The sequence below is a fragment of the Triturus cristatus genome, chromosome 8 (assembly GCF_964204655.1).
Source record: "Triturus cristatus chromosome 8, aTriCri1.1, whole genome shotgun sequence".
Taxonomy (NCBI): Eukaryota; Metazoa; Chordata; class Amphibia; order Caudata; family Salamandridae; genus Triturus; species Triturus cristatus.
The window spans coordinates 263,813,791-263,957,969 of NC_140591.1; the positions used below are offsets into that span (position 1 = coordinate 263,813,791).

At 45.4% G+C, this 144,179-nt stretch overlaps 1 protein-coding gene across 1 annotated transcript; it reads right to left on the reverse strand.

Annotated features, from left to right (window-relative positions):
- Positions 1–50,814: 50,814 nt before the first annotated feature.
- LOC146801949 (myb/SANT-like DNA-binding domain-containing protein 4) lies at positions 50,815–103,785 on the reverse strand. The gene is made up of 4 exons (XM_085621473.1): positions 103,597–103,785; positions 78,964–79,567; positions 69,331–69,375; positions 50,815–61,380 (listed from the first exon to the last, which is right to left on the reverse strand). Exons 2-4 carry the CDS (start codon positions 79,435–79,437, stop codon positions 60,805–60,807), a joined length of 1,095 nt encoding a protein of 364 aa, XP_085477599.1. The 5' UTR covers positions 79,438–79,567; positions 103,597–103,785; the 3' UTR covers positions 50,815–60,804.
- Between the last annotated feature and the right edge of the window lie 40,394 nt (positions 103,786–144,179).

Sequence of the window (144,179 nt, forward strand, 5' to 3'; positions counted from 1 at the left end):
TCGTGAAGGCAAACTCCTCATGGAGGATCTCGAGGAACATAAGATATCCAAGATATATCAAACCCTAGTTACTAATAGTCCAACAACCCTGGATGCTCTCAGGGTCGCCTGGGATACCGATATTGGACCACTGGACGAGGACGACTGGGCTGAAGCCCTACGATCACCATGTAAAGCCGCAATTTCCTCTCGACTTTGTATCATCCAATTTAAATACCTCCACAGAATACTACACAGACTATGGACCGCAGGGTTGTTTGCTTCCCCAATATGCCTCCAATGTCAATCAGACAAATGCACTTTTATGCACACAACCTGGTCCTTGAACAGTTCTGGAGAGGGGTTCTCACTTGCTTAACGGAGGTACTGGCTTGGCTTCGAGGTCTCCGAAATTAACACTCTTACATAGTACAGAAGGTTTAGGGGGTAACAGATACAAAAGACATTTACTGTTTCTAGGTCTTACAGTATCTAAGAGAGATATCGCTAGGCTGTGGAAGGCTGTACTCCCCCCCGCCCCCAGATCTCACAACGGAAGATAGGATTGGACTTCATTATGGAGTTGGAGCTCCCAGTTTTTATTGCTCGTGGATGTCTACAGAAACATACCAAAATATGGGCAAGGTGGGCCACTTATAGGAACATTCCCCTGCAGATACATCAAGGTGAAGAGAGTCATTTAGATGCCAAGATCAAAACATTCACGTAGTAATGCAAGCTATGCATTATCATCTATCGATACAAGTGCGATGCATGGAATTACTCCTTATGCTTAGCTGAAATGGGACAATGTTAGAACTAGACAGCCGTGCAATGGTGTGTTTATTGAAGATTGACGAATAATATATGTACTTTGATCATTCTTATTTAAGGTGTTTTGCTTCATGTCACAAAGACCTACTGTAGGGTTGAAAAAAAAAAAAAAAGACCCTGCAAGAAGAGGACGCCCGTCCTGCAGCCAGCGACTTCCAGAAACCCGAGGAAGACTGCCTGAACTTTGACAAAGACCAGAACTCCTGAGGACAGTGGTTCTGTCTCCAAGAAACCAACGCAAAGGACTACAGTGCCCTCAGGATCTGGAAGTCCTTCCCACACTGCACCCGACGCCTCCGGCCTGTGTCCAGGTGAACCACCGACCCAGAGCAGGTTCCCAGCGATCCTGACCTCAAGCCCAGCGTTGGCTGACCCCTCCTGCTCTCTACAAAGATGCCTGCACCCTGAACCCAGATGCTCGCCTGATCGTGACCGGCTCCGGTAAGAAGACTCACATGTCTAAATACAACCCTGCACCCGAAGCCCCTACACCCTGGAGAGCTGAATTGACAGTGCCCCATGACCCTCTACATCTCTACTTACCTCTGCTGTCATTGGTCTCCCTCCTGCAGCCTTCAGTGCGACGCCTGCAGCCTGTTTGTTGAAGGCAGAATCTCAATTGAAAAGCATTGAGCGCCCGGCGCTGAATTTGCACCCGGCCACCCCTGTGCCACTGGTGATGTATGGTCGATGCTGCTTTGTGGACCCCGTGCTTGACCTAACCCGCAAGGTTTGGCCCTTGCAACCATTTTACTTACCTGCAAGCAGTGTGGCTTCAAGTACCCCCAGTCTCCACTGAAACACATTGGGACAAACTCAGATTTTGACCTCTGCACCTGGCCACCCCTGTGCCGCTGGTGGTGCAGTTTTGGTACTCACCTAACCTTGGCCCTTGCAGACCTTGGGTCCCTTAGACTAGAACTGTCAGTTGCGAATTTACCTGTTTAACCGCATTATCATTTTCCTCATTAGGATAACATTGAACTGTTCAGAAATTGCACTGTCGACTTTTGAAAGTGAAAAGTATTTTTAGTTAAAATGTATTTACCATATTGGGAAGATCTTGGTGTTAAAATAAAGTATAAACAAAGCTTATTTTTATAAAATTGGTGTGGATCTCCTTTTTGAGTCATGTGTCCATTATTGGTCAATGTTGTGCAATAAATATCTTACACTCCTCTGTGTTATCTCTAAGGCTGCCCGCCTACACTACCACTAATAGGTCACTTTGGGTTTTACATTCAGCCCCGTACACTTTAGGGGAACCCCTGGACTCTGTGCACGGTATAGCCACCTAGTGGTATACCATATACAGAGCCAGCTTCCTATAGTTATCTATGACAGAAACCTGGTACTCCAGTGAATTCAGTTAACCTCACTCGCATATCTTCATTAGATAATGTTATGTTAAGTTAAAGTAACTTTTAGGGCACCCGATTTCCCGGAGGTGTCTTGGCGCTAGTTCTGTTGAGTGGGATAAGGTGAATCATTACATAGAGAAGAACCAGGTTTATAATACCTTCCTAAAATATAACAAATTGGACATGGCTCTGATGTAAAGAGAGTACATAACTAACAAAGAGGCAGGATGCATTATTCTATGCCCTGAAAGCCAAACACCTTTTACATCAAAGCGTACCAGTTATACATCTGTAGGCAAAAGACTTACAGGTGAGATTTGTTAACTAGGCACCCTACAACTAAGTATGTAGCATTTTGGGTCTAAGGGCATTGTATGGAGTTTTCTAAATGGCTAGTTTAAATGGCAAATGGCAAACTAGTGGTTATTACAGCTGTACTGCAGGCCACAGGATCTCTGTGAGCATGGGAGTATCCAGAAAACTATAAAATTACAATAACCCCTCTCCACTTCGATCTATTCTTTGAATGCCAGCAGGTGAGCGAGCCCTACCCACCACAGAAAAGGTCCCTCTATTCCTCCTTCCATTCATCTATGCATTCTTTTAAACCTTTCGTCCATTTATCCATATTTTCACTATTTCATCTTTCCTTTACCATTCTATCTATGTACCCTTTCACCATTAGTCTTCTATCCATAATTCCACTTACAAGCATTCATACATCCTTTTACCCATCCATTTGCTTTTATTCATCCATCACTTCATCCTCTTATTAATCCACCCATCCATCTTTTCACCCTTCTATCTAGTTTTCCAACCAACCATCCACCCTAGCCTTTCATCATTCCAGCTGTTCTTTCTTTAACCCACCCATGCAACGACCTTTCATTCTTCCACCTGTCAGTCTGTTCACCCCTGCACTCATTCCTTCACACTTTTGACCCTTCCTGCTTCTCAGTTTTTCTTTTTTCTTATATGTGCTTCCTTTCACTCTTCCTTCATGCCCTCTCCTTTCCTCTTTCTCCTTCTGGGCCTCCATTACTGTAATTGACTTGGCCCCCTGTGGTTCGCGGATTGTTTTTTAGGTCGAGCCTAGGCAACGCGCATGTGCTGTCTTGGAAGACCTGCTGTATTCAATAAATGACTTTGCTCCCGCCTGCTGCTTACCATTGATGCAGTCTAGTGTCCTTCTTGTTTGCTGGCTCCTAACTGGTACATACAGCAATGCATCACTTCTGTATTTCTGCAAAGCAGCACCGGCCAAATGCAGTGTAGTTATGCTTTCAGGGCTTTTCTGTTATTTTGAGAGAACTTTGTTTAATTTAGATTTCTGCCCGTCGCTTTTTCGCCGTTGCTGCTTCTTGTATTTGTTATTATTTCCTTAGGTGTTATTATTTGTTTAGGAGCACTTTTTATGAGCACAACTCATGCCGTGCTAACGTATGCTGCCACCCAGACTGCAGTGCCCCCTGTTTTCTAACTGTTGCAGCTGCAGCACGCCGCGCTTTTCTTTTTTTGAAGTATGGCAGCCGCGCCTTTTTGTTGTGACTGGAGCAGCTCGCCCACCCACCTCAATGTTTTAATTACTAAGCCCTCCTCCAGTCTCTTATTCTGCCGCCTCCAACCGTTGGTAAAGTGTTGTAATCTTGTTGTAATGTATTCTAGAACATGGGGATGTCATGTGGAATGTTGGTGGGAGAAGGTTGAGACTTGAGCTGGGGTTCGTGATGAACGGAGTCTGTTGATGCCTTCTGTTACATATACTGGAATAAATATCATAGCAACTCGACTTGGTGTATTACGATCTTATCTTCAACACTGGCGACGAGCGACTTTCAAACTTGATTGGGGACAAGTGAGTGGAGGCATCAATTCCCCTGAGGACTTACATAAACCCACGACAGGCGATTTCGGCCTTGAAGAGATTTTGACTTCGAGGAATTCACAGATATTCTGAACCTAAGACTTTGGAGAGTGCTACTTTCAACATATTGCGTTTTTTTCAAGTAAATGTGGACTTACGAATAGATGACGGTGAACTTACACTTTCCGTTGTAAGTATTGCCATTTTTGAAAGCACTGGAACATTCTGCGGCTCGCGACTGTGTGCTCAAGCTCATTCGCGAGCGCTGAAGCTGATCGTTCGTCACGCCATTCTTCTTTGCTTCTACGTGTCCACAGTCATCGCGCAAAGACACGCATCACGCATTACGCTGTACGCTTTACGTGTCAGCGTGTCAGCCATTTTTTTTTTTCTCTGTCTTTATTGATACGGAAGCTGAAGTTGAAGCTGACATTGAGGGCGAAGCATGAAATATGGAAATCGGAATGCTTAACAACGGAAATAGAGTACTGTGACTAGCGGAAAACAGTGGATTTGACTGTGAGTTTGGTTACAACTCATATTTGGAGTGCAACATTCTGGACAGCGGTGACTACTTTTCTTGTGTTAGTTTATTATTTTTTTTCTAGGTTGGTTCAGCTTTAGACTTCTGGACAGCGGTGACTACTTTTCTTGTGTTAGTTTATTATTTTACATAAGACTTGTAAAATAATCCGTAATTGTTTAATTTACATTCAGTTGATAATGGCTACTCCAACCAGTATGTCTCAACCACCAGCATTTCTATCTGAAAAAGGAGATCCTATTTTACCCTGGAAGAGGTGGAGGAATTTATTTGACTCATATATTGTTGCAATAGGTGGGGAAAAGTTTTCAGCAGTCAGAAAACAGGCTATATTGTTACATAATTTAGGAGTTGAGGGGCGTAATATCTATGATAGTATTGATCTCATTCCAGTAGGATCAGCGGAGGGTGAAGCTAGTGATGTGTATGAAATGTCCATGGGGATGCTGGAAGGGTATTTTGGTCCACGTATAAATGTAGTCCTTGAAAGACATAAATTCTTTACTAGGACTCAAGGCAGTAATGAACGTGTCAAGAGTTATGTAGCTTCTCTCAAAACCTTAGCCAGAACTTGCGAGTTTGGTGACCTTTCTGATTCTTTAGTTAGGGACCAGCTTGTGAGATGCACGAACAGCACACGTGTACAAGAGAAATTATTGTCAAAAAATCCAACTTTGGTGGAGGCTGTTTCAATAGTTGAGGGCATGGAGAATACTTCTTCTTGGGTAAAAGAGATGAATGTTAGGGGTGAAGGGAAGAAGATGAATACGAGTGATGTTCATGCATTAATGGAGGAAGAAGGTTCGTTAGATTTTGAAAATGTATCTAAGGTTAAATCTTCTGAGAAGAATAAGACTTTGCACAAAGATACGAAGACTGCTGGTGGAACTCTAAAGAATTTTTCTTCGAAACAAGACAGTGATGATCGTTCAAGTTCTCAGGTCACTAAGGGGGATGGTGAAAAGGGTAATAGAGAGATGCCCAAGATTAAGTGTTATAGATGTGGTAGCACTAATCACTTTTCCAACTATCCTCATTGTTATGCGAAGGACTCCATTTGCATGAAATGTGGGGTCAAGGGTCACTATGCTCGTGTATGCAAGTCTTCCAGGGTAGGGGAGAAGAAAACTGAGGTTGTGCGTACTATAGTTTTGAATATTGATGAAAAGAGTGGTGGTGTGGATGCTGGGAAGCTTTCCATGCCGGAATGCAAAATCTTAGTGGACTGTTATGAATTCTTGGTACTTGCTGATTCGGGATCACCTTTCACAATGATTGGGAATAAACAATGGGATGAAGTGGTTGGTCTGGACAACGTCACGCTTCTTCCCCCGGATATTAATCCTGTCAGCTATGGGGGTGCCAAAATCATTGTTTTGGGTTATATCGAAGCTTGTATCAAATTCAAAGAACGTGTTACGGTGGGGAAAGTGTATGTAGCTGAACGGGGCGATAACTTGTTGGGATGGAGACATCAAAGGGACTTGGGGATTATGCTTAATCCCAATGCTCAGGATCCCAAAGACCAAGTCATGTTGGTGGATGATAAGAATGGGGGTGGATTCGGAAGTGAGCTCAGTAATGAATGTTTTAAAAGGTTTCCAGAGGTATTCACTGATAAGCTGGGTTGTCTTAGAGGGTTTGAACATCAAATCATTCTTAAAGACAGAGCAATACCTTGTGTTCATAAGGTGAGGAGGGTACCCAACATGATGATGGGACCTCTCAAGACTGAACTAGATAGGTTGTTGAGTCTAGGTGTTATAGAGGAAATTGAAGCTTCAGTGTGGTTGGCGCCCATTGTTTTGGCCTCGAAGGATGGTGGTGCTGGGGTCAGGATGTGTGTGGACCTGAGAAGCCTGAACGAATGGATCTGGGTGGATAGGCAACCTTTGCCTAATATTTCTGAGTCGTTGAGTATGCTTAAGGGAGCATGCATTTTTAGTGTACTGGATCTGTCCTCCGCATACCACCAGATTCCCTTGCATAAGGACTCGAGGCATCTCACCTCGTTTGTGACACCACTGGGAGCTTATCGGTTTTTAAGAATGCCATTTGGGCTGGCGTCTGCCGCAGCGTGTTTCCAAAGAATTATGAAGAAAGTGCTTGATGAGGTGAAAAATATTTTGTTCTTTCAGGACGATATATTGATTTATGGTAAGGATGTTGAAGGACATAATAGGACTCTGATGGAAGTTTTGGAGAGGCTTAAGGAAAAGGGGTTAACTGTGAAGAAAGAGAAGTGTCGTATTGGTGTTCACACTGTCACGTATCTTGGTCATTTGATTTCGGGGGAGGGTATTCAGCCCAAGCTTGAACTTGCACGGAGTGTGGTTGAAGCTCCTGTGCCAAAAGATAAAGAGCAAGTGAGATCGTTTTTGGGGCTTGCTGAATTTTACTCCAAATTTGTCAAAGGGTTTGCAAGTGTGACAGAACCAATCAGAGTTCTGTTGAAAAAGGGGTCAGTCTTTGCGTGGTCGGAGAAGTGTCAGGAAGCTTTTGAGATTGTCAAAGGGGAGATTGGGAAGATGCCCACTCTCGGTCATTTTGACGTTAACAATAAAACAATCTTGACCACGGATGCTAGTCTTAAGGGGTTGGGAGCTGTTTTATCCCAAGTGGTTAATGGTGAGCAGAGGACGGTGGCTTTTGCCTCGAGAGCTCTTAGAGATGCGGAGGTTAATTATTCATGCATAGAGAGGGAAGCTTTAAGTGTGTTCTGGGCTGTTCAGCACTTCAGGTTTTATTTGTGGGGGATACCGTTTTTGGTGAGAACGGACCATCGTCCATTGGTGCAGATCTTTTCGTGTAGGCATAGTGAACATATTACTCCTAGGATAAAACGATGGAGTGAGGGGTTGCAAGAATACAATTTTGTTGTACAATATATACCGGGTTCCAGCAACAAGACGGCGGATTGCCTTTCTAGATTGCCTGTCAATGTAGTGAGTGGAAGTTGTGAAGGTGATGTAGTGTGTTGGGTGGTTGAACCATCTTTGTCTTTGGAATCTTGGATTGAAGGGGTCAAAAAGGACAAAACTTTGGAGTCTTTAAAGGGTTGGGTGACTCAGGGTTGGCCTGATTATAAAGTCTTGGATTCAGAGATGAGAGCTTATTGGCAGGTTAGAGATGATTTGTCTTTTACTGGGGGTAATCTCATGAGAGGTGAGAGGGTGATTCCTCCAGTTGAATTTAGAGTGAAAATTGTTAACACGGGCCATGAAGGCCATCTGGGACGGAGTCTTACGAAGGCTAGAGTGAGGGAGCGATACTGGTGGCCGGGGATGGATCGCATGGTTGAGGAGGTGGTGAGAGATTGTGTTTCCTGTGCCGTTAGTGATAAGTCGCATGTTGTTAACAAAGCTCCTTTGTCTCCTGTTTTGGTTCCGGATGTGGCTTGGTCAAAGTTGGGTTTGGACATTGTAGGCCCTTTTGAATTATTACCATCTTATGAACGTTTTGTTATTTTGCTGGTAGATTACACCTCTAAGTGGGTGGTTACCAAGTGTGTGTGTTCTGTGACCACGAAGGTGGTTATTGAATTTTTGAAAGATGTATTTTCATTGGAAGGGTTTCCTGAATTTCTTGTCACAGACAATGGGGTGCAATTTGTGTCCCATGAGATGGTGGAGTTTCTCAGGAATCATGGTATTGTGCATCAGAAGACAGCTTTATATGCTCCACAGGCTAATGGATTGTCTGAGAGGATGAACAGGATGGTGAAGGACTGTGCTCAAAGGGCATTGTCTTTGAAGGTTTCGTTCAGTGGGGTATTGAGGGACATGTGGTGGGCGCATCGTACTACACCTAATGCGGTCACACAGGTTTCGCCGTTTGAAGTATTGAGGGGCAGGAAAGCCACATCGAAACTTAATCCTTTTTGGTTGCCTGTGTCTTCTGGGCCTGTGGTGAGTAGGGAGGACTGTCGTAGTAAAATCCTAGACTATCAGCACAAGTATAAAGCTGATTATGATCAGAGAATGAGAGTTAAATGCAAAAAGTGGAATGTTGGGGACAGGGTGTTAGTGAAGAATCCCAGGCATTGTTTGAAGGGAGAGTCTTCTTTCCTTGGCCCCTTTACCATTGTGACAGTCAGGAAAAATGTAGTAAAAGTTGATTCTGGTGCTATGTGGAGCATGTCTAGATTGGTGAAGTATCATGGCAATACATGCAGAGATGATGTAGGAGGGGGTGTTTGTGTTAAAGATGCGGAATCTTGTAGTGGGGTTCCAGTGGGTGGAAGTGCAATGCCGTTTGGTGTGCGCCCTTCTAGAGAGAAACACATGCCAAGGAAATTCTGTGACTATGAGTTACAATGATTGTGGTTCTAAGTGTTTCTCTTTGGAAGATAGATTCATTCTATCACGCTATTATGGCAGTTGTGAATGTCATGTTTTTGTTCTTTTAATTTTATTTTCTTTTCCTTATAATTCATTTAGGGAAATGTTCTTTGTATATTGTTTGTTATGTTTTTCTCTAAGTAGGGGGGATGTGTTGTAATCTTGTTGTAATGTATTCTAGAACATGGGGATGTCATGTGGAATGTTGGTGGGAGAAGGTTGAGACTTGAGCTGGGGTTCGTGATGAACGGAGTCTGTTGATGCCTTCTGTTACATATACTGGAATAAATATCATAGCAACTCGACTTGGTGTATTACGATCTTATCTTCAACATAAAGCTGATCTAAAGTCTCCAGTAAAACGGATCCCTTTCAACTAACTGGACGCAAATGTGGTGAAAGGGACCCACTGTAGGAGTAAAACACCTTCAAGACAGGTGAAATGTACAGTAGTCAGCCAGGCAGGGGCTCCCACGGAAACACAGATAATTAAAAATTCAGATATAGTGGCGTTTTCTCAATGTTTCAGTGGGCATGCCGTTTCTACCTTCATTCCACCTGATACTTCTCAGCAAACCTTTTCATAGATTATATGGTTCCTGTCCTTAACAATTGAGGCTTCAAAGTGCTGCCTTTTTGAGATTTGTCAGGACGACACGTATTACCCGTCTCAAGTTTACCAAGTTTTTTTCAGGCTTTTCACACTATTTTACATTTCCTTTCTCTGTGGCTCACTTTTCTTCTGCTTTTCTGTTTCATTACTTCGTTCTCATCTTGTATTTTTTTTAATTCATTTCCGTCCCTGTTTTTATCTTTCATTTATGTTGTTACCTCGTTGTCACTTTTCGCTCCTTTTCACAGGCAGACAGGTTTCCATTCCTATATTCTCCAATTTACTTTTCCCGTCCCCATTTCACAAAGTTGCCAATCGCTTTTCCTACTCCCGGCAGTGCGTCTATATAATAACTTTAAGGCTACACTGGCGGAGGCTCAATCTTCATTTTAGCGTTGGATGATTGAAGTGATCACATTTGGTACATTTCTTCCTTCTGCGATCCTGCTTATTGTGGCTGTCTCATGCAGAGTCACAACCAGTGCTTAATTTGTAAAACATGAAGTGCAGGTGCTCAAATGTTTTTTGGAGGCCACACCTACTTTTTTCCGGCTCCACCCATTTCCTCCACTGGCTCCACCCACTCTATTAGCTCCACCCACATCCTCAACTGGCACTGCTAAAAGTTAGATGTTATACCCAATCGATCTGAATTTCAGCAAGGGAGCCTTCCTCATAGTAAGGTTTTGAGAGGAGGTTCCCCTGCCCTGTGAACATTTTGATAAAGAATACACCAAAAGTGCATTTAAAGCACAATTTTGAAATAAATTAGCTAAAATCGCTAATGCATTGAAAAGGGACAATTCCAGTGCTTTATGAGCCGATTTCTGGAAAGGACAATACCATTTTTAACAGATTTTTAACTATTGCCCTGTCATCTCTCGTTGTATCTGACCTTACGGCTCAGAGTTCACCCCTCTTTACCTCTGTTTCTGCTGCCTACCCTTTCCTCGTCAAAGTTATTCTTCACCTCACCTCCCTCTTGCTACCATGCTTCTGCGGCTGGTAGTAATAATGAAGTGAAGAAAGTAGAGGCATAAATAAACTTCATTAAGCCCCAGGTATTTCCTTAAGCAGACACATACTGCAGCAGCTCTGCCGGCCTCCGCCATAAATTAAAGCAAACAATTCTTAGGAAAAATAAATCTGCACGAGCCACTAAAAAAAGCCAGTGGCACGAAGAGTCCACAGGGCTGCCTGTTTTAATCAAATGCTGCAGCTCAGGTGATGCGCAATATAAATTGCTTGGAAGTTCAAATTAAATTAATGGAGGACACTGCGAGGCTGATCTACTTCTGTCAGTTGTTTTTGCACATAAAATGTAATACATATTAAGGCACGGCGCAATTACATTACAAATTTACAAGCATAAAACATGACACGCCGGGGGGGCGTGGCCAACTGGCGAACATGGCGGCCGCAAGTCCTTGAGGCTCCGGCCGTTACCCCCGTTTTATCCTGCTAGTTATCCTGGGAAGCGGGCAGCTCCGACCGAAATAGTGCTGGTTGGGCGCAGGACGACGGCGGGGACACCTCCTGAAGTCTGGGAGCTGCGAGGCGATCGCCCCTGACCGCAATCCGCGAGGCAGCCTGCGAGGCGCGGCTGCTCGCTAGTGGCGATCGCCGGCTTGAGGGCGTGTCCGGCGAGCGGAGGACGGAGAGCGCGGTGCTCAGGGAGGCCCGGAGTGACTGCGGCGGAGGCCTCCCGTCGGAGCCTGCGAGGTGCCTGGTGCGCCGAGGTGCGGAGGAGTGGAGGCGGTGGCCTGGGCAGCGCCGCGCGACCCGCGAAGACACCGAGGACGGCAACAGGCGGAGTTGTGCCCCGGGGGAGCTAGCCAGGGCGGCCCGTGAGCGGTGCGGTCTACGGAGGACACGAAACAAGGTGCCGTGGGTCGCTGCGGGCCCTGAGGAGGCGGCGATTGCTGAAACGCCCGACGAACAGTGAGTGGCTGGGGGCTGCGGGGCCCGCGAGACGGTCTGCGCCCTTGCTGTGGGGGTGTGTGCTCGCGCCTGGGCAGGTGCGCCCTGAGAGAGGTGGAGCGGAGTGACAGGCTCAAGGCTGCGGGGACAGAGTGCGACGGTGATCGGACGGCCTGGCGGACCCGGAGGTTGGAGGACGCCTACTGCCGGGGGCCAGTGGATGGATGCGGGCAGCTGCGGGCGCCACGTTGCGAGGGCCGCCATCTTAGGTGGGCCGGCGGCGCACCCCTGGGAGATGGTTCTCGCTGAGGAGGACAGTAGTGCGACCCTGGCGCCAGGGTGGTAGGGGCGCCCCTGAGCGGCTGAGCGAGGCGTGCTGGAAGCGGGAGAACCCCCGGCCGCCCCTGGTGGCTGAAAAGTCGGACCGGAGCCACTCTACGCACGCAGCGGACCGCCGGCGGGCACCGATCGGGTGTACCCGGCGACGTCAGACGGAGCGCCTGCCTCCGAGCAGCCGAAGCCGCGGCGGGGGGCTGAGGGCGCCGGTCGGGCGCGCCTGGAGCGGCTGGAGGGTGTAGGTCGGAGGCCTGGCTGGCTGTGGACGGCACTGGTGAGGGGAGCCACGGAGTGCCCTGACGGCTGGCACACCCCGGTACGGAGGGCGGTGGAGTGCTGACTAGGGGAGAGGGGCACGACACACTGGCCCAGGAGCCCTGAGGACTTCGGAGTCTGCCGCTTGCCCGTGCCGGCGGCCGCACGGAGGGGCGCGCAGCACAGGAGTGGAGCAGCAGCCACCGAGCTGCGCCTGTGTCACCGAGATCCGGCCTGCGGATGCCGACGGCCCAACAATACGCGATGGGCCGGCTCCGGGACAAATCACAGCAGGGACAGTCCCGCACAGGGAGCGTGGACCCGCAATCCCGTCCAGGGGGAGACGCGGAGCCACAATCTGCAGCCCTGTCGGCCAAGATGGACGCTATGCTCGCGGCAGTGGAGAAACTCGGCGCCAGTCTGGAGCAGACGAGGGAGTCCTTAGAAGTCAGGATCGACAAGGTCACCTCTGACTTCACGCTGCTCCATGCAGATCACCGCAAGCTGGCGGAGAAGGTCACAGTCCAGGGCCAGACGCTTCGGGAGCTCCAGCCAATCACCCACAGCCATGGGGCTGCGCTGCAGGATGTGTTGGACAGGGTTAATGCATTGGAAGACCGGGTTGACGAAGCAGAAGGGCGCTCCCGTCGCAACAATGTACGTGTCGTGGGCCTTCCAGAGGGCGTCGAAGGCAGGAACCCGGAGCAGTACATCGAGCGCTGGCTGACGGACCTCTTGCCGCAGGGGACACTATCTCCGCACTTTGTGGTGGAGCGCGCACACAGGGTGCCAGCACAGCAACCCAAGCCGGGAGCCCGGCCCCGCCCGTTCCTCTTCAAGCTCCTGAACTATCGCGACCGCGATGCGGTCCTGAGGGAGACGCGCAGGTCTGGTGACCCGACGGTTGGCAGTAGCCGTGTCATGCTCTTTCCCGACTACACGGCGGCGGTGCAACGGCGCAGGAGCAACTACCTGGCAGTAAAGAGGCAGCTTCGAGAACTGGCGCTACCCTACTCCCTGCTGTTCCCGGCCCGCCTGCGCTTGGTGGCGCAGGAGGGGACCCGTTTTTTCGACTCCCCGGAAGATGTCTGGAACTGGCTGGAGGAGACGGGGCAATGGAAGGGGGAGAGACCCGCGGGCGCGGCGCCTGATGGCCGCCCGGAGAGAGGGCCCCGGAGGCGCAGGAGGCGGGGGGCTCGACAGCAGTTGAGGATGGGGCTGACAGCGCCTAGTCCGGAGAGGATCAGAGTGGAGCGGCAGGAGGCCCTTGACGCGGTGGCGACTCTGGGGACGCCGCCTGGTGGAGACTGCATGGAGATTGGCGCGAGCAGCGCCCCGGGGACTAGTGGTGCCTCGTCCCCATCCACGATGATATCGGAGGACCTGGCCCTACCGGTGGTGACCCCACAGACTGCTGACTTGATTGCGTGATGACACACTGCTGCACCGCGCTGCGGTGGGCGCCATGCGGGGGAGGGTATGCCCACGCGATTGGCCTGCAACTGGGCACCTGGGGGGGGAAAGGGGGCCTAGAGGGTGGGGGGGTCCTCCCGTGGGGGGCGCAGGCCTAGCGTGGGTGGTGCCTGGTAGTACAGGAAGGCCCGACCGTGGCGCGCACTGCTGACGGTCTAGTGGGGGGTCCCTACTACCGCGTACTAGTGCCCGGACAGCGCGACAGTTTCCCATTACGATATGCTGCTGCTTTTCCCTTCCCTTAGAGGTGGTAGGGGAGGGGGGACATTGCGCTAGCTAGTCGACACTCTTGCGCGTACCCCATCAGGCACTGTACTGACACATTGCATAGTTAATTGGTTCCTTTGACGTTTGGACGGATGCCCCGTTGGGAATACGCCCCTCTTTGTTCATTTGTTCTATTGTTCACGGCAGTTACACTGTTCACATGGCAGCGCAATTATATGCTCCCCCGGGTTGGGTGGCTGGCCCCTCGTCCCCCTCCCCGGGTACGGATGTCCTACCTCCAGCCCGGCTGGTTTTCCTACCTTCACGATGGCGCACACTAATGTGATGACTTGGAACATACGGGGCATGCACACACCGTCCAAGCGCTACTCCATTTTCGCCTACTTACAGCGTCACTCTGTCGGGATCGCTCTCCTGCAGGAGACGCATATGTCAGGGCCAGAGCTGGACAGGCTTGCCAAGCGGTGGAGGGGGCACACATTTGGGACCGTTTATTCGGCGCACGCGCGCGGCACATTGATATGGGTGCGAGCGGGGGTCCCCTTCCGATGCGAGGAGGCGGTGGTAGACGGCGAGGGCAGGTACACGCTGGTGCGGGGAAAATTGAACGGGCAGGAGATCTTGCTGGGGTCGATATACGCGCCCAACGTAGATCAGCCGTCCTTCCTGGAACGCCTGACACAGGCCCTGCACCCCTACGTGGGGCTCCCCTGGCTCCTGGGAGGGGACTTCAACATGGTGCTAGATGTTCAACTGGACAGATCCTTCCCTCCTCTGCGCGCTGCGGTGGTGGAGTCTAACGCTAGGGCGCTGGGGGACTGGCTTGCGCATTGGGCGCTGCAGGACTTATGGCGCACCCTCCATCCGGGAGACAAGATATACTCTTATTATTCGGCGGTGCACGATCTCCACGTCCGGCTGGACAGGTTGGTGGGCTCGCAGTCGCTACTCCCACTCATAGCCCGCTCTGAATATCTGGGCCGCACGCACTCCGACCATAACCCCCTGTGGCTCCAGCTTAGCTGGGTGGTGGAGCGGCAGCCGGTGCCCACCTGGCGGCTCCAGCCGAGCGCGCTCGAGGATCCGGAATTTAGATCTTCCCTGGGCACGGCCATTCTGGCGTACTTTGAAGCGAATGAAGGAACTGCGAGCGATGCGCTGGTGGAGTGGGAAGCCCATAAGGCGACCATCCGCGGCCACTGTCTGGGGGCTACCTGGAACATACGAAGGGGCCTCGCGGACTCTCTGAGGCGCTTGGAGACTGACCTCCTGCGGCATGAGAGGGAGGGAGAGGGAGGGGGTCGTCACTCACACACCCTGGCAGACCTTCGGGAAAGGCACGCGGACCTTCTGGAGCGGCTCCGGTGCCACAACTACGCTGCGCACACGGCCAGGACGCATGCTGGAGCGGATAGGGCGGGCCGCCTTCTGGCCTGGCTCATACGACAGGAGGACCGGCGTGCCCCCATCGGATCGATCCGCAGAGCGGATGGCACACTAGTCCACACACAGCGTGACATACACCGGGCCTTCACTGACCACTACAGGCAGTTGTACGCAGCGAGGGGGACTGGCCCCCCGCAGCTTCTTGGGGACTTTCTGGCCTCTATCCAGCTCCCTGAGGTCACGGCGGCACACAATGAGGATCTTGCCGGACCCCCCTCTCTGGAGGAAATAGGGGAGGCGATCCGATCGATGGCATCTGGGAAGACGCCGGGGCCGGATGGCCTGCCCGCGGAATATTATAAAGCGTACCGCGAGTCCCTGGCGCCAGTGCTGAGAGAGCTCTATAACACGGCACTGGAGGTAGGGTCGCTCCCTCCTTCTATGCGGGAGGCGTTCCTGGTCTCCCTGCCCAAACCTGACAGGGACCACACGGAGCTAGGCTCCTACCGACCCTTAGCGATGCTGAATGTGGATTATAAAATCCTCGCCAAAGTGCTGGCGGAGCGGCTGGCGCCGGTGGTCCCCCACCTGGTGCACACCGACCAAAATGGCTTTGTCCCAGCGCGGTCAATGTCCCTGAACCTCCGGCGATACTTCAGGGTGGCGGCTGAGGCAGTGCACAGGTGGCCCAGGGCAGGGTGCCTTATCCTGGACTTAGAGAAGGCATTCGACAGCCTAGAGTGGGGTTACTTAGCCGAGGTGCTGCTGCGATACGGGTTGGACCGGGAATTCCTGCAGATGGTCGACCTGTTGTACAGGCGACCCACGGTCCGCGTCCGCCTGGGCCCTCACGTCTCGGAGGCGATACCGGTGGGCCGGGGCACACGACAGGGGTGCCCGCTCTCCCCGCTCTTGTTCGCCCTGGCGATTGAGCCCTTGGCTGTGGCTCTGCGGGCGACACTGGGAGATGGCTTACAGTTGGGGGACGCAGTCCACCACGTGTCGCTCTATGCTGATGACCTGCTGGTCTATGTACAAGATGTGGGGCGTGTCCCGGAGGAGCTGCCGCGGCTGCTGCGGAAGTTCGCCGCCATTTCGGGGTTACGTGTGAATGCCGCAAAGTCATGCCTGTATGCCTTTAACGCCGGCATTGACGACCCGCGATACTGCCTGGATGGCACGCTGGTCCAATGGAAGGCAGACACCTTCCGCTACCTGGGGATCCAAATCTACCGCTGCCCAGCCGACCTCTTTGATGGGAACCTGGGGAGGGCGGTCACGGCGCTCAGGTCGCAGATACGATTCTGGAGCGCGCTCCCATTGACGATAACAGGCAGAGTGGCGCTGGCCAAAATGGTCATGCTCCCCCGCCTCCTGTATTACTTCGCCAATCTCCCGCTGTACATCTCCCCCGCATTTTTTGGCAAGCTTAGTCGGCTGCTGCGGGACTTTGTCTGGGGTAGTGCCCGGCACAGGCTGGCGCTCGCGAAATTGTATTTACCAACAGACAGAGGTGGTCTAGCCGCCCCTTGCTTCGAGCACTACTATCTGGCCGCTCAACTACAATGGGTGGCCCGCTGGCTCGCTGATAAGGGCAGGGATGACACGGCCTCGGGGTTGGCACCCTGCACACTGGAACACTTAACGAGGACCTTCCATCCCCTTCATAGGGTCGCGCGCCCGCTGCCACTCCTCCTGGAGGTGGCGCACAGGTGTTTCCGGAGGGCCTTGTTCCTCACGCGTGCTGTTATCCCGTATGTGCCGGCGATACCACTTGAGGGCTCCCCTGGTGGAGGGGGGGTGCTCACGGCTCACATGCTAGCGGATTGGTGGGGGGCCGATGTGCGCACGTTGGGAGACCTCTACCGGGAGGGTGAGCTGGTGCCATACGAGACCCTGGTATCGGAGGACGGGCTCCCGCCCGGGGGGTTCCTGCAACACCGCTCGCTGCTGGCGGGCATGACTGCCCAGTGGGGGGATATGTCCTCGGAACCCGCCCTGCATCTGACCATGCAATACCTGCATGTCATGGGGAGAGGAGGGCACTTGATACGCTGGTTCGCAGCCTCACTGAGGGAACTGACGTCCGTCAGCCTGGACCGCCTCCGCGCTAAGTGGGATCTGGACCTGGGTAGACCGCTAGAGAACAAGGAGTGGGAAAGGATACTCAAGGGCCCAGTGCGTATACCCCGAAACTTGCGATTCCGCCAAATCCAGTTATTTATCGTGCACAGAGCTTACCTCACGCCGGAGTTAATCAATCGGTACTTTCACCGCACAGATGCGGTGTGCCCTAGGTGTGGCGAGCCGGGGGCGGGTTTCCTACACATGCTGTGGAGCTGCACACGGTTGGGTGTCTACTGGAGATCGGTCAGTGGGCTGCTACTAGAGAGCGTGGGTCGTAGCATACCATTTGACTGGCCTGAACACATACTGCACCACTTTAAGCGACCGCGCAAAGATAAGGTGACGTCGCGGTTCATTGACCTGGGGCTGGTGGTGGCGGCGCGACTCATCACGAAACGGTGGAAAGCGCATGACCCGCCGCGCGTGCAGGCTTGGCTCGCCTCGTTTCAGGCATGGGCCGGGGCTGAGGGGACCGCCATCCAGAGGGAGGAAACATTGGGCCTGCGGAGGGAACCCATGGCGGACCGCTGGAAGCAGCTGCTAGGGAAGCTCAGGCACCTGGGTGCGGAGGGCGATGCGGAGTCGCAGGGGGCGGCGGACGGCGCTGGCGCGGGTGGGGGCGGAACTGGGGATGCCCCCCTGCAGTGCTGACATGCCCCGGCTACTTCCTGCCTCTCTTGGCGCCACGACACCCACACTTGCATAATGCCGATCGCAACCGGGGCACACACACACGCACACGCGGGGGTTTCCCGGGGGGGGGGGGTGTGGAGGGGCGGGGGGACCAGACGACAACCGGGAGGGTATTGGGCCTGTCTGTACAGTTTATGCTGCCATTGTTGAGGTTTTGTTTTGTATAATCTTTGGACCTGGCGGGTATTTTGCCTGTCCTTCACTGTCTGGATGAGGCGGGTAGCGCCCACGCATAGTCACGGAACCCAGTTGAGGTACGGTTAATGCTGTTACTCCTGTTGGGACCAATACGAGACTGTCAACGAGACTGTGGTCGGCTCCGCTGAGGGCGGCGCTCGCACGCAAGACTGATTGCAAGTCCTGGCGCAGGGGTTGGGGGTTCTATTGCGGGACACTCACTTGCCTATGCTACCAACTCTCTGCTTGCCTATTGTGTCACATGCCAAAGAATGTTTTTTGTTTACTTTAAAACAATAAAAACAGATTTCAAAAAAAAAAAAAAAAAAACATGACACGCCGCTTGCTTAAAGAGCTTTTAAGACTATGGGCTCATTCATTGGGTGTGCAACTACTCACTGGTAGGAAAAAAGGCAACCAGTTTATTTAACATCCCGCTTTTCATTAGATATATATATATACACACATACTACATACATATCAAGGAAACTGTGCTAAAGGTCTTCCAAGGCAGTGCAAGCAGGAACCTCAATCTGTTGCTCTACAGGCCTTTCACAGATCTTTTCATACAAGACCCGAAATATGTGGATTTATACTAAAAAAAAACTCGCAAGTGCTCAAATGTCAGGCAATGGAGCCGAGGCCGTCACGTGTCACCCACAGTTAGTGGTTCTAATTTCCGGTCTGTGCCATCCCCCGATAGCGGGCATTCCAGGACTGCCACAGCAGCGAGACAGGATGATGGCAGAGAGTTCCGCAGGATGCCGGGGGTCTGTGAACTTATGATTTGAGGGAAACACCATTCTGGAAAGTAAACCTGATCAGTAGACTGATGCAGATAATAATACATTAATTTCCTTCCCATCCCAAGGCTTTCTATTCAGTTATTCAATCATTCAGGCACAGGCTAGATTGCATTAATGGCATCTGCCTGCCCTACTTAGGTCTTTCTTGTGAGTCGTGACACAAGAACTGCAGTGTGTGGGTGAGTAGTGAGTGAGCATGGACAGGAATATGGCCTGCCTGCAGCTTGTCAATAAGAGGCTATGAGCTCCAATGCAAAGAAAGGTAGCTATTCTCCTGTACTCATGGATCATCATACATAGAGAAACCCAAAAGGAACAACAATGAGTTACTGTTGCACCAGTGTTGCTGCATATATATTCCATTCATCCAGTCATGCTCAGTCAGCAGCAGCATCAGAATGATGGGGTGCAGATGCGCACAACGGTTAGAACTTTAAAGCCAGACTCTGAGCCTGAATCGGTCAGCAGTCAGACTCACTCGACTGCCATTATGCCGTAAGTAGTTTCCGCCACCACAGTTGGAATGTGCGATGACGCTTGCTTCAAGTTCTGGCTGGTGTACAGACTAGTTAATTAATGGCTACCACGCGAGTCTGAGTAATGTTATCCATCTACCACATTTGAATATAACAAGAGAAATGCGCTGTAGCATCATGATGGCCAAGACCTTGTCACGTCACCATTTGTCTGCATTTTCAGAATATTGCACTTGCCCCATTGTTAAAAAGACGTTGTTGTCCTACAAGTCCCAGCATGCAGATGTGTTGGCTAAAAACTAAAATCCACACTGGCACCCATAGCAGGATGCCGCCAAGCATTTGGGCGAGTGAGCGCGACGCAGAATCAGAATAAAAATAATTTTTCAAGATTTGTGACGCCGCCGCTGTCCTCAGAAATTCGGAAGGACTCAGTCAGACTCCTCATAGTGTTATTTTAACAGGACCCCGGACCCGGTCCGTCTCCGACCCGTCCAGCATAGTACTGGATTTTCTGACTGTGAGCCTGAGGCTGAGCGAGTAACTTGCAATCTCGCATACATAGCTTGGAAGGAAGAGAGGTGGTAGGAGGGAAGGCAAGGCAGGGTAAGGGTTACTGATGTCAGTTCAGAGCAGCATGCCCAGCACCGGTACCCAGTAACCCACGGTACCCACCCAGTTCCTTTCCTTTTTCATGAAACAGTACTTTGCCATGTTACCTTTTTGCATGAGAACTCTTTAGGTAGGTCTGACCTGCTGACCCTGGGACTCTAGCACTTAGATACTTGGTAATGTTTTACCTTGCAAACATCCTGTTTCAGGACTTCTCTAGTTTGTTCTGCATCACAGAGCACTGCTGGCAGGCACGTCTGAGAACACGAATAGTGTTAAACAATCCGATTGTTCATATATTGTGAAAACAAAAACAACTTCAAGAAAAAAAAATATCCCTGCATGTATGGAGCCCAGAGTATGCAACTCCAGAGAAAACTTATACTGCCCAGGTGCAGATTTCCACAACACTGTAAAATCGTGCTGTAATATTTGCACAACAACTAACTCCAAAAACAAATGGGCTGACTTAGAGTATGGTGCACATGCAATGACCATGGAGTACCCTCTTCTCCAGACTCTCAGTCCGCCCACCTGATTTAGAAGTGGGCGGACCATCAGGTGAAAGCTGACGGAGTAAATCTTATGCTCTCAGTACCATCGGAGGCAAGCCATTCGCCCGCCCTGTATAAAGTGGGCAGTCGGATGGCTGTTTTTTACTGTCAGTCAACGCCATCTTGCCCAGCTGAACCTGTAAAATCAGTTCATACTGAGAGACAGCTCGGCCACCTATGACTCTGGCGTAACTTTCTCGCTTTCACATCTTTGCCTGTCTAAATAGTTCTAAAAGCATTTGATATAAACGCCGACTTTACATGGAATATGCATAAGGAAAATCAAAGGAAATGAAAACAGAAATAAAGAAAACGGTATGTGTTTTGTACTTTCTAAAAATGTGAAGATCTTAAATGTTATACGTAGATTATTTTTCATGTCAATGAAACCAATGGCTTTTACAGAAATTGTCTGTAGAAAATGTTGCTGTAGAATGTATTAGTGGGTGACCCAGCCATTTGTAGTTGACTTAAGTCAAGTGAGAGACCACCAGAAAGTTAAACCAAACTGCATTTCGTGGGGAACGTCCCGAGAAGAAGAGAAGAGTCGAGAAAAAGAGCTGTGATTGTGAAACTAATTACTGTGTGGCCGCGGCTGCTGCAAGTTTGGACAACAAAGCGGCTGTGGTACACGCCGGGCAGGGCCTTGGCTTTCTCTCTACTCCTCTCTCTACATCTACAACAACAACATATACAGTAGTACCATCAGTGGTCGAAGTGGGGGAAAAAGGTAGGGGGAACTGTGGGCAGAGAATTAGATTGCGGGAATAACCCAAGGATTGAATCAGTGGGTGGAGCCAGAGGTGTGGCCAGAATGCGCAGCCATCTCAATTTTTTGTATCTGTTTGGCATTTCACTGCCAAGTTTAATCAACCAATGGATACACATGATTATTTAAGGTTATAATCAGTTATTGACATTAAAATACATTCACAAAGTGGGATACGTTTCCAATCACAGAATGTCCCAAATACAATAAAATGTGGAAGCATTTTGTCTCCGAGCCATGGAGTTTGTCATCAGCACTTCTCCCTTTTTCCACAACAGCAGTTCAAACATGAATGGCAAAATATCCTAGTTTGCAAATGTTTTCTATATAATCATGGCTCTGCCATATTTGCATCCTAATGCAAGATCTGCTGCATGATCTGACCATTTAAACTAATAAATTGTTTATAGCTCAAACGTATCAAAAGTTAATAAAAAATGTGACTTGTGTTGCTGCGGAGTGGATGGCCTATTGCAAAGGTTGACTGATCACCTTTCTCACTACTGCATTTGTATGTTACACTGGTACTAATGAGGCAAAATATTTCCAGAGACTGTTAGCATGTGAACAAATGTAAAAACAATAAAATATCAGAAAATATACTGCATTACGCTGCAGCCTTTTTTTTAATGCATAATTTAGTCAACACTGCAGGATAATTTTGTCCTTCTTTGGTGCATAATTAATTCCAGTGGCCCCACAGCAGGCAGCACATGTTAAAAGTGCTAGTGAATGAAGCAGAGAGACTGTGATGTTTGCGAACTTAGTTTGGTGTGCTTGCAAATCCAGCATTGCCAATCCTTGGTGAGTTGCAGCTACTACTGCTGAAACAAGGCAGGGCCGGCTTTAGCGCTTGTGGCGCTCTGTGCAACAATGTTTGTTAGTGCCCCCCAATGACCACCTCTGCCATGGATCCACTCACTATCACCCTTTAACAGTGCCCCTCAAGTCTCCATAACCACACTCTATCTCAGATGCCTTTAATTTGATGATTTACAGCGCCACTCATACCATTTTAGGGTGTCAGAGCACTTTACATCACAAACATTACACAGAGACAATCAATACGTGTGTAAATCAGTGTATAGGAAATGTTACATAAGACTAGGAGTCAAATGACAACCATACTAGTAGGCCATATAGTTTAATAGTAATTGGTCTGGAGAAACACAAACTAAGAATTTAAAACGTAATACCATGTTTGGGGGTTCTCTTTAATAATCAGAATTGATATCTGTCCAAAAAAACACTTTTTGCAACATTAGGATAATCTAAGACTGGGGGGGGAAACATAATGCACTAATTTATACATGCAGCTCTTAGATGACAGTTAATAGCTAACTGTTCTATGTTAGGATTTTAACTTATGAACTGCAAGTAACAAAAGGATCTCTCTGACAAAAGCAGTAGCCCACTGACCTATTTACATTATGTGCACTGTGTGATCTGCATGGTACATGTTCTTTGCAGCAGGCACATGATTAACCCTCGGAGCAACCTTTCCATGAGTCAAAACTTCCACTAGACAACATTCCGATCTCTCTCTAGGAAGAACATTAATCACCTGAGTCATCATAACATTTTTATTATTGCCGAAAATTGCTGGAGGCTAGGAAGGAGGCAGCGAGCGCTTTTAAAACCATAACATACTTGCAAACATAATGCCTCCACCCAAAGTTAGCACCTGGTGCGGTCACACTAGTTGCACCGCTCTAGAGCTGGCCCTTCTCAAGGGTCCTGTGACCTTAGTGACAGAGTCACTGTTGTTCTAGGGTGTGCTGCTTCATAAGCCTGCCCGCAAGACTGGAGGTGAACTTCAGTATGGTTTGTGGTGGACAAGCCTTGAAGGTTAACTTACATTTGCCACGCTAGGTTCCACCTGCTGGTTCTAAGACACCAGAGCTTCTAAGGTCTTGCGAGAGCTTCTAAGGTCTTGCGAGGCCTTCTAAGGTCTAGCATGGGATTGTGCTCCCTCAGGAGAGTGGTCTGGTGGACTGGTCATTAAGGCTGAACCTGGTTCCAAATTAAGCAGCTCTGGCCATAGTGCCACATCCTCTCGCCTACTCAACACCATACTGCCCCACTGAAAAAAACTCACACTGCCTTTAACTACAACCCAATCGTTGTTGGCTATAAACACCTGGATGCGGCTCATTTTAAATTACACACTAGACAAGAGCAATATGCGGCCTACAAAGAAAAAGTAACATCCTCACTCATAAGGAATGCAAAATTTAGCAAACCATGTGAAATGTAAGCAGGAACAACATGGTTACCTTAACGCTTTTACACTCACTATTCAGAAATCAGTGAGTGCTTTTGCCTGAATGGACCCATTTCAATATCCATTGCTTATATCCTTACAAAACGTAAGTAGTATGGTGAAAAGACCACATCCTTGGAAGCAGTACACATTTTGTTTTCCAATCCACACATTGTAGTACCTCTGGGATTGGTGCACTAGTTGCAAGCCCAGGGAAAACAAAGACAAGAAAACAAAAATAGTGCTTCACTGGCAAACTCTGTAAAAGTGGCGCTAATGTGTTTGGATGTGAATAAAATCAATCTGGCCAGTTTGCTACCACTCTGTCTTACTTTATTTACTTATTTTTCATATTTTTAACCTTTTATTACCGATGCTGCACTTTGAAATTAAAATGTCAGAAAAATACGACATTTCCTGCAAAAGTGTTTTTCTTTTTTGGATCCATTTCACAGTGGAGCAAATAAAAGAAAGGAGAGGAAAGAGAGTGAGAACCCCGTTTTGGAGTCACGGTTTTCAGTAAGACCAGAACTGCTACACTGAAAGAGAGGGAAGAGTCCTGTTACTGTTCTCTGCCACCCCGCCCATCATGTACGCAAGGAACACCGAGCTTTACTTGTAGGCTTGCATCCTGGGACGCATTTTCAAAATAAATAAGTAGGGGAACGGAATCCTTGGAATTAAAGAAGTAGGGGCACGCCGTGCCCTGCCGATCCCGCACACTTCGACCACTGAGTACTATTAAGTGAGTCTTCTTAACCCCGGCAGGTCCGTACTGTGGCTAGCTCCCGCCCCCTCCCCCTATTGAAAAATCACATGATTGAGGATTGGCATTGGTTTAACTAAGGTCGAGGAACTTACTTAGGGCCTGGACGGGTGCTATTTCTGCTGCTTAATTGTACCAGCCAGACACTCCACAGTACTACTAGTACTGACTGATCGATGCCCAGCTCAACAGTGCCATGACTGTCGGTCCTGTCGAGTTTTTTTTTTCTTACAATACCCCGCAACGCCGCACTAATCTTAAACCATAGGAGGGGCCGCGGTTCGCCCAACTCAATTTCATCTTCTTGATATGTTTTTTTTACTAAGCACCATGGCACACTGCTTGCGCTTAATCAACAGCAATAGCAGCCCTGCCTTTCTTTTTTTCAGGCCTGCTCACACAACTTCCTTCGTTCCAGTCACCCCGTAAACAATTATCCCTTGAATTGCTAGCTTGCAATCTCCAACCGCACTCCCAGAACAATTCTGCCAGTAGTTTAACAAGGTTTACCTCTTCTTTTCTTGTCTGTTTAAAATTCATGCCTCTCCTTCCCACCTGGCATTACCTCTGACCAGGGCTGTGTTCCTACTATCTTTCTTTCCCTCACCAAACCCCTTCTTCCGAATCAGGTGGTTGATAACCGTAAAGCATGGGAGGTAACACATTATGGTATTTTTGATGTTAGCCCACTTGGGTATTTTTATATCATGTCACTTTATATTTTAATGCATTTAGTTTTACATTTTAAACTGCCTTCTAGTAGCGAAACGTTTACACTGACATTAGAAATGGCAAAAAAAAAAAAAGCCGTCCTCCACTATCATAACAAATATTGAAGTTTTTGTGTTGTTTTTTAAAAATGTTATATAGCGCGAACTCGACCCGAAGATATCAGGTATCAGCTCTTTATATGAGCACCAGTTTTGTAACAGACGGATACATTCATTTTTTGTTAGGCACGGGGAGATTGAGTGGTTTGCCCAGAATCACAGGATATTGAGCGTCGTTGCAGAGACTCTAACCCAGTTCCCCAGCTTCGAGGGCGACTGCTCTAGCCGCAAGGCTACATCCTCTCCCCCCGCATGTAACTGTTTTTATATACCACTGACTACCCTTAACAAGGCGCTGACGTGCTTTTCGGTGCATAGCACGCTACTCCGGAACCATGTGATGCACTCCTCATTTTGTAGGACTAGCTCTGGTCACAAAAGTACCGGGGAGAGAATGGACCAAACTGCCATAAATTGTGGATTTAGTTCCATTAGAAATGGGATTTCTGGTTGGCTAGGGCCTGCGCCTAAGCCAGCCAGAAACCACCACTCTAGCCAGGGCAAGTAAATTACACACCGAAGAAAACCCCTGCTCACTCCATTGGTAGCTTGGCAGAGCAGTCAGGCTTATCCCAGAGGCAATGTGTAAAGCATTTGGGCAACACACTCACACAGCAGCAACACAGTAGGCACACCACAAAAGAAACTCCACACAAGGTTATGTAAAGATAGCCTTTGTATTAGCATAAAACACATTAGAACGTAATCACATATATACACTGTGGCACCTGGCACTTGGTATGACTTTACAGGGATTATATACACCAGAGGGCCAATCGGGCCACTGTCATAGCATTACAACTCACAGTTAGTGAGACAACCAGTAGCTACTGGTAAGGGATCACTTAGCACCAAGCATGAACATCGTGCTAATCATCATTATAGCACATTATACATATACATCCTCAGCACAAAGCACCACAGTAAACACCTGCCACAGTGCATATCTCTGTAGTAATGTCACTGGAAATGTATCATACAAAACGTACTCACATCAGGGCTTAACACAGCCCCTTTGGCAACTCCCAGTACTCCCAGGCACATGGAAAGCACACTAAGCCCATAACCACACTAAGCCCGACGTAGGCTCCCGGGCTACATGCCCGCCTACTCCAGGCACAATGCAGTAATGCGGGAGGATCCCTTCTCCCCCCCCCAGTACAAATCCTCTTTCTCATTGAGGAGTGGGGGACTCCTTCGAGGTTTCCCTTTTTATGCCCCCAACAGGTCAGTAAGCGCGCAGTTGCCCGCGACCATGTGGCGCAGCTGCAACTATATAGGCAAATGCGGGAGTTATGTTGGTGCTATGAAAGCACCTCAGCGAGATCATCCAATGGCCCCGCGGGCCGGGAACCAACAGTACTGCCCGCTTCCTTGCAAGGGGCACGCCTGAGACCTCACTTGATCTCTAGCGACAGCCCCCCAAAGATATGTACTCCTTCGCCAGATGCCCGTGGCATGATGAAAGGCGGCTCACTCCCAAGCAGGCCCACGATCGGGGCAGTTACCTCTCAAGGGTTGCCTGCTCTCCACTCTGTTTCCGGTGACACACAAGGCTCTCTGGTCAGGTCCCTCGGGGATGGACAGGCACAGAGCAAAGTCTCCACCTCACCACTTCATGGGCTCACTTTCGGGAACGCGGTCCCATTTGGCTTCGCCCACCATGGGCTCAGGCAGCATGCTGGGCTCTCTCCACCTCACGGGAGCCCCGCCCATGACCAGGCATCCTCCGCCTGACTTCCGGTCCGTGTTTGAAGCAAGAGCCCATTCCTTGGCTTCAGGACCATGACAAAAGGCGCCCAGCACACACTCCTAGTGGGCAGACACAGCACAGTGGAGCAAGCCTACACAAAGGCTTGAGGACCATACGGGGCTCTCCTCGTCCTCAAGAGAGCCCCGACCACAACCAGGCAGCCTCTGCCTGGCTTCCTGGTCACAGCACTCGTTACGAGCAAAGTTGGAGCCTCCTCCTCGGGCAATGTAATTAGAAAAGCGCCTATCACGCGCTTTTGGTGTGCGACCCAGCGCTGAAGGGCACAGAAGTGACAAAGTGCGCCTCACGCTCCAGGGCGGTGTATCCCGCACAGCCCTCACCACACTCCTGGCTTTCAGGCCACAGGGCAACCTGGGCCAAGGCAGGCCAGCTCACAGGGCCCTCCGGCAGAGGGGGAGTACTTTGTGGCAGTTCCTCCTGGCGACCAGCAGTCCTTCAGCAAGCACAGTTCCAAGTAGGTACCACCGAACATAAGGTCACAGCCCCAATATTTATATCCCTCAAGTCTTTGTTCTACCCTGGGCTGCCTTGGACCCAGTCCAAACCAGTTCGGGGGGGGCACTTATCAAGTGCACAACAGTCCCCATTGTTTAGTGTAGGCTCTGGCCCCAGACACACCACAGGGGGACGGAGACAGCATTGTGGAAGGCAGGCATAGTCCGGTTCAGGTGCTACTCCACTCACTACTCCAAATGCAGATCAGGCCTATTCAGCCTAGCGTTGACTCACCCAGGCCCTCTGGAGTCACTGCACCTCCCCAGCCCCTGTCCCACCAAGGCCAGACAGTCAATACACAACAGGCAGGCACAACAACACATAGCACACAGAAATGCCTATTTCTAAAAGTGGCATTTCTAAAATGGTGATAATATATATGCGAACAACAGTACGCAGCATTTATCATCACTGTTCCAAACAAACTAAACTTGAACAGGCTACTCCTCTCATGTCAGGAATTAACACTGAAACACAGATCAGGGAATCCCCAATGCATTCCTATGAGATGGCAGCCTCACAGCAGTGGGAAACCAAATAGGCTGTTTGTCACTACCAGGACATGCCATACAGTTAAGGCACATGTCCTACCTTTTACCTACACGGCACCCTGCCCATAAGGCTAGCTGGGCCTACCTTAAGGGTGACTGATATGTAGTAAAAGGGGAGCCACAGACGTGGCTACCACTTTATGTGACACGTCGCAGCAGCAGCAGTAAACTGCACGCACAAGCCCTGCAATGGCAGAGGCCTGAGACAGGTTTGAAAGGCCACTTTGGTGGGTCACACAAGCAGTGCTGCAAGCCCACCAGTAGCATTTAATTTACTGGCCCTGTGTATATGAGATACCACTGTACATGGGACTGATAGGTAAATTAAATATGCCAAACAGGTGTAGACCAATCTTACCAAGTTTACCATAGAGAGCACATGCACTTTAACACTGAACAACAGTGATAAAGTGCCCAAAGTACTAAAACCACCAATGACAGGTCGGAAAAAATAACAAAGGAAGGCAAAAATCTCTGGGATGACCAGCAAAAAGGGCCAAGTCCAACAAGTTCCACTGAGATCAGCTTCATTGGCAGCTTTACATTTCACTTAATCACATAGATTGCTGGTGAGTTAGTTTGCTGGAGTTAATATACACTTTATGCCACAGGGGCACGCCAGTCCTCCTAACCTCAACTGAATGGCTACAGGACCACAGAATAGCAATGTGTGAACAAATAACAGGCAATATCTCTAATAGATTAGCAATCTGTTTTGCTATTTGGTCCCTTTCTTGAACATTTTTAATACAGAATGAGATTTGAAAGCAGAGTTCCAGCAGCTCACTGGAAATACTGCTGCTGATTCTGTAGGTGTTGTACTTCAGTGACCATGTAGCCAAAATACTAATTTTGGTGTAACAGTAATAACAATTCAATGCATGTACAGTATTACAAATGTTGTGTGGTCAGAATCCTGCATATGTTTGGGACTGCTAAAGTGATGTCTGCTTCCTGATAACCTGTGAATTGCTAGGTCTCAGTCGACTACACCTACAGTACGGTTATAAAAATGTGTTTATGTGTGTGTTTCAGTTCTTTAATAAATGTAATAGGTTTCGCATTTGTTATTGTTATTGTTATTGTTATTGTTATTTGGGTATTTATAAAGCGCGACATTCGCTCCGGAAGGAGCATCTTGGCGCTGAGCATGCGTATAGGGGATAAGCGGTGAAAAGATCTAGATGGCTGCTAGCACATAGGTATCTGATTGCTGATAGACCCAGGTCTTCAGTTGTTTCCTAAAGAGACATTCGGACTCAGTCAGTCTAAGATTTACAGGTAAATTATTCCAAGCTCTTGCTGCTAGGACTGTGAACGTTTTTCCGCCCCTAGTTTTGTATTTATGCCTCGGGACCTTAGCAAGATTGGCCCCCGAGGATCGTAGACAGCGTACAAGATCATAGCGGATAAAACGTTTAACAAGGTATTTGGGACCTATATTTTTCAAGGATTTAAAAGCTGTGAGCAGGAGTTTGAAAAGAATTCTCTTATGTAGTGGCAACCAGTGTAGGGAATTTAATGCAGCTGAAGCTGAAGATTTCCTAGGGAGTTTTAACACTAACCGTGCCGCCGCGTGCTGTACACTTTGCAATTTCTTCAAAGTGGACTTTTTTACCCCTGCCATCAACCCATTGCAATAGTCGAGTCGGGAGAGTATTAGTGCGACCACGACCGATTTCCTGGAAGCAATGGGGAGGAAGTCAAAAAATGTCTTTAAAGATTTGATAAGGCCAAAACAGCAGCCAGCCGTGATCCTAACATGATCGTCAAATGATAAGGTAGCGTCAAATTGCACGCCTAGGTTGCGAGCAGAAGACACAGCACTGGGCAGCGCCTCAGAGTTTTTAGGCCACCAATCCCTCGGGCAGAAAGGTAAGTCCTGACCCAATGGTATGATTTCGGTTTTCCCACTGTTGCACTTTAAGTGGTTTTTGTTTAACCACTGAAATACCTCAGTGAGACAATTCCGAAAACACAATTCAGTATCCGTGCGATTTTTGTCTATGGAGACGACCAATTGAGTGTCGTCAGCATATGACGTAACAAGGATCCCGTGTGCCTCTATCACAGCGAGGAGGGGTGCCATATAGATGTTAAAAAGAAGTGGACTTAATATGGATCCCTGCGGGACTCCAGATGTGATAGATTTTTCGCTGGATAGGTAATGGCCCAAAGATACAGACTGGGACCTGTTGGACAGGAAAGACTTGACCCATGCCAAAGCCGTGTCTGTTACACCAATCTCTCGCAGCCTGTCATTCAAGATGACATGAGAGATGGTGTCAAAAGCAGCTGTTAGATCGAGCAGGATGAGGACGGCCCGCTTTCCCTCATCCTGCAGGAACTTGATGGAGTCAGAGAGTTCTACCAGAGCCGTTTCAGTGGAGTGGCCAGAGCGAAACCCAGACTGTTGGGGGTGCAAGATGTTGTGGTTCTCTACAAATGCTTTTAACTCGAAATGTACCATCCGTTCAGTGATCTTTCCCAGAACAGGCAGGAGTGAAATGGGGCGCATATTAGTCAGATCCGTTGGCAATTTATTCTGCTTTTTCATAAGAGGTTTTACGATAGCCTTTTTCCATTCCTTAGGTACAATCCCTGATTTTAAGGATGTGTTTATGATGGCATTAATGGTTGGATTCACTACTTCAACCAGATGATGTAGAATACAGGGGGGACAGGAGTCAGTGGGTGCTCCAGATTTGCAAGCCAAGATCGCTTTGCGGGTCTGCTGGAGGGAGACCGGTTGGAAGCTACCAATGAAGTGGCTATTTGCGGCTACATATTTTTGGGGGCCTAAAGAAGGAGAAATCAAAGGGGGCAAGAAATCCTTTTGGATGTTTACAATTTTCTCCTCAAAAAATTCTGCAATTTGGTTGCACAGACTCTCAGAGGGCGGGATTTCGGGCTGGAGGGCTTTGGGGTGGGTAAAGGATTTGACTATAGAAAAAACAGTTTTTTGTTTCTGCTGTGCATCGTTAATAGCTTTAGTGTAATACACTTTTTTGGCAATCTTTATGTTAGAGAGGTACAGTTTCCTCTGTTGAACATAAAGGGCTCTTGAGGCCTCATCATATGTACTCCTCCACTTCCTTTCTCTAATTCTACAGAGTAGATGGCTCCCAGTTAAGGCCTGGGTATACCATGGGGCACTTAACTTCCGTTTGGTGCAGTTCCGGCGGTCGCCTTTAGGGTCAGAATTTTCTAAAATAATCTGATCCATCCAGACGTGAAAGTTACGGGAGTCGGCCGTGACGTCTCCTCTCAGTTCGGGGGCCTGAGCCAATAACTGGGTTTCCAGTTTAATACGATCCATCAATTTCCTCCAATTTACCGAAAGGGGAGATTGAGGGTGCTTTATTGTTGATGGGACTAGAACTTGTTTCTTGATGCCAAAAGAGATGAAACTATGGTCGGTCCAAATTTGCGGAATGGGAGGAGACATAATCATGGTGTTTAAGTTGGAACAAATACCATCAAGGGTGTGGCCTGCTAAGTGGGTGGGTGCAGTCACTAATTGGGCCAGTCCAAAAATGTTTAGGGTATGGTGGAAACTGATAGCATAGGGGTCTGTATCTGATTCCAAGTACAAATTCATATCTCCTAGTAAAGTAAAGTGTGGATAACGTAACATAAATGATCCAAGCACTTCATCTAGGGAGTCTAAAAAGGGAGTAGCATTGCCTGGGGGGCGATAGATTAGACCTCCCGAAAAGGAGGTGGAGGCATTAAGTCTAATCGAAAAGCCAATACTCTCACCTCCTTTGAGGTGATCCAAATCAAATGTATGACACGAAAATGACCTTTTGACAATGATTGCGACCCCCCCTCCTCGCCCGATTTGTCTATCCCGCCTAAAGATGGTAAAATCTGGGGGAAGGGCAATAGCCAAATCGGGATTGGATGATTCGTTGAGCCATGTTTCAGTTATGAAAAGGGCATCAAGACTATGACCCATTATTAGATCGTGTATGTCCTGGCTGTGGCCACACAGCGAGCGTGCATTAATAAGACCTCCCTTAAAGTTGTTGCCTCCTTGCAGAGAGGGCATGGGAACTTTTAGCATTTCTAAAGGCATCGCGGGAGGGGCCATTTACAGGGGGAACATGAAAAAGGGCCGCGGAGGCAATCAATAGGTGGGCAACTCTTACACAGGGCACTCGTCTTAGGGCGTAACGCTAATAAGGCCTTATTATCATACCTGATAGTGTGTGTCAGTTGCCTGTCATATCCAGCATCCGGCACAGTCCTGGCGCGGACGGGCGCAGACGGGCTTGGCTTAGGCGCGGCTTCGGCGCGCGTCCGGCGCGCCCGCTGCGCCAGCCCGCTGCGCCGTCTGGCCGGATTGCACATTATATAGGGAGAAAAGGAGGACGTGAGGACGGCGCGACTAGAGCGCTCCCCCAGCCTCACCAAAGATGGCGCCCACCGCCGCCGAGTATCGGCTGAAAAGCGGCTATACGAGGTGGCAGAAGGTGGAAAATATGGTAAGAAGTGTCAGTGTGCCTGGCTTACAAATTCCCCTTAACGCTACTAAAAGCCCCCCAAAAGTGCAAACATACAATATAAAAACGTTTTTTAAAATAGAATCAGGTTCGTGGGAGTTATTGGTATTATTAATACATTCTAAATGCCAATGTTTTTTACCTAGCCAGGTTGCCGTCTGCAGTGCCATATGTGGCCAATAGAGGTCTTTTGGCCTCATATTATACTGCACACGGCAACTTGGCTAGGTAAAAACATTGCCATTTATTATACCAATAACTCCAACTCCAACAAATGTGAGACCTATTGCATTTGTAATGCTGGTTAGGTCTGGTGTTTCCCAAGTTCCTTTGATTTTACTACAATTATATATATATAATATAGTTTTAGGCAGGGCCACTGGAATTATGCGGTTGTGCGGCTGAAGCAATTTTAGCAATAATATAGATTTGCAGCTTAATCCATTTTGTTTCTAGCTCAAATGGTTCAAAGGTTTTTGTTTATGACTATTGCTTTCAGGAGCCATAAATCAGCACCTGGCAGCTATTTGGTCCTCTTTCATAGACCCTCAGCACAAGGTCATCTTCCCTCCTTTTCCCAATAGACTCTTTGCCCTTGTGAAGAGTTCAACAGAATTAAACGCTGCTGTCAAGGGCTACACAACAGTGGCCGTTCTACAATATTCAAGTGCTCACAACAAAAACTGTGACCACTTTGCACAGCATTCAGTAGATTGCACTGGGGAGGACTAAGACAGACTTGAGACCATTGTGCAATTCCACCCCAATTTAGTGCTGCATAAAAATGGCTTTACTATTAAAGAGCTCAGCGATTCTAATGGAAGCAATCTGTTTTAATTGTATGAATTTGTGCACAATAAAAGGCCGCCATTCTTTGTAATTAGGTTTCATTATTAGGTCTCGCCTAGGCAGCGCATGCGCTGTCTCATCGAGCCATACAGTGTATGCTTTACTATGTGTCACAGCCTCTTTTCAAATCGTTGTTTCCATTTGTTATCGAGTGTGCCTTTCAAAATGTAGTACTTGGTATTGGTTATTATTGTTCCAAGTCCCTCCTCTTTCAATGTTGGGCACGCCTATGGCTATTGTCCCCTTTACTTGTATGATTTTGGCTTTTTTTTTTTTTTACTTCTTATTTAATGTGCTTCGTTTTGTTTTCTATTTGAGGCAAGCGCGTGATGTTGATAGGGTTCGAAGGGTTCCAGCCCCTGACGATCGTGTGCCTCCCAGGCACAGACACACATATCGTTTTTGAGCTGCTGCTTGGTCTGGAGTGCGTCTTTTTACAGATGTACCCGAGTACTTTTTTTTTGTTCTGCATTGTTTTTTGTATGCTGTGTTTTTTCGTACTTGTTATTTAATGTGCCTCACTTCGTATTATAGAGCCGCACCCAAGTACTTTACTTTAGTTCGGTGTTGTTTTTGTGTGCTGTGTTTCGTACTTGTTATTTAATGTGCCTGGTTTTGGTTTCTGTTGGAGGCAAACGCGTGATGCCTATAGGTTTCAAAAGGCTTCAGATTCTTCTAATCAGGTTTTTCCCGGGTACACAGAAACACATCGTTTTTGAGTTGGTGTCTACCTTTGCTTCCGTCTTCTTGGAGCCGTACCCAAATATTTCACAGGTCTCCTTCCGATCATGTGCTTCCAGAGCACAAAGAAACACATAGTTTCTAAGTTGCTGCGTGGCTTTGCGTCCGTCTTCTTGGAGCCGCTCCCGAGCTTCACAGGTCTTAAAAAGACCATGCATGTGTTAAGACGGCTGTATTGTTTTTCCACTTGGTTAGAGGGCTTGCATCTCCACTCTGTCTATTGCTTGAATAATTATCCATCCCCGTAATTTGGCTGTAGGTGTGACTTTATTGTGAGGTTTTTGTAAAGGAAAGCAATCTGGAATCTAAGGCGCGTAATAATGCAGGATGTGTGAGTATGTGGTTTGTGCATTTAATTTACTTTGCTTTGTTTTATATGTTTGTACTTGTTATTTAATGTGCCTCGTTTTGTTTCATAGATCCGCACCAGAGTACTTTACTTTTAGTTCGGTGTTCTTTTTTTGGATGCTGTGTTTTTTCGTACTTCAATAACTGGACACTAATGCAGATATCCAGTTATTAAAGCCTCACAACAACACTCACACCTATTTTAAACACATACACTGTACCCACTAAACTCACTTTTCGTTTCCCCTTCCACCTCATCACATAGGGCCTCCCGGATTACAAAACAGAAAAAAGTAAGAAAAGCGACCCCCTGCAAAGACATTTCAGCATTGCAGCACCAGACCAACAAGGGGCTCACTATAATATAGCATAACACCTCTAAGTGTGTGTAAGGACCCTTGCTACTTATTAAATAGCTCACACCTTTCCTTGCCTTAAGTGGTCTCCCACACACCCTTGATCCTATTATCTCCTTCCTTAGAAACTGGATACTTCTTTGATTCACTTACACATTTAAGGGCCTGTATGCTGTACCTTGATCCTAAAAAAGCCTTTGTTCTTCCAAATATGTATAAGTATTATATTACACAATACATTCAACATTTTATTACAGTAAAGTATTAGCTGTATATAAAAATGTAAAAATACAATACATAAATTTGGCGTAATAAAAAGATTTTTTAACAATCTGAAAGATTAGCTGTATTCTAGTACACACTACTTTTGCATCTCATAAAATTCACATCATATTAATATTTTTTATTAGGAACTACACCACTAAACTCATCAATATGGCGAGACCAATTGGCATTGCCAATGCTGGTTTTTAAACTAGGTAACACTATCCAAACAAAAACACTCCACACCATGCTACATAATTCCAATCAGCATAATTTCACTTTGCGTCAAACACTCCCAAGCCACACAAACTCTTCAGATTTGTTCCACACCACATAATTCGACAACAAACCACATAAATCAACACACCACATACAGCCAATCCACACTACCGAATTACACATCATGACACAAAACAGCACACTATATAATTAAACTCCACAACACAAAATACCATTCCACATAATTACACTCAATCACGCACAATCCCATGGCACACAATTACACCACTAATTCAATCCAACCCACATTATTCCACTACACCCCACATACATACACTCCATAACACAGTTAAAAGACATTGCCATTTACAATGCCAATAGCTCTTACTCAAACAAATGCAAGACCTATTACATTTCCAATGCTTGTTAAGAGTTATTCTCACCAGTGCTGCAGGATCCAGGGCCTGTTCAGTGAAAAGCTGCTTTGCTTGTGACCTGGTCACAGCAAACACACTTGCAGAGAGGCCCAACATTTCTGCATGGGTCCTTAGCTCTACTTCAACGCAGGCTGAATTTTCCAAATCATTGCCCAAGAAACAATCTACAGGGAGGTCCAGTTACCCCTCCCCGGCTGAAATTAACAACTGCCAAGGAATGAACAGCCCTGACATTGCTAGCATTGGTCACTTGGCTGCCTGGTAGGTCCTCGCAAGTCCCACCCTGGTCCCGGTAGATCAAAGGAGCGTCTGCATCACGTTAGTGATGTAACGTCATGCATGATTTTCACGGAACACATTGGTTTATTTCCGGCCGTTGGAGAGTGGCTGAGGGCGGGCTGTTGGCTGAGCTGGGGATGGCAAGGCAGGCTGGAAGTGTGCAGGACTGCCAATAAACGTTTTACTTTATTACAAAGTCCAGCAGAAGTGAATATGTACGAGCGCCCGCTATCAATACAGGTATCATTTTCATTGATAGATTTTATTTGCTTCAAAAAATGACAAGCACCACTCCAAAAATAAATATCCGGCATTAAGGAACGTTCTTTTACTCTCCTGTCTCCCGTGCTGACTGAAGGCCTGCGCTTCAGATTTATGGCCTTGTAAAATCCGGACGATGGTTGCCAGAGGCTGCTTTGCTTGAGTTCTGTTTAAGCTTGGATTTGTTAGCGTTTAGCAGGATTCCATGAAAAGCAAATCCTTTGTACATTTATTTTGCTGCCCTGCCTTTCTGAAATTAAAAAAGAGCGCTTAGCATGCAATTCTATCAGCACTGACCTAGAGCTGTCTTTAATGGTGCATTCAAAGTGCTCATGGCTCACCACTAACTATGGTGTGCACTTGAAGCTCTGCACTCATTGGTCCAAGTCAGTTTTCGTTGGTCAGTGCCTAAAATGTTTTTTTGGGTGTCTTACAAATGTTGAAAGCTTATTTCTATGCCTTTAGGCTATGTTTATCCAAACAAAGATGATTGAATGTACACATTCTAATTCCTTTATTCTACATTGCTTGAAACTAATTTGACTCTTGCGTGCTGCCTGGGCTTGCGTGCTCTGCCCCTGTAACACGCATGTATGATATCAACAAAACTGGAATGTTTGTATAGTGTAATTATAGCTGCCTCGTCAATCATTTGCACCCAGGAAAGTTTAAGCAGATTAAACAACATGATGTTGCATGTAAGGTGATTTGGTAACCACTTCCACAAGTGGTAACTCACATTTAGATTTATGGACTAACAGACTGTCATTGCAGATCATCATTGCCTGTATAAAAATGCTTTTTCATCAACAAATGATCAGTAGAACATCTAAAATGAAAAAACATTTGGTTGTATTACAAACAATTTGGAAATTGTAGCTATTAGAAAGTTGTTGGAAGGGTGGGCCATAGGATTTGATGATGCTGGCATTTTTGAATACACAGGTTCTTGAATGTGTAGTTAAAAGCCATGGGTTAATTAGTAGGTGTAGGGAGGTTGACAGAGGAGTAGGATGTAGTGATTTATGGGACTTGTATTTTTCTTTAGAGCACGTGGACCTGAACAGGCAGGAAGAAGCATTTGGTTAATCAGCAGGGTAATAGTAGGGTGTGGTCATGCTGAGTGAGATGCAAAGGGGAGGATCACATGATAGATGCAAATTGAGCACTTTCACACAGAAGATGTGGAAAACGGTTGGAGTTAATGCACTGTGAAATGAAGAATGCAGGTACACAAGAAAGCTCAGTTCATTTTGGTTGTGGCTATGTCTGTTATTGCTATAGAGTCAGTTTTAATCAGTTGATTGTGAACACAATGGTTGTGATCTCACTGCCCAAGTACTCAGTCAGGGTGCATGCGAACATGGATATAGAAGATAGGAAGGCACTCTTTGGGAGAGTTTCTAAATATGTTTTTACGGGCACATTTTGGATGAGTATAAACACATTCTTGAGGGGGTCAACGAAAGGGTGTCTTGGACAGCACAGCTGTGCATTGATGAGACAGGCCAAGAACGATACAGCCTCGTCACCCCTCAACTATACATATTGAATTATTCTATATTTAATAAAGCAGTGGTGTACTCTTCTCTTGCTCTTCCCCAGTATCTTCCTCCCCCTCACACCTTATCCCTTCCCTCCATTCTTCTTTCCCTTTCTGCCCTACGTGCACGTTTCCTCTTAATTCCCACCTCCCATCATTAACTGCTTTTCATGTTTCACCTTCTCATCTTTCCCTTCCACTTTCTTTTCACACACTCCCCGCTGTCTGCTCTTCTTCCCTTTTTCTTTTTTTAAATTTTCATGTTGTGCCACTCCAGTCTTGCACACCCCATCTCTGCTTTCCTCACTTCTCGTCACATTCTTTGTCTACCATATCTATCTTTGCCTTCAGACCTCTCCTCCTTCCTCATTCTCCCTTTTATGTTTTTCATTCTTGCTCATTTCTTTATATCCACTCCAGTAATCTGTGTTGTTCTCAGGGTCATAAATTTAAATCGTGGTGCGGCAACTCAGTCTTTCATATATCTAAGGTCGATAAAATGTGTGCCAGTGAGCTGGAGAACATTTTAAATTCAGTGTTAAGGCCCCTTTTGGTGAATATGTGCGTTACAAACATACATGGTATGTTAAGGACACAAATGTATTTCAATCTTTTGTTTTTCAATTTCTATGCAATATTACATGGTCATTAGCCTCTCTCCTTGACCCAGTACCTTTCATAGTCATTCCCCTGACCTCCTTTCTTTCCTTTGTCTCATCTTTTTCTTTTCCCTTTCTTCTTCCTCAACACCTCCAGCCATGCCTCCTATAACCTCTTGCTTCCTTACACCCTCATTCCATTCTTGCTTTCTTGCACCCTATTCCATTCTTGCTTCCTTACACCCTCTTCCATTCTTACTTCCTTACACCCTCATTCATTCCCCATACTTCCTTCCTGGGTGCATTTAATCCTTCTTCCTCCATTATTTCCTTACTCTTTTTCCTGCTCCTTCCTTCACCTCTTTAATTTCTTCCTTTCTCAACCATTCATTGTGCTTATCTTGCTTCTTTCCTTTCTTCTTTCTTTTCATCCATCACACATAATTCACTTCCTTTCTCCCTCTATTCCTTCATTTCATCCTTTCACATTCTTTTCTTATTCCTTCCTTTCATCCATTGCTCATATATATCATCACTCCAGTACTCCCCTTCCTGCCTGCATTTGTTGCTGCCTTCTTTAATGCATTCCTTTAATGTATTCCTTCCTTCACTTTTTCCTTCCTTTTAAACAGCACAGTAGAAGCACATTCTCTTTAATTTGCAAAGGTACCTCTATGTCCTCTAATAACCGTTCCTGAAGCTGCATTTTGATATTTACACACATTCTCCAATTTGAGTTCACTTTTAAGTTGTTGTCATAGACTTCCCATTTGTTACATTATGTTAAGTTATATTGGACTTGTAGAAAAACTAATCACACAAGAGGGTATCCAGGCACTTGAGCGGGTGTGAGGTGCCCGAGGTGCTTAAGTGAAGAGCCAGGTCTTCATCTTCTTGCGGAACTCAAGATGTGAGGTGGTGGCTATGGTGTGTTGAGGCTTGTGGATGTGGGTGGAACCGATAAAGGAAGTGGGTGGAGCCAGTAAATTGGGTGTGGCCTCCTAAAAAATATTTGAGCACCGGCACTTAATATTTTACAAATCAAGCACTGGTCAGAACCCATCTCAGAACCCAAGATTAACCCTACTAATCCCTTGTTCCCTGTGCCAACACTTGTACCTGTGCTAGGGGGCACAGTTGCCTTAGGGCAGTGATAGTAGGAGTGTTCTCCTTGGCTTTTTGACAATCGGCATAGTTGGTCCAATGGGTTTTCACTTTAGAAAAGTAATACCAAGGTTTCTTCGTGCCTTTGTTGGATTGTGGCTCCTCCCCCAGATGCAGGTTTTTAGGGCCCTTGAGAAGACTTTTTGTCTTTGCCCTTGTCCTCACCCTTATCTTGAGTTTTAGAAGCATCCTGGTTCTTCTGGTCACCACCACTGTTCTGTTTCTGCTTGACCCTGGTTCTGACCCATTTATCTGCCTTCTTTCCCAATTCTTGGAGAGAAGTCAGATGTGAGTCCACCAGGTATTGATGGAAAAGCTGACGTTGGCAATTATTAAGGATCTGCTCCCTCATAATCAAATTATCCAATCCTTGGTAGTCATGCACTTTGCTGCCAAGCAACCAAACTTCCAGAGGCTTAATGGCACTATCCACAAAGTCTACCCAGTCCTGGGTCTGTGCCCTCTGGGTGTCTCAGAACTTAATCCTATATTCTTCATTGGTTAAGCCAAGCCCATCAAGGAGAGCACTTTTCAAAACTGAGTAATTATCAGAATCCTCTTCTCTAACAGTAAGGAGCTCATCTCTACCTTTGTCAGCAAAGGAGAGCCACAAGATAGCTGCCCGCTGCTCTTGAGGGACCTTCTGAACTTTACAGGCCCTCTTTAAAGCAGGTATCCATTTGTGGATGTCATCACCAACATGGCAGGGATAGACAATCTTGTTCAGATTCCTATGTTCAAAGGAATGTTCCTTAACTCTAGGGACACTGTTGCTGCCACCATGGGACTCTAGTCCCAACTTTTTCCTGGACTTCTAGGTACTCTCTCTCAAGGGCCAACTGCTCTTGCCCAAGCTTAGCTTTCTCAAGAAGTTAGTGCTCCCTATCCAAAGAGTTCCCCCTTCTATTAGAAATAAGAGGTCCCTACTGACTGTCCTGAGCCATTGGATTCTGCAGAGGAGGATCGAGACTTCTTTGGTCTACTCTGCACCTTCCCAGGAGTATCAACGGGGCTTCCTCTAAGCCACCTGTTGCTTCCTCTGGGAAGTCTGAATTGTCCAGGTGGGAGTCATCAGGTTCCCCCTGGTCAGGGTTAGATTCTAGGTCAAAGAGGATTTCCCCTCCTGGCCTATCTTCATTCCCTGCCCCACCCGCTCATTCCTGTTCATCTGACCCTGTTGTTTTCCTGAGGTCACCTAACAGTAACATCTCTAGGAGGCATGTAGTGTTGACTCCTTTTCCGGTCTTCAACTTTGTAGAGGCACAGTGCTTTCAGTTCTTGAAACTAAAGTTCACTGTATCTAGTAGTCAGAGAGCCACTGGCATCTCCTTTGGAAGACCTACTAAGTGTGGTGTGGTGTTGCACCTACTTAACCTAGTGGGAACTAAACTCTCTTAAGTTGGAGAAAGGGTGTGCTAGAACATGGACTTACCAAACCCCAAGTTCAGTAGCACTTCCTTATTCTAAGCTTATATTATATGTGCCTAGCAGTAGTGATAGTTTTTCAATCAATCAATACAAAGATTTATCTGGTAAAACGATACATGCTTGAATCCCAACCGCTGCACACCAATGTGAGAAGCTGGCCTGGTATATGATGTCCACTAACAGAAGTGGGCACCTTGCACCAGACAACCCTTACGGTGATTTCAGAGATCTTAGACAACCTTAGATAGCCCTCTAAGTGGTAGCTGTGGACAGCAGCCTTCAGGCTTAGTCCTGAAGAAGTGTAAAACAGCTTGTTTTACCAGAATGTAATCTTTTCGTACGTTGCGGTGGATTTTTAAAGATTATGGACCCTTTCCAGTGGACCCTGAAGAAACCCCGTGGAAGACAGAAGGTTGGTGAGCCATCCCTCTCATGGATACCCTAGTACCCACTTACCTACACCAGGGAAGCCGGGTGCATACGTGTGAAGTGGTGTCGGAAACAGCCGTCAAACCCAATGGATGACCTCAGGAAAGTGCCGCTGTGGAGGAAGGAAGAAATGTCCGATGGAATCCGAGGATGGATTCTTTTTTTTTTAGTGATGACATTTATCAACACACCACAATACTATGTTTCGTTTGGCAACCATCTGCCCCAGTGTTGCCCAGGTTTTCTCCTTGCTATTGAAATCTGTTGGCTCCCAAATATTTTACAGACCTCTTTTGGCTTCTAGGCTTGGTCCCAAGGTTTCTCCCATACAATGTAGGACTTTTTCCCAATATTTGTTAATGTGAGCACATTCCCAGAGTATGTGCATGAATGTACCGTCGTGCCCGCATTGCCTCCTACAGTGTGGGTCCACCCGTATCCCATCTTTACCATTGCTGGTCCCGACAAATATACTCTATGTAATATTTTTAACTTCACCAATATTGATCTAGACAAGATTGCAACTTCGTTTGGTGAAGCTTGCGCCTCTAACCAGTCTTCCTCTTCGAATTCTATTAAATCAGTTTCCCATTTTCTACAAAGTTTTGCGAGAGGGTCAGGGGTATGATTAATCAACTTCCGGTAGGTCAGCGATATTGCTTTCTTGGGCATGTATTCGTCAAGGAGTCTATCCTCCAATGACAATGCCTCGGGGAGTGCTACTCCCACTGGGATATTAGTTTGTAGTGCATGCCGCACCTGCAGATATCTAAATCGTTCTGTGTCTGCCAGCTCGTATTCTTGCTGTAGTTGCGAAAAAGCCATCACCTCTCCTCCCCTTCCCTACCCTCCATAGGTCCCCCACCCAAACCAGACCTATGATGTCCCATTTGACAAATCCCTTAGTCTTCCTCAGGGTACCCAATTGCTCGGAGTCCCACAAAGGGGTCCGTGGCCCATCCCAAGCTCTTATGTACAATATGCCATATCTGGACCGAGTGTGCTGTGGGTCCAGTTACTTGCAGTTTTGCAGGATTGGAATAGAGTGCCCTGATGTAGGATCCTCTCAGTAGCAGCCACCTATCCATTTGATACCCGGGGTCTTCTCAGGCCGATACATACATTGATTAATTGCCGCCAGTTGACCCGCCCAGTAATATTTCTAAATGTCAGGGAGTTCTATTTCTCCATCATACCATCCCCTCACCAATTTTGCTAACGCTATCCGGGGGTGTCGCGTTACCCATAGCAGCGCCCGCTGTGCAGCCTCCTTTGTCTGTTTAGTGCTTTTGCCTTTTCTGTTGCCACATCTTTATATCCTTCCCTTTTTAATTTGAGTATGAGCGTCTTTTCATTGTCTCCACTATTTATTAGTTCTAATTCTAGTTGTAGGATTTCTGTTTCTAGCTTGATCAATTTGGCATTGCTCCCTTTCTTTGCCCCCGCTATTTGTGATTTTGCTTGCCTTCGGATCACGGACTCCAAATGCCTCCCAGAGTGTCTGCGCCGAATCTATTGATCTCTCGTTTTCCTGGAAGTAAGACTATTTCCTGTGTAACTATTGCTTTGATGGTCAGGTTACGAAGATGCCAGGGATTGATCAGAGCTATTCTTCCTGCTTGTCCCTCCCCCGCCCCCACTCGTACCCAAATCGGAGTGTGGTTCGATATGCTCTGCGCTAAGTATCTGACTAACGTGATGTGTCCCACCTGATCTACCAGTGTAAGGATGTAGTCAATCTGGGAGAGAGTATTGTGGGAACCGGAATGGAACGTAAACTGGGCGTCTAGGGGGTGATGGATCCGCCACACATCCACCATCCCGAGCGCCTCCATGAAATTGGGAAGGACAGTCTGTGCAGGTCCCAAATGTCGTGATGGACATCGGTCTTTGTGGCCCAACACCACAGAGTTAAAGTCGCCACCTATCTCTAATCGTCCCTCGGGAAATGTCAGCATGACCTCCCCAGGTCCTTAAAAGTGGTTGCCTGCAATCACGGGGTACATAAACCGATGTTAGCGTGAGTGACATTCCCTCCCATCTTCCTGCTACAGCTGTATATCTCCCGGATGTGTCGTTCTAGGTATGGTCAATTTTAATGGGAAAGGATCGCCTAATCATTATTCCCACCCCCCTGGAGCCCGAAGTGAATCCTAAGTGTGCCACCAATCGATATCCCCATCTTGCCAGTGCCCTGCACATATAACCAACTAGGTGCGTTTCTTGAAGGAGGACCACTTCGGGGGAATGCCGCTTAATGCATTGTATAACAATCCCTCTTTTGAGTTTGTCCCCCAAATCCATTTACATTCCAGGACAGGAGTTCGAATCTTTTATCCTCCATCGGACTGAGGACTACCGCCCTTTACACTACTTGCCTCAATGTCTCCTATGTCTACGTTCCGTTGGGAGAAGGCGTCCGCAAATCTAGCTCGTTGTTGACCGCTGGCACCCAGCCTTATTTTTGTCTGTGACCCTCCCACTCCTGTGTATTTGCGGTGTTGTGTTGTCATCTAACATACTAAATTCTACCATAAAATCACAACATCCCCCCCACCCTGCTTCCCCGCACTCTGGGCTCAGAACTGCCCAAAACCCCAACTTTGCAGTGCCTGTCTCCCTAAGTATAAACTAAGAAAAAGTTGGGGGGGGTGGCTCTACTTCCCCAGTCGCTGCTAGTCAGTGTATACTTTGTCTTTTATCCTCCCCTCATGCCATTATATCAAATAACTTTAATGTCACTTATCGTTCCTCGCTGAGTCTCAGTCCGACGTTCCCATGCTGTTAGTACAGCTGCCAATCTTTATCTTCATTCCCCAGATCCCTCTCCACCGGCTGGTCTTGTTGCTCCTTTCTTTAGGGACAGTTTCTTTGCTGGGGCCAATCTTTCCCTCTCCGGGCGTTATGTTTTTTTACTGGTCTCCATCCTTTCAGTCATTCCAGTGTTGATTCCCAAGTGTCGAAGAACCACGTCTTGCCCTCCACTTTGACTCTTAGTTTCACAGGGAAGAGCATAGAATATCGGATACCTCTTTCTTTGAGCTGTTTCTTGGCTTCCAGGAAGGTACGCCTCTATCTCTGCACATCCATTGTAAAGTACGGAGAGAAGGACAACACACTATTCTCATTTGACCGGAGGAGATGTACGGGCAGCCTGCAGTATTTTGTCGCGGTCTCTGAAATTTAAGAATGTTGCCAGGATTGGATGTGGGGGTGCTCCCAGTTGAGGCCGGTCCTCTGGAACCCTATGTGCTCTCTCCACTGTGAAAAACTTGGATAGATACTTTGGCTGTAGGTGGTTAATAATTAGGTCCGGCACAAAGATCTGTCGCCAGACCCTCTGATTTTTCAGGCACAATTATTCGGACGTTGTTGCGTCTTGAGCGACCCTCATAGTCTTCCAGCTTGACCTCCGTCAATGTTTGGTCTTCTCACCCAGCTCCAATGTGGTCGCTTCTATGACCTTAACCTTCTCGCCCCTCTTTTGTAGATCCACTCTCATTAGTGTCATCTCAATAGCGATTGAATCCATTCTGTGCTCCAACGATGTGCGCACCCCTGCAATGGCGTCCATTATGTCTTGTAGCGTCGGGTCGCCTTTGTCTGATTCTATTTTGACTGCATTCCCGTTCTGCGCTGGGTCGGGATTCACCGACTTTTGTGCTGTGAATTTGTCCAATTTGGTCAGAAGCATAGTTTTTGGTGCTTTAGCGCCCGAAATGGCTGCCTGAGAGCTGGTCTTTGGCAAGAGTCTCTGCGAACGCAATCTGCCGACCGCACTCGGGGTGATCTCTCAGTTCGGCCTGCCGGGGTCTTCTTACCTGGCTCTCATATCTCCTCGGTCTCGGGCGTCCGGGCCACTGAGTCGCCACTGGGTCACCACTCCCCTCACCGGCTAGTGAGTTTACGATGTCTCCCACTCCTCAGCACTAATGGAGCGGTCTCTGCAGCTCGATGTTCAACTTTGGGGTTGGTTCTTCTCTAACTGCTGCTATGCAGTCTTCCCCGGTCCAGGTGCATCTTATTGTATACCTGGTCTGCTTACCAGACAATTAGTCGGCGTTCGGGACCCAGGGGCACTATTAGGCCTTATGTCGTCGTCCTCCGAGTGAGCGGGTGACTGTCGCATTCCGGGCCCTCAGGATCTTGCCCGTTGTCCTGATAATTCTCTGTAGTCTCTCCCCGCAAAGCGCCGTTATGCGCTCGTCATCTGCCTCTGCCGGTTGTTTATTGCTCCAAGCCTCGTGTGTCTTCACTTTAGTTTACCGGTGGGACCGCCGAACTGCAGAAGCCGGCTGCCGCTCCTCTTCCAATCACCATACACCCACGGCCACCCCACACCTGGCTCTGCTCACACTGGGATTCAAGTTGGTGCAAGCCCAGTTCTAATGCTCTTATTTCCATCGAACCTGTCCGGGTCACTCAGTGGGAGCACAGGGTAGCGACCGCTGTCTGGATGCCACACTATCTTCAGGTAGTTTCCTGCACGCTGTTCCCGTCGTGAGGTCGGCCGCCGCTGGAGGTATGGCGCGGCTTGTTCCTTTACTCGATGACGAGGCTTTCCGCTGCAAATAGGCTCCAGCACATCTCCTCCTTCTGGCGCACTTTATTTTATTGCTGCAGTTCGGATTGCCCGCTGCGTGCAATCTTGGGACCGCTAAAGCATTTGAGGGGCTATACACAAATATTGTGTCAGATGTAGGGCTGAGAGGTAGCTGCAAGTAAAGGGGACAGACTATGTCACTCAGGTGTGACCAGGAGACTTGGAAGACGAATACCCTCTGATGTCAGGTGTTGCAGGATGGATGACTAGGACCTTGACTCTGCAGCTGTAAGGACCAGGCGACGCTGAGGAAGACCAGGAGCCGCCGTGCACGAGCTGTCCCACAAAGGATGTGGAGTGCTGAAGGGTCAGTGTCCGGCGGGAGCACCAACAAGCCGTGGCAAATACAACCAACACAGGAATCAAAGAAGGAGAAACGTTGGGACCAGCAAGGTCCAGGGGACTCACCAACAGCAGGGCAGTCAGGGCAGGACCGAGCAATTAGGGGAGCCCAAAATAAATAAGTGTGACCCTCATGTGGACCCACAGGCCAGAGGCACTGGAGTCACAAGAGGACCTCAAGCAGCTTGCCAAAAGATGCAGGCCACGATGCAGTGTGGCTGAAGATTCTGGTCACTGGAGGTGCTCGAGGTTGGGGCTACTTTGAGCCCGAAGATCTCCTTGAAAAGAAGTCAACAAGCCTTTGCAACTGCAAGTTGATGCAGTGCACAGGAGTTCAGTTATTGCAACGCTCACAAGGGATACTGGCCTCAAACTTAGTGAGAGGGCAGGGCAGGTCAAGCCTCGGGAGCTGTGGAAAACCGCCACCTGTCTTGCAGAGCCTTTAGAGTCTAGAGGAACTCAGGATCAGTGGACCGGTTGACTTAGTTGCAATGCCTGCGAATACAGGGGAGCGACTCCTTCACTCCAAGGGAGATTCCTTCAAGTTTCTGATGCTTCACAGGCCTTGGAAGGATCCTGTATGATGCACAGGCACAGACAATGCAGTAGATTGGAAGGGAGACAAAGTCAGGACCAAATGAAGTCCAGGGTGCCCAGACGGTAGAAGTGGTGTCTGATCTGAATCTTATCCCACAACAAATCTAGAGACCTACACCCAGGAAAGCCCTTAAGTACCCTAGAGAAAGCGTTGGAAAGATTCAGGGGACCCTCCCAGGGAAGGGTCTGGACAGGGGGGCGGTTACTCCCATGTCCTTTGACCAGTTTCGCACCAGAGCGGGAGCCAATGGCTCCAAGGACTGGTTTGAACTGGACTATGAACTGGGACACCAAGTGTGCCCCTCATGCAGACTTTCTGGCGATGGCAAGTGCACCCACCCGGTCCCAATACACTAAATCCTTTCTGGGAGGGGGTCACACCTCCCTGTGACAGGATGCCTATTGTTCCACCTTCCTCTGCTCGAGCTTGGCTCAGCAGCAAGAGGGCAGAAATGGGTCTGTGGTCGGCAGCAACCATTTTGTGCTGTCCGGGTCTAGAAGGTTGGCACCGTGAACACAGAGCCTACCGGAGGGCTCTTCCAGTGCTTGGAATCATACCTCCCACACTTTTTACGGTGTGGGAGGTATGATTCCAACATGTTTGATACCAAACATGATAGGATTCGTTGCAGCCGTTCACGAGATGGTCATCACGTAATTACACGGTGCCCCTCTATATAGTATATGGCTGCTTTACTGACAACCCGGGAGAATGGACTCATGCAGGGGCACCCTCTCACTTAGAACCAAGCGCCCTGCCTTCAGGAGTGCAAAGGCCTGCTGTAGGGGTGACTGCTAGGTTTTAAGTGCAGTGACCCTTAGATATATGAAACCTATACCTTAAGTGAGTGGAGTAAGCACCAACTCACACAGGATGCAATGGCAGGCCTGTAGTTCCATGTTGCATGGTCTCTTATGGGTGGCATAATGCATGCTTCAGCCCATGGGAGACCTCTGGGGTACCTATGCCCTGGGTACATGGGTACCATATACTAGGAACTGATAAGGGTACCCTAGTATCCAATCGGCGATTGTACCTAGGTACTAACACAACATATTAGGGAAAAAGCAGATAGACTTGGGTCCTGATTAGCAGGATCCCAGTCAGACTAGTTAAAAACAGCATCACATCAAGCAAAGAGTGGGGGTAACCATAGAAGCAGATCCTACTTTCCTACACTGTCCCACACCATACTATGGAACAACAAGCCATATCATACAATGACAAGCCATACAATATCATGTAACACCACTGCACACAATGACAGGCCTTAATATACAATACCACAGAATTACAGGCCATGTGATACCATACCATACAAAATAACTATAAAAAATTGCCAAAGCCAATAGATTTTACACAGGCGAGACCTATTCGTTTTGACAATGCTTGTAATTTATTAAGTGTGCAACTACCTTAAGGTGACCTGGAGTTAGTCTTTCTCTCTTGTAGTAGTAGTAGTAGTAGTATTAGGTCCACAAGGAATTGATGGCCAAAAGCATAGAGAATTGTGTCTGTGCCACTAAAGCTGGTACAGAGGCAGGTCTTTACTTGGCTCTGTCTAGAATCCAGCAAAGATATCCAAACTTGGCACATCAAGTCATTTTTTGGATTGTGCTACATTGTTGAAGAAACGTGCGTGCAGAATGTAATCGAAGTTTTAGAAGGAGTGAAACTTTGCCATAGACCTACAAAGCTTCCGGGACTGTAAGTAGTTTACTGAAGGGGACTCAGTGATAAATCAGCGCCTGCCAGTATGGTGCTTGGGCAAAATAGGATACTTTAGATGTAGATATCATTGCTACTTTGGTCGGCATGGTAAGAGTTACAGTCCTTGTGATTGTGAAGATAGACACACTATTCTTAGCTTTCAACGTGACTCCTAGGAGAAGAGGTTAGTCTCTTCTGTCTTTACCTTGAAGAGCCAGGAAGACTTTATCCTCACTCTTTCCAGTCATCTGGTTAAAGTCTCTGTAGGTAGTAACTGGCCACCCCTAAGCCACAATGCTTAAATGTTTCACTTAGTGTTATGTTCAAAATCCAAAGACTTCTGCAGCAACTTGCCACCGAATCACAATGGGGAAAAATATTTTGGATAGACAGAACCATAAGAATACAAAAGAAGCTCTGGGATCCTGAGACGAAAGCATTCAAAAGAGGGACAAAAGTCACAGGAAGGGGAGGGAATATACGTACTTTGGCACAACACATGGTTGTAATAGTCGTAATGCCGCTCAATAGACAGATCCTCATTCACACCTATCTGGAATCATGAAATACAAATTTCTGACTCTAACCTTAAAACGGAGGGCGTCTATAGGAAGTCTACGAAAAAGTAAGTAATCCTAAATGTCAATCAAGAGATTCAAAAGTCTAAATTAATGAGATTTTTTTGGGTTTGTAGAAGTTCATGTTAAACATTTTACTAGTCATTTAATGTACATAAAAGAAGAACATTTGACATTCTTGTATATCGTTAGCATTCAAAGGAAGCACGGAATAGAAATGTAATGTTAAGCAAACTGCTTTAATATGTGAACAAACCACTTCCTGTTGAATGTCATGATTAAGCCCAGTAGGCCTAACAAACTTCTGTTAATTTTTTAATAGGACCAGTCCCGCAAGGGCTTTTTCTGTAATAAATATAATTGGCTAAATGAAATGGAGGTCAAAGAATGTGTCTGTGTGTCAGAGGACTACACAACAACAGACTGTATTCAATTCAATCTCCAAGTCATACATGGTGCAGAAGATAGGAAACCAGAATGACTGATATTTAAGGATGTATGACGAAGCGAGTTCCTCAACCCCGCATACCTAAACAACGCAGTCTGAATAACGATGCGTCTTAACCACGCATGCCTTTACCACAAATTTTTGTGGTAAAGGCATGCATGGTAAAGGGGTATGCGTAGCTAAGGTCACCCCCCCCCCCCTCCCCTCCGCCCCCCTCCCGCCCTGAAGTGCAAATACCCCTAACCCCTCCTAACCTTCACGCTGTGTCCTCCCCCTGCCCTAATGCCTAAAACACAGTCCCTCAACCTGACCCTCACCAACCCTGACCCAGCCCTAAAAATTACCCCACCCTCCCCTAAGCCCTAAAAACTACCCCGACTACCCATTCCCCTCTACCAGCCCTGATGCATAATACCCTAAACCCCCCCAAGCCCTGAAGACTCCCCCTGATGCAGCCCAGCCCAGAAAACTACCCCAGACCACCCCCCAGCCCAGAAAACTACCCCGACCAAGCCCACAAAACTACACCGGCCAACCCCCCCAGCCCACAAAAGTACCCACAGCCCACAAAAGTAGCCCGAGCCACCCCCCCACCCCACTCACCTCACTGTGGATCTCTCCCTGCTGCCGTCCAAAGCTAGACCACCCCTGACCCACCCCCAGCCCACAGAACATTCTTGACCCACTACCCAGCCCAAACAACATTTCTGACCCACTCCCAGCCCACAAAACATTCCCGACCCAGCCCACAAAACATATCTGATCCACTCCCAGCCCACAAAACAACACCAGACCCCCAGCTCACAAACGTACCCTGACCCACACAGCCCCACTTACCTCACAGCAGAACTCTCCTTGCTTCCTGCTTCTGTCCATCTGCAAGCCCTACTGCGCATTGCCTTAACCAGGCACATGCTTGGTTAAGACGTGCGTGGTAGGGCTTGCGGAGTCCTAACACTCATAGTTTAGACAGCGGTGTTCCTTCCGACTGTTGCCCAATATTTAATAATCCAATCATGAGATTGATCGCTGACAGTTATCAAATGATCAGAGCTGTAGTACAGATTCCAACAGGCAGCAAAAAGAAACTGAAAATATGTTTTATTTGTCAATACACACATACAAAAACAAAACACAAGAACTTCAAACATGGTGTTAGACATTTTTAAAACACAGTTATATGCATGTTTTCTTGCGAATATTGGACCACACTGGTACAAAAATGCTGTGTGACAAGGGATCAAGGATTTCTCACGATGTCATTAACAGGAAATCTAACTACTACCCAAAGCACTTACATTCAGTAAATACACATCGGGTTACCTCTAAGCAATTACTTTACTATTAGATAATTAGCATTAATCCTCCCAAATGTATAACCTCACCGGAATGTTTTTAAAAGCGGTTTGACTCTGGCAGTTTAGATAGATGGTTTACATGAACAAAAACATTATGTTCTACAAAACTGCTGACTGAAAGGCTAGCCATGAATCCAACCTTACATTTGTTTTGCAAAACTCTGGATCTTCTGTGAATAATCTTACAGTGCAATGTCCATGAAGTCCGTAAAATATGACAACAGCACTAGTTGTCAGGCTTATACTTTTGCAGCAAAACAAAAGATAACCAATTTTCAGTTCGAAAACACATATTTAACGTCTTCATATTTTCTGCACTTATTAACAGCAAAACACACCAGCATTACAACAACAATGCTCACACATTCCTACAAATTATTATTCAGGCAGCTTAAGAAAGTAATCCTGTTGCTGTATGCTTTGATGTGGCAACAGCTTTATGTAACAATCTGAACTGTGAAGTCTAATGTCCTAAAAATCTTGCTCACATTGGAAGTACAACAAATCTATGGAAACAAATGATTTGACAACTGGCTGAGCAACAGAAGTTCTCGTATCTTATTTTAGGACTGTAGCACTAAACAGTTGGACATCTGACCAAGCACATACACCAATAACACTAGAAATTGTTACTTTTCCTGATTAGTTTTGCACCCTCACAAGATTACAGAAAAACACACAAGGTGATGAATTACTTAGTGCTGTGCAATAGCGCACATGTTCAATAAAAACATTTACATGACAACAGCTTAATCAATACAGGAACTACATCTGTGTCAAACTTGCGTATTTGGCAGTTGATTCTCAAGCTACAACTTGGAGGTTATCTGTTCTCTATATGTTGATTTTTCTTAAATGTAATGGCTCTCTCTTGTAGGAGAGCTGAAGGGGACTAGAGGAACCCAGCAAGATTAATGAACACACACAGAATCATTGAGTGATGTTTGAAGAAATGTATCTTAAACCAAAACAGAAAACAAGACCACAGTTTGATGTTGTTTGTGTTATTCTGGATTTAGAAGTGTTGGCCCAAATCTTACTCCTACATTGTTTGCTAAGCAACTGTAGTGCTTATTAGGTATACACATCAAGAAAGCCATTTATGACAAAATCATAATGAAACTCTCCATAATGGCCAATATCAGTATCATTTATAGTTTGCTTTGCATGGCCAAACTTCTCGAAAAGGTAATAGTGTGACAATTTAAGCCATTTTATGAAGTTCCTCAGATATATCCTCTTGCAATTCTAAGAGTGTGATTATGTTTCGGCACTCAATCAATTTCATTGTTGTATGCTAGTCAGCGGCCTGAACCAATTGAATAACCTTTTCAGGGTGCACCAAGCCCATCTATAATCACATATTCATTCTTTAGTACAGGTAAAGATAACCAAATTCACACAGTGTTAGACTCTGACTTCTTAATTTAATAAACACAAAATAATGCATTTAGGGCTGACTTCTTCTATTTTGATTAACAGACTGTGCAGTAGGGCTCCTTTACATCAGAAAGTATGGATATACACCTCACTAACCGACTTGCTCCAAATACTCATTTGCCTGCTACTCTGTACCAAAATGCACATTGCATGGCAAATACATAAAAGTGGCTATGTGTTCCAAAGGTGTTTTACCTGGACTTGCAGAAGTAAAAAGAGCGGGCAAATACATACCCATCCATCCACCCTTCTTTCCTTCTAAGTTCTAGAAAACAGATAAACGGTGTTAGTAGTACAGCAAAAACTTTGGTGTATAAATATTAAAAAGAATAATTAACACTGTATAAATAAAATAGCCAAGATAGAACAGTAAGACAATACAAGAGTAGAGAAAACACAGACGGTTCAGGAATGAAATTGTGCAAAACAAGTCCTCCGAGATTAAACCTGTCAAGATGTAAGAAATATTGTAAGTGGGGGACGATCGAAACAAGAGGGCAAAAATAAAAACAACGTTGTCATGCAACCGCATCATACATCACAATAGGGCAGCCATTTCACCTTTTTTGTTGTTGTTTATGATTCAAAGAAGGTGAACGCCAATCATGGAGTGGTACAAATTATTGAAAAAAAACAGTAAAAGTACATTTGCAGAAAGGAGCAGCTGTTAGCAAATTGTAGCTGCAGGGCCCTCCTAAAAGTTTAAACAGAAAAATAATTGTAAAAAGGAACAGGGAGGGGCTGCGAAACAACAGAGAAGTGGGGCAATGGAGAGGTGCTACAAGTAAATCCCACCTCGCCGATAAGTGGAATGGGAATCAGTGGGGGAGAAAAACGTGGAGCATACGGGGAGCATGGATATGAAAGGTAAAGCAGCACACAAGGGAGAGCAAGACAACTGCTAAAAACAAATACAAATGTAGTTCCCTGATGCAACCTATGGAAGACTACAAGTTTTCCAATCAAAAATTATGGAAAAGAGGCAGAGCAGAGGGTCATACACAAGTAGAGGAACCTAAGCCTTTGCATAAAAAGCAAGAAATTCGATTAAGAAAGCCAAGCCATGGGATGACCCATAGTCCACTCTAAGTATACTGCATAGTAGGCCAAATGTCATTGAAAACCAAAACTTTCTGTAGGCAAGACCTTTATTTAAGAGAGAAAAAAGTGCGAGGGAGGCTGTTGATACAGAGAAAAAGAGTAAGAGGAGAGGAGGAAAAGGAGAGAGGTAGCACACATTTCGAGGTGTGGCGAGTGGATCTAGTATATGTGTTTCACTGGCCTGCTCCTGCCTTTAATGACAAACATGTACAGCAGAATATAGATGGCTTTGCTGCAAAACCACAGTGAAGTCAGCTAACGGGGACAGGATTTAGGATGCACAAAAAATGCAGACCTTTCTGCTCTAGGACTCTAGCTACAGATTTACTCAAAAAATACATTTGGAAAGCACAGGCTGAAACTCCTTTTTCTCTAGGAGAATAGGTAGGGAACTGCATGTATCCAACGATTCCATACCTACGCCGCAATGTGTATAGTTATCTTAACTTGCTTGTTTGGCAAGAATCTTTTAACAACGAAAGCTAGCTATCTCATTTAACTTGTACACTTTGGCCACCAACCTACCTTGATGTAATGGATATTACAATATTACCCATACTTTGGCTACCAAACAACGCTGCAGGATTATACCAAGTGGCAAATACAGGATAGAAGTGTTCCCCAGAAGGAATATGCTACTTACCAGTATGCATCTGTTCTTGGCATGTAGAGCTGCAGATCTACACACTATGCATAGATCGCCATCAGGTGTTGGGCCTGGATGTTTGCACTTTTTTGTCTTGGTAAGTCTTTGGAAGTCACAAGTTTAATGACACTCCTCCTTTGGATCATAGTGCGCATGGGTATTGGCTCCATCCTCAGATTGTTTTTCGCCAGCAGGGAAATGATGGAGCTTTGTAAGAAACAGGAAGGATGCCCATGTATGGTGTATCTAAGTAAGATAATACTGGAACAGATAAAGGTAGCCGGGTGGGCGTGTCGATCAGCAGCTCTACATGCCAAGAGCAGATGCATACTGGTAAGTAGCATATTCCGTTCGAGGCATTTGTGCTGCAAATTACACACTATGCATAGATTGTATAGCATTATCCCCTCCTAGCGGCGACCACCAGTATCTGTTGCAGTAGTTTAAAATAGCGTTTTGAGTACAGCCTGGCCCACACTAGCTTGTTGTTTAGTTTGCACATCGACACAATAGTGTTTTGTGAATGTGTGCGGTGTAGACCATGTAGCTGCTCTGCAGATATCGTCTAAGGGAATGTTCCCTAAAAATGCCATTGAAGCCCCTATCTTTCGTGTAGAGTGGGCTTTAGGAGGAACAGATAATGTACGTTTTGCTTTGTGGTAACAAATCTGTATGCATTTGACAATCCACCTAGCTATCCCAGATTTTGATATGGGGTTGCCCTTGTGTGGTGGTGAGAAAGACACGAATAGTTGTTTGGTCTTACGAAAAGGTTGTGTTCTCTCTATGTAGTACAGCAGTGCTCTTTTGACATCTAAGGTGTGAAGAGCTCTTTCTGCGACTGTTTGTGGCTGCGAGAAGAATACAGGCAGCTCCACAAACTGATTGAGGTGGAAGGGAGAAATGACTTTAGGAAGGAACTTAGGATTAGTTCTGAGTACAAACTTATTATGATGCATTTGCAGAAAAGGTTCTTGAATAGTTAGTGCTTGTAGTTCGCTAACTCTTCGTAGAGAAGTAACACCTACTAGGAAAGCAGTTTTCCATGTTAAGAATTGTAGCTCACATTTATGTAGAGGTTCAAATGGCGGCCCCATTAGCCTTGTGAGATCAGTGTTGTTGTTATAGCAGTATATTACAAATCTTTTCCACTTGGCTGCATAGCATGCTCTAGTGGTAGGCCGTCTAGCTTCTTTGATGACGTTCATACAGTCAGGAGGAAGGTTGAGGTAACCGAATTATAGGAGCTGAGCTGGGTCTGGGTGTTGTATCTCTCCATGGTTTTGGGTTAGGAGGTGTGGAGAGAGGTGTAATTTTTGGTGCAGAACTACGGAGAGTTCCAGCAATGTGGTGCACCATGGTTGTCTGGCCCAAGTTGGAGCAACTAGAATGAGCGTTAAGGAGTGTTGCTGTAGTTTGCGCACCACTAGTGGAATGAGTGGGAAAGGCAGAAAAGCGTATGCAAATCTGGTTGACCAGTTCATCCATATCGCATTGCCTTTGGACAATGGGTGTGGATATCTGGCGGCAAAGTTAGGGCATTTGGCGTTTTCGTGGGTGGCGAAGAGGTCTATCTGTGGTTGCCCCCACATCTGAAAAAACGGTTGAAGAACTTTTGGATGAAGTTCCCACTCGTGGATTTGTTGTGTTTGACGGCTCAACAGATCGGCTATTGTGTTTTGGACTCCTGGGACATGTTGGGCTAGGAGAAAAATGTTCTGGAGGTATAGCCCACCTCCATATGCTCTGTGGGAGGTGAGAGAGCTGCAGAGAGTGTGTCCTGCCTTGTTTTTGTATATAATACATGACTGTCATGTTGTCGGTGTGGACTAAGACACCTTTGCCTGAAATGTGTTTTTGGAATGCTTTCAAGGCTAGGAATATGGCTAGTAGCTGCAGGTGCTTGATGTGGAGTAACTTTTGCTGAGGTGTCCACCTGCCCTGCATGGTGTGATGAAGTAGGTGAGCTCCCCAGCCGGAGAGCGATGCGTCCGCTGTCATGACTATTTGAAGAACTGGCTCGAGGAACGGTCGCCCTTTGGAAAGGTTCTTGGTGTTCCACCACTGCAGAGAGCGATGGGTACGACCGTCTACCAACACCAGATCTGTTAGCTGCCCTGGAGCCTGGTTCCATTGGCGTGCTAAGCACTCTTGGAGAGGACGCATCTGGAGTCTTGCACGAAGCACTATGAAAATGCAAGAGGCCATCATCCCTATGAGTTGGAAGAGAGTGTTGCGGTTGAAATCTGGTGAGAAGAGCTTGTATGCTAGCGCCCTTGAGGTGTCTATTGTGGCACCGAGGTGGTGGTGTGTGTGGGACGGTTGCAGCTGGGACTTGGCGTGGTTTATTGTGAACCCCAGGTCGTGAAGTTGTTGAAAAGTGGCGTGAGTGTGTTGTACACACTGATTGTATGAGCTGGCTTTTATGAGCCAGTTGTCTAGATATGGGAAGACATGGATGTGTTGTCTTCTTAGGTGTGCTGCCACCACCGCTAGGCACTTGGTAAACACTCTTGGTGCTGTGGTGACTCCGAATGGGAGCACTTTGAATTGATAGTGCTGACCGTCCACTACGAATCTGAATCTGAGATATTTTCTGTGAGCGCTGTGAATGGGAATGTGGAAATAGGCGTCCTTGAGGTCTAGAGTAGCAAGGAAGTCGCCCTGGGAAGCAGAGGGAGGACCTGCTGAAGTGTGACCATGTGGAAGTAGTCTGAGTGTATGTATAGGTTAAAGGGTCTGAGGCCTAAAATAGGCCTTAGAGATCCATCCTTCTTTGGTATGAGAAAATAGAGGGAGTAAACTCCCTTGTTTTGTTGGTGCAGGGGAATCTTCCCCCGACTGGAGTGGAATGGTCTGGGGGAAGTGGAGGAAGTCATGGGGTGGGGGTGGAGGCAGAGCAGGAGTTGTTGTTTTAGCCTCTGCCTTTGCTGTTGTTCCCCCTGTAAACACCTCTTTGGTAACCTCTAGTAAAGGTGGATTGGGTGGAAGCTTTGTAAGAGGTGGAGGGGCTATCAGAGGAGTAGCCATATGGGTGCTTCTGAAGGATGAGCGACGAAAGGACCGTCTGGGAGCTTGCAACTGCAAGGCTCCCATAGATTTGGCCGTGTCTGTATCCTTTTTCATTTTCTCAAGTGACACATCCACATTGGAGCCAAATAGGTGTTGCTCATCAAAAGGCTGATTGAGTATAGAACTCTGGACTTCGGGTTTAAAACCTGATATGCGTAACCAGGCATGCCTGCGAAAAAGGACACAGGTGTTTATTGCCCTTGAAGCAGTATCAGCTACATCCAGGGCACAACGGAGAGGTGTTAGTGATGGTTTTACCCTCTTGTATGAGTTCATTGGCCTTGTTTTTATACCTGTCAGGGAGGTGCTGCATTATGTATTCAAGCTCATCATAATGTGCCCTGTCATACCTGGCTAACAGCGTTTGGGTATTAGCAATGCACCAAATGTTTGCTACCTGTGACGCTGTTTGGATTCCTATCTGGTGTTGGTCCGTCACCTGATGTTTGGGTATTTGCTCTCTTCCTTGCATTAGAGACTACTAAGGAGTCTAGTGGTGCGGGGCCTTTAATGTATACTGGGTCAGTAGGAGCAGCCTTATACTTCTTTTCTATTCTCGGGTTGATGACTCGAGCTCTGACTGGGTCTTTAAAGATCTCTGGTGCATGCTTAATGACCCCTTTAAGCATGGGCAGAATTGAGGTGGACCTTTGTGTGGTATGGAAGGTGTCCATAAGAAAATCTTCCTCTACTGGGTCTGTATGAAGAACAACCCCGTGGTATTGGGCAGCCCTGTGAAGGAGCTGCTTGAAGCCTATATTGTCCTCTGGAGGGGAAAGCCTGGAGGGATAGATGTCACCTTGTGGGGTGTAAGGGACGTCTGGGACACTGTAATCATCCCAGGGGTCCGGGGAGCCAGTAGGGGTAGGGTCCCCAAGGGGTTGATCGGAGGAGGAGGAGGGATTCTTAATGGAGAGGTAGCAAAAGTCTCTCTTTTTCGGTGGTGGTGCGGGCGGAGGCTTTTCCAGGGGTCTTTTTTTGATGCCAAGCATTAAATGACCAGTCTTAGGATCCTTCACAAGAGTCTTTTGGGTAGGATCTGGACGAAACAGTTCGTCTGTGGGAAGCAGATCCTTCGGAGTCGAGGGTTTCAGTGCCGTAAGCTTTTTCGGCGTCGACTCTGTAGCGGTTCTAGGCTTGGAACCATGTAGTTTTGTAGTGTCTTTATCCGATGGAACCGGTTGTTGTTTTTTCGGTTCCGAGGTCTTCGGCTTGGAAGAAATCGGGGCCTTTTGGTGGGTGCTTTTTAGTCGGCTCCGAGGGAGTTGTCGGTGCCGAGGAACCTATGGTAGCCTATGGTAGCGGTTGGTGTGGATGAGGACGTCTTCTTTATCGGTGCCTGAGTTGGCAGGGTATGCTCAGACGTGAGTCCCTTGCTCACATTGCCACTAGATTCAAGCAAGCCTGGCTGAAGACGGCTGAAATGCCAGAAACCGGTCCTAGGAAGCTTATTTCCGGTCCAGGGAAGGCATGGCTTGGCAGTTCGGGCTGGATTGTTCCCATGAGGCACAGGGTCAGACTGATTTGCATATGGCCATGTCTGAACTGGGATGGCAGAGTGGGCTAAAGAACGGTGATGGATCAAACCCGGATCTGTTGACTGGGTGGTGAGTGTTTGATTGGTTCTGATGCTCCGTCCATCACCACCCCCTTTTGTACCGCTGAGTTTGTTTTTCGGCACCGAGGGTAGGCGGACTCGAACCCAAGTCACTTAAAAGTCTTAATAGGCTTCTTTACCGGGACCAAAGGCGGGGCATGGGAAGCAGTGTCTCGGTGTGCACCTGGGCCCGAAGGTGAAGGTGGTACCAAAGCCTTTTTTGATAGTGTCGAGGGAAGGACTGGGTCGGGGTCGACGTCTGTACTCACGGCCCTTTGAGCTGGAGTGATGACTTCAACGTCGGAATCATCTGCTTCGGAGGTGCTGATGATGGCTTCTTCGACCCGACCCTGCTCCGGAACATAGACTCCCTCTTGAAAGATGTCGTCTGGGATGGAAGATGACGAGCGCGCCATTGTTCTTCGAGCTCGTCGGTCCCGGATTGTCTTCTTGGAGCGGAAAGAGGCTTAAGCTGGACAGTCTCTGGCCTCGTGCTCCGGTGAGAGGCAGAGGTTGCACACCTCATGTAGGTCGGTGTGGGGAAACTTCAACTCACATCGAGGTCACTTCTTAAATGGCGTCCTTTCTATGAGCCGGAGATGAGTCCCAGGTAGGCCGAAGTCCTTCGTCGATGACCGGAATCGAAGACTTCTAAGTTGAAGGGTCGCGTGGATTGGAAAACGCGATCGAAAACAAAACCGTTGAGAAGGGAAGGATTGCGCGTCGAAAGAGAAAACCATTAACAGTTCCGAACTGGAACGCGAGAACACATCCAAGCCCGATGGAGGAATAAAACAATCTGAGGATGGAGCAGATACCCATGCGCACTACGATCCAAAGGAGGAGTCACATACCTTGTGACTTCCAAAGACTTTCCAAGACAAAAACAAGTGCAAACATCTGGGCCCAACACCAGATGGCGATCTATGCATAGTGTGTAATCTGCAGCTCATATGCCTCGAACATGAAAAGTTATATGAATCAGTAGTGGATATGTAGTACCCCCTATGGAGTAATATAATAGTTGAAGTGAAGCTGAGACTGTAACTGATCACTGTTGAAAGCAAGCAAAATCGTTTTTCCATTTTCATTCCAGACTACTCGAAAGCAACACTTGCACCCTTACACTGTAATACAGCATTTCAAAATACTTTTATCAAAAAGGATCCAGATTATGAACCATCTTTGCACAGAAAAAGCACATGGCAAATAAAGTCATGTAGTGTTACAACTAAAATAATATTTTAGAATTGTAGTGTTCTTGATAATACTCAAGAGAAAACCTATACTGAAGTTGAGAAGGGCTGGAGGGCAAAATGCAATGACTAGTGTAAAATCTGCATGCGTACAGAGGTCCTCTGCACTTGCTGAATGTGACAATTCACTGACATTATGGAGAAACCCTGCAATTTGTTGAGTAGATGCAACAGATAATGTGAACTGTTAACTTCTTAAATTCCAACAACAAACCTTACTTATTTGGTTTGGAAACTGCAGCTTAAGAAACGCTAATACTAACTGCACAATCTAATTAATTAATACTGCCCATAAGGTCCATGCACATACTTCATGAATTATTGCTACACTACATAAAGTATTAGTAGACATTTCATTGAATGCAGAATAACATTACACTGAAAAATGTGGTTCATAACAAACCCTCCAATAATACATGTATGCTTCTTTTTCAAATAGCAAACTCTTCAGTTTGATTTCACATCCACTATGGACAGACTACAGAGGATATTAAGAACAGTGTTAGTGTTACATGATTACCAGAAAGTTACAAGACCACAATAAATTAGACACTGTTGCTACTTGTTCACAACTATTAAAGCTAATAATAGCGCTTCAGTAGAGCTATTGAGTATGTCCTTCTCTCTGAATTAGGAGACGTTCTTTTTCAACCTGCAAGCGCTCCCTGTCAATCTGAAGCTTCTCAGATTCAAACTTCAAAAACTGCAGCCTCTCTTTTTCCAGCTGCAATCTTTCCTTTTCGAGTTTTAATTTTTCAGTTTCAATATCCAAGGGCTGCACAACAGTTTTTTCAGCTTGCACATGTTCATTCTCCACTGTAGATTTCTCTGCATGTACTACGTTCATTCGGAGCTTCTCACGTTCAATCTGAAGCCTCTCCTTCTCTAGTTGAAGCCTTTCATACTCCATGTCCAGATGCCGTAATCGTTCCCTTTCGATTTGCAGCCGCTCTTTCTCTACTTGAAGACGTTCAGCCTCAATGGTCAATCGCTGTCTTTCAAGCTCTATTTTCTGCTTCTCTATTGCTACATGCAGATGTGAATCCCTGTATCCAAGTCTTGTTTGGGCAGAGCTCTGGGTACCAAATTCTTCATTATGGGAAAAAGCTTCTGTCAGTTCATTTTCCCTTTTTGAATCGGGCAAAACGGAAATAACCTCTTCTTGATCCTCAAACTCATACTAGTGGAAAGAGAAATTACTGTAAATTATTTCAGCCACATTAAAAATGAATACTGCTAATTTTTAAGTGCACAAACATCAGAAAATATAAAAAAAATAGGTAATATTTGAATAATATACTATTATTTTTTGATGGATCACATCACACACTGCAGCGTTAAGGCAGATCATTTTATTTAATACAGTAATTGCAGAATACACTGAACATACTACTTACCTTCAGTAATGATGGAAATCATAGATTCCTTACATGAACCACATTCAAAGGTGCCGTATTGGAGCCGCAAACTATAATTCACCAATATAGAGTCCCAGGCCCAATGGTGGAGCCGACTGATGTTCTGACTGGAGTTGCGTGAATCCACTGGAAAATGCTTATCATCTCAAAATAAGGCGCAACATGAGCTGGTGAGCTTTGCTCCATCCAATTTTTCCATGCACTACACAGTTGAAGGACGGAGCAAAATAAAACAGTGAGAAATAAAAAAGGCAGTTCATTTATCCTCAACAAGCGAGGCAGGAGGGTGATAAGGAATTTGCAGGAGCCACTATTTCCACTAGAAAGATCATTATTGAATGTAAGTACATAACTTTCTTGTAATACATTTTTGCCTCTGCTGATTCTTCACATGAACCAGCCAAGGAATCCGAGATGAAGTAGGTCCATTTCTGGGAATCACAACAAAAAGATTGCAAAAACCCTTTTCAGCATGCATTGTCTTTCTACAGTTCACATCAGAACAATAGAGCAAGGATGAGGCAGTAGCAAATCACAGTGACAAAGCCAAAAGAGTTAAGGCAGCTCCCATTCCTCTTTTATAATGAACACATAATACTTGGTGGGAGCTATCAATTTGTAGCAATATTTCACTGATTAGAGGGCAATGTGGAAATGGGGTGCTTTCTGCTCATCTTGCTTAACTTTTTGCCCCCAAACCCAAGGAAGAGGTTACCACCGAGTCCAAAATGTTGTTTTGTAAATCTATTGAGCCCCACATCTCCAACTCAACACTGATGGCAGCTGATCTCCCTGTCTAAATGAGGTTGAGATCTTGAGGGAGGGTTATCTGGCTGGTCTGCTGTGGACATTGCATGTGGCTTGGTTAAGGTAACATGTATGTGGAGGCATGGGAGCGCAAGGCAACAAACTCGGGGGTGCCTTGTGTGGTGGCAGGCAGAGATGGGAAATGTTTTGGTACCAGAATAGTCAAAGTGGAATGTCTGGCTGAATACTGCTACATTTCTTAATAGCAGCACGCTACCACTGACCTCATGATAATCTCCAATTAGAAAGTTCAGTTCTTAGCTATGGGTGGCAAAGTAGTTACCCAAACATCAGCAGCGGGAAAAGGACACACACAATCAGAAGCGTAGTTCTGGCACATGATTACTACCTGGGTTCATTGGGTCTACGAATGGTAGACCTAATGAATTGACTGTTGGAGAAAAAGATACAAAAATGGAGAAGGACTTGACTGATATACAAATTAAATCTGATTGACACAGAAGCTTTTGAATCCCTTGACCATCTTATCATTCATGAACCTGCTACGCCACTCTAAAACCAAGTTTGATCTAATGGGTTGGAAAGATATTGGATTTTGGCTACAGCGGCCGTTACAAGATTTTGAAACTGGCTAACAAGTCTGTACGGAGATAAAACCATTTGGAGGCACATGCCTTGTACAGAAGCAACCAAGGTGGAGCTGTGATGAAACATATGGGAATATATACTTTTTCCCTACAAAGCAAACAAAAGGTGAGATGGCATTAAAGACCTAACAACTAACCTAAACTCTTCAATGTTTGCACGACGAACTGAGTGATGTCATGTCCACAGTTGTGAGAGGCACTTGCTGGTACTGAAAGCATTTGTAGATTGGGATGTGGGCCACAGGGTTCATACGATATCCTGCATAATACCAAGCCAGTTGAGGGTAAGGAAGTAAATGAGTCATGGTGTCCAATAGCAGGACCCAGGGTTCCACAACAGCTGAGAAACCCTTTATGGGTATGAAAATTAACTGCATAACGTGGAAAATGAGCAGATAAGGTAAATCTTGTAAACACCACAGGATCCTTACATATTTATGGTGTAGGAATGTGCACGATCAAAGCTGGCTTGGAAGGCTTTAATGGGGACATTGAAAAATACCTGGGATAGACCTTTGGCATATGGCCAGAATGTTATCAGAAATGCACAACTCAAAATTAACACAAATAAATTATATACACTAAACCTATATATCCCCCGACAAAATAGCGAAGATGTACCGAGGGCCAGGGATGCATGACCTAGGTGCATGCAGTTACGGGCACATTTTTATCGTATGGCCTGTGAGCATTTCAACATCCAGGCTTTTTGGATGGGGATATGGGGAGTGCTGGGGGAAGCAACAGGTAGAAATATCCAATTGGGGCTGCTACAGTACCTGTTCCAGAGACCTGAGCCACTCTGGCAGATCTGTAGGTTCCTAGATTTGGCCCTCAATCATTAAAAGAAATATTTGTATGAACTGGAAAGCTAACCCACATATAAATGGTCTAGAGCAGAGGTGGCCACCATTGTGGCCCAATGCAGAAGGAATAATAAGGGTCCATCAATAGATGTTTAGGATACCATCTTGCTTGCACTGGAGGGCAAAATCGATGATCGACCACCTTGAACAGAGATACTCCAGATTTGGAAATCTGATAGGCTCTCGGTGTTCGTACAGAAGGGGAGATGGGGATGGGGTGCGGGGGGGTTAAGGCTTGCATATATTTTTAGACTTACTTTTAGTGTAAAGTTCGAATGCATAGTGGCGACAGGACTGACTACGGGGAAGGGGAGGACTTTGAGGTTCCAAAAGTAGTTTTATATCTGTTCCTTCCTTGAACTACAATGTATACCAGTTTGATAAACATGTATTCGGAAACATAGATTCATGTAATCGTTAACACCGAATAGATATGCGTATATCAGCCCTGAGAAGGGCGCAAACCATCTCAGTTATATTAATGAGAGAAATGGCAATAAAAGGTATATTTATATTTTTGAGAAACTAGTTCAGTGGAATTTTGAGCCAGTAACACACCATTGCTCTACTGCGCAGACTGAGTGTGGCTCTACCAGGTGGTTTGATACCACAAGACCGCGAACCAATGAGGATCTGTGCTTTCTTTTGACAGGTACTTGCAGGTGTTTATGCCTAGGGGTCCAAACTCTTAGACATCAAAAGGTCCTACAAGAGCAGAAATATTATTGCTACTCACAGCTAATGTTAACTTATAATCTAAAAAACTAAGCTTGAGCTATTTACAACAAACACAATAGTATGATAGCGTTGCAACACTGCCAACAGTATTATTTCCCAAACCTTCAAGACATGTTACTTGTCTTTCTAGAGGACAGTTTAGCTGCCCAGCATGGATTGGTTGGTGTCACATACAATTTGTAAATTGAGTGGTTTATGCAACTTGAATGGTCTGAAACAATATGGTCATTCTCAGGTCTTTTTGTTGTCACACCTGGCACACTTGTAAGTTTCAATGTGCCAGTGCATATGGAATCTGGCTGTGGTGAAGCTATTCATATGACCAGGGCCCTAGCTCCTAAGCACCCTTGTAGTTCACACAATCTTCACCACTCCACAAAGGAGTTTAATTTTTTGGCAATTTCACTACTTTAATTCCATTTATTAGTAAGACTCCAGGTGTGCTAATTCAGGGAAAGGACTGCTAAATGGACAGTGAATAAGGCCCCACAATGCACAAAAATGAATGAGAACGTTGGATTGCACTTAAAACAGATTCTTATGTCAATGATGGGGGAAACTCTTGTGTTTTCTGCCACTAGTAGTTTCTAGTACTGCAAACTCATTTAACTTCAATTTTTAAAGAAGCATTACAATACATATACCTGTAGTTTCTCGCCACATTTTACTGATGCTCATTTAAAGAAAAAGACTGGGAGTCAGAGAGTGGTGTGGCTTGAATTGAATGGCCTATGATTTTTCAGCCGTGGGCAAAACAGCAAGTTCAGAGTTCTGATCGTCAGGTGTCCATCTGTGCTCGTGCAGCATAGGTTTTCCAGAGGCCCAGATGGAGCCTACTAGTATTTAATTAAAACTGGGCACCCATTTTTACAGACATGCCAAAATTATGAACACCTGCCTGACAACACCAGGCAGATGAAAGACCAAAATGGTTCTCCGCAAAAGAATGTAGGGAATTTCACCTAAAATGTAAGAGTGGCAGGAATAATGGAAAAGGGAGAGGCAAAAAGTGTTGAGGTAGGGTTCAGAAAATAAGGAAAATATTACTTGCCTCAAAACATCTGTTTATGGCTTATTCTTTTGTAGATTTGCAGGCAATAGGAAGAACTGGCGGGATATTTCCCCACATAAAGGACACTCAAAGGGAAGGATTAAACATCCTGAAATGAAGCAGTTTTGGGTTTAAGTTTCCCCAGAATAGGTTCTCTCAGGAATGTCTTGCTCCAGAAACACATTCAACTCCTACGGTCCCAAGAGAGGAACAAAATACGAAGGGCCTTATTACGACTTTGGCCGTCCTCCAGCGGCGCCAACACTGCGCTGTCTGCTGGAGGACCGCCAAAGGCGTGGTGCACCCACCCACCAATCCTGGTCGGTCGGGCTGCTCACCGCCATGAAAGGGGCGATTAGAGGGCAACTCAGAATATGCTTGGGGGTGCCGCAGCGGCACCAACAGCTTATTCCTGCTTCGGACTGCTGCACGACCGCCGTAGGATCCTGGATCCTCGGGGGACGCATTAGTGCTTTGGCAGTCTGACCGCCCAAGCGTAATAGCAGCCTTAAGCTTAAATCTGAAAAAAACGGAAGTGCTAGTGGTGGGAAAAAACCCTTTGAGAAGGATGGAACTTAACTGGCCTTCCTCATTTGGTACACATTCCCCTCCAAAATCAAAGTCAAAAGACTTGGCTTTTGGATTGATGATAAACTGACAATGGAGACACAAGCCCAAACATTAGCATCCACCTGTTTGGCATATTATGGGCCTTCATAAAATTGCTTAGATGGCTACCAGAGACATCACATCACATAGGCTAATAATACAATGCTTATTCATCTCCTGACTTGATTATGGGAATTTTTTGTATCTAGGCAGCCGAAGTCTGTTTTGAAAAGACTTCAAGTTGTTCATCTCGCAGCTGCACTGATTTGTTTTTGTTTTTTTAAACAAACTTTGAGCATTTATTCATGAAAGCATACTGACAATAGTATGTGCAACGTTGCATATAACCATACCCATGTCATATCTGACAAGTTTATCTATGCCATACATCATTTGTCCGATCCCACCCCCTTTTTGACTGACAGTTCCTCCCTCGTGTTCACAGTCCAATTATTATGTGGCCAGTCTCTGTGCCAGTGTCGGCACTCTCAACTTTTTCAGAAGTTGGAATGTAACATAATGACTCATGTGGCATACAATGCCTCCCACTCCATGTCAGATGGCAACCTCTTGCCCCCCTTTCCTACCCCCGCCAGGTGTGTCTTGAATTACCTATACTAATGCCCCCCTCAGGTCCACTCACATGGAACCTCGACTCAGAAGTCTTATCCTCCACTCATCCTTCAGACTCCTATTAGCTGGATGATACCAAAGGGGATGATGAACAGAGCGTTTGAGCAAATCAAACACTCACCCCAATCAGCTGATCAGGGTTTAAGCCATCATCATTCTTTAGCTCACTCCACCACCCCAGTTCAGACATGGCCATATGCAAATCAGTCTGACCCTGTGCCTCATGGGAACAGTCCAGCCCGAACTGCCAAGCCATGTCTTCCCTGGACCGGAAACAAGCATCCTGGGACCAGTTTCGGGTCCATAACCCTCATCAGCCACGCTATCTTGAATCCAGTTGGCAGGGTATGCCCAGACGCGGGTCCCTTGCTCACTTTGCCACTGGATTCAAGATGGCCTGGCTGATGAGGGTTATGAATCCAAAACCGGTCCCATGAGGAACAGGGTCAGACTGATTTGCATATGGCCATGTCTGAACTGGGGTGGTGGAGTGAGCTAAAGAATGATGATGGATTAAACCCAGATCAGTTGACTGGGGATAAGTGTTTGATTTGCTCAAACACTCCATCCATCATCCCCTTTGGTATCGCCTATTAGCTGGATGGCACACCCATACCTTCCTTCTCCATTCCATCCCTTCCATGTCTTTATATCAGGCTACTTTACGGTACAGACTCTTGCAAATTCCCCTGATGCCCTTCATCCATGGTTTCCTCTGGCTGCTTGAGTTGCATTACCAAAGCTTACCACGCCCTAGCTGCCTCAAGCGCCTTCTCACTACCATTCACGCCGCAGCACTGATACTATTGAAGATTCCCAAGCGTCAAGCTACTACTACTGCCCAAGCACGCTTTCACTGGCTGCCAGTACTCAAGAGAATGCACTTCAAAGTATTGTGTATGGCTCATACAGCAATAGATAAAAGAGGTCCTAAATTGATTCAAAATCTTCTCACTCCATATAACTCTGCAAGAGTTTTGCGGTCCAACACAACATTTTCTTGCAGACCCAAGGATAAAGAGAACCAGGAGTGGTGGTAAATCCTTTACCTTTTTAGTACCCACATTGTGGAATGGCCTCCCTCTAAACTAGCATTCAGGAATTTTCTAAAATCTTTTCCGTTCTAGTTATAGATTAATTTGAGAATATCTGGTTGTTATACCACTGGGGAGCCTCTTGTGGTAGCCATGCGTTTTAGAAATCCCTGTGAATAAAAAAAGAATACTGCGGTCATGCTCACAGTATGGTGTTGGTGGTCGGACCGCCACCATGAGTACGGCAGTCCTATGGACCTAGGGCTGAAAGTCAATGACTTCTACAACCAAATAAGGCTGAACCCACTATCTAGGGGAAACACAGACCCAGGGTCTGCTCCAAAGACAGGGGAAAACAACACTTTGTATGGCAAGCAATTCGTCCCTGCAGGAATCCAGTAATGCTGCATGCACAACAAAAAAAGGGTTCTTTTTGATTAGCAAATGGATCAGCAGCAAACACTATCTCCGACTATCCAACTGTAACAGAGTCCATCCTATGGCATATTGAGGTACACTTAAAGTCTATACCCTGGTCTGAAAAGTAGCCATGCTGATTGGATTTTTCACAGTGGTAATGGGTTTGTATTGTTTTCATACACAAATTTAAATGTTTCCAACTTAGGCCATTAAAAAAAGGTTTCAGAAAGGCTTAATTACACGGGCTAAGAAATTGAGGAATCATTTGAAAGAGGTTGTCCAAGTAGGTGTACAATGCCCTAATAGGAGCAGAACACTTGTTAAGGGAGTTGAGCCTACTACTGCTAAAGCACCACCAGACTAAGGGATAAGGAGGAGACGTGCCATCTGCCAAAAGTATATTCGATAGATCTTTTTCCAAAAGCTTATTGGAACGTATAGGGGACTTCTAATGGCCTGGAATGCTACTAAGTTGAAAATGACAATAGATCAAGATTGGATGAATGGTGTGGATGCAAAGGAAATATAATTGTCATTACAAAGTGGAGTCTGAGGGGGTGATGGCACTGTAGACCTTCCCATTTCAGCAACCTATACCTACAAAGTGGGTCAGAAACTTATTAGGGGGATACATTCTAGCCTTAATGAATCAAGCCATCTCTCACAGCTATAGCCCCGGTGTTTATTAATATGATTTTGACTGAATAAATAAGTGATTCAAAACATTTATCTGGCTCAATTGCTGATAAATGTGTCTTGGTGCTTAATTTCTCGTTCCACTTGGATAATATATATTCAGTACTTACTCTTAATTTTCCACACTGGAAACGCATATAAAGTAGTGCAAAATGTTGTAAATTATATTGTCGTCCAACCAGCAAGTTCTACAAAGCTTATAATTTACACATACAGCTTTGGAGAGGTGCTAATAAAGCTAAAGACTAACCTGCTCTTGAAATTTCCCTGGTCCACGCAGATGATTGTTCCAGGGCTGCAAGAATAAAAAATAAGCAAGGATGAATAAGCAGGCAAACTGTTTCAAAATTATAGAAGCCCAATGTTTTAGAAAGAACTGTTCTTGAAAAGTAAATATTATCATTCAAGGTCTGAATTAATCTTCCAGTCATTAGTGCCACCTGCCCAAGAAGTATTTGGTTTTTAGACAATCTTTAGGTATCAATGTGTTTTTATTATCATTTCTGCAAAGATTATGCAAAGGCCAGGCCATCAACTCAAAGCCTTTATAGGAGAGACCTAAAATTAGCGATTGCCATTCAGCACAGCAAAACGAGTTGGAAAGATTAAAACCAATCATGATCAATTTCATTTATTTGCTGTAAATTGATTGTTGAAGAAAAATTAATACCAAAACGGAGAAGAGTTTGACTGATACACAAATCAAATCTGATGGACACCGAAGCTTTTGAATCCCTTGGCCATCTTATAATTTCCGAACCGGCTATGCCACTTTACAACCAAGTTTGATCTAATTGGTTGGAAAGATATGGGATTTTAGCTACAGCAGCCATTATGAGATTTGGGAACTGGCTGAAAAGCCTGTACTGAGATAGAAAAAAAACCATTTGGAGCCGCACAGGCCAGGTACAGAACCCACGAGGTGGAGCGGTGATGAAAAATATGGGAATATATAAATTGTACCTACAAAGCAAACAAAAGGTGAGGTGGTATTAAATAGCCATGTACTCATTTCCAAGCTTTATTTCGATCATTACAGACCATAAAAGCAGAAGATAAAAAAACATACAATACATAATTTTTTTAACATCATAAAGTATAACCATTATCAGTTATTTATACAACCTTGATAGCAAGTAAAAACGTTATTAGAGTTTAAAAAGCATTTAAAACGGTGAATTCATATTTTATACGTTCAAATCAGTGGAAAACGGAAAAGATATATTTAGGCTGCACTAGAGGAATTTAAAAACTTGCGACGCCTAAGCCACAGAGTTAAGGAAACGGGACACAGCAAAAACAATCGGGGGTGAGTTCCAGTTTGCATAACTCTAAGAGCCTCCCGTATCTCTCTGAACCCCATATTCCTGCATATTGGTAGGAGCCGATACCTTCTGGTTGCAATATAACCTGGGCAGAAGAAAAAAAAACGTGTGTAAGGGTCCCTACCTGGCTCTCACAGGCAGGACAGCCGAGTGGGGAGGCTTTGGTCCATTTGTTTGTAAATGCATGGACTGGCAGGCAATCCCATCTACACTGGACATAGAGTTTCCTTGCCATGAGTGGATAGACGTCATCAAGGAAAGTCTCAAATAAATATTGATCTTTAAAGTTAAAAAAAATCATAAGTTATACACCCATGTTTAGCATTCCCATGGAGTTCACCCACTCTAAAAAGCCTGTAAGATTTAACTAGCTCAAGGCGTGAAATAGTCCGGGACGCTTCCTCCGGGTGGGTCCATAAATTTGGCCAGCCTAGTCTAAAGCACAGGTGTTTTACAAGTGCCAACCAGGATATTTGTCGCACCCTGTTAGCCCCAGGATCGCCTTGAGTTCCGACTGGTAAACTAGTAGTTCGGGTGTCGCCCATAGTCGCCGCCAGAAGGTCAAGGGTCGCAACTCGATTTCCTCATTTATGGGTCTGAGGCCAAGGTCCATGTGTAAGGGGATGAGAGGGGTACTTGGCGGTAGGCCCAAGAGTTGTCTCAAACGTTTTCTCGGTTCTGACCAGTGCACCTACAGGGCGGTGTCCCCAAAGTTCAGCCCCATACATAATTGCGCTCCTGATTTGAACTTTGTAAATCTCCATTAACGGTCCCAGTTGTCTTGATGTTATATTCCTATATAATTTTGCTAGGCCCCCGGTCATCTGTGCTAGCCTCAGGCCTGCCTTTTCTTGATGCGGGCCCCACCCAAAGGTTTCCGTCAACGTGACACCCAGGTAGTCAAAGACTGCCACCCTCTCCAGCTGGGTGCCATTTAGGGTGGGGTTGGGACGAGAAGTTCTACTAGGATTAAATACCATATACTTGGTTTTTGCTGTACTAATCTCAAGCCCCCTGTCTTTGCAGAATATAGAAAAGGTGTAAAGAATCCTTTGGATGCCCATGGGTGATTTAGAAAGTAACAAGGTGTCGTCCACAAACATCATTGCTGGCACCTTGTCACGGGCAAGCTTTGGGGCATCGATATTGGCGATTTGGTTCAGTTGTTCCACCAGACCATTTATATAAAGACAAAACAGTATGGGGGCCAAAACACACCCCTGCCTTACACCCCTATTTACTGGGAAGCGTGAAGTCAATTCCCTGTGTATCCCATATCTAACCTGTGCAAAGTTTCCAGTGTGTAATTGCTTGATCAGGGTGAGCAGATAAGGTGGAATGCCCAGTTACTCCAAAACTACCCAAAGTTTGTGGCGAGGTACCAAATCGAACGCTGATTTAAAACAACAAAGATCAGATAGAGGCTCCCAGCCTCTATCGTCACCGTCTTCCAATATAGTAGTTGGAGCCTTAAGATTTGGTCAATGGTGGAGATGTTTTTTCGGAAGCCTGCGTGATATGCACTCAGCATCTCACCCTCTTTCATCCAGGTCTGGAGACAATGTAGAATGTCCCTGGCGAACAGCTTTTGCGTCACATCAATGAGGCTTATTGGCCTATAATTTAAGTACAGAAGAGGGGATCCCTTTTTGCATACTGGAAAGATTACGGCCCCTGACAGGTATCCGGGATTTCCATACCGCTTAATATGGCATTAAATATTACACATAAATATGTGCTGCAGATGTTGGATTCTTCCCGATATAAGTCCCCGGGGATCTTATGCAGTCCTGGGGCCTTTCCAAGGGGCAGCTTCCCAATAGCACTCAGCACTTCAGTCAGAGAGAACCAAGTCTCGTCTTCAAGGGGGATCTCTACGCCAATTAGCTGGGAGCCCTCTGTGGGGTCCATAACATCCTGAGTGGACTACAATGATTGGAAATAAAGTTTCTATGCTTCCGCAGATATATTTGGCTCAATGGGCGAACTGCAAGTTGGAACCAAGGACCAAAACTCCCTCATATCTCTGTTGGTAAGTGCCTGTTTAATCGCGTCCCATCTTTCGGGCACCCACTCATCTTTGGCAGACTATATACTATTCCTATAGAGAACCCTCCTAGTTTTTATCAAAGATCTGTCTTTGGTTTTTCTGGCATCAATAAGGGCACTCGTTGCCATACGGCAAGCGTTGTTATACCAGGTGGATTTTGGGGAACTTTTGCCCTTAATATGCATCAGGGGATTAAAAATATTAGTTAGACTGGTGGTCAAGTCCGAGTGTATGGCCGTGATTTGGGTGATGGTGTCATGAGCGCTAACAGTTTGCGCTACCGTGTCCATCACCAACAAAGGGGGGATGATTAAGGTATAGAATGCAGCTACCTTGTCCGATGACTGATTCTCCTTCTATTATTGTCTAGGGAGAGGGTGGAATCAGAAAAGGGGCCTGCAATGGGGAGACCATGAGGTTCCGGGAGCTGGAGTTCAAACACCAAGGCATTGTGGTCGCTGTCGTGTCTTGGCAAGACATTGAAATCAATCACCCGATGCCAGATGCTTGCCTCCACTAGAATGTAATCAAGAAGAGAGGATTGTCCCGGTCTATTAAAGGTGTGATTTCCTGGTTGGTCTGACTTGGTACGCCCATTACAAGCCCTCAATGCATAAGCTGATGTTACTGCATTTATCTGTAAGACCAGATGTGTCCATGTTCTGACCGCAGGAATAAGTGGAGGAGGGATTAACCAAATCGAATCCTCCGCAGTAAGCAGAGAGTCAGTAGGCATGGTTAGTGGTTCATATTGGCAATTGAAATCACCGCCTATCACCATCCTGGTGTTTGGGGGAACCAGGTCAATAAGCGTGGAAAGCATGCCTATGGTCTTGGATTCCTGGGTCATGGTGACCAGATGGGAATAGATATTGATGAAGGCAATCTTAATTAAGGTGCTAAAAGTAAGGAGGGTGCACTGGATATCATCCGAGGAAGTGGCCAGTGGTTCAACAGTACAATCCAGGTGAGTTGCAACCCACGTGCCTAGCCCTCCCGATGGTCTGCCTCTGCCTCCCATAGTAGCTAACACATCAAATGTTGCAAAGCCCCTCATGGCGAGATCATCTCTGGCCCAGGTCTTCTGGAACATGCACACATCATAATTTTGTACAAACTGTATCCAGTCAGGGTTGTGAAGTTTATTTTTAATTCTGGCGATATTCCAGGACAGCACCCTCAACTGGAGGCCCAGACTTGCAATGGCGTCTTGCGCGGTGGGACCTGCAGTATTTGGGGCTAACGTGGGCTCCTGCTCGTTCAGAGTGTTGGAAGTTTCCACTTGTGGTAAAAAACTATTCATGGCCCTAGGTGCAGTTTTGAGGTCGATGGTATAGGGGATTCGATTGTTTAATGAGGTTGAAAGTACATCAACGAGACCTTGTGCTCCCGGTTGAGGTTCGTACTGGGATGCCTTTGTTGTATTAAATTAAACTACACTCTTCATTATTTACACTACGAACTGGGTGATGTCCTGTACACAGATGTGAGTGGCACTTGATGGTACTGGATGCATCTCTAAAAAAATATTACTTGGGGAAAACTGCTTATAGCCATGATGACCATGCATTAAGTTTTCCACACACAAGATATGACCACCTACGTTTGATTATGTTAAAACATTTCCAGATATGTCATAGGAGACAACCTTTACAGGGACTTACAAAAGTTGTTGTTTGATTGAAATACCTATAAGGAATTCTTAATCAGTGAAAACAACGACTGCTGTCTAGTTAGTACTTTTGCATCAGCACTTTCCCACCATATGAGCAGTGACCTGAGGCCAGGCAATGCATACGGGGTATTACCAAAGGTCACGCCTTGTATTTTGAGACTTTTTGGTAGAACTGTAAGTTATGCTGAGCTGGTAATTCTAGATAATTCTTCGAAGGCAGGAGGACAACGTGCAGGAAGGGGTAAAAGGCCACTCCATGCTCCTTGCAACTACTGTGCAAGGATGAAGGACATGTCCTGCAGGTGCTGGAGGCAGAGTAATGGAGGCAGGGGAACTAGGCACAGAGTGTGGCTTAAGGCTATGCCCAGCACCTGCAATCTACAACCACAGGATGTGACCAGATAGCCTTGGGTATGGGACATTCTAGACATCTAAGCATATAAGAACAAATTTCAAAAAATCCACTAAAGAAACTTACCCTAGGAATGAAATGGATGAGCTTTAAACATAGTAACCAAAAATCTATTTTAAAAAAAAGAAATTTAAAAAAAAGTACGCTCAACTAGTACCAAAATAACAACGGAAAGTTATGTTCACAAACCAAATCTAAATGACTCAAACTCATCAAATATTCTTAAATTCTACAAATACAGCTCAAGTAATGCACTGCTCCACTACTCATGATCAAGAGTTGTGGAATCTTATAAATGATCCACTTGTACAAGGGACTGGAAGCTTTGTAAAATGTATTTGTCCTGTAAAAAGAAAAAAAAAAATCAAATCCATTTGTCCATTTTGGTGCCATGCAGTGAGGTGTTTCATTATGGCATGGTTCTCCTTATATCAGAGCTCAGATAACATCACCTCTGATTATGCTCATTCATTACGGACAAGAGCAGGAATAAAGAATTCTACAGTGGGAATAAAGAATGTGTGGAGAAATTGAATTTGCAATTGCACACCAGATTTTGGCACATGCAAATATATACACATATATTTGTTAATTGGAAAATGGAATTCACAAACATTTGATAGGAGTTCAGAATCCAGACCTACATCTACAAACTATGAATTCTTGAATAATGTAACTGTGCATCAACGAAAGGACAAATACCTCTAGATGCACTTGTGTGCGTTTCTTTGAGAATTGGGCCCCTAATTTCTTCTCATCTTGCCCATAATGGTTTTACATAGATTATCCGCTGTCCACAGCCTGACTGCATTTCCCTGGTTTGCTTGCCTTAATAGTAAAGTTGTTGCATTAATGACTCTTGTGTTCAAGCTTGAACAACTTAATGCAAGTCTTGCCTTACTTGCAGACAATCCCCTTTCACACATCGATATCATGGTACTACAAACTGGCAGCCAAAGAATGTGTTTTGCAGGGAGGCGGACCGACGTGCAGTGGACAAAACAAACAGTTACATTTCCTGCACTTGGGCCCCAAACAATGTCTCCTGGATGTTCGGTGAACTCACATCACATGTGACTAATGTCACTTGTGTCCTGCATATACATCCCAAGCATGTAGGTAAAAGGCAACAGCATGAATTACCCTAAACTGGGAAGGTAAAGGTGTTCTAGCAGCAGAATGACTGATCGGTATCAAGTGCGATCACGGTAATGTTACATAAACAAGGAAGGCTGTAGTACCTCTCGTGATATGCTTCCTTAGTACAGGTTTATAAAGAGAAAAAAGGATCAGGGGCTGGGTGAAACTGTGGAAATGTAAATGGAGCGTAGTACACTTTTTAGGAGTAGCTGTGCAGAAGGGTTTGCTGTGGAAGACTAACAAAATCTGCTCTGAGGTTGGACTAGAAAACCCAAATGCAAAAACGGGTTATGTTTGGTCAGTCCTCAGCACCCTGAACTGCCTCACAAGGTCCTGACAAATTTGTGCAAACACTCTTTTCACAACTGAACAAAGTTTGGGGACAGGAATACACAAGAAATTGGGATCAGATGCTTCCCTTGGTTTAGCAAGCTTAACATTGCCACCCTCAAAACTCAACTGGGTTGTCTCGCTCCGAGCTGTTATTTGGAAGACCACTCCACATCTTAATGGGCAAGAAGAGGACACCTGTATCCCACTACTGAATTATGTAGACCACCTACAGAAAGGGATTAATGTGGTAGGTCAGGAAGCAGAATGAAATATGCAAAGAAATGAATACCAACAGAAGAAACTGCTTGACAAAGTTCCACCAAGATGATAAAATTCCAGTGTAGACGAGTTTTTCCCTAATCAGAAAATATGCCTAATTTAACTGTGGTTCAGTTAGCCTGACTAGGCCTCAGCTTGAATTGACAGGCATTCATATTTGTGGAAAAACAGTGCATGTTTATTTTTAAAAAGCAAACCTTTCTTTCAATCTGTATGCTTGTGTGTTTTTCCATGTCAGGAAAATCACGAAAAAGAAGCCTCAAATGTGGAGTCTGAATGAATTGAAAATGTAATTGTGTTCCCTCGAGGAAGCAGTGCTCAGAATGTTACTTCACTCTAACGTTTCAAGGTTTCCTAGCTTACCTGTGTTTTTTCTGTATAGGCCATACATTAGCTGAAACAAACCATTGTATGCGTATCATAAAAATTACAATTTGTTTCATTAGTTATGCATATCCTAATCAACAGAAGTATCTTATTTAACAGAACATGGATTGGTTTACGCATTCGCTACATTGCTGGTGCAATCCTGTCATGACATTGCAGACCATAAATGTGTGAGGCTTCTGTACCCCTAGAACCATATAAAAACTGCTGTATTATGGTAGAAGGTAGACTATGTCAGTCTGTTAATTTAATTTAGATTTAGTTCTTTCCCTGGGCTGTCTTCAAAGGCTGGCCTCTTATGTTAGTGCTCTTGCAGCCTTATATTAGAGTATTTTAATTGGGCTGGTTCTTGAATAACGAATTACTTTTTGTTGTCTGTCATAATTATATTTTTCAATAAACCCATGAGGGTATAACTTGGAATTCTGTCTTACGCAGATCTACGTTTATCAGCCTTGGATTACATATTATGAACACTCACAAGGTCTTATGAAGATGGAGACATTCCTGATCTTGCGCATCAACCCTCTAAATTGCGCATCAACCCTCTAAATTAGTTAATTAGGTTTTGACACCAGCCTGGAGACAAGGTACCACTTCTATCATGTCTTGATAATAAAGCACAGCAGTCTGTCAGCTCCCCTATACAGCAATATGATCCAGTCTCCTAGCAAACTACTCTCTGATAAACCTATGGATGAAGAGACCCGTCGTGTTAATATACTGACGAAATTGAATGAACAGCAGACCATAAAGCTACAAATCAATGCTTCTACTCTCTAATGGTTTCCGATTTTTTGTCTAAAGTGGTCTTTCTTCCCTTACAGACCATCTTCCCTTTTTCAGTACCCACGGTTCTCAGCTAACTATAAAATAAACACCAGATTTGCAAAAACTACTAAATGAATCCCCAGATTTCTTATTTGACATTTCCGGACATAAGTAACTAGTACAGCATCATAGCCTCATCATAGCTGGCCGAACTTCCAACTGATGCCAAAACGCATACCAGAAGTGTAGAGACAAGCTGTGCAAACAGAAGTAGAACGCATGCAGAAAGATTGATACACTGAACTGTCCTGAAGCAACTTAACACTCCTATTGTTCTGGTCCCCACACTTGATGGGTGTATGCATTCTGTATCGACTTGCAACAAAATGCCATTTCGCAGTTTGAAATCTACTTTATACCCAAGATATCTGAAATGTTAAAGTGCCAGAGGAAGGACAAATACATAACCAAGTTGCATTTCACTAAAGGACACTGGCAGATTCCCCAAGGCCAATGAACATCAAGAGAAAATACAATTTCCACTCCCAGTTTATATCATTACAAAATTCTTCCCTTTTGACTTCATGGAAATGCAGACACTTTCAAACAGCTTATTTTCCCCACATACACTGTTCTCATCAGAATTACACTGCTGCATAACTCGATGACATTATTATCTATAGTCCACACTAGAGTACTCATCTACCACATTTGAAAATAATTTTCTCAGCTCTACAACAAGCCGAACACAAGGCTAATCCCCAAAAATGCCTGGTTACAGCCCGTCATTACCATCCTCTTTGTTGTGCACTACTTCCATTTCATTTCTCAACAGGTATTAGTTTACACTTTCAAAAGAGGTATCCCTTAGAAAATCTTCCTTCCACCTGCTGCCTTCTATTCGAACAGTGATCCTTCACTGACTCATAGCTGTCCAGTTCCATATGCTGCCTCAGACGGGAGCAGAAATGATCATCACATGGAGAAATGGAGAAAAAATCTTCTGCCTTACTAATTGTTGATACCATCTCTTCAACACATTACGTTAACGTTGAAACATCAACAGGGTACAGCAAAGGGAAGGCGAGAGACTGGGGCCTGGAAAAGAAGGTAACTATATGGCCGGAATAATGAGCCACACACACAGTCAGATCAATCCACCAAAATTATGTGTGATTAATAAAGCTTGCCATGGATTTTGTCTAAGTGCCCTTTACATACATCATGTATAAAAAAAGCCATTTTTGATGCCTGATGTACATACCTATTCACACTGTGTCTGATCAAGCAAACAGTATGCAGCATTGCCAGAGATTGAGCCACCTGCTTGACGGAGGCCAAACAAAAAATAATCTATTGTGCAACAGGACAAAACTGAATTAACTGCTCGGATGAGGGTCTACCATATTGCCTTTGCTATCCCCTGACCAAAGAGACATCTGGAATTGTGAAAATGGTATAGGAATCAGACTTTAAAGCCGATCAGTAGTAACAACATTCTTGTGACATACCTCAAAGCCATGGTGATCCTGCTCATCATCATCTTCCACTTTAATTTCTCCTGAGGACCCAGTTGATTCTCTGAAGTCTGCAGAAGACTGCCACTCAAATCCAGTTTCTTTTGAAAATGATGGTTTTTCATCTAGGTCTTCATTTAAGGAGTCATATAGATCAGGTAAGGGCATGCTGCTAAAGCCACTGGTCACCAGTCTAAAATTTGTTGCATTTAGCTGCTTCCTTTTCATTAGTGCTCTCCAGTCCAGGTACCTTCTTTTCACCTCTAGACCAGTCCTTTGCTCTCCTTCACCTATTGCATTTACACACTCTGCTACCTCCTCCCAGGCCCTCCGCTTCAGTTCATTAATTCTTGAATTGAGCCGCTTCGAGAAAAGGACTTCTTTTCTGTTTCTTATTTCTTTTAGTAAAGTTTGAGTTTCTTGAACACTAAAATTACCCTTTCGCTTTCTTCTCAACTGCTTCATCATTGAATAAATCTTGATTTTAGTGAACCGTTACAACCCCAAGGAGCGGAGGAATTAAGCCGCTATAACACTTCTCTGTTAAATGTCACTATGTCATTACCTCTTGGGTTCTAGTCATCAAATTCCTTAATGCCTACAAGAAAATAACAAAACCTGTTTAGTTCAATACATGTACCTCAATTAATAACCAGATATAAGAAAATAAAAACCTATTTAAAATCATTATCTTTTATATGTGCAGGGCTTTTTCCCCACACATGAAAACATACACAAATAAAGGTAAAAGGAGGTCATCCTGTAGGCTGCACAAAACTTAATAATCATATATGCATGCATTCAAACTTGTATCGGACAAGGACTGCTTTACTCACACATACTCTGTAAATCCCAATGTGTTGATAAGGTCTCCTAAAGCACATGGCATGAATTGGTATGCAGAAAATACATTAAAGGTCAGTGGCATAGTGGTAGAATAAACTACGAAAACAGCCGAAACAGAAAAATCCTACTATGTGTCCACAAAACCTTAACATACAATTAGAAGTACTGTGTCACTGATGAACATTTTTGCCCCGTTAGGCACTACACAAGGTTCTAGATTTCTACCATTCAAAGCCCCCCCTCGCCGGCTTTTTCAGACTTGATACACTACTTGATAAACTGCTTCCTCAGAGTCCTATTTAGTAATAAAGCTGCATGTCCATTTAAGTACATCTGTTCACAAAAGAGGGACCTCCAAGTGTTCAAAAGGGAGTAAGATTCTCCATCGGACTACTTGCGCTACATAACCCTAGCATTGTTCAGACCAGCCTAGTAGCTTAGTATTTCCTATATGGAATACTCCTAGTTCATGAGAGAACTAGGAGTTTTTCACATGAATAATCTAGATTTCTTTTTTAAAGTCGCACTACTTGGATTTTTTCCATTACTTCTCCTTAAAACATAACCTTGCATACCCTTTCTCCACTACTACCTACTACACAATCTGTAGAAAAATGTATGCCAGCTATTTAAAAATGTTCTTGTAAAGAAGGAAATTGTTCAAGATAGACATTAGATGGCATAAACCACTGCAGAAAATTTTTGTTTTTGGTTATTAACATTGAATAGGCAGAGAATGTCAATTCAGATTTGATTTATATGTATAGTCACTAAAAAATAAAACTGTTAACCATGGAGTTATGGTTCTGCCTCCACATCCCGAAACCACTAAAATTCGGCAGTTGTGGCTAGCAATGTACACAACACATGCTAAAGCTCATAATGCATGCCATGTTCTCTTGATAGCTCTTTTTTGTTTCTGTACTTTCTGCAAATTGGTGTTTTGAGTATGGCAGGTGACCAACAGTATGCATATATTGTGTGCATTGCTGACTGGCGAATTTCAGTGGTTTGGGGCATTTGATATAGAGAAATAACTCAGATTTAACTGCGGTTTTTCAGTGAATTTAATTTTTTTACTACGTGCTTAATTTTCAACCCCCACAGCTGTGACTAGGCCAGGAGCCCAACCTGCCCATGGGTGGCTAACCCGTTGTAGGCCGTGCGTAGCAGAAATTATTGCAGAGCCTTACCTGTGGCCAAGGTCTTTTGCCGAACCCCTACAATGAACAGCCCATGGCCATGCACAGGAAGAGATGGCCACAAGGCAAGTTCCCAACCTGCCATACATGGTCAAATCTTTCCGGTGTAAACACCAGAAGGATTTTCCTTCTCAATGTGGTTTGACAAACTATCCACATACAATGCACTGTAAACATAGTGTGGTGAAAGTGAATAGCTCATCACAGTCTTATAAAAGGTTAAAGCCTGCTCTGCAAATTTTGTAAATGCTTATGCCTACAATAATACTACTGAACAGATTTAAAACACATGAGATCACGCTGAGTAAAATTCTACTTTCATGCCAAGTTTGCTGTAAATGCAGTTAGCCTTTTTGGCTATAAGTGCAAGGAAAGTTTCCTATGAGCTATAATTAGAAAACATGGGTTTCTGCACCATTTCCATTTTTTTTTACCCTTTGCAAAAAGACAGGCACACCGAACCGTAGCCGACAACACCAAGCAAAAGCTACATTTGGTGCAGAAGCCTTAATCAGGTGAAAGGTTATAGGCAAATGAAAAAATCATCTTTTAAATGGGAAGTGTGGCTGAACCATAACTACATAGTAGCGACTATCACTGTGTAAGAGTTAAGTTTTATGTATATAGTGGAGTTGAAAATAAACAAAATGCTTTTTCTCCAAGATCAACGGTATGAACACTTTTTCCTAGACGGACTTATTTCAAAGTACATGAGAAAGGTATAAAAATATGATAACTGTCTACTGCCCATCAACTAGATACAACTTTGTGGCGGGTCAACACAGGACTCAGACATGCAAGGCATTAATCTGTAATTCAGTAGGAAGATAAATGCACATGTTTAATGAAGGATATGGCAAAATCACAGCTGCATATTCAGCATGGGTAGCAAGGCCAAGTACATGGTGTCACGTGCTTTGTTTTTTAGGTCTCGCCTAGCGTTGCAGCGCTCATGCGCTACTCGCTTTGCGAGGCATGCAGTATACACTATAGCATGGAAGCTTCATGGAAGCTCCACCCACTCTCCGCCCATCTTTTTGATTGGCTTAGGTCCTAAATGCTGCCTTCCCATTGGTTTTAGCCTTGTTAGTCCCGCCTTATGACGAGCATGTCGTCATTTGTGTCCTTCCATGGCTACTGGCCCCTTCACTGCACAGACTACTTTGTCCCCCTCCCCTCCCTCCGCGATCAATGCCTTCTCGCCATCCTCCCTACCCCCGCCTCCCCTTCGTGCTAGTCACCCACACGCATTGCCATTTGCAATGCAATAGGTCTTGCGTAAATGCGAGTCCTATTGCATACCCAATGCTGGTTTCTAATGTTGCCGCTCAATCTCTCTGAAGCAGGAAATCGCTTCATTGATTTCCAGTTGGAAAAGAGCGCAAGGAACGCTCCAGTAGTCTGATAGAACATCGATGGGCATTGATGGAAAAACAGTTTAAACAAACTATGATCCTTTTTTCTTCACCTTATTATTGTCTTATAAAGTGTTCAAAGATGGCTAACTTCCTGTCACTTGTTGGCTTCCTAGCGGCGTCTCACCCGCACTGCTACCTGTACTTCCTGTCAGTAGGGCAAGGAGGGGAAGTGACGTGCCTGCTGCATGGGACTAGGAGAGGTCGGAAACTGAGAGGAGGAGCTAGCTAAGGAGGGGTAGGCGTCAGACAGAAACACGACAGAGATCAGCTCACCCGAATTTGCTCTGCTCTAGTGAGTTCCGATCTAATCATGGCTTCCCAGAACATGGACCCCGCCGCCACCACCAACTCCACCACCGCCCGGAAGGGTGCAGAGCCTGGGTCCAGTGCCGCGAGCAGGGGCTCTGTCGGCAAAATGTAAAAGGAGCTGGGGGGGTGGGGGGGGGGGGGAGGAGGGTTAGCAGTGGAAGTTTCCTTCCATGGTTTTTGTTGTGCTGAGTGAAAGTCCTGTAAGTGGGAACTATGTTAAGGGCTGTAAGGAGGGGCTAGGTTGAGCTTGTCGCAGGGCTTCAAATGGAAAAAAAAGAAGTGCAGGTACTCTATACCAGAGTACCTGCTCGTTTCTGAGAAGTACCGGTTCTCTCCAATTAAAAGTATTGTGTTTCTCTTGAGAAGTGCAGCTACTCTCTCTCTCTCAAAATAAAAAAAAAGTGCTGGCACTCCGTACCCGACAGTACTGGCCCATTGTAAGTAAAGGGTCGGTTGTGACTCAGACCCATGTCAGAGGATGTTTTACATCATACATATCTACAGTTTTTGGACAGCCGCTGAGTTTGTGTGGTGAAGTACGAGTCCAGGTTATGTAATGGTGGGAAGGTTTCGGAGTCTGTGTGGACATGAGCGACTGAAAAACGAGGGGATGCTTTAAAACCGTAAAATTGCGTGGTACTCCGTGGAGCGGCGAGGCAGATTTGACCAAGAATTACCAAAGAGGTAGAGGTCAAGAAACTGCAAAGATGTGACTGGAGAGTAGGGTGTTGGGTCGTTGACCATTGTAAGGGCAGTGGGAATGTTGCAATAAACTAACTCATCTGAGGTGTAGATACTCCGCATGTACTAGAGAAGAGGTAAATTGTATTCCAGTTTCTCAGTAATTTTGGGGGTAGGAGATGGGCTTTCTGAAAGCTGGAGATTTGTTTTTGATTGTATTTAAAGGCATTCATAAAACATATTACACGTTTAATTCTAAATAAGTCCTGGGCAGTTACTGCAGAATTTTGGAGCCTTTATTTCTGCCTGTTTTCAGCAAACAGCGACGGCCTGTAGAAATGATCAAAGAGTAAGTAACAGTGAGTAGGACAACGTACAAGGAGTTGCGGGGACAGCTAGCAGCACAGGCTCACTCTTTGAAGTATTCACTTATGACAACGGTTACTCCCCTGAGGTTGTTGGTGTGGGGCGGGCCTAGGCAGCTTCATTCTAAGTGTGTTTGAGTATGGATTTAGGCCCAGATCTCTGTACTGGGGTGAATGTATGTCATTGTTCTGCATTCTGTCACCGAGTGGGAAGGGTATGCCCAGAGGTGGGTCCCTTGCTCTCCATGTCACTGGAATCAAGCTATCCTGGCTGAAGAGGGGTAAAACTCCAAAACCGGTCCTAGGAAGCTGGTTTCCAGTCCAGGGAGGACCTGGCTTGGCAGTTCGGGCTGGACTGTACCCATGAGGCACAGGGTCAAGACTGATTTGCATATGGCTGGGTTCAAACTGGAACGGCATGGTGAGCAAAAAAACGATGGATTTAGGCCCAGATCTCTGTACTGGGGTGAATGTATGACATTGTTCTGCATTCTGTCCATCAACTGTTTTTGTGTTCGAGTATGCCGCCCAGCTGGAGTTACTCAGTCATCTAGTTGTGGGATTGTTCTGTCCCCTGTAATTTAAAGTGAAACACACACGCAGAATGACTCTACGTGGCACTGGATGACGGAGAGACCCCTGTAGCAGTGGCCGGAAACCTAGAAACCCCGCCAGTGGGTTCAGTGGGATACAGAATAGGTTACTAGGTTGCTAATCTCATTAGCGGAGAGATCCTCGCGCCTGGGGATAGCAACAGCGCGATCCTTCAACTGACGGCAAAGCGGGGTATGGGAGGAGGTGTTCGCCTAAGAAGGAGCTGTGTGTGAAGAGCTGTCTTGCCCGGTGTATGCCCGAACCGCAGCCATGGAGGCCAAACCAAACCTGCAGTTGGTCTACTAGGCCGAGCAGGTGCTGTAACACGACCCCAAACCCAGTGGGAGAGCTTCAAAAATCGGTGTGCACTGGGGGTTGGGACCCGGGTCCAAGGGTTTTAAAGGAAAGGACACTGTTCTGTGGAGTTTTTACGAGCATGTCACATCCCATATGTTGGCAGCGCATTGAGTTGAGAGAACCATGTGAAACTGGGCAAGCAATTAGGGATAGTTTTGGTTGTGAAGTTGCACGTGTCGGCATCTTGGATAGTTTTAGTGGGAGGGTCAGGAAGTTCGTCAGGACAGGCCCTAAAGAGCTAACTCTAGGGAAAATAAAGTTGAGGTTGCAGGCAAGGCACAAGGATCAGGAGGCTGAGGCTCTTAAGCTAATCATATTACTTTATTTTAAGATATGGACTTGAATCAGCCAACAAGAATGTCAGTTCTCAAGGGGCGGCTGTCACAGGGCAGCGTAGGAGGAGAGCTGCATCTCTAACTAATGGTTTAGTTGTTTCAGTTCAGTTGTTTCGGTTTTCATAGTTGGTCAGAAAGGCATCTTATAATGCCATTGATAATGGACAAAAATTGACATGATCTAGAAACCATGTACGATGATTCTTCCTAAAACAATGCGTGGTTCGAAAATCTTGAGATTCTCTGCATGACTTATTCAGAAATGCCATATTTATTTTAGCTTCATTTAGAGTAGAGGTGGACGCGGCAACAAATTAACAGAGACAGCCGTGGTTTGGATCTTAGAGCCAGTGCACGAGCCAGGCCCTGACAAAATTTGCTATGTTAAATCATACAACAAACATCAGCCAGAAGCCTAAACAGTTCGGTGTAAATATTTCATTGTCTTTTCTCCTATAAGAAACTGCAAATTAAATAATTGATCTAACTACACACTTAGTTGAGAAACATAGTTGATTTCTTAGATAACCATTGATTACATTCAAACATGTTTTAATCGCTGGTCAAAGAATGTACCACTTTTATTAGTGCATTGCAGGGTTAGAGCTATCATACTAGAAAAGATAAGTGGGAGAAACAATTAACACAGATCTCTGTAGTATGTGCATTAACCCGCAGGTCTATTCTTGTGCCTAGAATCTGCAGTCAGTATGTCTCATATGCATTTCCCATTGAGGTGTCTTATTGAGATTGGAATTTATGTCCTGCAGGATACGCAGAAATTTCTGAATAAGGTGCATTCACTCACCACAGTTTTCTGAGTGGGCTAACAACAGGGTCGTATTGGGACCACAATTAGGCACTCCTTAAAAAAGTTGCCCAATTTCCCAGATCGTGCCAAGTTAAAGAAAAGTAGATGTTTCAGCACCCAGGCTAAAGTGCTGCATAGCTAAATGCAAATAAGGTCCCAAAGGAGAGACCGGTGGCATTGCAAATGCTTGTCTTGCTTTTGAACCCCTTATTCATTAATTCATATACAAGTTTTGTTAATTATTTAAGTACATGGTGTCATGTGCTTTGTATTTCTGATTTCTGAACCCCTCATTCATGAATTCATATATAGGTTTTGTTTGTTATTTCACTCCCTATATTCATTACTTAATGTGATAGTCTGGTATAGGATAATAGTATATTAACGGGTCACATGTTACGTATTCATATAATGTGATTTATAGAGGATTAAGTGAAAGTATTGTGAAGTTTCATATTGGACATCATAGACCTTGAGGTCTAGTATTTTCATAATATAAATCACAAACATTATACAAGTCCACTACATGACCACTTTAATGGAGAGAGCATATTCAGATTCCTGAGCAAGTATTTAGACCTGCGTACACATTGCTGAAGGTCAAATATCAATTATATTGGTGTTAGCTGACTGGTTCCAAGGAACAAGCTGGACAACATACAGACATTGTCCTTGCTTTTCATAATGAGGCTGCAATATTATTAAAATGTATATGACATAGTTTTTGGGAGTCTCACAATTAGAAAGTAAGGAATGTAGTGACTTTGGATTTTTGAAATTGGATTACTGTTTTTTTTATGATGTATAACATCCAACAGATTGGTGTTACAATGTGAAGTAGTGCAATGATGAAGCACTTGCGTGCTCACACAAAAACCTTTTTCTGTTATTATGTTTGCTCTTTGGGTCCTTTTACTCTTTTGGACATAAGTATTATTTGCATTAAAATATCAATAAATACAATGGATTGCAATATAACAAAACAGTGCCTCACCTTAATGAAAACACAATGAATGTTAATGGAGTTTTATAGAAGAAGGATACGGGTGAATTTGGCACATTTGAAGTAAAGGTTGTTAAGTCAAACACCTTGGAGCCTGTGATGTAGAAAGGCAGGATCAAATTTAAGAATGTTTTTCTACTCCTCTCAGAAACTGGTGTACATGTGACAGGAGAGGTAAGGATTGTAAACCTAGAGCATGTGTACTCGCAAACATTTTTCCAGGGGCCGAAAAGTTCGGCCTGTGGTGTGACCGATGGCCACACTGATGCCAGCAGGGTGATGTTTGAATGCTTCTAGGGAAGGGGGTGGAAAGGTGAGTGTACATGAAGCAAAGCATATGCATCAGGTGGCTGAATAGCACAACTTGAAACAAGAAAACCTGAGATCAATCTCAGCTTCCCCATTTGACCAAATTGTATAATCCTAAGCAATTGTTTTCTTTCACGTTGACTATTTTTTCTTGATTAGTAAATAAAAGACCACCTTGAAATACATGAGCTCAGGATGTGCACTGTATACAACCTTTGCTTGTGTTCGATTTAATAAACTAGGATGTTGTCCATATAACACAACCCTAGCCACCCAGAGGGTGCCCATGACGTGTGACTTGCCTCTTACTATTGGCATTGTTGTCAGGGTGGGGGGAGAGGGTGGGATAAAGCATGAATGTTTTTAAATTCATGTTTGAAAACCATCACTTAAAAAAAAAAAATACTCTTCAATCCACGGATATGATTTGATGTACTAAAGTGAAACGGGTCTGCATGTTAAAGAAATATAATTTGTGAAAGTCCAAGCGACTTGGTTTAATTTTGTACACGTTTGCTGCAAGATGTCTTTATAAATGAAGTTGTTTCTAAAGTTAAGCATGCAGGACACCCTAGTTACCTCCTTTCATTAATTTCAATTAACCTTCAAATAAATCTTTGTCTTTTTATTTAACATCTTTTTAAGATTAGTGCTGTGTGAGTAAACAGCAACCCAGTGCTGCTGTTGACCAGGGGGACAAATGAAAAGGTCAAGAGGGCTGCATGCGGCCCCAGAGCCGTACTATGAGTATCACGGTCCTATAGGCTGACACGGAGCTGTGTGTTCGGTTTTGATATATGATAATATGAACAGAACAGCAAATAGTTTTGCTTAACACGCCTCTTAAGAAGAAGAAAAAAAAACCTCTGTGGACAGGCAAAGAATCCTTTTACTTGATCTTATGAAAATCAGAGAGTGAACGCTTTGTTACGGATGGTGTAGGCTTACATCACTCTATTAGGAAGTAATAATGATATCCGAGTTATATTTTTCCAAGATCATGAGAATCAGTTCATATACTGATGTAAAACAAGGTGTTTTAAAGAGTTGTCCCACTAGAGGATTAGAGCATGATTCAATATAAATGAAGAGATTTGAGGATTTCTAAACTTGAGACTCTCTATACTCGTAGGAGTCATATCCTCGAAGCAACTTATCGTACGGATCAAGAATTTGACTAAAGTCTTCTTTTCCTCTTCATATTTATGGATTGCCTATACAACTGTCAGTTTACGATAGGGAAGAAATAAGTCTTGTCTTGCAATTATGGACTACTGTCAATAATAATGATAAGACTACACTTACACATCAGTCTATGTACATTCTTTGTCTACTTACATCTTTTATTTAGGTCTACACTGTGATCCAATAGTGCCTTATTTTTACATACATATGTGAAGAATTTGAACTCCCTTTCTTGAAGAACGATATTAATAATCTCAATGATCAAAATCTGTTGTCGTGATCACATTTATGTATATTCATGACCAAAAATAGAGTATTTCATGGTTTTGTAGATTAGGGTCTAGTAATAAATCTCTGCAATCACAAAAAACTTTGAATGTGGCTATTTTTTCAGTAATTGTGAGCTAGGTCACCATGCAATAATAAAATCAGCTAATTTTTGAGACGGTATTGGTATGGTTTGGAATCCAACTAGTTTCTGTGTTTCTTAGATAGGATAGGTCTTTCAGAAAATTCAATATAACTGTCAACTCAGAATATTTTTACACCCCTAGAAATGAGAGTTTAATAGTAGAAGATCTATAAAACAGATAAGACATTTGGAGCATTATTTAGGGATAAATTACTTAAGATTGTCTGTTCAAATTCAGTATTGTTATCATGTATTCTAGCTAGGGTGCTGTTTGTCAAATTTGTATATATTCTTTACATTTTTTTCTCTCTTTTGTGGTTATCGCTTTTTCTCCTTCTTGATCTTATATGCGAAACATGTTGGCTGGGGGGAAATAAGAAGCCATGGAGTTATTTTAATAACAAACATATGTGCTGTGGAATATGTATTAAAAAGAAGGACGTCACTCAGGACTGTTCAGTCGAAAAGGAATATGTATCTGAGTAAAATTATGTATTTGGAGCCATTACAATGAGAATACATTTTTATATTGGTTGAAAAAGGGAAATTAAATTATAATCCAATTACTTTACAAAATGAAAGAGTGGAGAATCGACTAATTTTGGAAACAGACAAAATATTTGTTACCTATTTATATATGGGGGTATTTATGCATTTATATATAGGGAAATAAAAAAAACTGACTTATGTAAAGTTTTGTGGACAGTAAGGCCAATATTTGTCAATGATCAAACATACCAATGTGAATTTAATGTAGGTCTTTCTCCAATTGAAGTTAATGGAATACCTCTCCGTGAATGCAGCCAAACTTCTATTTGCACAGATAAATCATGATACTTACGCATTTGGTTTCCAGACTTCTAGATATACGTTTTCCAAAGGATATGTGACTGCTGGCATCTTAATTGATATAATGCCTACAATTGATTACATGCCCAAATGGGCTATATAGTTTATATACTGTTTGACACTGAATTCAAGTACTAACCAACTGATTTTATGAATACTAGCCACTGTGACAAAATTGGTAGGAGTGGTATCCCACTTTGATTCAAATTAAAAACAAAAACATGTTGATCCCCAAGCCCTGGCCCACTGGGAGAGAATCAATGAAAGCCCCAAACCCCACATTTTAGGTCGAGCCTAAAGCGCATGCGCTGTCTGCAAGACCTGTTGCAGTCAATAAAGGACTTTACTCCCGCCTTACTACCGCTCCTGACTGGTTCAGTTCCGTTTGGCTCTTATTTGCGGTCACCTAACTGGTTCAGACAGCAATACGTCATTTCCGTTTTTCTTCGCAGGAGCACCAGCCAAGACCTGTTTTGTTACACTTGCATTTCTGTTCTTTTGGCAGAACACTTTTCGCTTTTGCGCCCATCACTTTTTGCCCATGGTCTTGCTCACTCCGTCTCTCCCACAGCAGTCCCTTCAGTTTTTAGAACGGCGGTCCAGGCCGCATGCGAGTCTCGGCCGTTCCCTCAGCCACTTACTTATATTGTGCATAGGGAGTAAGTAATTGAGTAAGTCACACATGCGCCAGGGGAGGGAGCGGCAGGCAGACGAGCGCAGAGTGGGGGCAGCACCTCAAAGCATGAGATGTCAGCCATTAGGCGTTCAACACAGGCAGCATGCGAGGCGGCACCGTGCACAGCTCCCATTTCCCAGCCTCTTATGGTGTTTTCATGGGCAGTACAGCAAATAGGTTTGGTTAACAGGCCTCCAGTAATCCATGCCTCCAGAAATCCATCATAAAATGTGCTGTCATTGGCATACACTTCCGAGTATTCGCGGACCCGAGCTATAAGTGGAGAAGTGAGAACGTTCTTCCCTATCACTTCCTTAATTATAAGCTTCCACAGTTGTCTCCCGAGTGGCATAGGCGTTTCTATGACATATGCGGGATGTCAGCCCCTGCATCCCCAAAACATGTACACCGTTTTTGCCGCTATAAATTTAGTTATTTTCTGTAATTTTTTGTTTTGATTGAGTACAAATCACAGTTGCCCTCAACTGGATCTGCACAGAATACGTGGGCGCTTAAAGAAAGCTTTTACATGCAATATGTTTTTACCAAACTAACAGAATTGCTGTGTCTAAGGAATGTAGACTAATGTATGTGCTTCTGAGCAACCTATTGCTGTGGGCATAAACAGAGATGCTAACGGAGATTACATCTGGTAAACATTTCAGAGGTGCGGTCTCTCACTATGAATTAATAGTTCATTTCGTAACATTCTGTTCACAAGAAGCTCACGTTTATAGAGACGGGTGCAACCCTAGATATGAAAATTTAGAGGTGCTCTTTCAGAGTAGTGTGAAACATACACTCCAAGACCAAAGCACTTTCAGTCACTATGGCCGTACCATGCACTGGGCTGTATGGATTCCTTCGCACCCAAAAGCAATACAACTTTAAAGATCTACAGATTCTTACGGTCCTTTACTAATTCTACCAGGAACGTAAGGTACTGCTGTAAGAAACGACTGCTCATATTTGTGCCAGATAAACATGACATATGCCATTAATCCTAGTTCTGTGTTGCAACAATGGATTGTGCCGGCTTGATATCATGTGCTGTGTATTCTAGATAGTCATGGTGATGTAAGCCAAGGATTGCAGGACGGCTGGAATCAACAGAAGGAATTATAAAAATAAAAGCAAGACGTTAGTGGTAAGCAAACAGTAATTGTTTAATGCTTTTTTGTTGGAGATTAGGTATCTACATTTGAAGGCATAATACCTTGCTATCTTTTTGTCTCAGATGTTCACTTGACATGCTTACTTAAGCATAGCATGAATTTGCATTGGGTCAGCAGCAAGTAGCTCCAGCACACATCAATTTAAATTCTTCTCGCTGCAAATACCAGATTGTGCACGTATTAATGTAGGCCTAAAACAGCCTTCGTTCAAATGCCAAAGATTAAAAGGTGTTCCACCTTGTTCGTGTGTAAGCTTTTGCATGCAGAAGCAAGGACTGCTTGTAAACATGTGCATTTCACCAAACGAGAACAACAATCTCTCCCTCTGCTTTTACTGTACAATGTATAGAAAGATTAATAAAAGCATTAGTCATGTTTTACTGGCTGATAGGAAATTGCCATGTATTACCTGCATGAAGAGCAGGGTGTAAATTAATTGAGTGCTGTTGTTTAAAGTTTTTGAAAATCTTTTATTTATCACCCCCCACAGGGAACTTTGAAGTTAGAAACATGGGGACTATATAGATAGTACTATGTAGCTCATACTATGGCAACACCATTGTAGCTCCCACACTTCTTTCCTATAAAACCCTCTCTTTAAGCGGTCTACTAATCAGCAAGGCGTATACATTCTGCAAACAAGTACGGCCGTTTGACCCCATACTTGAAAACATACATTGGGTTCCAGTAGCTGCCAAAGTCAAATTCAATTTAAGCTATCTTGCAATGGACCATATGTGAAAATAACCCACCTTACCTTGTGGATGGTCTGACATTTTCTGGTGGCTCAAAAAGACAGAGAAGCAAAGACCCATGGCTACAGGAAGTGCCCTACTTCAGAACTTCCACCACCAGTAAACAATCTTTTGCCGGGGCTGTTGTGTCACCAGCCTATTCTTAGTCATGCCCGGTGGACTTCCCTATGTCCCCACATACTAACTTATCTTTTGGAGTTGTGAAAACAAACAGCTGTCCTGTAAACTTCCCCCAAAGTTGCCTGTAAAGCGAAACTACCTACCAAAGAGAACATGTTTCTCTGGGTTCCTCTTACATTGTCCCCTGAATTAGCACACAGACAAGACACCTGGACTAGTATGAATTGAGGCTTTTATGAGAAGCCAAACTAGTGCAGAGCATATGTAAAATGATGGTAACAAATTTCCCAGCTATAGTGGCAACAGATACTGAGCAAAATAAAAATATAAAGATTATAAAAAGAGATGGTATGATATGTCTGGTAATTCCTCTTCGTACTAAATCTCTGCTAATTAGAATTAGCATCTAAACTTCTGCCACTGGGCAGTGCATTATGGCATACCCGTTTGGCCTGAGCAGGCTGCCCTCTGCTCACCATACCACACTTTGTGGATGTGAGACCAATTTGTTTTTAGGACTGATGGAGAATTGAGGCCCCCAAATGCAAGGATGGGCACCTTTCTCTCAGAGCTGAGGACTGGCTATTTGCACTGTTTGACCCTGCCCTTTTACTTTGGTTGTTACACTGTACATCTTACTTACTCTATAAGCATTATTTTCTATAATACGTTTCTCCTACTGCAGGCACGACATGCTTTCCTGCAAAATTCAGCACACCATGTGCTCTTTCACTTTCCAGGCAGACTGGGACAATGGCGGCCGCTTCTTTAAAATAAAATCGGTCACGCATTTACAAGAGTTCGAGCTATTGGCATTGTAAATGACAATGCCTTTTATTTGTGTGTTAAATATCAAAACAAATGAATAAAAAAATCATTGTCATTTCCAATGCCTAAAGCTTTCACTCTCGCAAATGCAAGACCTATTGCTTTGCAAATGCGGTTTCGTTTTGTAGTCCCACAGTTCTCCAACAGGGCCGCAAAACAAACTTTTTTTCAAAACGTTTTCCCGGGGAGGCGGGGTGGAGTGCACTGGGTCCCTCTGGGATGCCCCCCCCCCCCCCCACGAGGACTAGTGGATCAGGGATTCCCTGCCACCCGCCCCAACAAATTATTTCCATTTTTTTCCAGGACTGAGTCCCGGATTACCAAAATTGTCCCCAACATGCGTTGACATTGATGGCAGCCGATCAAATCCTTATTTGTTGATCTTCTGGTCCCACCGGAGTCCAGCTGCAACCGATTTACTTTTTGTTAACCTCCATTTCTCTTAAACTTCTGAGCAAAATTACACCAAATCACAAAAAGGATGCTTTCTGGATAAAGATGTGATGTTATAGCTGGGTAAAAATATCAGTTAAAAGACAAAAAATATTGTAAAAAACACTGGACTTTGCCAAGTTTATTTGGCTGAGCTAACTAGAACTTGTGACGGCAATATGCCCAGAGTTGTCATCAATTATGTAATTTGAGATGCTATCATTGATGTCATCAATGATGTCGTTGAACATGCCATCAGTGATGCAATCCGTGAGGTCATAAGCAGAGCATGATAGATCCCACAAGGGTTAAGGTGTCAAGGTATCCCTACTCCTAAAACAATTTCAGAGCAGGGGACATGGTTTCCTGTAATGGCCACCGCAACATTTTTGATCATGTTATAGCAGCCTGCCAATCATAAGTCCGAGTGGTGTTTGGTGGCGAGAGGGTAAATGTGGATGAGAGCAGTCCATCTCCGGCTCTATCGCTAAATTAAAGTCCCCGCCCCATATAATAAATGTGGGGCTGCCTCCAATATGTGTCCCCACAACTGGGTGAAGTAATGTGCGTTGTCAATGTTGGGTGCGGCCCAATCCCGCAGAGAATAAAGTCCACCCCAACTCCAAAAAACAACAGCACAGGCATTGTGAATAGCGTACAGTAGCAGTTGCACCCCATAATCCAAATCTGGTTTGCAGTAGGAAATAGGATGAGAGGGGGGGTCCAGGCTGTTAAGCGCCGCACTAACCATAACAAAATAATAATTATTAACATACCGTACATCATGGACAACATTCGTATGGGGAATTCCCACTGGGGGGGGGGGGGGTGCATGCCAGAGAGTTCGTCAGCGCACCTCGCGTATGCGAGGGAAGCCCAGAAGGAAGAGTCTGAGAGAGCGATACATGACCAAATCATTTGGGCTAGGAGCTCAGAGGCCCAAATATAGCTTCAGAGTTCCTGGGGTGGTCTTCATCCCACTCCAGTTCCCGATGCAGAAAAAAAACAGTCTTACCAGTTCGCAGCGGCGTCATCGTTTTTCGCAGTTCCTCATGATCAGGTGTAGAGCGGCTGGATTCAGGATCCTCAGCTAGTGGGTTGGGTGAGTGTCTCCTGCAGGTCTTTAGGAAATCTTGGACATGTTGCTGAAAATGTGGGTCTTCCCACAATGTTGAACACGCAGCCTCGCTGGATATAGCATGGTGTAGGGGATGCCGGCCTGTTGAAGCTTTTTCTTTATGGAAAGAATTTCTTACGCCCCTCCTGTACTGCCATGGTGAAATCTGGATAGAACGAGATTTTCACTCCGTCGTAGATCAGTTCTTGGTTCTCGCACACAAGCCTCAGTGCAGTGTCCCGGTCCTTGTAGCTTAGGATTCGCGCAAGGATAGGGAGTGGTGGCGCACCAGGCAGCGATCTCGCCATGAGTGATCTATGGGCTGGTTCAATTATCAGCACTTTGGAGAAGGCTTCAGTTACGAAGAGAACCAAGAGCATGCGTTCCACATAGTCCTCCATGCGGCCCATGGCAGCAGCACCCGGGACCCCACGATGCGAAAGTTGTTCCTGCGCGAGCGCGTCTCCAAATCTTCCTTTTTTGCCGCTATGACCTGGAGCAGCTTCTCCATCCCCTGTAGTTTGACGCTGCTCGCACCTGTGGTGTCTTCAAGGGTGGATACGCGATGTTCGGTCTTGGATATACACCCATCATGTTTTTCCAGCTTTTGGACCAGGAAGTCCATGCGTAGGTTCATAGAGTCCGTCTTGGACTCAATGGAGGTTAGACTGTGGCATATGGTGAGGAGGATGGCTTTGAAATCCTCATCCTGTGCAGGAGCAGGGGGAGGCTGATCGTCGTCTCTTTATGACTCTGCGTCCTCACTGGGGGCGTGAATTGCGGTTTCGCTTGTTTGCCTTCAGTGCGGCCCATTGTGACCCCCTCTCCAGTGGGGCTCTTCCAGTATCAAGTGCGGCACTCAGGCACAGGTCTCAGCAGTGGCAAGTTCAGGGCTCAGTGAGTCTCAGGGGACCACGCCGGGGTCGTTCCTAGGTCTGTCACCAGTGCCACTGCAGTTCCGCACTGAACCACTCGCCACGCCAAGCGGGGCTTCTTTTCAGGTCTGGGGGTGTGCCTCAAGCATCCCAGTATACACACACCGGTAGAGTAGCACAGTTAAATTGTGTAGGAGCTCAGTTCAGGCTGCCAGCATTATAGGCCAATGTCATTCAATCAAGCCAGCAGTGTGCTACATGTGGGTTTTCCTTACCGGTCAAAACAAGCAGCTGGTGTTCTCTTAGCAGCACATCACTGGGCCTCCCAGTATGCGCCAGCCAGAGCAGCCTGCAATCCGCCCTCCTGCAGGATAGTATTAGGACAGTTACCTGCCAAGCGTTACTCGCGGCTTTAAGCCGGTCTTGCAGGAAAAATCTTGATTTGCAGCTAAATAATGGCCTGCCTCCCTTGTTGCGGTGGAGAGCCCCACCGAGTGCAGAGATCGCACCCCGCTGGGCTGAGGATAGCACTCTGCATGCGTGGCCCAGCGCTAGACGCCCGTGTTGAGGGGCCACAGCACCATCACAGACACCAGGCAGGACAGTACAGGTCAGCCTCCTTGCTGAGACGCAGCTAAACTTTCAAGACCCTCTCACAGCGCTATGGGTATCCTGGCCGCGCGTACCTTGTCACGGGGGCAGGGCCTCGAGTCTCCAGTTCCTCCACGCGGCTTCTTTCAACCGCACGGGCCGCGACTTCACAAGGTTGCAACAGGGCAATTGGGCCGCGCCAAAGGGCCCCGCCACAGATCTGCTGAGCAGGTATCGGCGCTTTGCAGGCACAGCGCGTCTCACTCAGGAATGCCCAGTCGCAGGTCACCAAATATCTGATGAGTCGGGTCATCTCCCTCAGGATATAAGCGCCACCCTCTTGTGGACTGCCACGCTGTGTCAGGCCACACTGGGGAGAAGCCGCCGCAGCCGCAATAGCAGACTGCCGAGCGCTATCAAGCAGTTCCCCAGACGTGCACTGTGTTCACAAGGCCATTGCTTAAAGTTGGGAGCTTGCAGGTGCTCTGTGAGCGCAGGATTATTACGGATGATGCCTCCGGGCTGACAGAGCCTCCCTAGGGTGTGGCGATCTTGCCCACAGGCTCTCTAGACCTCAACCCCCCCCCCCCCCCCCCATAGCTATCCCTTTTAACTTGAGGCCATGGCATGCATAAAAGCGGTCTTCCAGAAACATTATCTGTTAGACAGAGATTATGAAATAATAAAAAATAACACCAAATCGTAAATGACATTGAAATCCTGAAATTAACCGGTGCGTCAAATAAAAGTCAAAACATGAGTCATGCAAGAAAAATTAACACGCATATACAAAATGTGCACTACAGCAACTGTTGGACCCGAACAGGACCAACTGGAAATAAAAGAAGAAATGAACAATTAAAAACAGCCTATCCCTAAAAGTGGAGTTAGTGTATGTTCATGAAAACTGTACAATACAAACTATTTCTGCCTTTATTCTCTTACATGTAAACAATGAAGTGCTTATAAACACCCTCAATTTAGTTCGCTATAAGAAAACACTTGTCGGGCAATTCACTGGGTTGTGGTGACCATCCCACGAATAAATGAAGTTTAGTGGTCAACTGTTATCCATTGAACTATGAGATCTGACAGCTACTACTCGCTTCATTACTTCAACAAAATATTTTGGTTAGAAAGCACTATATAACAAATCTGTGCAGCAATTCCACACAGTTTTATTTCCTTTGGACAGTTATCCAAAGGCCTCTGCAATGGAAGAACTAGAAATTAAACTACACCTTGGCAATAAGAAAACTAGACTGGAACTCAATACACAATGAATATTACCAAGAGGAAAACAGTGCTTTTTCTGTGAACTTACTAAAATATGGTATACTGTACAATTATGAGCTCTGACACTTCTGCAGTCCTGCATTGCAATCTTGCAAGTGATTCTATGTCAGGACCAGAGGTTCAGGTTATGCCTTATTTTTTCTTCACTTTATTATTAACACATTTCACAGCAGCCAAAAAGAAACTTAAAGCAAAATCATCAACTCCCATGAACCATAGGGAGATTCAAAATTATAGTCCTTTTACAGTGTGCACTAATCTCTCATATAGTCACTTCACTCTCATCGCCTCCTCTTTCTTCGTTGCTTCGCAGCCAGTTAAGTGTGCTTTTCTTGTTCTACTAAGTAATTACGTCTCGCTTACGCAGCGCGCAAGCGCTGCGTAGGAAAAAGACCTTTAGTCATCGGCACAGCTTTGCGGGCAAAAACGTGCATGCGTTGCATTGCTTCCAATGGCAACGCGTGCACGTCTGGCGATTCCCTAGCGGGAGCGAGCTTTTTCGCCATGTGTTATCAATTATCCCTCCTGGCACAGCTCGCTCCGTCAAGGGAAACGCTGCCTGCTCTTGGTTGCACACCTCCTCCCCCCCACCAACTTGCGTGAGGCGTGCTTGTTCTGAATATCTGCGACTCGTTCTGGCAAATCCCTCTAAAGCGGCGGAATGAGGTGAGTCTAGTTGGCGAATGCATCCGATACTCTCGCTCTTGCAGATAAATATTGAAATAGACACTAGTAGCTTGATACTTTGTCCATTTCACTGAGAAGCATTTTGTAGTTGGAAGCAATATGCTTCCCTTTGGATCTATATACAAGCTAAGTCAGTGGGATAACAATGCAGTAGCAGGTATTCTAAACCACGACATTCTCTACACAGCATTGAGTTCCTGAGGTGGGACTCGAACCCAAGACTGTGGCACCAACGCTAGTGAGTAACTCGCTGCAGTGACATTCACATTCTGACAGGAGGGTGGGTCCCCAGAGTCCCACACAGTAGGGCACAGAAACCTTTTTGCACACGCTGGGCCCTCACCTCTGCTGGGGAGGTGAACCCTCTTAGCTGCTGCTGGCGGCGCGTGCGGTCACACTGGCGAAGCCCTGCTCTGGGCACGGCTAAGTCGAAGCGTTGCGGCGCCAAACCACCAGCGCCTGCTCATCTAACCAACTGCACGTCTCCGTGCGCACACCATGTGCACCACGGTTCTCCGCTGCCTCCCACACTCGCCTGACTACCGTGTCATTCTCCACGCCACCCGCGTCCTGTTGTGTGCGACTCTCCTGTGATGTGCCCAAGGAAGGCAGCAGCCGTCGCGAAGCCTCCCTGCTCCAGTGGAGATTGCTTCTGCCTGCTGAATGTCTGTGAAAATAATAAACACCTGCTAGAACACAGGGAGTGATTGCATTACTGTGGAAGAGGACGGCCGAAGAAGGGAGAGAGGAGGACAGGGCAGTGGAGGAAGAGAAGCTGGCCCTTGCTTCCCACCGGTTTCCCACTGGGGAAGTCCCGGTGGTTTGTTCCTTTCCTACCCCCGTGATTTGCTGTCATCTGACCGGCGCGCCTGGTCACTGCATGCTGCAGATGGTGAAGACGCTTGCCCAGTTAACCATCGCATTGGAGGACATGCGAGACGTCATGGACAGCGCAGAGGCGTCCCTGGCCCCCAGCAGGGTCAGAGCTGCCGAAGAGATGCTGGAGAAAGCAGCCGCCGGCAGCGGTGGTGGCGGCACCTGCGATGGAGGCAGCCCTAGCAACGGCATCACAGAGGTAACGAGGAACCACTGTTTTGACATCTTTGGGTGCAGGTGGCTGCGAGGGGCGGCGGGGCACTTTCTTAAAATGTCAGACCGCCACACTGTGGTCCAGGCTCCCCTTGGTGTCGCGTGCGCTACGTCCTGTCTGAAAAGCAGCAGGTGGTTTGGGGGGGGGGGGGGGGGGGGTGTTTTGTCACATGCAGTGTGTTTTGTAGAAAGGTGAAAAATGTTCAGTCAGTCAGTTAATTTAACATTGAAATCAGATTTAGGAGGCGAATCCCATTAAACTGAATATGGAGGTGCAATCTGTAAGGGATTACAGGGGCTTCTGGTGACGCAGGCTTGTTTAATAACAACACAGAGCGAATCAAGCCATTTTGTTTGAAACAGGGCGAGACACGACGCATGTTGATACATACAGAATACAAGTTTAAAAAAAGAATAAACCCTACAGAGGAAGGCAGTGCTGCACTGTGATTACCTGGAGTGAGACAGTGGTGCAGGCGAAACATGCCCTGCAATTGCAGCCTCCAAGCAGGAATTTGCCACCCAAGAGCGGTAATTTTCCGCTGACAGCCTGTGCTGGGGCTAATGACCAGTCTGTCTCGATGTATTCTATTTTTGATATCACACTGTTTGAAGAGGACACCCCTACCCCCACGTTGCTATTTTTTCCAGTGTTTGTGAAGCCGTTGTTGTCGGCGCGCGCCCCGGCCACCAGAGGTTCAGCCATGTCTACGGTGTGCTGGGAGGGACATTCCCCCTTCCCACCCTGGGTGCCACCTCGTGCCAGTGAAAAGCCCTGAAGTTGGCTCAGTACGACACCTCGGTGTCCTGGTGCATGGAGTTCCATTTGGAAAAGCTTTAGAAATGGGTGCTCCTCCGTGGCAGGTCTCAGGGGTGTAGCGTAAGGTTTGCGCGGGCAAAGCAGTGCACTGGCCCTGCCTACACCACCACTCACAGGAATAACCAGCATTGGCATAGCCAATAGGTCTCACCTTTGGGACCTTATAAGTGTTTAGTTATCCACCACAATATCCTTGGTGCAACAACATCAAGTGTTGCATGGCTAAACACTTATAAGGTCCCAAAGCTGAGACCTATCGGCTATGCCAAGGCTTGTTGTAAATTTGTGATGTTTTCTTCCCCGCTGAGGCGCGTGTTCAAAACTGCCCCCCCGGGGAATGTTAGTGACATATTAATTGCTTTTGTGATAACAATGGTGTGGGCGCTTTGTTTTTAGATTCTCAGACAGCGGGAACGCTTTTGCGCTCCTTACGCGGCTGACGCCATTGTTGTTGCGGTGCTCTGCAAGCCCGCTAGGCAGACTGTTTCGACTCGCTGCTCCTGCTGCGTGCATCTCTTCAAATCGGAGAGACACTTTCACGCCTGGTTAACCGGGTCTGTACTTCCTTGCATTTTTCTTCATATTTGAACGTCCCTGCAGGGGTCGGTATTGTGGATGAGTCTGCGACAATACCTGAGGGTGTATGATAGCACAAGTGCTGAGGAGAGGATTTAACCTCGATTAAGGCGCACAGCGGGGCAGTGGAGCCTTGTCAGAGGTATCTGAGGGCTATTTTTCTGTGCGCTGGTTTGTGCAAGCCCCATTGTGGGCCTTTGGTCTGCGCTGGTCATTGGTCTGCGCTGGTCATTAGTCTGGGTTCCCCAGCTGTCATACATATTAAGCGTACCTAAGCTTTCACAAAGCCTTTTTGGGAATATATATGTCCTTGAACTGCTTTACAAATAAGTGGCTGTCTACATGATTTTTCTGCGTCTGCCAGGAGCGCATAACAAGGACCCGTCTACCAACAGTCCTGAGAGATGCTGGCAAACTGACTTTTTCGCATCAAGGGATTGATACTGATCAGGACCGCCTCATGAACAGGCCAGGCAAGTGGCCGCTGCAATCGGTAGTCTGTGACTTCACAGAGATGCAAGCTAATTTCAGCTTGCCTCACGGCAAGGTTTGTTCTGGAATTGGGGCTGGACGTTGGTGACTCGAGGGAACTTTAGACACATCTATTAATGGTATTCGCCAGGCACCAAATGCCCCCCCCCTTTACAAGGCAGTTTCAGCGCTCACTTGGGCTTTATTTGACACTGTTCGGTACGTACCATCAAAGTGCATGCTGGGCGCTGTAGTCTGGTATTTGACTGCAGTTGTCCTGATTGGAGCAGGGTCAGCTGTTCTCCCACCAATGGGAGTGCAGGAGTAAATTTAGAGGAGAGAGGAGGTGAAAACCAGTTAATGGCGTCTGATGAAGGCTAGGAAGCCGAAATGCATTATGCCATGTTCTCAACCTGTGAATAAAAGGTTCCTTTGTTTTCCCCGCTGTGTCCTTGAACTGCTTTACAAATAAGTGGCTGTCTTCATGATTTTTCTGCATCTGCCAGGAGCGCATAACAAGGACCAGTCTACTAACAGTCCTGAAAGATGCTGGCAAACTGACTTTTTCGCATCAAGGGGTTGATACTGATCAGGATCGCCTCATGAACAGGCGAGGCAAGTGGCCGCTGCCATTGGTAGTCTGTGACTTCACAGGGATGCAAGCTAATTTCAGCGTGCCTCACGGCCCAGTTTGTGATTGATATATATATATATATGTATATATATATATATGCCTTCTTGTAAGGTAATGGAGGCTCAGGATTGTGTCTACGACGAGGAAGAGTCCCAAGCATACATGCAATGGGATGAATTTTTTTATGCTGTTGATTCCGCCATCTATAGGGTGGTCCATGAGGTGGTTGGGCCCATGGAACAACGCCTGTCTGATAGGATTGTCCCGGAATGCGCAAAATTGGCGGACGCCCACACAGTGCCCCCTGAAAAGAAGAAATGCACAGAGGATGTCGGCCAGGATGATTTTGCGCGTCTTAAGAGTTCCTTTCTGGTGCAAAGGAATCCCACCCCTCCCAACACTTTGGCGACTCCGGAAACTGTTGGGACTCCTGATCCGGCTTCTCCGGAGCCCGATGGGGACTACCCGGAAGAGTCGGAGGACGGGGCAAGGCCTTCGCGCCCCTGGTGCCCCGTGGTCACTTCTCCCTCTGCCCAAGGAGAGGATTCAGGCATGCTGGAAACGAACAAAATTGCACACCCTCAGTCCGCTGCTTGGACACCCGGGGACAAGGTGGCAAAGTTTGTTGCAGGTCGTTTCTGCAAACCTCTAGGGAAGGAAGCCCAAGGCTAGCTCAAAGCGGAGTGCCCGAGACCCACCTTGGAGGGCAAGCTTGCTTTTACTCTGGAGCTGGATTAACAAATGGCCACTTTCTTGGCTAAATGGCCACTTTCTTGCCTAAATATATGAAGGATCTGCGTAAAGGCATCAATAGATCCTGGCGTTCATGCCAAGATAAGCTTCTTGACGCCATCGGCCCTATGACTAAAATCTTGGACATGGCTGTAGAAGCCAAGGTTTCTGGATCCCTTATATCGCCCGAGGTACTGTCCAACTGGGCTCAGCGGGCCATCATTTTCATGGGCAACGCTAATTGTGCCCTGTCAACGGAGCGCCACCGCTCGTTGCTGATCAAACTCGATCCTAAGCTCGGGGACTAGGTTTCCACGGAGGCGGGTGCAGTGGCTCAGGGTGGTCTTTTTGGGGACCCCTTTGTTAAGGAACTCAGTAGATTCGTGGCGACCTTTACCTCCTTGGATAAGGCGCAATCGATATCAAACGAGTTTTCAACTAGTAGGTTTTCCCATGGGACCAGCCGAGGCAGGGGCCGCTAGATCAGCCGTGGCTTCCAACAGAATCCGCCCGAGGGACAAGGCCCCGGTCGTGGCCAATACAACACCAGCGCCAACTATACCAACTTTTACCACACCAGGGCCAGCGGTTCAGAGGCCGAGGAGCCTTCATGAATAATGTCGGAGGTGGAAACTACAAAGACAATTAATAAATGCAGGAGTATTTAACTTTCAATACATGCAGCGTGTTGGAAATTGATTACAAAGGTTGGTTCCAACTTCACTAAGGTTTCTAACGTCGTTTAGCTGCATTTTTCATTTTTGTAGCATATATAGACGAAGGTTAATACTATGCTTAAATCTACTGGGGCTGACTAGCCATAAACTAAATCTATCTAACGTAAAAGTTGGTTTAAGCTCCCATCAAAGTAGCAGTGAATTCCAGACACCCAAGCACACCCGTACCACAACGTTCTGACAAATTCGACGCGCTGAGGTGCATTTCATTAATCCTTTCAATGACACGCATCTATGAGCATAAAGCGGGATCTTTAGCATATTTTGCTGCCTTGCTCCGGGACAGACATAATAAATGAGATAATCACACAAAACACAGAAGGAACCAAAACAGTAATACCTGCTGCGCCGTTCAACTTCTGTCTGTTCCTCTCAACGACATCAAGACCAGAGGCAGCTCAAACAACACCGTGGTCTACCCATGTGAAGGGGACCGCAGCTTCTGTATTGACTGTGGCCCCTCTCTGCCGCTCTCAGCATCCGAATCCGAACACAGGTGACAGGTCCAGGGTAGACTTCCGGCGAAGACAGCCACCCGGCCTGATAACGCGTCAGGAACGCGTCGCTTCCTGTAGGTCAGAATTCCTGCCCTGATAGCAGCGAAGGCTGTGATTGGTTGAGAGTGAAAGTGTGCATGCTCCCATTGGTTACTGCTAAAAAAAAAAAAATAACTAGAATACCTCGCAAACGCGATTACCTTCTAGTACTTCTACGTGCTTGAAAAACAAAGAGGCTTCTTAATGTGCTGAATAGATTGATTACGGCGCCCCAGTGTTTATATTTAGGGTACCGTGCATGCCTCACAGCATATAATAATACATTTTTGATTGGTAGAAATGGGAGTGCGGCCGAAGAACAGATTGTAACAAAATGAAAGCTGCAAGAAAGGCGTGAGAATGTGGTTAGAATAGCGAGCGATATAAACCAAAGCGAGGGGAAGAAACGAACGAGAAAGCAAAGCCAAACGGCGTGGCTTTAATTTTCAGTAATAACTAGACCTATTGGCCCCGCTAACGCTTATTTAATTAGAGATAGCTAAAAATTTTGGAAATGTTGTGTCTAATAATTGGTTGATATAAACTGCAGAAAAATCTATTCAAGTTTTAGATAAAAACGAGACAAAATTAAAGGGCTAAAAATAACTGCTCACAGATTATCCACTAAATAATACCAGAAACAGTGTACATATAGAAACTTCTAGGCACAGTGCTCTCAGAACAAAATTGCTACAAAGCATCTAGGTTTCACAATTGGTGTTCCTATCCTAGACATTATAGGTTCTGTAGTATGAAGTTTGTCTCACTGAGTTACCCTAGATTCCGTTGCACAAGTTTCCTCATCATGGCTCACCCACCGTCCTTGGATCCTGTCACATGATTTTCCTCTCGAGTCAATATTATCGACCCAATCATATCTTCTTGCCTTAGAAGTGAGACCCTTCCTCCTTCCATATCCACAGTTAATAATATCACTCATGAATAATTACTATATTTTAGCATGCCAGACCTTATTATCACTCAACAATGCAGTTACACAGACATTTTTTTAACTCCTAAAGGATCTGAATACCTGCCCTCATCCTTCCTGATAAATCTTCCTTTTTCACAAAAGCTACAACCTTGAGGTTGAATCTTATCTGTGTTTGTCCTTCACTTGGTTCATCTTCATCTGTTCCCTTACCCCCATGGGCGACTAATGCACCTTTCCTGTCCTACGTAACCAGCCCATGTTGCCTTTGGTATGAAGGGTTCTTCCCCGCATCAATTCAAACGGACTATGTGCTGTAGAGTCACAGTGAGTATTCCTATTTGCTCCTACTGTTTTCAACATTTCATCCTCCCAGTTCATGTTATTGCTTTTTGCCCGTTCAATGATACCTTTTATCACCCTATTGAAACGTTCCACACTACCTTTCCCTTCGGATATTAAACAGCAGTGGTCTTGTGCTCTATACCACTTGTCACTATAACTTTTTTTTAAACTATCAGAAATATATTGCCCTCTTTTATCACTCACAAGGACTTTGGGCAATCCTCTACAATTTTTTTTTCTAAAAACATAACCACCTCCTCTGCATCAGCTTTCTTTACTAGTTTGAACTTAGGCCATTTTGAGAAGCGCTCTATGGTGACCAAAATGAGTTCATAGTTCCCATACAAATCCTGTACTGGACCAAAATAATCTACTCCTATCCTCTCCCAGGGCATGCAAGGAACCTCCACAGAATGAAAGAGCGGATTAAATGGAACCACTTGTCCCAGTTCATACATTTTACACACGGTCTCACAATACTTTCAATTTCCCTATCAGCACCTGACCACCAATAAAATTGCTTAACTCTTGCTTTAGTTTTTACAAACCCCAAGTGACCCTCATGACACAGGTTGGTGACTTTTTCACGTAAGATCCTGGGTGAAATTAGTCTTCCTCCTCTCAAAAGGAATCCTTCATCTACTGCCAATTCATGTTTAATGTCCCAAAATACAGTAAACTCCTTCTCCAAAACCTTCTTATCTGGCCATCCTTCCTTGACATATTCCGTGATACAAATTAGTGAGTGCACTCTCTTGTTCTAGGAATGCCAACCATGTCTTAGCATCAATGCTCTGTAGTTCCTCAGAACACACTAACGCTGCCATACATTATCCCATTTACTACTAGTATTCTCATTTACAGGTATGGCAATCTACTTAGAAAATCTGCAGTTTTGTTACGAGCTCCTGAAACATAATGGACTTCATACATATAATCCAACAATTGCCCAGTCAACCTGGTTATACTTGGTGAAACATTATTAAGACCATGTGAGGTAAGAACCTTAGTCAAAGGCTTGTGATCACTCATAACCGCAACCTTAGTTCCCCAAATGAACTGCCTGAAATGTTTAAGGCTCCACACACATCCCACGGTTTCCCTTTCAGTTACGCATTATTTCTCTCCAGCTTGAGTCACAGCTTGTGAAGTGAACAATTGCAACCACTTGTTCTGTTCCATCCCCTTGAACCTGGGATAACACCGCCATTGGCATCTGTGGTGATGATTGTGAGAAGTTGGCCTGATATGTAGTGCTCACTATTCTAGTGATCACTGTGTATCATTCCAAACGACCCTTATTGATGATTGGTTGTAAGTCAACCTTATAGACCAGCTATCCTAGTAGCGTGGATACGAGCAGTCTTAGGCTAAACTCTAGAGGGCGTGTTAAGCCAGCTGTTTACCATCACCTATACCCCTTGAACACCAAGTGAAAGGACACCACACAAGTTGTTATGAAAATAAAAGGGTATTTATTTATAACAAGACTACCCTGGCTCTTTATGAGTCAGGGAGCTAAGCACACTACAAAACTCTTGGGAAAATACTTCAGTTGCACAATTTACACAAATGCCCGAGGGGCACGAGAAACCATCTACACTAACAGTGAAATGCGAATGGTTAGAGTCTGGAGGTACTGATTCCGGAGGGTTCCGATCAGTGGGACTAAACGAAAAAGGAACTGGACACTTGTAGAGCGAACCTGCGATGGAGCACCGAGATGCTCGATTTACCTAGCCCGGAGGCTGCGGCTGCGTGAAGGTCGTCAAGATGTCGGGAGTCCTCGTGTAGTCTCAGGAGCCTGAAAGAAGAAGTTGCTGGCAGGCGACCAGTGACGATGTTCAGAGCGATCCAAGCCTGGATCGGTGATGAAGGAAAACCTGAAAGCAGAGGGGACTCAGTTCTCAACCGCTAGCCAGCGATCGTGTGGGTACCAGGAGGGTACCGGCTGAAGTCACCTCGACCAGGTGAGTGGGTGACGTCGGACTCGGCTGTTCCTCGGACCAGGAGGCGCGGCGGCGACCAGGATGGAGGGCGAGCTGTCCCACGAAGGTGTCTGCTGTCGATGATGCTGGGCCCAGGAAGGGGCAGCGGATCTTGGCAGTGGCCACCCAAGCGGGGGAGTCAAGATGGCGTCGGGAGTGGACCAGGAGGGTCCGGGGTACTCCTCTGTTGAAGGGGAGCAAGTGTCAGTCTGGAGCAACCAGACTAGTGATGAAAAATAATCTTGGAGCGTCGTGAAGAGGGCCACAAGCCGGACGGCAAGTGGTCGGACAACGCGGTGAACAGCAAGGAGCGGAAGGGCCCCCCACGCAGATCTCGCGGATGCTGGGGAGACAGACTTCGATGCTGGAGCTGCTCAGGGTTTAGGGCTTCTCAAACCCTAGGTGCACTCACTCGAGGGTCCCTCGGTGGGCGTGCTAGATAAGCGTCGTGCAGGTTCTGAAGATAGCCGGTCCCGCAGGTCTCGTCACACCTACGGCTCTCAGCTGGGCTGATGAGGGAGGTAAAAGGTCAGAGATGGCAGGGAACTCGGGTCTCGTCGAGCTGGGCAGTCTTGATCCGTAGGAGAGACTTACAGCAAACCGCAAGCGCTTAGTTGGTGCCTGCTGGAGCAGGGTGGCTACTCCTTAGCCACAAGGGAGAGTCTTCAGAAATAGTCAAGAGTTCCTTTCGTGGAAAGTGGTTCGTGATTCGGAGGTATCCGATTATCTGATTATCCAAATTGGGAAGGGGACTCGCTCCTACCTTTATTCTAAGAAAAAGGGGTTGGCCCGTGACTAGGTTCTACCTATGGGTGGAGCCAGGAGGGGGGTGGTTACACCCCTATCCTTTGTCCGGCTTCACGCCAGCTCAGGGGCTGGTGTGCCCCCGAAACTGGTTTGAGCCGGGCTATGCACAGTGAGCACCGGGGTGCCACTGGCAATCACCTTCCTTTCAGCCCTGCCTACCTGGGATACACAACCCTGTCTGGGACGGTGCTAACACCGCCCTCGACAGGAAACCCTTTGTCCAAACTCCCTTCGCTGGAAGGTCCCCCAGCAGCAGGAGGTCAGACTTGTGTCTGGTGGCAGCATCCATTTTGTGATGCTGAGGCTTGAGTCAACTTTAACCGGGGTTCAGGGTTACTTCCATGTCGTGCCCCTCTAGAAGGGGGGAATGCTAACCCCGTCGCCAGAACTAGCGAGGGGTTCGTATTCCAATTCGTATGACACCTTACGCGACATGTGTAGGTGATGCGATGCCAAAGTTAGCAAATAGTTGGCCCGCGTCACCATGGAACGGCTATTAGGACTTGGTTCCGCAAGCCGTCGACGGGCTCGGCTCGCGCCAGAGCACCATCCCACATGACTCCCCGCACTCTGCCTTCAGGATTGATAAGGCCTGCCATAGGAGTGACTGATAGGAATCCATGTGTCCATTTTAGGGTTAGGTGTAGGAATACTACACCTACAGCAACGGGTGATTACACCACGTGGCCCCAGCTGTCGTGCAGCCAGTTGTGTCAGATTTGGGCGGCCATTCCAGGAGTGGCATAATACATGCTGCAGCCCCTGGTAGGCCCTGGGTACACCGATGCCCTGGATACCTGTGGTATGCTGAGACAGGGGCTGACAAGGCGGCCCAGTTCCAATTAGTGGATGCACCTAACGTACATGTGTGTTAATTTCGAGAGAGAACAGCTAGGCTGTGGGTCTGATTGGCAGGCCCACAGCCGGAGAAAGTCGTAAACCAATGAAGCAAAAGCAAAAAAATCTGGGTGATCATAGGATTGCAGACCCTACTCTCCTACATGACCCCCCCCCAAACTTTGGGACAATAAGCTAACCTTGACCAGGTGAGTCTTCTTGCTCTAAGTGGAAATACCTGGAGAGCCCATCTGCATTGCCATGATCAGTGCCAGGTCTATGCTCCACTGTGAAGTCCATCCCCTGTAGGGAGATGGACCACCTAAGTAGTTTGGGGTTTTCACCCTTCATTTGATTTAGCCACAAGAGGGGCTTATGGTCGGTCTGAATCTTGAAGTGAGTGCCAAACAAGTATGGCCTCAACTTCTTCAGGGCCCAAACCACAGCAAAGGCCTCCCTCTCAATAGCTGACCAATTCTTCTCTCTGGGGGTCAGCCTCCTGCTAATAAAAGCTATGGGCTGGTCATGACCATCAAAATTCAGTTGCGATAGAACAGCTCCCACACCCAGCTCCGAAGCGTCTGTTTGGACAATGAATGGTTTGGAGTAGTCTGGACTCTTTAGGATAGGTGCTGTGCACATGGCCTGCTTTAGGTCATCGAATGCCTTCTGACAGCTTGCTGTCCACTGAACTCTTTTTGGCATCTTTTTACTTGTCAGGTCGTTTAGCGGGGTCACAATGGATCCATAATTTCTGACAAATTTCCGGTAATAACCAGTCAGGCCCAAGAAAGCTCGAACCTGAGTCTGGGTGGTTGGAGGAGCCCAGTCCTGTATGGCCTGTATTTTGCTCTCCAACGGTTGAACCTGACCCCCTCCTACAAGGTGGCCCAGGTATACAACCTGTGTCTGCCCTATCTGGCACTTGGTGGCCTTGATAGTGAGGCCTGCCTTCTGCAGGGCCTCTAACACTTTCCTCAGGTGGACCAGGTGATCCTCCCAGGTGGAGCTAAAGACAGCGATATCGTCCAGATACGCCGCACAGAAGTCGTCCAACCCAGTGAGAACTTGATTCACCAGCCTTTGGAAGGTGGCAAGTGCATTTTTCAAACCAAAGGGCATTACCACGAACTGATAATGCCCACCCGGGGTAGAAAATGCTGTTTTGGGCTTGGCCTCCTCAGCTAACCTGATTTGCCAATACCCAGCTGTCAGGTCAAACGTACTTAAGTAGTTGGCCGAGGCCAACCGGTCGATAAGTTCGTCTGCTCTTGGTATCGGGTGGGCGTCAGTCTTAGTGACTGCATTGAGACCTCTGTAGTCCACGCAGAACCTCATCTCTTTCTTACCGCCCTGGGTGTGAGGTTTCGGCACGAGCACTACGGGACTAGCCCAGGGGCTGTCCGAGGGTTCAATGACTCCCAGCTCCAACATTTTCTGCACCTCTGTCTTGATGCAGTCTCTGACGTGATCAGGTTGCCGATAGATTTTACTCTTTACGGGTAGACTGTCCCCAGTGTCGACCTCGTGGGTACACCAATTGGTCTGACTGGGTGTCAGAGAGAACATACGTCGAAAGGATTGAAGAACCTGCTTGCAATCCTTTTGTTGATGTCCAGAGAGGCTGCCACAAAAGACAACACCATCTACTGATCCATCGTCAGGGTTCTGAGAGAGCAGGTCCGGGAGAGGGTCACTCTCCTCCTCCTGTCCCTCATCTGTGGCCATGAGCAAGCCCATGCCCTCCCTGTCGACATAGGCCTTGAGCCGGTTTACATGGAGCACCCTGTGGGGGCTCCGGGGAGTTCCCAGGTCTACCAGGTAGGTGACCTCTCCCTTTTGCTCAATGATCGTGTGGGGCCCAGACCATTTGTCTTTGAGTGCTGCTGGGGCCACTGGCTCCAGCACCCACACCTTCTGTCCGGGCTGGTACACAGTCAGGACAGCCTTTTGGTCGTGCCAAGCTTTCTGTAATTCTTGGCTCGCCTCAAGGTTTTTAGACGCCTTTTCCATGTACTCCGCCATCCGCGAGCGGAGACCGAGCACATAGTCCACAATGTTTGATGCCGGCTTTCTGAGAGGTCTCTCCCATCCTTCCTTTACCAAACAAAGGGGTCCCCTTACAGGATGTCCGAACAGAAGCTCGAAAGGGCTGTAGCCAACCCCCTTCTGCGGGACCTCTCTGTAGGCGAACAAGAGGCAGGGTATCAGGACATCCCATCTCCGCCGAAGCTTTTCAGGTAGTCCGTGAATCATCCCTTTTAGGGTCCGGTTGAATCTCTCAACCAGCCCATTGCATTGTGGGTGATAGGGTGTGGTGAACTTGTAGTTGACACCACATTCCTTCCACATAGCAGTCAGATATCCCGACATGAAGTTTGCACCTCTGTCTGAGACGACCTCCTTAGGGAAGCCCACTCTGGAGAACACTCCAAGTAGGGCCCGTGCCACCACAGGTGCTGTAGTGGTCCTAAGGGGAATAGCTTCAGGATACCTGGTGGCGTGGTCCACCACCACCAGTATAAACTTGTGCCCTGATGCTGTCTGGGGTTCCATTGGTCCGACAATGTCGATCCCCACTCGCTCGAAGGGTACCCCCACCACTGGTAGTGGTATCAGGGGGGCCTTTGTCGTGCCACCTGACTTACCACTGGCTTGGCAAGTGACACAGGAGCGGCAAAACTCCTTCGTATCCTCGGACATGTGGGGCCAGTGAAAGTGTGGGACAATTCTGTCCCAAGTCTTATTCTGGCCTAAGTGACCTGCAAGGGGAATCTCGTGGGCCAAGGTGAGAAGGAAACCTCTCAGAGACAAGGGGATGACCAGCCTCCTGGTCGCACCAGGTTTGGGGTCTCTTGCCTCAGAGTACAGGAGTCCATCGTCCCAGTACACTTTGTGGGTACCTGTGGTGTTCCCTGCAGCCTCAGCAGCAGCCTGCTGTCTGAGGGGTTCAAGTGAGGGGCAGTCTAACTGTGCCTTTCCCAGGTCTTCCCTGGAGGGTCCCCCTGAGCCCAGAAACTCAACCTGACCAGGTTCAAGCTCTTGCGGCTCAGTTTCCCTCAGTTCCTTAAGGTCAGCCTCCTCGGAGACTTGATCCACGACCTGGGGCAAGGGGGAAGGCGAAGCCTTACCCTTACTGCTCCTTTTCTTGGAAGGTGTCTGGTCCGTTCTTCCAGGATCCAGCACCTGTTCAGTGGGGCATCTTTTGGCCTGTGACCTGGTCACAGCAAGGACATGTGCTGGCAAGCCTAACATCTCCATGTGAGTCCTCTGCTCCACTTCTGACCATTGTGACGTTTCCAAATCATTGCCCAACAGACATTCTACGGGGAGGTCTGAACTAACCACAACCTTTTTCGGGCCACTTACCCCTCCCCAGGAGAAATCAACAACTGCCATACTGTGATTGGTAGTGACGTTGCTGGCATTGGTCACTAGGTAACTGGTACCTAGCATGATCTGTCCAGGGTCCACGAAGTTAGGCGTCACCATGGTGACACTGGCACACGTGTCCCTGTAGGCCTGAGCCACTTTTCCATTGATCAAAGGTGTCTGTCTGTATTTGCCCAAAGTATTGGGACTGGCATCAGGGGACATATCCATATCCCCTGTACAGACAAGGACGGCCTGAGTGAGCGTGCCGACTAAGTCGTCACTCCCCTCGGTTCCCAAGGTTAACCCAACTAATGCCTTGGGAGGCGCACTACCACTGCTGACTGTACTAGGGGGCGCAGGTGCCTTAGGGGCTGCAGTGGTAGGAGTTTGCCCTCCTTTCTTGGTGCACTCACTAAACCAGTGAGTCTTACTTTTACAGTACTGGCACCACCTTTTTGACTGGCCTTCTTGAGTCTTCTTCTTCTGTGAAGCCTGACCCCCACCCTCTTTGGTTTGTTGGGGACCTGTCGAAGACTTCTGGTCATTTTGTTCGTTCTTGTTACCCTTTTGGTCTGCTTTCTTCTGACCACCCTGGTTCTGATTCTGGTTCTGCTTGACCCTTGTTCTGACCCATCTGTCTGCCTTCTTTCCCAATTCTTGGGGAGAGGTCAGATCCGAGTCGACAAGGTGCTGATGCAACAATTGGTTCTGACAGTTGTTTAAAATCTGTTCTCGCATGATAAGATTGTACAATCCTGTGTAATCAGTAACCTTGCTACCCAGCAACCAGCCTTCCAAAGCCTTAGTGGCACAATCAACAAAGTCAGTCCAATCCTGAGACTGAATTTTCTGGGTGTCCCGGAACAGCACCCGGTACTGTTCCGTGGTTAAGCCGAACCCATCAATCAGTGTGTTCTTCAGGACTTGGTAGTTGTTAGCATCCTCAGCTCTAGTAGTGAGGAGCTTGTCCCTTCCTTTACCTTCAAAGGAAAGCCACAGTATAGCTGCCCACTGACTTGGGGGGACGCACTGGACAGTGCAGGCCCTCTCCAAAGCAGTTATCCACTTGTGGATGTCGTCCCCTTGTTTAAAGGGGGGCACTATTTTACTCAGGTGTCTAGTGTCTATACCCCTGTCTTTCTCTCTATTGAGACTGCTGCCACCAGTGGGATCTAACCCACTTAATTTCTGCTCTCGGGCCAGGGCAAGTCTTTCTTTGGCGAGGGCAAGTTCTTCCCGCTCGATCCTCAGATTGACTTCCCGCATCTTCGCTTCATGCTCCCTCCTCTGAGGGGAAGTCATTCCTCTCTGAGAGGATGCCTGAGAGACATGTGTATGAACCGATCTGCCGGAGCCTCTGGAGAGAGACCTAGCTCGTCCGTTCCCAAGGTTAAGCCTGCTTGAGCGTGGGCCCGGGGCTCCCCCAGTTCCATTCTCATGCCTACTTAAGTTGGTCCTTGTAAGCCTGCCGACTACCGCTGGACCTTTGTCTGCCTCGTCTCCCGATAACTCGTCCTCGTCCTCCTCCTCTGTGTGGAGGTCGAGGTCGGGGTCACCGAGGGTTCCCTCTAAGGGAGGCATGTTCCCATCTGCACTGGGGGGACCTGTGTTAGAGGACCTCCTAGCATCGTACGCCTCTAAGAGACCTATCAGAATTGCGATGGTAGGGTTAGAACCCTGGTTTAGCTTCCTGGAGGCACATAGTTGTCGCATCTCCTTGAAGCTAAGGGTTGCATATCGTGACACGACCTGTGGAGGGTCACTGACCACTAAGGGAGTCTGCGAGGACTCTCCGTGGACCGACATGCTTGTCTAGTGCGGTGTAAGTGTTGCACCTACCTACACTATGTGTTTACCTACTGATCCCTTGCTAGGAGTTGTAGTCAGGGTGTGCTAAGCCCTGTTACACTACAACAGCCGGTTCAGTAGAACTCGGAGTATTCTAAGTTAAGTTATATGTACCTGGGTACTTATGTGATCTTTCACTGCGATATTCTTAGGATACGTGTGTGGTAAAACAACAGCAAGCTCAAATCCCAACCGCTGCTCACCAATGTGAGAAGTTGGCCTGATATGTAGTGCTCACTATTCTAGTGATCACTGTGTATCATTCCAAACGACCCTTATTGATGATTGGTTGTAAGTCAACCTTATAGACCAGCTATCCTAGTAGCGTGGATACGAGCAGTCTTAGGCTAAACTCTAGAGGGCGTGTTAAGCCAGCTGTTTACCATCACCTATACCCCTTGAACACCAAGTGAAAGGACACCACACAAGTTGTTATGAAAATAAAAGGGTATTTATTTATAACAAGACTACCCTGGCTCTTTATGAGTCAGGGAGCTAAGCACACTACAAAACTCTTGGGAAAATACTTCAGTTGCACAATTTACACAAATGCCCGAGGGGCACGAGAAACCATCTACACTAACAGTGAAATGCGAATGGTTAGAGTCTGGAGGTACTGATTCCGGAGGGTTCCGATCAGTGGGACTAAACGAAAAAGGAACTGGACACTTGTAGAGCGAACCTGCGATGGAGCACCGAGATGCTCGATTTACCTAGCCCGGAGGCTGCGGCTGCGTGAAGGTCGTCAAGATGTCGGGAGTCCTCGTGTAGTCTCAGGAGCCTGAAAGAAGAAGTTGCTGGCAGGCGACCAGTGACGATGTTCAGAGCGATCCAAGCCTGGATCGGTGATGAAGGAAAACCTGAAAGCAGAGGGGACTCAGTTCTCAACCGCTAGCCAGCGATCGTGTGGGTACCAGGAGGGTACCGGCTGAAGTCACCTCGACCAGGTGAGTGGGTGACGTCGGACTCGGCTGTTCCTCGGACCAGGAGGCGCGGCGGCGACCAGGATGGAGGGCGAGCTGTCCCACGAAGGTGTCTGCTGTCGATGATGCTGGGCCCAGGAAGGGGCAGCGGATCTTGGCAGTGGCCACCCAAGCGGGGGAGTCAAGATGGCGTCGGGAGTGGACCAGGAGGGTCCGGGGTACTCCTCTGTTGAAGGGGAGCAAGTGTCAGTCTGGAGCAACCAGACTAGTGATGAAAAATAATCTTGGAGCGTCGTGAAGAGGGCCACAAGCCGGACGGCAAGTGGTCGGACAACGCGGTGAACAGCAAGGAGCGGAAGGGCCCCCCACGCAGATCTCGCGGATGCTGGGGAGACAGACTTCGATGCTGGAGCTGCTCAGGGTTTAGGGCTTCTCAAACCCTAGGTGCACTCACTCGAGGGTCCCTTGGTGGGCGTGCTAGATAAGCGTCGTGCAGGTTCTGAAGATAGCCGGTCCCGCAGGTCTCGTCACACCTACGGCTCTCAGCTGGGCTGATGAGGGAGGTAAAAGGTCAGAGATGGCAGGGAACTCGGGTCTCGTCGAGCTGGGCAGTCTTGATCCGTAGGAGAGACTTACAGCAAACCGCAAGCGCTTAGTTGGTGCCTGCTGGAGCAGGGTGGCTACTCCTTAGCCACAAGGGAGAGTCTTCAGAAATAGTCAAGAGTTCCTTTCGTGGAAAGTGGTTCGTGATTCGGAGGTATCCGATTATCTGATTATCCAAATTGGGAAGGGGACTCGCTCCTACCTTTATTCTAAGAAAAAGGGGTTGGCCCGTGACTAGGTTCTACCTATGGGTGGAGCCAGGAGGGGGGTGGTTACACCCCTATCCTTTGTCCGGCTTCGCGCCAGCTCAGGGGCTGGTGTGCCCCCGAAACTGGTTTGAGCCGGGCTATGCACAGTGAGCACCGGGGTGCCACTGGCAATCACCTTCCTTTCAGCCCTGCCTACCTGGGATACACAACCCTGTCTGGGACGGTGCTAACACCGCCCTCGACAAGAAACCCTTTGTCCAAACTCCCTTCGCTGGAAGGTCCCCCAGCAGCAGGAGGTCAGACTTGTGTCTGGTGGCAGCATCCATTTTGTGATGCTGAGGCTTGAGTCAACTTTAACCGGGGTTCAGGGTTACTTCCATGTCGTGCCCCTCTAGAAGGGGGGAATGCTAACCCCGTCGCCAGAACTAGCGAGGGGTTCGTATTCCAATTCGTATGACACCTTACGCGACATGTGTAGGTGATGCGATGCCAAAGTTAGCAAATAGTTGGCCCGCGTCACCATGGAACGGCTATTAGGACTTGGTTCCGCAAGCCGTCGACGGGCTCGGCTCGCGCCAGAGCACCATCCCACATGACTCCCCGCACTCTGCCTTCAGGATTGATAAGGCCTGCCATAGGAGTGACTGATAGGAATCCATGTGTCCATTTTAGGGTTAGGTGTAGGAATACTACACCTACAGCAACGGGTGATTACACCACGTGGCCCCAGCTGTCGTGCAGCCAGTTGTGTCAGATTTGGGCGGCCATTCCAGGAGTGGCATAATACATGCTGCAGCCCCTGGTAGGCCCTGGGTACACCGATGCCCTGGATACCTGTGGTATGCTGAGACAGGGGCTGACAAGGCGGCCCAGTTCCAATTAGTGGATGCACCTAACGTACATGTGTGTTAATTTCGAGAGAGAACAGCTAGGCTGTGGGTCTGATTGGCAGGCCCACAGCCGGAGAAAGTCGTAAACCAATGAAGCAAAAGCAAAAAAATCTGGGTGATCATAGGATTGCAGACCCTACTCTCCTACAATGATGCTTTTGCAATTAGGATAGAATCCTTGCAATGCTGTAGCCCTAGGTCTGTTTTTTTTAAAACTGTCAAAAGCTTTTTGACACACTTCTGACCACACATATTTACAGCTCCTTTTTATTACCTGCCTAATGGGGTACATCTACTCAGAGAAATTGTATACAAATTTGGGATACAATTCTACCAGTCCTAAAAAGGAACAGACCTCATCTTTACTTTTGAGTACAGGAGCTTGCTTTATGGCCTGTACTAGTTCTGTCTTGGGTGTGATGTCTTTAGAACTAATCTCATGCCCCAAGTATGTAACCTTGCTCCTTGCAAACTTGCACTTAAACATTTCAGCTGTTAATCCTTACTCCTCCAGAATCCTCAACATCTCTATCAACTCCTTATCATGCTCTGCCCTGTCTTTGCCCATTATTAAAATATCACCTTGGAAGAATTCGACTTTTTCTCTTTTTTTGGGACAACAGGTACATTAACGTCTGAAACAGAACCACGGCAGAGGCTAGGCCAAATGGTACACTCGTGAATTGGAAGCATCCAATAGGTGCAATAAAAGCAGTGAGATGCTTACTTTCTTCGTTTAAAAGTACTTGGTAGTATGCAGAGTTGAGATCAGTAGTGGAAAACTACTCCATTCCCTTCAATTACAAACAGTAGCTCCTTAATGCAGGATAAGGGTAACGTCCAAAAATATGTTTTTATTTAATTTCCTTAAATACACACATAAATGGATATTTCCATTAGCCTTCTGCACTACCACCAAGGGGGCTACATGTTCAGTCATACCTGATTCCACACATTTCTACAATTCTTGGGTCACCTCCTCTTGACATTAGGAAGAATGTTTCTCACTTTATGTATACATCCTCCTTTAAGGTGATCTTGTGGACAAATCCCTTTAATTCTCCCACCTTACCAGAGAACACAGATGGGAATTCCCTCTCTAATGCGCCTTCCTCCTATTTGATGCCTCGAACCACCAACACAGGATCCGAACTATTGGGATCCAGTAATATGCCTAACACTCCTTGTTCCCACCATCCCAAAACTGATGGTCCGTTTCAGCAACATACATTTTACAATACGCCTCCTGGCTTCTGAATTCTAACAATTTACAAAACCCAAGAAGATTTATATTTTCTCCTGTGAAACTTTGAGAAATAATGTTTGATTTCTTTAAAGCAGGGCCTACTTTTGGTACAAAAAATCCGTTCATACCTCCTTATTAACAATAGTTTACGGTGACCCCGAGCCAGCCACCAACTATACATGTACTCCTCCTGCCACCTTATTACAAATAGGTTTCTTCCTATTATGACCATTAATCTCTATCACTTTATTGTGAGCACATAACATCTGTGGACGCACTTTCTCTGCGTCGGAGAGATAGCTTTGATCACATTCTTCCACAACACATTTGATTACTTTGAATTTGCGAAAAACTCTTGCATAATGTCCCATAACTTCAGACTTTTAACATTTTTTACTCAAAGCTGGAAACCACTTCCAAGTGAGTGGAACTGTAACATTTGCCTTTAAGATCCCCCCATTCTTGCATTCAGATTTTGTTTTTGTTTCTGTTTAACCATACCTTCCCCCTATCTTGTTACTTTCTTGTTCAGTTTTCTTGATATATTTTTTCCTCACCATTTTAAAATTTCCTCCATCATCTTTTTTGTTCGCTATCACAACAGCCTTGGCACACCTCAACGTAAGCTGTGCTTTGCTAATAATGGCAACAACCTCTTGTAAGCTGGATTCTCCATGAACCCATAGTATATCTGCAGGAACATGCCTCTTTTGACATGGTCAGCCCCCGCTTTTTGCCTGACGTCAGACATAATTTTGAACTGTAAGTGTTCTGGGTACCTGATAACCAGGTCCCCAGTGCCAGATTGCTTCCCCAAAACTGTACCACGATTGACACAACATCAGTGGCCCCTGTAAGTCTCTAATAAATGGTACCCTTGGTACTTAGTGCATGGGGACTGAAGAGGGTCCTCTGGGGCTGCAGCACTGACTGTGCCACCCAAGGGACCCTGCACCTAGGTAAGGCACTCTGCCATTGCAGGCTGCATGTCTTGGCACACAGCCCTGTATGCCATGTCTCCCATGCACTGCATAAGATATAGGTAAGTCACCCCTACTTCAGGCCTTTAGCCCTAAGGCAGGGTGCACTATATCTATGTGTGGGCATACCTGCATGAGCAAATATTCCCTTACAAGGTCCAGTGTATTCTCGGATCTTGTAAGTGAACATGGAAGCTATAAAGACTGCATTTGATGGATTCTTGTCAACACGTGTTTTCTAGCTCCATGATGGCATCAGTGATTTCTGAGATGTTTGGTACCAAACATCTTGTCTTAATAAATCCTCACTGATGCCAGTTATGGATTTATTAATACATTCACAAAGGATACCCTTTTAGAGGGTCCTCTGAAAACCTACCAAGCACTGGTGTGGTTCCTGACTTGTTTTTGCCAGCCTGCCACTACCAGACATGTTACTAATCTCATGGGGTGAAAGCCAGCACTCTCAGAGGACAGAGACAAAGCCTTCTGTGGGCAGAAGTGCCCCACACCTCCTCCAGGACAGGATAGCCTTCCTGGGCAGGAAGCTTCAAAGACAATGTGATATTTTTCCAAACTTTGAAAAATCGTATCTCCGAAAGTACTTGCCTTAGTACTGTGTTCATGGTCTTAAAAATTATATAGAAATCGATGTCATGTTTACAAATTGGTCTTGGATTTATTCTTGAGTGTGTGTGTGTGTCATTTATTGCCTTTGTGAGCTCACCAAATGCTTAACACTACCCTTTGATGAGCCCAACTTCTTGCCCATACTACCAACTCAGTCGGAATCCAATCTGCCCAACCAATTACGATGTTCATGGTCGAAAAGGAAACCGTTCAGATATTCTCAATCCGACCGGCTCTAGGAGAAGCTGTGTCGGTCGGAGCCGAATCGTACAGCTCTATGGACAGCGTTTCCGACCGACTGATTGCGATGTCGGAATCCAACAGTCTGTCCGACACGAAAAGGCTGTCGGAATCTGACTTTGGGGGGCCCCCTTCATCCTGAGGCCTCTGGTTGGGGACCGTGGGGGTACCAAGGGACCCACCCCTTTAAAACCATGCACTGTTTGGCAAGCACCATGGGGGGCCTGAGACAGGGTGCAAGGTTTTCCGCAGACACCCATTTTCCCCATAGGAGCCTGTGTTGTCAGTCGGAACACGGGCTCCCATAGGAGTCAATGTGAGTCCAACCGAACAGTGTTCTAAGACATCGTAATGGGTCGGGCGGAACCACCAACCTCAAGTTGGTCGGATCCCGATTCCGAGACGTGTCGGGCAGAATGTTTCCGCCCAACATCGCAATCAGACCCTTAGTATTATCTACTTTTACCTCTACCTACCTTTAGGGAATCTCTTGCACTCTCTACAGAGTGTACTTCAGTTTAGTACACTGTCCAGAGAGGTGGTTTCCTATATTGGTGGATCAGCAGTGAGGTACACGACTTTACATTTGCTGAACCCAGTTGAAAATAAGTGACCACATGAATAATTTTGGATTTTGGTCTATTTTTTCTAAATTTCTAAAATTAACTGCTAGCGTCTTGGTTAAGTTCCTGAAACCAAGTGGTTAATAATTTAAAAGTCTGTATTTTAGTTAGGACAAAGTATTCAGTGATAATTATTTTTTTGTAGCTTCCTAAAAAGATCCCAACTTGAGTAAAATAATGTCTGATTCCGATAGCCATGTTCAGGAGCTTGACCTGACCCCTTACATGGACCTGAGCCATGCTCACCTGCGAGGCCTTTGTAAGAGCTATGGAATCAAACCAGGCAAAAGTTCTAAAAGGGAATGTCTCAGAAAACTGATAGCTCAGTTTGAGAACGATCACCAAGAACTGGTAAACCAGTCTGAGGATAATACTAATGAGAATGATGTTGAGGAAGGACATGAGTCAGTCTCCTTAAGCCCAGCTGTGACCCCCATCAGATGAGGACCTCATGCTGGAAAGACTGACCAGAAGACCGAAATTAAAGGCTCAGCTCCTAGAAAAGCAAAGAAAAGAGTTGGACCTAGGACCTCTCTCTGGTGGCAACATACAAGCAATTAGGAAGAATAGCAGTCCCTATGACTCGAAACTCCCCAAAGGGAATGTCCCTCCCTATTCAGAAGGTGATGACCTCACCAAATTGTTTACTGCATTTGAGAGAGCCTGTATAAAAAGGAAAGTAGCTGGACCAAATTGGGCTTCTCCCTTGTGGTAACCAAAACAAAAGAGGTCAAAAAGCCCCTGCCCAAGGGAAAGATGGTGATAAGAAAGGGGAAAACAAAAATGAGTCTTCTTCAGGCTCCCAAAAACTTGCTCGGAAGGGTGAGCCCAGAAACTCTTCACAGCCCAAGGGAGGGTTCCAGGGTAAGAACTGGGATACTAAAAAGGCTTGGTGTCATGACTGTAAGTCCCGTGAACACCAAACTGGAGAGCTGGCTGTAAAAAGAAACCAAATGCCTCTAGTCCACCTGCAGTAAATGCAGTGTCCAATTTCCAGATAGTATCTCAGGTGAGCTCTCACCATGTCAGAGAACTCACAGACGACTCTTTTAGGGTATGTGGACTTAGCCACCTTAGTTGTCTGGCCCACGAATATGCAAAAATACAGATATCATCCTATTATTAACGGGGTTAGGGTGGAAGCCATGAGAGACACTGGCACGAGCATTACCATGGCGACTGAGCAGCTGGTGTCCTCAGATCAGTATCTGCCTGGAAGGACCTATCCAGTTACCAATGCTGACAATGTGACAAAAACCCATCAAATGGCAATGGTGTCCTTTGACTGGGGAGAGGTTGCTGGAAAAAAGGAAGCAGCAGTCTCTTCATCAATAGCAGCTGATTGTTTGCTTAGCAATGATTTCGAGTTCTCAGCCTTGGCTAAGGCAGAACTTGGAATCTCCCACTCAGTGTGTGTAAACACCAGAGCACAGAGCATAGCCCGGGGTGAAAAATAGGTGGTGGAGTCTAGAAGAATGGCCCAGCCCTCCAAGAGAAAAGGCAAGCAGGCTTGGGAACCAGCTTCAATTCAGACACCAGACCCTTCCCATTAGGGGGAAGAAGACTCAGCCCCAGAGGAAATTGAGCTTGAGGAGATTGAGCCTTACCAGACTGAACTTTTGGGCCCAGAGGACCTGCCTTACTCTTGAAAGTCTGCAACAGCAAGCTGCTACACAGGAAGGTGGTGATGTTAGTGTTTCCCACAGGACCTACTAGGAGGGGAGAATCCTTTACACTGAGGCCAGAGACCCCATACCTGCTGCCACTAGGAGAATGGTAGTGCCTCAGGCGTTTAAATAATTCCGCCTCACTTTGGCACATGACGTCTCCCTTGCTGGACACCTTGGCCAGACCAAAACTTGGACTAGGCTTGGCAGCCACTTCTACTGGCCAGAGATGCGCCAGAAATTGAAGAAGTTATGAATCTACTGCAGGTGGGTACCCAAAGCCCCCCTTAACTCCACAGGTAGTGTGATCATGTGAAAAAGAGCATAAAAAATGAAGTAAGCAGGATTCTGGAATTGGGAGTCAGAGAGCCATCTGAGAGCTTTTGGGCCAGCCAGTGGTGTTAGTCTCCAAGCCTCATATCTTGGGTGGTAAAAAAGAGATGAGGTTGTGTCTAGACTATAGGAGCCTCAATGTAGTGACCAAAACCAATGCTCACCCAATTCCAATGCAGATGAATTAATTGACAGGTTGGGAGCAGCCACATATCTGAGTACCTATGATCTCACATCTGGGTACTGGCAGCTAGGTCTGACTCCAGGAGCAAAAGAAAGATCTGCTTTTTCAACCTCAGGGACCTTTTTGGGCTGAAAAATACACCTGTCACTTTTCAAAGGTTACAGTGCAGCGTATCTAGATGATATTACTGCCTATAGCTCCACATAGCAGGGTCAGCTGATCCGCCTTAGAAATGTTTTAGATGGTCTGAGAAGTGCAGGCATCACTATGAAGGCAAGCAATTGCCAGATAAGACAGGAAAGGTCATAAACCTGGGCCACCTTGTTGGTGGATGCCAGGTTCAACCATTACAACCTAAGATTCAGACCATTCTGGACTGGGTGGCGCCAACTACCCAGACTCAATTCAGGGCCTTCCTTAGCTTGACTGGGTACATTCCCCAGGTCCTATCACTTTCAAATACAGACAGTCAATCCACAACCAGGCAGAGACACACAGAAATGTTAGAGCACAAAAACCCAGCCACTTCTAAAAGAGTGGCTTCTAAATACATAATGCCAAAACGGTCCTCATAAAAAGATGTGTTATTACATTGTGAGTTCAAGCACACTAAACTTCACCTCTCCACCTTAAGCCTTTGTGTAGGCTGGAAAACATATTACACAGCCTCCCCATTCTGTCCTATGGGCAAGATGGCCATTCCCAGTGAAAAACGAAGTGGAGAGTATTTCACTGCCAGGACATGGTACACACCTTAGTACATGTCCTACCTTTCACATGCACTGCACCCTGCCCAAGGGGTACCTTGAACCTACCATAGGAGTGTCTGATGTGCATAGAAAGGGAAGGGTAAGGTCTGGCAAGCGGGTCACTTGTCAGAACAACATGGCAGTTTAACAAACTGCGCGCAGGCAGGCCTGAGTTCCCTCTTTAAGGCTACTGGTGGGGGTGGCACAATTAGTGCTGCAGGCCCACTAGTAGCATTTGTATTACCATCCCTGGCACAGATAGTGCACTTTATTAGGGACTTTACTAGTAAGGCAAACATACCAATCATGGACAACCAATTACCATTATACTTTATACAGGGAGCACTTGCACTTTGACACTGATCAGCTGTGGCAAAGCCCTCAAAGCATCTAAGTCAGTCAAAAATAGAGGAGGTATAGGCAAAAAGTAAGGGGTAATCAAGCCAAGAAATGCCAGGTCTAACACTTAATTAAACTCAACGCCCTGTGCCGTCTCCGTGTGCAACAGTCTAGCAACCAAAGGTGAAATCAACATGTACTGACAACACTCATGCACCCTCTGGATTCGAGTTGATAGTCTTAGAAAGACCACATATTCACAATGACCCCAAAACGTTTAAAACCCTTGTACAGGCTGATAGAATCCAGGCACAGTTAAACTGCATTAGCGTGGGGAACGCCTTTACTACATTCAGAACTCTGGACTGCTGAAACAAGTCCTCAGTCGAAAAACACATGACGCGCCCAGCCCGATCTGCTCTAGTGAGGCACACGGGTCTTAAATAATAATAAAGACTGCTAGAGCACACCTCAACAACAAATAAACATTTAAAATACAATATAGCCTCCACTGACCTTCAGCTAGGGCCGGGATACAGACGAAATGAACAGGATGTGTTGTGTGGTTTCCTCCCTTTTCTAGTGACTGCAGGGTAATGGCAGGCATACTGGAATTAATTTTTAGTTCAGCTAGGGAACTGGATCTGCTGGATCGCGACGTAATCTAGATTGTGTCAAGGAACACTTGGACTTAGAGCAATGAAGATTACCAGTAAGTAACCAGGGCATTCACCTCAATGGTAGTCAATAGGGAAAATAACCCTGATTTGTTCTTCAAAAGGTCTCTCTTTCCTCTTCCCAAATGTTAGTAAGTATGAAATTCACATTTCGCAGGGGTAGTTGTGGGCATTGGATATTTTCTATTGCAGATTTATATGCAAATGTGGGATTGAGAAAGTAGGCTTTGAGGAAAATACAGCATTTTAAGGAAGTTCATCGGCCTGCTTTGTATATAGATTTTAGTCTCATGACCTTACTGGTTTGCAGACAGAATCCAGCTGGAGTAATTTTTTTTTTTGTTATTCACAATTATTTATCCATCTCCTGTTGGAAGACTGGGTTGCCCTAGTGTGTTTGTAAACCCTCTATAGTTCACACGGATTGCAAGCCACTCGAGAGTATGTTTGCTGCAATAGATCAACATAGGTCAGGACAGGTGTTGGGCATAGGGAGCAGAGTCAGAGAGTGAGGGTCTGGGCTCTGATGGTGTCATAATAACTATTGAGCAAAAGAGTGTTAAGTTAGCCTCATGAGCAGGCAAGTTTTGGCCTATAGAAGTGAATTTCAGTACTCAGAATCAGGGATATGCAGTTGATGTAATGCGGTCAGTAAGGACATGGTGCGCAAGGGTCACAGAGGAAGAGGATGGCCTTGGTCTAATCGGTTGCACAAAGGAGAAATACATTTTTGTCACATGGCCTGAGCAAGTTTGAAGAAGGCATGTAGGTGCAAGAAGATGAGCAAAACAGTTTTATTGCAGGTAAGGTTCCCTGCTGCGGAAAGTGAACTGCACCAGCCGAGCAAGAACTTCTAACTGAACAAGGTAAGTAAGAATAAACAATTCTAGACGACAGCCTGTGCAACACACACAAGGCGTAACTGAAAACACTGAACAACAGCATTCCATAGATAACAGTAAAGCGATTAACAGTAAGGCAAAAATAAACAGAATAAACACAGAATTACAAATCACAACACACCTTCTCCCCTTATCAAATCAACTTAGAAAAAAGTAAGCAATTGTTTTAGGGGCAAGTCTCCCTTTTGGGACGATCAATCTTACTGTCAATAACTGGTGAATCAAAATCTGATGGAGAGTCCTTTCCATTGCTAGAAGAAAGACGCAGATCAACTTCCAAATGTGTAGTTGAGATGCCATGCACATCTGGATTAGGGGCTTCATTAACAAAGGATTGAGAAGACTCTCACGCACTAGAAGAGATATTTTTATACAAAACATTAACATTTGAATTCTCAGAGCCAGTTATTCCAATGCAAAAGAAAAACATTGTAAGCCAGAAGCAGAACATTCTTCAAAATATGGGTTTGTCAAAACTCTTGGTATCACCTTTATCAAACAAACATTTGTCAACTCTGGCCAATCTGCTCACACTCCACCAAGAATCATTGTTGAGTTTAGCAGAGGATTTTCCCAATCTAATAACTTCAGATTTGGACACTCCTTTGGAAAATATGGACTCTGCTTTTTTTGACATTATACAGTCATGTGATTTTGAAAATATCTCCCAACTTTAATCTAAAATGGTGTGATTTTTGTTTATTTACACATTAGTTCCTGTTTATGAGGCAAAAGTTAGCTTTGGTTTTGAGATACATCTCTTTAAGATCAATGACAAGTTATTCTTGTTTAATCAAAGTGAATTAAGATTAGTGCATGGAATACACCCTTTTAGCATGTCAAAAGGAAAACCCTATGACGGAATTAGGAGAGGAATGAAATGCCCACATTTTCAAGAAACACATTTTTTGCGATATCAACTTTATTGCCCAAATCTGCCTGCACAGCTTTAACAACGACTCTGTTGAACCTTTTGGCCGAACTATTCATATTTAGAGAATGCAGAGCTGTCTTCTTTAGTCAAATGCCTTTGTCTTTTGAAAAATGTCTGTAATTTCAAAGATGTAAACTGCATACCATTGTCTGTGACAACATTACTGGGCAACATTACTGGGCAACCCTCTATGAGAAAACACTGTAAGAAACTGAATTACAGTGCCAGTGGTGGGTTGAACTGTCCAATTAATTTCAACCCATTTAGAAAAATAATCAATGAGAACTAAGCATAAATCTTACATAGGGAAACATTGTCATAGGGGCCTAATAAGTGTAATGTTAACTTCTCTGAGGGCCTTTTAGAAAACTCTGTATCAATGGTATGAACGTTATTCGTGATAAAGAGATATGTCAGAATTATTATGGAACATTGCTTAACAGATATAGAAATTATGGATACATATAAGGCCACCAAAATAATTCTCTGACCCTTCTTATTTAAATGTCTCACCCAAATGTCTTGAATGAGCCAACTGAATCATGGTGTGGTGTTAGAACTGCGTTTTTTGGTTGGCAGAGGTAAGCACCCTGTCCAAGCAGGAACCACCTCTCTAGTTAGGGTAAGCTAGATACACAGTAAAAGATAACCTGTGCTCACCCTCTGGTAGCTTGGCACAAAACAGTCAGACGTATCTAATGAGGCAACATGTAAAGTATTTGTGCAACACAAACACAGTAACACAATGCAAACATCATAAAAATACTCCACACACAGTTAGAAAAATAGATAATATTTTTATGAATAAAACAAGACAAAAAATGACAAACATCCAATAAGTAGAACTAGAGTTAGGAATTTTTTAGAGATTGAGGGCCTGATTTAGATGTTGGCTAAACCGCAATGGAGTGGGCTTTTTGGCAATCTTCCTGCCCGCCTACCTGGCGGTCCACCCGCCTGATTTAGATGCTTTATTGCAGACCGCTGCAGTCTAGCCGACTCTGCCAGGACTTCGCTCCCTGCTCCTTCAGCGGGATGGGCTGTAGGAGGCTGTGGCGGGACTCCAGCCAGGATTACTGCTGTCAGTATTTGGTTCTGGCTTGTTTCAGAGGGAATTCCAATGGGAATCCCTCCGTCTTTGAGTCGGAAGAAATGTCCGAAAAGGGGTGAATGCTCACTTTTTTGGGGGGTTCAGGTTGCGGTTTCCTCCTCTTCTCCTTCGTCCAGGTCGCCTCTGTCCTGCTCCACCTTGACTGCGAAGGACTGACACCCCGTTATAATGGACTGGAAGGTAAGTGTTGGTGGTGTGTGTGGGTATACATTGCATGTTGGTGGGTTGCAGTGCAGAATGTACACATAATGCACACAACACATGTCTCACAGACACATATATACACCTACTCAACATATATGTGATTTACGTGTAAAAAAAAATCACTTACCTTTCTCCTCACCTCCACAGTCATCCCCCATCAGTACTCTGCAGACAGGATACCACTGGGCCAACGGGAATATCCAGATCTGCTCGGTGGGACCCCACCGTCAGGACGGCAACGGTGGGCAGGTTGCCAGCACATGATACCGTTACCATGGTGGTCTTCTGTCTATTGTGTATACATCTAGATAGGGCCAGCAGACTGCTGAGAACTAAATCAGGTCCTCAATCAAAATCTAGTGCTTAGAGTCAAATAGCGCTTAGGGTTTACTTGAGGTTGTGCTGGACCAGGGTAAATCCATAGTTCAAGCCAACCACGAGTGAAGGCAGGCCGGCTACAGGACTCAAGCAGGTCCAGCTTGAAAAGTACCTTCAAAGGAGGAAGCTACGATGTCGATTCTCGATGTGTTGGTTCCAATCCTCGCAGACGATGAAGGCTTAGTTGATGAACCCCTTTACGATGCCGGTACAGTGTCATTGTCGAGCCGCGCAGTACATCAAAGCAATGTCGTCTATCAGCTTCTGCGTCGGTGCCTAGACTAGATTGGCAACACTTGGTAGGGCAGGACTCACAGATGGCAGAGTCTAGGTGATGTTACAGAGTAAAAGGAAGTCGTTAATGACCCGGAGACTTCATAAAAGATAGCAAGCCCTTGGAGTCACTCTGGGTTCAAGTGAGATGGGTCCAGTCCTTGTAATCAGAAGGGCAGGGATCAGCAGGCGGCAGGGCAGCATAGAAAAGCAGTTCTTCCAGAGCTGCAGACAAGCAGAGTGGCAATCTTGTAGCACAACAGTACTTACTCCTGGAAGAGTTCTTCATAGGTCCAGTAGTGCACTGTCATGGTAGGCTCAGGGTCCCAGTACTTATACCCATTTGTAACAATAAGAAATAGAGGTGCACGGAAATCAATTAGTGTCATATAAGCAAAAAATGTTGTTCAAATACCAAGATGTATTAAATTCTTCTCTTTATTCTCTTTTTCTTGTTCTATATCAAAACTAATTTTCCCACATTGACATCAAAGACAGCCAACGAGTTTCGTCCAGAGGAATGGACTTCTTCAGGCCTATAATACAATGAGTACAAACAATATATACATATATATATATAATGATATAATCAATAACATGACACACAAACAATACATGAAAATATATGTAAGACGAATGCATGTAACACCTATTACACCTAGCAAACAGTACACATAATGAAATTTAGCCAAGGACAGAGACATTCCTATCATAACGTGACACATTGCAATAAAAACCATAAGACATAACAATCAACAAACATGGTTAAAAAGATAACATACAAAATTTTGCAGTTGCCATTAATAAAAAACAGTCACATTTTGCCGTTATCTACACAAACATAGAGAGATCTTTCAAGAATATCATCATTTAGTGTGCACAGTAACAATGCTTAGTCAAATTATCTTTACTTCATGATAACCAAATATTAGGAAATAGATTTCATGTTTCATTATAATAATGTTACATGAGTTCTTGACACGGTGTCTAATGGCAAGCAATACATCTGAAAGGAAATGGGTTAACCCATTCTTATTCCCTATATCAAGATCCATGTTTGGTATTGCAATTCAGACAGTGAGAGGACTTCCAAAGCTACAAAGATACATGATTATAATGAAGAAAGTAGGTGTCCCAATCCCTAAAGTGGTGCATACATTAGTCAACAAAAATCATTCCAAGTAAGTTTATATAGTATATTTTAATGAGCAATGAATGAGTTTTATGGTGTCCTACAAGAGACAGTGAATCATTGGAAATATCTATACATACCAAATTCAGTTTACATATCCAATTCTCCAATCCAAATATACCAAGGAACCTCCACTTGAGGGTCCACTGTAATTGCTGAATCATTGGTCAGTGTTTCTGCAACACCTCATATGGACCTACTGACTTAAAATGGTAACAACCCTGAGGACAAGATGAAAAGGTGTGTATGCATTGGAGCTGAAGTGTCGAAGAACACATTGCAAATTGCCTAATTTGGCAGTCACGCAAAGAAAATATTATTCCGTACCACATTTCATTACACTGTAGAATCTTCCACTAAAGTCAATCAATCAATATCCACTAGCCTCAATGTTGAGATTAATATTACATGGGCTGTAGGGACCAATCTGTTCTGTGATGGCACCTGTCGATAAGGAGAAGAATGCCATTTAAACAAAAACAATGTATGAGTTCACATTATTGGTCATAATTCCACTCATGGGCTGCACAGTGACCAATCACCCTAAGGGGCTGGATCATGTTCGCAAGAGGCCCAAAAATAGACCATTGAGGGGTGTTTTAAATAGCAGTGTGTAGCTACCCAGATGACTTTGAAATGTCAGTTTGATAATATTGAAATACGTGAACTGTAAACCCACGGGTGGTCGAGCATATCAATGTGGAAAACTTGTGGTGTTCGTAATATTAGTCAGGGCCCGACTGCGATCGGCCATGAAGATCCAAAGGAAACTTTTTTACTATATCTCTGCAATATAAAAAGGGGGGAAGGGTTCTAACCCAAGGTCCTGCTACAAATAAACAAATGGCCAAACTTCATTATACTGTGCAAAAAATAGGCAATGGTGAGCCATGCATCCGAGACTGTTTAGCAAGTCCATTTTGCCCTTCACCTTTCAGTGATGATACAACAGGAATAACAATCAAGCACGGAGTTCGGAAATGCGCACACCCACCACCCATATCCATTCACAACGATATCACCAGTGAGCCACCTACGGCCAGGAAATCTCAACAGGTGCCGCCTACCCAGAACTGTCAAAGCGACCCCGACAACATACATCGTAAACCCAAATAAATATATTTAAAACAACCAACTCTGTACGCCTGTGTTAATAGTGCACGTTGTGTAGAAACTCAAGCATTTGCCCAAGTTCCCTTTTAAAGACGCACCTAATCAACATAGATATATCCCACTTGTTTACTAACAGGTCAGCCAGTTTAGTTTTTATCAGTCCATGATCAAACTGGTCTAAGAAACAGCATCAGCCGTTTTGAAATGGAGTTATATACCATGCAAGGTTAATGGGACAGACAAATCATTCTTCTCTGTTTATCGAATGCTCAATGTATTCCAAAAACAACACCCAGGGCAATGTGAACACCCAACGCACCCACAACTAAATGCAATGAAACCTGGACATATCAACACGCTTCCTTGAATGGAAAAGCAGCAAATCGGATGGAAAATCCCCCACAGCAGGTTGGCCATATCAAAGAGAAATCGGGAACTGCTGACAGGCCACAACCGACCCGAGCGTGTATAATCGTGTCATCACAGAAAATAAGATGTCATATTGGACCCTATTTGAGTCAAATATTTTGCCAGGGTGCCGGAGCGGACATAACCCATCTTCCCCAAATATAAAAAATCTAATACACAATGTGCCCATAATCTAGCATAAAAAATTACTGGGTATATTAAAACACAAAAATTAAATGAAATGGCAGCTTATCATACAAACAGGCCAGCCATCTCTACATGGCATTGTAAACACCAAGTTAATACCTAATGTTCAAAAGCCACATGGCAGTACCCATCGCGATCACTTATGTTCATTTGTGAAAATCATGCAAAGCTCCAAACACTAAGATTCAAAATTAATATCATATTAATTACAGTGTGCCTAAAACCAAAAAGATCACCATCATCAGATAACCATCATGATAACTTATGTTCATTTCTAAAAATCATACAGAGCTCCAAAACCTAAGATTCAAAAAACTACCAATGGTGCATAGGATTAGCGCAATTGATTTGTTTTTAAATGTATTTATTTTTTGAAATTATTTTTATTGAACAGGTTCTATAGACAATTCAATTCTTGTACAAAAGCATGCACATCTAAGTCATGATGACATTCACACATTGTAATTTAGAAGAACAGGGGCTCTAGTAGGGTAGGAGACATCATATACAGAGGGATACCCAGTCCCAATCCTGTTAATGGACCGTTTTCTCCACCCTCTGACACCAGTCTAAGTCCTTCGCTCACTCCGTGACCGAAGGAGAGAGTGGCGCCCCCATCCCTTGGCAATGTTGCGCTTCGCGACTCCCGCTGCCACTCCTCATCCTCTATGTTTCCTAGGTTGTCGGTCCAAGCGACCCTTAGAGTTGTCCACGAATCTGGCAAGTTATTAATGAGCTTCCGGTAAATTATTGAGGTTGCTTTTTCAGGGCTAGGGTCAATAAGTAATCTGTCCTCTAGGGGGGAATGGTCCGGAAGGGATGTGCCATGATGCAAGTGTGTCAATAGTGCATGCATAAGCCTCAAGTAATGAAACCTCTGGGTTTTAGCCAGGTTAAACTCTTGTTGTAGATTCTCAAACGGAAGTGGTGTCCCTCCCCTCCACACATCTCCTAACTGCTCTATTCTTATATTCTTCCACCCTGTAAAGCCCTGGAGTGTAACCACCTCTTTTAGCCCATCCCCAGACCACAGCGGGGCCTGCTGGTCAGTTTGTTCTGCCACCCCAATGCCCGATTTGCCTCCCTCCAGCATGCCACAACCACAGCTGTGTGCGGGGGCCAGTTTGGGCCATGCTTTCGCGCGTACAGCAGCGGCTCACAATTGCCTGCGGCATAGCCTCCCAATCTACCCTGTATGCTGGCTCTTCTCTATCCGCGTAAACCAATCATTTACCACTAATAATTGTGATGCCCAATAGTAGAGCCGCACATCCGGAATGGCCAACACACCATCCCCCCTTTGTAGCTTATGGAGTGCTATTCTTGGTGTGCCTGCCTGCCATAGCAGCTCCTGGGTTTCTTGTGCAATCTGTTTAAAAACCGTAGGTGGGACTGGACAGGGTGTGTTTTGCAGGATGTATAGTAGGCGTGGTAGGGCCATCATCTTGAAAAGAGGCGCTCTGCCCACCAGGGACAGTGGCAGGGGCCGCCAGTTTTGCACATCCATATGGCGTCTCTCCAACTGAGGGTCAAGATTTCTTGCAAGGAACAACTGTTGGTTCTGAACTATCTGGATACCCAAGTATTTGAATCAATCCATGGCTATGGGTGCTTCACATTTAGCTGTCAATATTTCGGGGGGGTTGGGGCCCGAAAGCGGGAACACCACTGACTTTGCCCAGTTTATGGTGTACCCCGAATAACTCCCAAATTTCGCATACCGTTACAACGCAAGTCGTAACAACGACTTGCGTTAGGGGCACTGAATGTTGGAATAGTATAATTTATTATTCCAACTCCAGTCTGTGCGGACACTAGGGAAGGTGTTGGAATTTAAATCCAACACCTTCTGCCCCCCAACGCAAGTCGTTGTTCTGACTTGAGTTGTAACGGTATGCAAAATAACAACGCGGTCGTTGTAACGACCGCGTTGTTATGGCATGCATTGTTCACATACGTGGTAAACGCTGTTTACCAACCCAGTGTTGTACTCTGTGTCAGGGACATATATCATACATAATCCCAAAATGCTCAGCATTGACAAAATTGCCATTACATCATTAGACATCTATCGCATTGTTCCATGCAGAAGTGAATCATCAATCTTATACCAACATACAGAGTTATGTGTCCATCTTCAATGTCACTCATAAGAAACTCCTCATCAGTATTATGTCCCATTTCCACACTGCGTAAATGGTAAATCCAAGGTTCTTCATCACACTTTAGTAAGAGCTCCCTGTCAACCCCCTCTGAGTTTTAGGATACATGGTCGATTTATTTAGGGAATCTTGTATAGCGCACAGATACCCCAACGGGGTGTCCCGGCGCTTATGTGAGAGCTGGAGCTGTCACTAAAACTGTTTATCGCTATCATCCACATGATGTTCTATCATGTGGAATGTCATCAGGTTTATCATGTCCCTATATCTTATACATGACATGACTTGAATCTGGAATTTCAGGGATCTTACTGTACTGTACTTCCCAACTATATTACCTTACATGTACAGCCAATGATGTAAGTAACAAATTTTGTTTTACAGTTGATAAGATGGCAAATCTCATATGTTTTTCTAGTATAATGGCAGAACAGTTTGGTCCTATTCTTACCATAGCTGCACACCCCATTCTTGGCTTGCGTAAAATCCCCTCGTAGGGCCAGGAAGCCACACATCGCCCTTAGGTCTAGTCACATAACTAGACACAACCAGTTTTTTTATGGTTTTGCCCCTGCAAAAGGTTATTTTAGGTTTGTTTGACAGATTATCCCTGAGCCCAGGGATCTCTGTTAGTAAGCACCAATGTCTTCTCAAAACATTGTAAACCTCATCACTACACATAGTGTACTGGTTAAAAAAAAGCTACATTATTCTGCTTATTTCTTTCCCGTTTCGGAGTATCACCCCTTACCATTCGCCCTATTCTTTCTTCCGCTTTGGTTAGTGCTTTTTCTTCATACCCTCTATTACTAAATCTTTGTCTCACACTTCCAATGTTGGTAATAAATGTTTCCCAAGAACTACAGTTCCGCCTTTTGTGCTCCATCTCCCCAAATGGTATGTTGTTAATACATGACTTCGGGGAGCACTGGTAGCGTGCAGAATACTATTGCAGGCTGTGGCCTTTCTCAACAAAGTGCTATGTATAGAGTCATTTTTCACATAGAAGAGAATTTCAAAAAATGTGATCTTCTCCCCACTGTGATATATAGTCAGTCTGATGTTATATGGTATCAAAAAAAAAGTTGGTTCACCTTTCCCTTCCACAACACAATGACATCATCAATATACCTCCCTGAAAAGACAATGAAATTAGTCCAGGGGAAGGCACATTGGCCCCAGGCATGCTCCCACTCATACCAGCCCATAAAAAGTCCGGCATTCGAGGGAGAAAACCTGGAGTGCTTGCAGTGCCATGTATCTGTTGGCACCAATCGCCATCATGAAGAAAATAGTTCTTCTGAAGAATATCATGCTCCACAATCATGTTATTGTGCTCAAGATGGTCTGCAGTTCTGGTGCGAATAAAGTATTCAACAGCCCCAATCCCAAAGGGCTTCTGTATGAAAGTATATAAACTTGCAACATCCATTACAAACATTAAATTACTGTGACCAGGCAAATACTTCAAACTTTTTTAGTATGTCTTTACTGACCTGTATGAATGATGGTAAGTTACAAACAAAAGGTTGTAGGAACTTATCCACATATTCGGATAACAGTTCCGTGGGTGAAGATACACCCAAAATGATGAGTCTCTCAGGGGGGAAATCACACCCCTTATGGATCCTGGGTAATATGTACATGCACGGAAATCGTGGCTCTTTGACAGAAAGATACTTATACTTATCATCCATAATTAAACAACTTTCACGCCAATCAGCAAATCTCATGTTGATATATGAAGCCAATGCCTTCATGGGATTGTGTGTGATATGTTCATAACAGCTAGTGTCAGCAAGCTGTCTGTTGATCTCTTGAATGTAGTCACTCTAAGCACAACCCTTGCTCAATACATTGTGTTCATTCACATTTAAGAGACGGTTTGATAAATGTACAAAAAGAAAATAATTTTTTTTTAAGTTTGAAAGAAGATTTTATTGATACAGGCAAAGGTATCCATACAAAAGCAATAACAATAAATGCATAGCAAGATATTTCAGTAAAATATGTCTAAAGAACAGAATAAGTTCATGCCATTACATCACAATAGACTGCACTGCATGAAATGGGAAACAGGCGCAGGAGTAAAAAATAGGCTAATAATACAGAGAGAATAAATCATAACAGTATTAAAAGTTGGAAACAAAGCTAGGAACGCACAAGGGATTCATGGAGGTTTCAAAACCTCTTGCTGGGACGGTTTTAGCTGGGAGCATTTTTTGGCACACAGATAAAGATAAAGTGTAACAGGGGACCATAGGTCTAAACGTTTCGTTGCCAACCGTATTGGATATACAAAAGAAGTGTCCAATCTGTGATTATGGCAGACTACGTACCACCACGCCTTGTAAGAAATTTTAGTAAAATCCTTCCAGTTAACCGTTATCTGCTGAAACGCAGCCGCTAACAACAAATCAATGATTTTAGTATTAACTGGGACATTCTCCCAGCATGGTGAGAGACTCCCCAAGAAAACATGGGTGATAGAAAAGGGAAATGTAGTGTCAAAAATTAAATTAATTTGGGACCAGACTTGCTTCCAAAAACTGTGTACAAGTGGGCATAAAAATAGCGCGTGGAATATATCAGCCTTTGGGGAAGAACACGACCAACAAGTATCTGGGGTAGATGCGAATCTTCTGCTCAGAGCACTTGGAGAGAGTAAAAGTCGGTTATATACGAAGAACAGCGTTTGTGTGAGATTAGCTGCCCTGGAGGATTTACGCAGCTTGAGCCATAGATTGTTCCAAAGAGATAATGGCCATGAAAGCTGAAAATCACGCTCCCAAGCGTCCTCCACCTTAGATTTTTGTCTAACAGCATCCTTCCCCTGTAGGTGTTTATATATACTGGAGGCCGAGGGTTTAGTCCGAAGTAGAGAGGAGAGTTGTGAAAAGGGAGTCCGGGATGTGGAGGCCTGAGGCAAAGCAGATAGTCGGTCAAACCTATCCATCACAGCCAACTTGAGTAAATTATATTTATGTAGGAATAAGTCAGGCAAGTCAAAACGGTGCTTAAGTGAATGAAAAGTCATAAAGGTTGAATCTGAGAATAACTGGTGTATCCATATTAAACCCTTCCGACGCCAAGTCTTCCAGTAGACTGGTTTACCATGAATAACTAAGTCCTTATTATGCCATATTGGTGAATTCAGGAAACAGTCAGTCGTGTCTGGGGAGGGAGAAGGTATAAGCGACAAACGTTTGGAGGTCAATTTAATTATAGGAGTGGACACCGCCTGCGGTTTACGCGAAAAGGAAAGGTATTCAGAAAAGGAGAAGGGAGAGAGGAAAAGACGCTCTGTCCTAAGCCATAGAGGGCAGTTCTCCGCAGGATCAATCAACCAGAGTGAAGCTTGCCGCAAAAGGAAAGCTCTTTGATAAACCTGGAAATCAGGGAAGTTAACTCCTCCCTCAGTCTTGGGACGAATTAATTTAGCTAAAGACATTCGAGGTCTTTTTGAGTTCCACAAGAAGGAAGAAAGGGTGGAATTAATCTTTTTAAAAAACTTGGCCGGGATAGGGACAGGAATATTAGAGATGGTGTACATTACAATGGGTGACAACATCATCTTAATAGTGTCTAACCGACCCCACCATGATAAATAAAGTGGATGCCACTTGGCCGTTAAGTCAGCAACTTTCTGTATACACTTGTTTAAGCATAACGCCACTGTATCTGATATTGAGGGGGCGACGTACATGCCTAAATATTTAATATGGGAGGGGCTCCAAAAAGAAAATAATTAACCTCAGTTGTGTTATCTTCATCTTTGTTGCCTCTTATATAGGTAGGACTGCCAATAGACTGCACCCCTAGTTCTTCTTTGAGGTTGCTTGTACCCCTGATGCCACCACCTTTTTCCATCTCCTCTCACCCCTTTTGGTTTTTGCCCTTTTTTGTTGCCTTAACTCCCAATCGTTGTCTTTCCATCTCTACTAAAAAGGCCAACGGACCCTGTGGGGTGGAAGTCAATGGAGCCTCCTCATCGGATATATTGCTCCCCATAGATGTCAGAGAACTACTATTGACAGACCTCATTTTAATTGTCTCATCTCGTCCCCTTTTCCCTTCACCCGGTACTTTCATGTTGTTATTTTTGCATACAAAACTATACATCCTTCTCTCCTTGTAATCATAATCATGTTTTTAAGTTTTTCCTAATTTTCTGTCAAGCAAATAAAACTGATAGTCCTCAACTATCCTGTCAAAATTCTCATAGTTCTTTTTTTATGACCTCTTTCAGGTCAGAGGCCTCAATTTCTTTCTCCATTTTCTCTATTTCTACTTGTAGCCTAATGCCTTTTTTGTCTTCATTCCTGACTAAGATCTGCATCATAATCCATGATGCATTTTGCAAATTTTCCTCCCACTCTTTCAATGACTCCCCGTCTAAATCTTTGAAGATGCATAAAAGTAAAATCCTCAATCCCATCTAGATCCTATTAATATCTTGATATTTCTGAAATGTGAAACCATCCCACCATTGAACCATTTCCTGTTTCTTTAATCTCTCTAGTTTCTGGAACTTCACTTTCAGTCCCTCCTTGGTTTGGCCACCTAATCTAGATTATGGGCACAATGTGTATTTGAAATTTCTGAATGTCATTTTTTTTTTTAGTACTCATACGCCATTATAAGTATCCAAAGCTACTTTGTTTAGACTCTGCGTCCCCCCCAGTTTATTGGCACCAACAGAAGAGCTCAGATCTTAATGGTTTTGCTCTTTACACAGAACCTCTCGTAACTGGTCAGTTCCTTTCCTTCATATGTATGCCAACCCACTGACTCGAGTGGTGAAGTATTTCTATGTAAGGGCATAATCATTGGACGTATATACTTCTGATTTAGAGGTTGTCCAGCCACTCTATGCATGGTAACCAGAAAGCTGTCTTCTTGCTGTTATTTCTTGATGCTATATCTAACTTCATTACATACTTAATAGAATTGAGCCAATCTAGAAATGTCGGAATATTGCTTTTAATCCAACATTTACATATTTCTCGTCGAGCCGGTAAGATGAGAAAAAAACATAATTTGTTATTGTCTAAAGATAAATTTGTATAGTTCTCAAAAATGGCAAAAAATATTAGAGAAATGCTCACCTGAATGTCGAACCCAAATATGCCTTCCATACCTCTTATTACTGGGTCCCAAAATCGATGTAATCTAGGGCAGCTTAAAAACATGTGCTCGTCATTAGCTTTTTCTTGCCGACATTTAGGGCAGTACGGGATAGCTCCCTTAGCAAACTTTGAAATCTTGAAAGGGGACCAGTATACTCTGTGAAGAGAGAAGAGGTGATTTCTTCTTAGATTGGCAGCTTGAACTGAGGAGCATAATAAATCCTAAGATACTTGCCATATTGCTTTTGCATCGAAGCCCGGCAAGCACTCGCCCCACAGCTGTGATGGAAGGGAGAAGTTGCCGTCTGACAATTCAACCAGAAGCCAGTAGAGATTTGCCACTTCTCTCTTATTTTGTTGTCTTGTCATTAAAGCAGTCTCTAAGTCATTTGTGTAGCTCACCTTCATACCGGTTGCTTGTAACCAACTTTTTATTTGATAGCTGGCCGTCCGTGATTGTCTTGAGATGCTCCCAGGATAACAAGCAGCCATCAGGAATAAGATTGACCCAGCTGTCTATCCCGGCAGCTTTTAACGGTGATACTAATGCATCCTTAGTCCATTCAGGTGAGCCTGGTGATTCCCAGATAGGTGCCATGGCAGAATAGTAGCTGATTTTTAAGAGCTTCCTAATTTTAAACCAAGTATGTGCAAAATCTTTTAAGGATTTCAGCCGGACTTTCTTGAAGAAACAAGGATCTCAAAATTTATATATGTAAGCGTTTTCAGCTCCTTTTAGACTTTGCAGCATTTCCCTATACATTTTCCCTATATCTGACATGTTGGGCTCAGTCATAAGCATTTTACCTGCTCTAATCAAAAAAATCCATGCATATAGCATTATGTCCGGTGCACATAAACCTCCCTTGTTTTTTCTTCTCCGAAGTTTTTTCCAAGAGATCCTTATACCCTTAGAGGCCCATGTAAAGGAATTGATTTTTGCCTGGATTTTCCTCAACATTTTTTCATTGAAGGCTAATGGTATATTTTGGAATATAAATATCAGTTTTGGTAAGAGCATCATCTTAACTAAATTAATTCTTCCAATTAATGATAGAGGTATGTATGACCAGATTTTCATAGAGTCAGATATTTCTTTATCTAATTTACGTAGATTAATATCAGGTATATCATTAATATCCTGTGCAATTTTAATGCCTAAATATCTTATTTCTTTTTTCAATAAATGAAGACGGGCATTTAAATTCCAGGCCATACATTCTGTTTTGGAATGATTGATCTCATACCCTGAGATGTTGCCAAATTGGTGTGCGAGGTTATATATAATAGGGATGGCTTTCACAAGGTTAGAGGTGTATACCATGATATCATCAGCATAAAGTGACACTTTTTTTTCCCAGTTACCACACCTAAAAGGGAGAATATCTTGATGTGTCCCAATCCTTTCAGCAAAAAGCTCTATATAAAGATTAAAAAGCATTGGAGAAAGGGGGCATCCTTGCCTAGTTCCTCTTTGGACTGTAATAGAAGAGGAGAGGTTACCATTTATAAGTATCTTAACTGTGGGGGCTTGGTAGATTGATGAAATTACTCTACAAAATTTCTCCCCTAAATTGCATTTGCCCAATACTTGACTTAAGTAGACCCAATTAACCCGATCAAACGCTTTAGTTGCATCCAATGTAATAATAGCCAAGGGTATTTTATATAGTGTCGCAAGAACTATGGTGCCTATCAGGTTATAAGTAAGGTCTTGAATGCCTCTCCCTTTAACAAAACCCTTTTGATCCTGATGTAACAGATCATTCATAATACCATTTAATCTCGCTGCCAAGATCTTTACAAAAATCTTGTAATCAAGATTAAGCAGGGAAATTGGTCTATATGAATCACATTGGTTTGGTGATTTGGACGGTTTTAAAATCAAGGCAACTGTAGCTTCATCCCATGAGGGAGGCATATTCCCACCCTTATAAAAAATGTGAGAAAAAAGTTTGTCCAAGATAGGAATCAGAACCTCAGCTAGTGATTTATAAAGCTCGGCCGGTAGACCATCCGGTCCAGGAGCTTTACCTTTCTTCCCTGCTTCTATGGCTTTCTTGATTTCGAACTGACTAATAGATTTATTTAAATTGTTAGAGGCTTCTCCACTGATTTCTTTCGATGGAAAACAGTCAAGCCAGGATCGTATTGTTTCTTCCTGTGGATTTAGATCTTCTCCGTAAACCTTTTCAAAATGTTTTAGGAAAGCTCCTTCAATTTCTGCCGGAGTTTGACACAATTTGCCAGTTATACTGCAAACTACTTCTCCTATATTACTTTTAGCTAGATCCTGTTTTGTTTTCCAAGCTAGGAGCTTGCCACAGCCTTCCCCGTATTCAAAGTGGGCCATTTTGCTAGCCTCCCACCTCTTCTGTAACCCAACATCCAAAACCGTTGCCAGTTCCATTCTGAGAGATAATATTTTATCAGCGGTGTTCCTTCCTGCTTCATCCCCTTGATCCATAAGTTCAAGCTCTAACTTCTGAATATTCTCCTCTATCTCTTTTACCTCCATTTTATGTTTCTTTTGTCTATCAAATTGGATAGAGGTAATACATCCTCTCAGGAATGCCTTATAGGCGTCCCATGCAATTTCTATGGAGGTACTAGCAATGTTAACTTCAAAATATTTCTTCGTTTCTTCCAGCAACCTTGCGATAATTTTTTCCTCTGATAATATAGATCTATCCAATGTCCATCTTTTGTTCTTTAAATTATTTTGGAGTTTCAGTGTTAATGTTACTGCAGCATGATCAGATAGATGACCCGGTAGATGATTTATATCTGTTACTAAACCCCTAAGTTCGGTACTGATTAAAAAAAAATCTAACCTTGATCTGTGACCATGCTTTTTATTGTGGAAGGTATACCCTTTCCTATTTCCTTTTCTTTCCCTCCAAATGTCTGTCCAACCTAACTGTTTAATTGTGTTTTTTAATAAATATCTAATTTTACAGTTCAACGAAGTTCTACTATTTAAGGATCTGTCCATCACAGGATCCAGAACTAAATTGAAGTCCCCTGCCAATATTAAAGGATCTCGAAATAGTTGGAGTTCAGGGCATAAAACTTTTAAAGGGGTTGGATCATCTAAATTAGGTCCATAATAACCTACTACCGTAAATGTATGAGTTTGAAACCTTACTCTTACTATAGCCCATCTACCCATCTTGTCAGTTTTAAAGCCTTCAATTGATAGCGCCGGATCTTTTTTTATAAGTATTGCTACCCCCTTCGTTGTGGTTTGCTGAGTGGTGCAGATAACCTCTTTAATCCAGTTTTTGGCTTTACACAGGCTTCTCATCTCTTCTTCATTTAGGTGTGTTTCTTGAAGGATAAAAATTTGTTCGGGACTGTCTCTTAAATATTGAAATATCCTCTCCCTCCTAAGCTTTACCCTAAGCCCATTTAAATTCTATGACAGAATCCTCAAATATGATGCATAATCAACTGTGGGCTGTGTCATTACTTATGTAATGTAATGTAAAAAGTGCTTCTTATTAAACTATTTGGCGATTGGGACATTTCTTTTTTTGTTTTTTCCCCCTATGCTCCCCACCTAGTGTCCTTCCCCATTCCCTCCCACCCACTACCAAAGTGCTCCCCTGGAGAACCCAGGCTAATTCCCTTATGGCCCTACCCTGGCCTACCCTTCCTGCACAAAACCTATGCTACCTTCCTGCACAAAACCTATGCTAACAAGAGGGAGAACATGGCGGCCGGCGGTTAGCAGGTCGCGGAGGCTCTGGAAGTCGGAGTGAAAAGTTTTCGCATATTGGACCACAGAACGCTAGAATCTAGATAATGCAACGCTGATTAACTGACTATAGGACTTTAATTTTGGCCAACATATATCTCACATATTTTATTAACCTTAATTTGGAAACAGAAGTTAGGACGGTAGCACTCTTTCCCCCGGCCCAGGCGTTGCTCGGGTCGGCGTTTTTGAACATCCCGCTCCCTATTTTCCCCGCTTGTGATGATCGGCGGATAGCGGGTCGGGGCACTCGCTGACTGCGGTTTGGTATTTTTTTGAAGTCTTTCCCTTTTTGTGCCACGGAGGAGCTGGCGGGGGTCGATGTTTGCTCTCCCGATGCAGCTCTGACGAAGGTGCAGACGGGAGAGTCTGGGGAGAGCCAGATTGCGCTTTGGTCGAGGGCGGCTCGGGTAGTGTCCCACGGGCGAAGGGCTGCAGTGTGCTTGTCTGCGACCAGTAGGGGTAAAGAAGGCAGAGGGGCCACGTCTGGATGTTTTGTGCATTCAAATTCCAAAACTCAACAGGAGTGGATTTCAAGCAGGGTTGATTCACCTGACGCCACAGAAGTCACGGAAGCTACTTCAAAGCTACGAATTGAAGTAAGTGATACAGGTGTAAATAAGGATGGGACAGGCTTATTAGATAGTGGTTTATTAAGAAAAAAGGGAGAAATTACATCTGCTAAGACATTATCTTGATACCCTTTAAGAAGTGTAAAAAGCAAGCCAATTCTTGAGCCAGTGGAGAACGTGAATGCCCTGAATAGTAAGGTTGTCACATCTCAGGGCCCAAAGGTTTCAACAAAATCTAAATTTAAGGGGGAAAAGAGGGTACTAACTCAAGATCACAAGAGAAAAGTTAATTTGATACCCTCCTTAAAAAACTATTTCAAGCCAGTACCTACCAAACTGACACTGAAACCATCTGATAAAATGTCTGCTAACAGTGCTAACAGTTTTGGTAACTCTAATGTTTTGGAGAAATCCGTCAACTACTAGCAGACCTCTCAACAGAGGAGCAAGGAGAGCTTGTAATGGCAGATGTATATAATCCTGATCTTGATTCAAATCTACTAATAGCCGAGCCCTCTTCCCCCATCTCCCAAGTAGTTTCAGAACAAGATTATTCCGAAATTTTAAATGAACCTGCAAAGAGCTCACCCCCGCACCGAACAGCCTTCGACCTTTTACAGGCTTTAGCAGATGAGGAATAGGTTCCAGATATCTGAAAAGAACCAGGCTGAAATAAAAGTCTTTTGCGAAAAAATTGAGGATAAGTTTGATATGTTAACAGCAAGAGCTGCAGCACTGGAGACGACAGTGGCTGAGTTAACATTAAGAACGGATGAAAACGCAAAGGATCTTACTAAATTAAGGGAGCGAGAAATTGGCATTCAGGACAAATTGGAAACTATTGAGAATGCTCAAAGGAGGAATAATCTCCGCTTGCTTAAGATACCCGAAGGGGTTGAGGGGGACAACATTAAAGACTATGTTGTGAAGTTAATTAAGCAGACCCTAAATATTGATTATTCAGAGCAAGTTCTCCTCGCAGCTATTCAAAGGGTACATAGGGACCCCTATAGACTAAGTCTGAACAAGTCTAGACCGAGGAAGATTCTGATTCATTTTTTGACATATAACATAAAAGATGAAATACTGAATAAAGCCCTAAAACCAAACATGTTGAGGGTTCACGTTCCAGATTCGGTCTGATGTCTCTTCCATAACTGCATCTAAACAATGGGAGTTGGGAAAACTACTAGATCCTTTTAAACAACAAGGTGCGACAGTACAACTCAAATTCCCAGCTACATTAAAAGTAATGTTTAACAATAGAATGCATGTTTTTAGACGGGTGGAGGAGGTGGAGACTTTTCTTCAGGATATTACTACACAAATGGGCGGAGCTAGAGGCTAAAAGGAGATAGAATAACTTTCTCTAGGTTTTTACCTCTTATCTCCTACTTTTATGAAGTTAATGGGAGTCCCCTAAAATCAAAATAACGGCCAAAAACAGAGGAGGTAGTTAAATAAAGGTTATATTTTAGCTACACTCATTTTTTTTCACTCCGACCGACGTGAGATGAGTCTGAATGTAATTTTATGCATAAACTGGTGATATTACATTTTTTATATTTGGGGAAGATAGAATTGTCCGCTCCTGCTCCCTGGAAAGATATTTGACTAA

What these genes read in the sequence shown, in the direction of transcription:
- LOC146801949 (XM_085621473.1), bottom strand. Translation starts at nt 79,437, where the DNA reads ATGATGAAGCAGTTGAGAAGAAAGCGAAAGGGTAATTTTAGTGTTCAA. An exon ending in AGGATCACCATGGCTTTGAG is followed by an intron (nt 69,376 to 78,963) that starts GTATGTCACAAG and finishes TTATTCTTGCAG; the next exon opens with CCCTGGAACAATCATCTGCG. An exon ending in CAGGGAAATTTCAAGAGCAG is followed by an intron (nt 61,381 to 69,330) that starts GTTAGTCTTTAG and finishes TCTTTCCACTAG; the next exon opens with TATGAGTTTGAGGATCAAGA.